Here is a 110751-nt window from a genome sequence, read left to right on the forward strand (position 1 = left end):
TGCCACATAACGAGGTATTTATAACACTTATAAATTAAATATAACGCTTAATAAATAATGCATGCATAAATATAACTCTTATATTATATGATGCATGAGCATGCACTTACGTAATTTAAATCATGCTTCTCTAAATCATACCACTTATAATAAAGAGAAGATGTATGACCAATGCATAACCTAAGGTGGGATTTTCTATATGTACATACCATAGGACATAAAAAACATACATCGCATGTATAAAACCATAGATTAATGGACCAGGATGAACAAACACAAAATCGGAATGAAAATTCTATCTATTACATTATTCCACCAAGCAAATCGGTTCACAAGCGAACCGGGTCTTAAACCGTCGGGCGAAGCTCCATCGTTTAGTAAACGTATCCAGGTAAACGTGTTGGATTTTATGTCTTAAAAACTCGCAATTTGTAAAATAATAAACATTTTCTGTTATCAATATACTTGTTATTGATCTCATAAATTGTATGAAAGTCTAAATCCAATAAACTAATACCCATGACTATTGTATGAGTACTTGAACTTTATATGGAGACATAAGAGTGGATCAAGTTCGAGTAAATAGTCAAAATGATCTATGGTACATGAATGAGGTTGGGTACCTTATTCTGGTAACACCATTGGATACAGCCTACTCTATAGTTGTTACAAAGAGTTGTAAAGTGCTACATACGATGTGATCCTAATTCGTACATGTTATGACATGAGGAGTGAGGGCGTCCTATGCAATGAGTTTGTATAAGATCAGGACCAAGAAATAAGTCACTCTTATTTTATAACATTGTTTACTGTTTAAGACTAACTATTTCACCTAGATGACTTAGGTAACTCAATCTTAATCCTGAGCTAACTATGAACTCTTGTTTATTTGGGATTGCCCTTAGATTTGCATAGTTGAGGGTTGGCTCCACAGCGCTGGCTCATTAGGACTCTCATTTCAGGGGTAAGACCGAATAAATAGCTAAGGACATAGGGTGCAAGACGGAGTTCACGCCTACCCAATTTGGGGATAGGAGAAAGGTTGTTCTCTCAAGTACAGAATCCAGGTCTTGAACAAGGGGCCCCACCCTCTTACTGGGCTGAGAGAGTTTGGTTTAGTGATTGGATCACAAACTAGTTGTTCATTAGAGGATCAGTAGGGACTTGAGGGACGTAATCTTGAGGGTAAAACAGATATTTGACCCAATCGTTATTACGAACAACCTGTGAAGGGTCGATTTGTTGATTATGGTTAAATCATGTGGACATAATATATCTACAGTGAGGAGAGTGCAACTATGGGCTTTAGTGGAGTGACCCAATAGTTAGCGAATGGAGATTAATCTGGTCTAATGAGTTTAGCCAATTAATCTCGGATGGTTGGAGCCCATGATCTATAAGTCCGCGAGGTCCCTCTACTAGCTCGTAACGGACTAGCTCTAGAATAGCATGATAAGTTAATTTAAAATGTTCAAATTAGAATTAAGGAAATTAGTGATTATATGAGATATAATTACATGTTTAATTTGAGAATTAAATGGAATAGGAGAATTTATATATTTAAATATGATTTAAATATATAAAGATGAATATGTGTTAAAATTAATTTAATATTTGATATTAAATTAATTAAGTTTTATTTAATAATTAATTTATGAAATTAATTAAATTTTTCATTTTTTAAAATCAAATAAATTTTATAAAATCAAATTTTGATTTTATGATAAAATTGGAAAATGGAAAAACATAAAATGGAAAAAGAAGTTTTTCCATTATCCATCACCTAAATAATTCACTCAAATGGCATTATCTCTGTCTTGTCTTCTCCAAGCATGAGCTGCAACTCATGCAAGTCTCTCCTTTGCATATTGATTTGCAATATAATGAAGAGATTGGAGTGAAAATCGTGCATGCAATCTATAAAGAATTTCAGAGAAAATTCGGGTTGAAGAAAGAGTTCTTCAACAAGATTACTGCAGTAAGCATTTCTCCTTCATCCCTTGATTCAAGCTTGTTTTGAGTCTCACAACTCAATCTAGAGCACCAAGAGAATAGTAGGGAAGATCTTGAGGTGGTCTACAATAAGATTTGGAGAAGATAGCAGCTGGAGAAGGAGTTTTGAAGAAGTTCTACAAGAGATATGTCTTGAAACTCACTTGTTTTTTCTGCAAGAGCATGCTTAATATTTTGTCAAAATTAGTGAATTTGAATGCTTAGATGATCCTTGTGCTTTCGCTGTTGCTGATACAATCCTACAATTGATATTAGAGCATCAAATAAGCATTCAATTCGGTTTAATTTTGGTATGGTGGGTGTTTTATATGAGAAATATGAAACTGGTGCACTGATATGGTTTTCTGTGTTTTGGCTGTCTAATTCTCTTTATTTTCTCATTTAAATTTGTAATTGGCTCTTGTTTGATGAGCTTTTATGTGTTCCCAAGAGTCTGTAATTTATTTGGAGTCATTAAAGTTGAAATTAAGATGTAAATCAAAGAAACAAACGAAGAGGCCGAGTTTCAGTTCCAGAAAATCAGCCTCTGTTCTTATCATCGTTGAGCTTCAGTAGCTAAACGATTGTTTAGCTTTATGCGTTAGATGATGTGAAGAAAAGCTAAGTGATCGTGTAGCTTTGGGCGTTGATCGTTGAGGTATTGTGTGCTAGATGATCGCCTACCTACTGGAGCTAAGCAATGCGTTATATTGCTATGCGATGGCACTACACAATCGTGTAGCTTCGGGTGGGAAATAAGCGATGCGATGAGGAGTTATACGATAGCCCTGAGCGATCGCTTACCACGATCATTTACCTTTGATCGGGAGCTAAACATTGCGTTGAGTTGCTAAGCGATAGCACTATGCGATCGTTTACCTCTATGCAGTAGCTAAACGATGCGTCGAGTTGCTAAGCAATAGCACTAAGTGATCGCTTACCTTTGTGCGATAGTTGGGTGATGCGTTGAATGCTATAGGATGGCATTAAGCGATCGTTTAACTTTTTAGGTGCTTCGTCTTTCTTTATATACTCCTCAAGTTCATCATCTAGTACGAGCATAGCTCAATTTCTGGCACGTGTTATTGAACTTTAAAAAAAAAAAAAAAAAAAACAATTTAACACACACGTGTGACCTCAAAAGAATCTTGCCAAAGTTTTTCTCACATCTCAACCATAATAAATTCACCGCCTTAATGACCGAAATAAAGATGTCCACGAATTCTTCTTCCCAATTAGCCACAAATTCTTCCTCTCTAAAATATCTTCATATTATTTAAGTTGATGTTGACCCAATACTTTAAAGTCACTGTTCCCCCACCTAAAAAAATAATGTTGTAGCTCAATTAGCCATAATATTTTTAAAATAATGCTGATCCAATATTTCATAAATTTACCAACAAAAACATAATTCAACTGACATAATATTCATATTATCAACCTCGTGATTTGATGTTCGATTCTCTTACCCCACACTTTAATCACAATACCTCCAAAATTTATAGAGTAATCATTTTATTGTTAATATTAACCTTTTCTTTTCTTTTGACAATGTTAATATTACTGTTATTATTGAAAAAGAAACACAAACATGTTTAATGATTTTATTTTGTTCTTCTTATCTCAAAATTTAAATGAAATTGTTAAGAAATTATAGGTAAATTAGCCTTTAATATTAAATATCCAATTTGGTTGTGATGAATTTATTTTTAGATATTTATTGTAAATCTTATAAGTCAATAATGTTCAAAATAATGTTTTTATTTATTTTATTTTTAAAAAACAAAAATCTTGATTTTTTTTTTTAATTTCCAAAATTTATACCTACTTTAAGAAACATGGATGAGAAATGAAAAATTAGAAAGAAGAAAAAAAGTTATGAAACACATTTCTTTCTCAAGACTAGAAAAATTAATTTGGAAACAAAATAAGGATACGGTTGCCGAAACAGTTCCTTGATTAGAATATTTTCTTTCGGTATGAAAAACACCTTCTTAGAAATAATAATAATAAGAAAATGACTACAATATCATCCACATGGTTCGTTTTGTTTTTTAAAGGTTAAAATACCACTTTAGTTCATATATATTAAATTTTGTTATGTTTTGGTTCATTTTTAATCTATATATTTTTAATAAATCTTAAAATTTGTAATTTCAGTTAGTTTATTGTTTATTTTTATTATAAAAAATAATCTTGATTAGTATTCTCTTCTATAAATTGTGAAAATATATCAATACAGTGTCTTTTCTCCATTTAAAATGAAATTCAATAAAAAAAAATCTTTGAAGAGCTAAATTTGAGGTTTATTGAAAGTATGATAACTAAATTTGATGTTTATGAAGAGTATGTTGACTAAAATTGGACAAAAAAATTATAATGACTAAAATGAAACGAAACTTAAATATATTGACTAAAATGATATTTAAATATTTATGTTTATCCTAATCTTTTAAGACATTATCCATCTATGAAGAAGATGATTGTTCCAGAAATATAATTAATATTTTAATAAACTAAACTATGTTTAAATAGTTGAGAGGATGTAATTTGAGCATAATTTAACAAATGAAAATATTAAGTGATTAATTTGATTATCAAATATTAAACTTCTTACCAAATTTAAGAAAAAATTCGACTGAGACTGAAGTAACATCACAAAATCGACAAATGTCTTAATTTGGTATTTTTAATCTAATTATAATAATTTTTCCCAAATATAAATTTAGTTTTTAATGATGGGTAGTTTAAACATTTACCGAATTTCTCATGAATATGTTAGTAAGTAAGAGGTTTTTGGTTTGAAAATTATTAAAAAGAATTATCTTAATATTTGTAATGATTTATTATTTCTTGAAAAGGATTTTAAAAAATACAACTTTAGAATCTAGAAGTCTTGAAATGGAAAGTATAAAATAGACCTTTTTTAATTTGAATCTATATTTAAAAGTTAGTTTGATTTTAGTTTATTATTTTCTAATATATAGTTTTATTCAATAAATCTTAGAAATATGTCAATATGTTATCGAGAATTTATTGAAAGTAGAAATCAAACAAATTTTAAAATATTGGAATAAAATAGTACTTTAACCAAACAAAATAATAAAATGAAGGAAAATAAATCCAATTGAAGATGGAGATGAAGATGGAGATTTAGATAAGTCATTTAAATAAGCTTAGCTGAGTCAGAGTTTCCAAGAATAATGGATAAAATCAATTTAACGAACTTTCCCAAAAAAAAGTAAAACCAATAAAAAAATATTTGAAAAATAAATAGAAAATAAGGAAAAATGCCAAGAAAAATGATGATGGGAAGTGTCAACAATGACAATGTCCTCTTCTTCTACGACACGGAAATTATACTGTTTCTGCTACGACGAAGATCCAGAACCAGAAAAATATCCCACCGCCGGAGATGGAAATTTCTGGGTTTATGCCCAACAAATGGATTGCAACCGCCCTTGGAATTTGGATTCAATGCATCTGCGGTGCTTCCTACACCTTCAGCATCTATTCTCCCGCTCTCAAGTCCACGCAGGCCTATGATCAATCCACTCTCGACACCGTTTCCGTTTTCAAAGACATCGGCGCTAACGCCGGCATCATTTCTGGCTTTCTTTACTCCGCCGTCACTACCCCCGCCCCCCGGCCCTTTGCCGGACCATGGGTGGTGCACGCCGCGGGAGCGATTCAGTGGTTCCTTGGTTATATTTTCATCTGGGCCGCTGTCTCTGGAGTTATCGATCGACCGCCGGTGCCGGCGATGTGCTTCTTCATGTTTTTGGCTGCACATGCGCAAACATTTTTCAATACGGCGAATGTTGTAACTGGCGTGCACAATTTTGAGCACTATAGTGGGACGGTTGTGGGAATCATGAAGGTACCCACGAAAACCCTTGGTTATCTTCATTGTTATTATGCAGATTGTTAGGGCTTTGGATTTTACCTTTGATTTCTCCCCTTTTCTGATCCCCTATTGTATTTTTCTCTGTGGGAGGTTTGGTTATGGTGAGTACTATTGTAAAGAATTCATGCACGTTAAAATTAAATCTATGTCCTTCAGTGTAAAGTGATGGAGATGAATTCTGTTTAGCTGGCTTCATTCTTTGCAAGAGATTTTATCACGAAGTATAGAAATGGAAGAAGACGGTGGAGCCAACAAACCAATTTGTCCTTCCTTCTTGCTCTGTTCTTCTCTGCCAGAATCTATTTTTGATCAAGAAGTGGCCAGATCAAAACCCCAAGTTGTTGTCTCACGGCGGTCCTGGAAATAAGAGATTAAATGTGTCACAGTCGGTTAACTTGAGCTTAATGTCCCTGTTTCATTACTATTTGGTTTTTGAAAATTAAGCTTATAAACCTGATGGTTAAAAACCAAATGATTATCAATCGGGTCTAATTCATCGGGAAGTCTTGCGTTTAAGCTTAGTGTTGTTTACTCTTCAGTTAATGTTGATGATTACTTGTAAGTATTAGTTTTGTTTTTGTACTAATTTCTATACTCAAAATGGTAGGGTTAAAACTATATAGAAGAAGATTAAATATGTGTTGAACTATTAACTTAATAGGAGTTCAACAGTAATTTTTAGTGACTACAGCTGATTCTATTTTATTCTGTGGAAAAGTGGGGATCACTATCTGAATGGATTCTAGGTTCTTATTTGACAAAGTGGGGATCACTACTGCTTTTCTTTGGTACAAAACGAATCACTCTTTTTTCTCACTTCTTATTTATTCTCCAATTGGAGGCATTTCTTGTAATCGCTTTCTGGTATTGGGGTCATCCCATTATTTCATTCATAAATCTATTACAGAGAAAAAAAAAAAAAAAAAAAAAAAAGGTTTTTATTTGACAAAGTTGTAGTTGCCTTGTTGAATCTGAGAGCAGATTCCAAGGATTATCCCCAGATTTTGTCTTGAATGTGCTATTTGTGAGTTCATAGCTTTTGTCTTCTTTTTGTTGGACAGGGATATCTTGGTCTCAGTGGAGCACTGATAATCCAAGTTTATACGACTTGTAATGGAGATCCAAGCAATTTTCTCCTTATGCTGGCGGTTTTGCCCACACTTCTTTCCATCATGTTCATGTGGTTTGTTAGAATTGACAAAACAGAGTCTAGTAATGAGATGAAGCATTTGAACTCATTGTCTGCACTTGCTGTGATAGTTGCTTTTTACCTAATGGTTGTCATCATCTTGAACAACACTTTCTCCCTTTCAGCATGGACTCGTTTCTTTACGTTCTCCATACTCTTGATTCTCCTTGCTGCTCCTCTTGGAATTGCCATTAATGCTCAAAAGGAGGATTTTAGAGAGCCATCTCCATCATTCATCTCTGAAAAAAGTCAGGTTAACAAATCCGAGTCGATGGATGCAGAGGATTCTGTGGAATATCATGAGCTGCCCAGGGAAGAGAACCAGATCATGGCTGTTGCAAACTCTAGAACCCCTCAACCCCTGAATGTCTTGGAAGCTATACGCACTATAAACTTCTGGCTGTTGTTTCTTGCCATGGTGTGTGGAATGGGATCTGGATTGGCCACAATAAACAACATGAGCCAAATTGGTCAGTCTCTTGGTTACACAGCAACAGAGACAAAGACATTTGTTTCCTTATGGAGTATATGGAATTTTCTTGGACGTTTTGGAGCTGGTTACACCTCTGATTTTCTTCTCCACTCATACGGCTGGGCAAGACCATTGTTAATGGCAATTACTCTACTGGGAATGAGTGGCGGCCACATCATGATTGCTTCCGGTTTCTCTGGAAATCTGTATGTGGGTTCAATTCTTGTTGGCATATGCTACGGCTCACAATGGTCATTGATGCCTACAATCACTTCAGAGATATTTGGTTTAGAACATATGGGTACTATTTTCAACACCATAGCCATAGCCAGCCCTTTGGGGTCTTACATTTTTTCTGTTAGAGTTATCGGTTACATTTACGACAGAGAAGCGACTGAAGAACATGGTTCTTGCAATGGCACACACTGTTTTGTGGTATCTTTTCTTGTCATGGCCGTCGTAGCTTTCTTCGGATCTCTTGTTGCTGCTGCACTCTTCTTTCGAACCAGGAGATTTTACCGACTGGCTTTGCAAAGAAGAGTTGAATGTCTTAGTTAAAGGAGCAAGGAGAATTATAGGATGAGTAAGATGATTGCTTGTAGATTTTATACTGAGTGTAAAGAAATTTGTTTGTCTTGCTTCATTGAAGTTTTATACTTTTAAACAGCATATCAGAGTGAGATGGAGTTATGTTTTTGAACGTTGTACTGTATCATAGGTTGATCAATGTGTTAATATAAATTATGTCGGTTGCCTTTTTTTTTTCCCTCCTTTTAAGATTCGATATAATGGAAAATAAAATTTAACTTCTATCCTCTTGGTCAGGTACTATAACTTTTTGTCCGTATACTTGTTCAATTTTAACTTTTATATTTTCAAAATTTTAGCTTGATTTCTATACTTTTAATAAATCTTTAAATATAATTTAATGAAGTTAATTTTTCTTGAAAGTGTCTTATTTGAAATGGGGCAGCGCCTCCTCTCTCTTTCGGCGTCATTTAGGGGCGTTTGTGGGTGGGTTGGATTGGATTGAAGGACTTTTTAGATTCAACTACATTTGTTCAACTCAAATAAACTTCATTAAAAAATGAATCTAACCAAACCATGAAACATTTGGGTTAGGTTGGTTCAGGTTACTCGGGCCATTTATTTAATTTTTTTTATAAAAGGAAATAAAATGTTAATATGGAAAATTTTGATTTAACTATTTTCATATATGAATTAAGATTAACAACTCAATTTCAATTTTTATAATGTATAATCTTTTTTCAAAGTACAAAAAAAACTATTTTTCAGAGTTGTTGAATAATAAATTATCTAAAAAACTTATAAAATTAAAGAAAACTAAAATAAATATAGTATATATAATTGTACATAAGCAAAAAAAAAAAAAGTTAATAATAAGTTCGAGTTGGTTTGGTTGGTTTGAGTTATTTTAGGTGATCCATAAACCAACCAAACCCATAAAATTTTATTTTTTTGGGTCACGAGGTTTTTTTAACACCCCTGACGTCATAAAAAATAAGTTTTTATTGATATCGGTTTAATAATAATAATTTTTATGGAAGAAAATATATTTCTAAACTATGTAGTAAATATACTAACAAACCATAAAAGGTTGGGAAAATATCATTGTATACCCTAGAATTTGAAGATTGCATCAATTTTTGTGAGATTTATAATTTTATCATTCATATTTTTTATCAACTAAATTCCTTAACAATAAAAAAACAAATCTAGTTTTCTTTGAAAACCATCGATACATTAACTTTAATGGTTGATTTTGTTAAATCTGACTTTTAAAGAAGGCTACATCTGTGCCATAACTAATGCATGGATGATTTCCATGGATAATCTTAATAATTTGTCCAAATAGATTCACTTATAAAATTTTAGAAGTTTCATTATAAATTATAAATATCATGCAATATTAAACAAAATATAAAAGAAAGTATACATTATCCAAAAAAAATTTTTGATACACTTACAAAAGTTTGCAATTTAAATTGATACAATTACAAATTTAGAGTTTAAATATAAATTAGGAATAAATGTAAGACATATTAAAAGTACAAACTTTTGAAAGTCGCTAAAATCAAACAGTTAAAATGATATTTTCTTAATAATAAATAAGGTTATTTTCAAATATAGGAAAAATAGTTAACTTAATTACAAATATTACAAAATATTATTATCAATAATCATTGATAGATAGTGATGTTTTGATTGACATCTATCAATATCAAATGATAGACAGTGATAGTTTGATATCAATGTTTATTATTAAGGACATTTTGTAAATAAATAAAATAATTGTAAATTTTGTTATTTGGTTGTAACAGAGTTGTTGCAATTAGTTATGATTTTGGTCATTTAGGGTCTCTTTGATAAACTTCTCGTTTCCTGTTTCCCGTTGTTCGTTCCCTACTCCTTACTCCCTGTTCTCTGTTTTTTTTTTTTTTAGAACAAGAAACAGGAATATGTTTGATAACTATTCCTATTTCATGTTTCTTAAAAAAAACAAAAACAAAAATTTGTTTGATAATTATTATTTTTTAAATAAATATAAAATAAAATAAAATAAAAATGCCCATTTTAGAATTTAAACACACAGTTTAGAGGTGGAAGAAAATTGTGGACATGCAAAACTACCAATAGGCCAAAGATGCATTTTATAAAATAAATGGAATAGTTTAATACACGACAGAAACTAAACAGGGATAAACTACTTTTTGTAATTTCTCAAAGCTTGCCCATTTTTTAGGAACGTTCCTCAAATTTTAGAAACAAGAAACGGAAACAGTTATCAAACAAGTCTGTTTCTTAAAAAATGAGAAGTAGAAACAGGAAACAAGAAACAAGAACGTTATCAAACGGACTCTTAATTTTCATTGTAATAGAGTTGTTGCAATTAGTTTCATATTGATTACTTTTCAGTCCCTATATATAAAAGGGTTATGTGCACTATATTTAGTATGGAAGAGTTATAAATCAATGAAATAGAACTTTCAACCCTTATTATGGTATCAGAGCAATTTTCGCAATTGTGCTCATTTGTTTAGCGTCTTCTTTATTGGTGCGTTCTTCGTTCTTTCTCTTGGATTTTTCAATCTAAATCGTCTTCAATTCTTGTTGATTTTCATCATGACTAATCTAGAGAACACAGTGATTTCTACAGCTTCAGTTCCTGCATCTACAGACCTTGAAGCTCAGTTGAATCCTTATGTGTTGCACCACTCGATCATTCTGACTACCAATTTGGTTACACAATCTCTTGTTTGATCGAGCAATTACTCCTCATGGAGTAAGGTGATGCGTCTTGCGCTTTCTGGCAAGAAAAAACTAGGGTTTATCACCGGAACTATCAAGAAGCCTACAATGGAATGAAATCTCCTTTCAACTTGGTAGTGCAACAATGGCGTGATTACTTCTTGGACAATTAATTCAATTTCGAAAGAGATTACTAAAAATTTGGTGTATACCAAAAATGTCAAAGAACTTTGGAAAGAAATAAAGGAATGATATCGACAATCTAATCGCCCACATGTTTATCAGTTGAGAAAGGATCTTGTTACTAAAGAAAATGAAACGAGGATTTCTATGAGCAGCGGAATGATCGTTCCAAATTCTTCGAAATTGAACATAAACAATTACAGCCAATAAATGGAAACTAACTGCTCATGCAACAACTAGAAATTACAACATGCTTTAAGATAATCAAGGGATAGAGTATCATACCTTTGAAGCCTCATTCTTCAAACTCCCTTAATCGAACTCTAAACGTCTAAGACAGTAATGCATGAATGCTTGAACACAATGACCGCTACATGATCAACAATGAACACGAACCCAACGAACGACCTCAAGAACCTCGATATCAATCGAGTTGAATGAGGACACCACAACAATGGTTATCTTGGTATTCTTGGTGTGAGAATCCAGAAGTTGTAGGCTCTGTATGGACTTGGTTATAAGAAGAGAGTGGAAGAACAACAATCGTGTAAACGATTGAGCAAGTGGGACATGACACAGTCTATCATATAGACGATGTGCTCAATCATGTAGAAGATGGCAGCCTATCGTATAGACAATGCCCTGCGATCGTTTAGCTATGACTAACTGAGTGAACTATCATATAGTGACACTCCATGATCGTTTATCTCTCTACTAGCTATCGCTTAGTGAAACACTTTCACTTGATAGCCTTGCTGTAAGTTTCTTTCCAAAATTAGCAACACTCTTAAATTTAGGAAAACCTTTTTCCTTTTATCTCACGATTACCATAAAACCACCAATAACCTCCCACTCAATTGGTTATTAGAGAAAAAGAGATAATTATCAAATAATTAATATTATTATAAATAAATATGATAACCAACTTACCATATTATATTTATAACTTATAGTTTTAATATTTCATCTCATGAAACATACAAACCATAGTTCTTTTTCTATTTTATGGTATTTAATGTAAATCATATTTACATTAATCCTCCACTTAATGTATGATACATCACACCGATTATATCATATATAGTCGAATTTCCTCTTGTCAATTTGAACATTTCAAATTAACCCCAAGAACTGATTCTCAACTTGAATCCATTGAGCTACCAAGGGGACCTTATGGATCTGTAGCTTGAAGCTCCAACAGTACGTGAATAATTTACTAAACTCTTTAGTCACAGGATCCACCATCTGTTAACTGTCGGACACTCCACTAAAGATTGAACCCTCCTCACTACAGATATATTTTGTATCCATATCAACCAATCAATAGTGCGATAACCCTTTACAGATCACTCGTAAGTACAATTGGGTCGATTTACCGTTATGCCCCTATAGTTACATCTAACTCCTTAAGTACCATTGACCCCTCTAATGAACATAAGTCATAGTCCTACTAGAGTTCTTTCTTCCAAAGAGAAGTTGTGGCCACTATGTTCAAGACTCGAAATCAGCCCTTAAGAGAGTAATCTTTTTACTTACCCCTGCTTCGGGGAATGGGTGAATTACATCTTGTGTAACTGAGTTTCCAGCTCCCAAATTAGACAAATCCCCAAAAAGGTAGGCTTGTTAAGTTAGCAATCTGGTCACTCTCACCCATACTAATCAAAGGACCACTCTCAAAGGCAGGAGTTCTCAAAACACTCAGGATTAAGGTCATATCACTTATGGTCGTTTAGGTGAGATGTAAGTCTCAAGTATCAACGGCGTTATGTAAAGAAACGAATCATCCCGTGGTCTGGTCTCACCTATACAAAAAGATATCACCTATACAAAGAGTTTGTATAGGACAACCCCGCTCACATGTCTCCACATGAATGGTCAGAATCAACAATCTGTAGTAGTTCACAACACTTGTAAACCTCTACAAAGAGGGTCGTATCCGTAGTGTCATCAAGATCAGGTATCCCTCCTTAATCCTTATACTACATACCTTTTTAGGTTATCACTTAGGGCATGATTCACTTGTATATCTCATATACATGCTTGGATTTACATACAATAACCATGGAGCTTTGTTTATTGGATATGAGTAAATGCAAAATAAAATAACTCTTATTTTATTCATAACAATATGTATAGTTTACAAACTACGAGACTCTGGGAGAATTAGGACACCAATCCCAACAGTTACAACTTCATAAGGTAACCTTTCTATTGAAGTTTATTATGCAAAAATCACTACGATTTGGCAAGAACTTCTTGAATATCTTCCTCTTGATGACTGTACTTGTGGAGGAATGAAGAAAATGCTTAAGTTTCTCAACACCAAGTTCGTCATGACCTTCCTTATGGGGCTAAATGAGTCATTTACTTAGATCCGTGCTCAAATACTTCTAATTGATCTATAAACAAGGTATTCTCTATCATAATTCAAGAAGAAAGACAACTATCCATTGGTAACAATTTTTCAATCGAAGCAGTTACCATAATGACTAATTCTAACAACGAACGTCCTAATATTGATCGATCAAAGAAGAAAGATGCACAACGTTTGATTTGCTCCAATTGTGGCATTGAAGGTCATGTAATTGGCAAATGTTACAAACTACATGGTTATCCATCAGGCCACAAGTTTGTAACCAATAACTCCTCTATTCATCAGAAGTCTACCAATTATGTTCATTCCTCGCAGGCTGTTGTTGAAAAGGGAATGGATACTTCTAAGTTAAATCAGTCAACCTTTTTTGCTTGTCTCAGTGATGACCAATATTCACATTTGATGCAAATACTGCAAACTCAACTTTCATCTTCTCAAATTAATGGCAATGCTAAAACTGGAATGACATATGTAGCAAGTACTTGTTCCTCTACTCTATTATCCACACATCAACTTCATTTAGTTTGGGTTTTGGATTCTGGTGCATCAACCATATCAGCTATAATCGTTCACTGTTTAAGAATCTTTGACCTGCTTAAAATGTATATGTTGTTTTGCCGACTAAAACTCGATTATCAGTTAAGTTGATGGGAGATATTCAATTGACAAAGGACTTTTTATTACGTCTACTTTTGGCTCCAAAATTTGAATATAACTTGTTATCGATCAGTGCAATTATTAAGAATTCAAGATATTCTATTATGTTTTCTGATGAACATTGCATTATCCAAGACAAGTTAAATTTGAGAACATTGAGAAGGCTGATATTGTTGAAGGGCTTTATTTATTTCACATACATCCTGAGAAGCCTGAGTATTCTTCTGTTAAGCACTCTGCCATAGATTGTAAAACTTCAGCTGTGGCATCTGTTGGGTTTTATGTCCTAAAACTCGTGTCATGTAAACAATGGAACTTATTCTGAAAATTCCATAAAGGTGTTATTGAATAAATCTATTGCTTGAAAGAAATCCAATAAACCTGAAAGTCCCTTGACTATTGGATGAGTATTTGAAGTTTATGTGGAGACATAAAGGTGGATCTGGTTCGAGTAAATAGTCAAAATGATATATAGTATATGAATAAGGTTGGGTACCTTATTCTGGCAACACTATTGGATGCGGCCCACTTTGTAGTTGTTACAAGGAGTTGTAAAGTACTACAAACGAAGTGATCCTAATTCGTTCATGTTAGACATGAGGAGTGGGGGTGTCCTTGTGCAAAAAGGTTTGTACAAGATCGGACACGAAATGAGTCACTCTTACTTTATAACGCTATTTACTGTTTAAGATTGACTATTTTAAAGTGATGACCTAGGTAACTTGACCTTAATCCTGAGCTAACTATGAACTCCTGTTATTCGGGATTACCCTTAGATTTGCATAGGTGAGAGTTGGCTCAACAGCGCCGACTCAATAAAACTCCAGTTTCAGGGGTAAGACTGGATAGATAGTTGGGGACATAGGGTGCAAGAAGGAATTCACTTCTACCTGCTTTAGGATAGTAGAAAGGTTATTCCCTTACGTGTTGATTCTGAGTCTTGAACAAGAGGCTCCGCCCTCTGATTGGCCCGAGAGGGACTCGATTTTGTGAATTGAATCACAAAACAATTGTTCGTTAGGGGATCAGTGGGGACTTAAAGAACTAGAGGTAATTTCGGGGGTAAAACAAAGATTTGACCTAACCATTATTACGAACAACTTGTGAAGGGTTGACTTACTAATCATGGTTATATTGAGTGGACATAATATATCTACAATGAGGGAAGTTAAAGTATGGACTTTAGTGAGTGACCCATTAGTTAACGAATGAGAGTTAGATCGATCTAATGAGTTTAGCCGATTAATCTCGAATCGTTGGAGCTTATAATCTGTAGGTCCATGAGGTCCCTCTACTAGCTCGAAAATGGATTAGCTCTAGAATAGCGTGATAAGTTATTTGAAACGTTCAAATTAGAATCAAACGGAATTGGAGAATATATATATTTAAATATGATTTAAAATATATGAAAATGAATTAATGTAAAAATTAATTTAATATTGGATATTAAATTAATTATAATTAATTTAAATTGTTTAAATAATTATTTATTAATTTTATTAGAAAATTAATTTTTGAAATTAATTTGCAAAATTAATAAATTTTGATTTTAGAAATAAAATATGATTTTAAAATCAATTTTAGATTTTGGAAATAGAAAATTACACACACAAAAAAAAGGAAAAATTTGTTTTTTCAGGTTCATCTTCAAAAGTAGCTTACAATGAAACCCATCTCTTCCTTCATTTACTCCAAGCATGAGTTGCATCCCATGCAGCAAATCTCTTTGCATGATAGTCTACAATATATTGAAGAGATTGGAGTGAAGTGAAGGTGATACAACCGAATGAATTTTTCTGAAAAATTCGAATGAAGAAGATGTTCTTCATTTTGGGTTGTTGTAGTGAGCTTTCTCCAAATTCTCTTTGATTTCAGCTTATTTGAGTCCTACAACTCAATCTAGAGCACCAAGAGAATAGTAGGGAAGATCTTGTGGTGGTTTGCACAAAGATTTGGAGGATTTAGTAGCTAGAAATCAAGATTTCAATGGTTCTTCAAACGTATGTTCTTGAAACCCATTAAACCCTGTTTAAGCATATTTCTTTTGAGCCAAAATTAATGAATTAGAGTGCTTATGGATCCTGATGTCTTCCGCTACATGCTGGTACCTCTCCAACAACATCAGCATTCGAGACATCCTTCAATTTCTAAATTGAAGATTTATCGAAAGTATTAGCATTTTTAGATTCTAATCATTGCAAAGATATTTGTCGTGTTTATCCTTTAGCTAAGAAACGTCGTCTTAGTTTTTCTACTTTGAATAATTTCGCTAATGTTGTATTTGATTTGATGCATTATGATATTTGAGATCCATTTAAATCTCCTATTCATGCTGGTCATTCATATTTTGTTATTTTAGTTGATGATAAGTCGAGATATACATGGGTTTATCTTTTCCTCTGTCATTCTTAGACGATCATCGCGGAAGTCTTGTCCTCCTTCATACCTCAAACTTTCATTGTAACCTTATTACCAAACAACCTATCGTCTGTACAACACCTTACTTCTTTGGCAATTACATTTCCTATGGTACATATCCATCATCTTATAAACATTATTTGCTCAATGTTGCTTCGGTGTATAAGCCAACCTTTTATCATCAAGCTATTAAATCCCCAAGTTGGAGGGATGCAATGTCTAAGGAAATTGATGCTATGGAAAGGAATAAGACATGGACAGTGGTGTCATTGCCAAAACTCATCACATTGTTGGTAGCAAATGGGTTTATAAAGTCAAATATCACCTTGATGGAACAGTTGATAGATACAAGACACGCCTTATTGCAAAAAGATATAGTCAGCAAGAGAGCATAGATTTCTTTGATACTTTTTCCCGATTGCTAAGATTGTCACTGTCAAGGTAATTCTCACCCTAAACAGTGGTTTGTTAAGTTTTCTTTTGCTTTGTTTACACATGGATTTGTACAATCCAAGTTTGATTATTCACTTTTTACTTGTGGCAGAGGTGCAAACTTTATTGCATTATTTATAAACCCCGTACTCCATTTTTCTTTATATAAATGAGTAATAGGCATGTTAAGAAAAGACTAAAGATATGTTAAAGTAAAGTTGTAAAAGGAAGTAAAGAAAGTAGGAAGATGGAGGAAGAAAATTCTAAGTGATGGAAAAACCTAGTCTCGGGTGAGTTTTAGATAGCTTAGCAAGAGGAAAATTTGGCTAAGTATTGCCATGGGCGTTGGCCTTATGTTAAGCATTGAGATAAGAACTATAGGTGTTGGTTTTACCTTAGAGGTTAGGCAAGCCATAAAATGGCTAAGTGTTGGTAGGGTATAGCCTATGCGTTTGCCTTGTGTTGGGCGTTGGAGATAAGCTCTTATGTGCTAGTTTTGCTTTTAGAGGTTAGACAAGCTCTTTGGAGGCCAAGTGTGGCCAAGTGTGGGGAAGTTATGCGTTGAGGTTATGCACGCCAAGGTGGTCTTGTTGAGAACTTGCAACCCTATATGTTAATAAGGCATGCGACAGCCATAAGAGGCTTGTATGATCACACAGCGAGGAAGGGCCATCGTGCAGTGAGTATAGGCTAAGTGCTGAGCCTAGCACACGTGTGCAAGGGATGCGCTTAGCGCAAGGTTGGGCGCAAATCGATGAACGCAAGACGATAAGGTATACGATGTTCATTAGGGTGCACGATGAACGTAGGGCTGAGCGTTGAGGCTAGACGTGCATGTTGACCAGTGTGCGGCAATGAGCGCAAGGCGCTGGGTACTCACTAGAGCTATGCAATGACGCTAGGAAGTATGCGATGAGGTATGCGATGTGTGCTGGAAGACTGTGCGACTGCTTGGGAAGCATTGGCAGTCTTCGCGCAAGGTACATGAGGCATGCGATGCTCGGTGGTTGTGCGTTGATGAGGGCTTAACGCTTGGTTGGTGTTATGTTAAGACTAAGCTCTATGTGGGCTAGGACATGTGTTGGTCTAAGAGCATGCGACCATAGGAGGGATGCCATAGCCTCAAGGTGAGCTATGCATTTTCCAAGGTTGGGCGATGTATTGTTTGAAGTAGGCATGCGACCAAGTAATTACAAGCATTGGCTTGGGAGTTGAGTCTTGTGTTGATGATAAGAGGAAAGGATCTGCTTAATGACTGATTAGCTAAGCCGGTTGTCGTGCTTAGGTTTGTTGTTATCACTTAAATGATGAGGTAGGAGCTTAAGGTTTAAGATAAGCATGCAGCTGGTAGTATAAAAAGGAGAAGCTTGGTTTCAAATAAAGGATTTGAGCAATTCACTCGTGCAAATGGAGTGTTTTCAGAGCCATTCAAACTCTGGTTGTGTATAATTGTTGAGGTTGGGTTATTGGAAGGAAATTCTAGAGGAATCGGGCTAAAGATTGAAGAATCCAACTGAAGGTCGAGCTCTCGGGTAAGCTTAGGCCAGCCTTGATGACTTGAAGATTCCGGCCAAACCACGGGAAGTTCTAAGCTGATATTTTACGGTAAGCTTGTTAAGACATTTAAGAGCAAGTTTATAGAAGAAAATTTCTTAAGAAAAGGCCTGAAGAATTAGTTATTCAAATTGTAATTTGAATCTAGAAACTTTTGAGCAAGCAGGCAGTTGTTTGAGTTGAACAAGCAAGCAGCTTCAAGGGCTAGATGGTGATTCTGGCGAATGCATGTGTGAGGGTTGAGTTGCGTGCAAGGGATGAGTTGGCGTAAGGACGCGTTAAGATGCGTTGGACCATGCAACGCATGCTGAAGTCGTAGGTGCAAGAAAGTGTTGTGTGGGCGTTGAACTACGCGACAGAGTGAGTAGGGCTGTGTAGCTAGGCGTGCAAGGTGTAAGGCACAACGTTGCACTAGAGCGTGTTAGTGCGTGGCTGGACGAATGCATTAGGCATACTTTGATGTGCCATAAGTTGGGCGCATAGGCTGAACGGTTGGCACAAAGGCTAGTTATGCGTTGGGCCATGTGATGGCCTGTATGAGCGTGAGCTAGAAGATTGGATGCACTTGGATGCATATGAGGCTTGAACGCATAAGGCATACGATAGACACATGGTATAGGCGATGGTGAAGTTGTTGCTGTCTAGTCAAGTTAAAGCTTATGAATTTGGCCAAGTACTCAACGCCTATTGGTGCTAGGCATTGGAGGGTTGACATCAAAGACAATGAGTGACTTTAAATGCTTTAAATGATTTGCAAACGCTTTATGAATGATTTAGCAATTCATGTTTACTGAAAGCTATTTATGACAACTATTTTCAAATAGTTTCCAAAGTAACACATCTCTCTTTAATGTATGTTTATGCATTGACTTCATGATTATGTTATGCCCTTCAATGATCATGAGTATGCGTTAGTGTTGAATGCCTTAGGGAAACTAAGATTTAGTAGAGATGAGAATGTGTCTTAGAATGTATGAATAGCTCAATACTGAAGGACTAAATGTGAAGGTATTGGAGCTCAATCCAAGTTATAAATAGCTCAGTACTGAAGGACTAGATGTAAAGGTACTGAAGCTCAATCCAAGTTATCAATAGCTTAGTATTGAAGGACTAGATGTGAAGGTATTGGAGCTCAATCCAAGTTATGAATAGCTCAGTATTGAAGGACTAAATATGAAGGTACTGGAGCTCAATCCAAATTATGAATAGCTCAGTACTGAAGGACTAGATGTAAAGGTACTGAAGCTCAGTCCTAGATATGAATCACATAGTACTGAAGGACAAGACCTGGTAAGTCGGTTCCACCTCAAGAGTTGAGGGAACCTCGACGTAGTGGGAGGGTTATGAACTTGCCTAATCGCTATTTGGGTTTTACGGAAATCCTAGCTATGGTGACAGATGGTGACGTTGAGGATCCATTGCCCTATAAAAAGGCAATAGAAGATGTTGACCGGGATGAATGGGTCAAAGGCATGAATCTCGAGATGGAGTCAATGTACTTCAACTCGATATGGGATCTTGTAGATCAGCCTGATGGAGTAAGACCTATAGTTTGTAAATGGATTTACAAATGCAAACGGGGTGCTGATGGGAAGGTGCAAACCTTCAAGGCTCGACTTGTAGCAAAGGGTCATACCCAGGTGGAGGAAGTCAACTATGAGGAGACTTTCTCACCTGTTGCCATGTTAAAGTCGATCCGCATGATAGTGCATCGAGGTAACGTGATCTTCATGAAGATCGCCTCAGAGAAAAAGGTTGCTGATTCGTTTACGAAGGCTCTCACAGCTACAGTGTTTGAGAATCACCATCAGAGCATGGGTCTACAGGACGGCCCGCGGCTGGACTAGGGCAAGTGGGAGATTTTGTTGTACTGAGTTTTTATGCTCTAGTTTATTGTTTTGGCCTGTTTACTTGTACTCCTCACTTTGCTTTAGGACAAGTGGGAGATTGTTGGAGTTTGTGACCTAAAGTCTTGTGTCCAGTAGTTTGTAAACAACTTTGTACGAACACTTATGATGTATAATATAAATGATATTTACTTCACTACTTGACTTTGCACATTTAGATTTTACCACAAACCAATAAACATAAAATTTCTGGTTATTTGTATGTGACTCAAGCATATATGTGGTGACATACAAGTGGATCATGTCTTGAGTGATAACCAAAATGGTCTATAGTATATGAATATAGGAAGGAAACCTTATCCTGGTAATGCTACGAATGCGGCCCGCTTTGTGGAATGGTCACACGTGTTGTGACTTGTCACAGATGGTCTGATCCTGATCATTCGTGTAGGGGACATGCGAGTGGGGACGTCCTATACAAAGAGTTTGTATAAGACCTGACCACGAAGTGTTAACGTCTCGTTATATAACACCATTCATAACTGAGACTTCACTTCACTAGGATGACCATAGGTAACATGACCTCAATCCTGAGTGAGTTAGGAACTTCTGTCCTTGAGGGCGGTCCTTTGATTTGCATGGGTGCGAGTGGCCAGAACGCCAACTCAAACCTACCATTTTGGGGATTTGTCTGATTTGGGAGCTGGGAACTCAGCTACACAAGATGGAATTCACTCCTTCCCTGAGGTAGGGCAAGTAGATAAATAACTCTCTTAAAGGCTAATTCCAGGGCTTGAACGATGTGGCGCCACACACCTTCCTATGGCCCCAGAGGTGTTCACACATAGTAGGACTATGTTGTATTGTTCATTAGAGAGATCAGTGGTACTTAATGAGGAAGATGTAATTACAGGGGTAAAACGGTAAATTGGCCTACTGTAGTTACAAGCATTTGTGAAGGGTCATCGTACTGATGATTGGTTATATCCAATGGACATAGAAATATATCTATGGCAAGAAGAGTTCAACTGTCGGTCTTTAGTGGAACGTCTGACAGTTAACGGATGATGGATATCGTGACTAAAGAGTTTAGTCAGCTATTCACGTACCGTTGGAGCTACGAGCCATAAGTCCATAAGGTCCCCTTGGTAGCTTGGATACAAGTTGACAGTCAGTTTTTGGGTCAATTTGAAATGTTCAAATTGATAAGAGGGAGTTCGATTATATATGATATAATTGAATGAGTTAATTAAATATGATATAATTAACTTTATGTATGAGATACATTAATTTGGAGGAAATTGGATATAAATATGGTTTATATCTAGTAGAGGAAAAAAATATTATAATTAATATTTGATATTTATAAGTTATGAATGTGATAAGATCACATTCATTGGACGGTTATAAAGGAAATGGGAAGGCGCCTCTTTGTTTAAAATAACGAATGAGTGCATTTTAAATAACAGGCGGTGTGTTGATCTCGGTGTGCGCAGGTATTGTGAAAAAGATAGTGTCATCGTTTAGAAAATCAGTGCCTATACGATAAGGACTTACACGATCGCTTACATATATAATATTGTTAAGCCATCGCATACCGATTATACCGTTGCACGCTATTAACCTAAACGATCGTTTACCTTTTTCCTAAATGATTGTTTAGCTCCCAGTATTTACTAAATGATCGTATAGACGATCGCTTAGTTTTTCCTATGCAATCATTTTTTTACGATCGCTCACCCTTTTCCTACACAATCGTTTACCTTTTCCTACACGATCGTACAGACGATCTTACTTTTGCTACATGATCGTATACTTTACCTAAACGATCAAGCATATTGTCTATGCGATAGAGACCGCATCTCCCACTTGCTTGATCGTTGTGTATGGTCGTTCTTCTTCCTTTTCTCTGCCAAATCCCAAACAAAGCCCACACTTTGGATTCTCACTCCAAGAATACTGAGGGCTCTGAGTGGTATTGTCTTCTTCGTTTCCTTCTGTTTCGAGTGGTGATTGTTCTGAGATAGACGGTTGGGCTTCAGACTCGAGAAATCTTCATCTAGTATGATTTCTTGATCCCTTTAGCATTATGAAAGTATGTTTGAATGTATATGCGGTAATTCTATCACAATGAATTGGAAAGACCCGCTTCCGCTCGTAGGTACTCTTTAATAAGAGTTCCTTCATTAGCAGTATTCACTATATATCACTTGTGATTAGTTATTACCCGTTGAACCTGTTTCTTGGGATTTCCAGTCTACAGATTGGGTTTTCCTCACTGTTATTCATTTTTCGATAGGCATGACTCCCATCCTTTCTGAGGTTCTGAAAACCTTTTCTCTGGCCAATCCTTTCGTCAAAGGATCTGCCAAATTGTCATCAGTCTTGTGATCCATTCTAACTGCACCAGTAGTAAGAAACTCTCTAATGATACTGTGCTTACGACGTATTTGACGTCTCTTTCCGTTGTAGTAATGGTTCTGAACTTTTGCGATTGCTGTAGTACTATCATAATGGATTAATATGGCTGGTAACGGCTTTTACCATAAGGGAATCTCTGATAGCAGACTTCTAAGCCAGCCTGCTTCTTCACTAGCTATCGCTAATGCTATCATTTTTGACTCCGTCGTAGATTGGGCTAAAATAGTCTGTTTCTTGGACTTCCAAGCGACAGCTCCGCCAGTTATATTAAAGATATAATCACTTGTAGCCTTTGAATCATCCGAAAGAGAGTTCCAATCAGCATCGCTGAACCCTTCTAGAACAACGGGAAACTTTTGATAATGTAATCCTATGTTTTGGGTTTTCTTTAAGTATCTCATGTCCTTTTCTATAGCATTCCAATGCTCTTTACTAGGTCTGCTTGTAAACCTGCAAAGTAGTCCTACAACATAAGCTATGTCAGGCCTACTGCAGTCGGCAACATATCTAAGACTGCCTATGATGCTTGCATACTCAGTTTGATTAACACTGTCACCAGTGTTCTTGAACAACTTGACACTAGGGTCATAAGGAGTACAGACTGGTTTACACTCAAAGTAATTATATTTCTTTAGAATCTTTTCTATATAGTAACATTGATCTAAAGAAATTCCCTTTTCAGACCTATTTACTTTTATGTCTAAGATTACACTAGCTTCTCCTAAGTTTCTCATGTCGAAGTTTACACCCAATATTGATTTTACATCATTTATGACGTGCAAGTTCGACCCAAAGATCAATAAATCATCTACATATAGACACAAGATAGTGTAGAGGTTATTATCAAACTTATGGTAGATGCATTTGTCACTTTCATTGACCAAACCTTTAGATAGGATAAAGTTGTCAAATTTTTCATGCCATTGCTTAGGAGCTTGTTTTAGTCCATAAAGAGATTTGTCTAATTTACACACCTTATTTTCTTGACCATGGACAACAAAACCCTCAGGTTGTTCCATGTAAATCTCTTCTTCAAGTTCACCGTTTAGGAAAATGGTTTTTACATCCATCTGATGTATTATGAGGTTATAAAGGGCAACGAGAGAGAACAAGACACGGATAAAGGTAATTCTAGTGACAGGAGAAGGTGTCAAAGAAATCTACGTTTTCTCTATGTCTAAAGCCCTTCGCTACTAACCTGGCTTTTTTATTCTTTTATTGTGTATAAAATTTATGGTTTCTATTGGTGCAAATCCAATCATCTCAATTTTCAATTTTAGATGAGAAAGAATTCTCCGTCCCTCTGTTAGAGGTGTTTCAGAAATGTCTGCGATCGAGTAAATAGCTCGACGAACGAATGGATCGGATAGTAATCCTTTTTAGAAATCGAATGAATTCGGTCTTATACATATGCGGGGAAGGTAATAAAAAAAGGCCTTCCGAATGGGATAAGATAATTCGTACTTTGTCGATAGTCCCATCAGGTCTAAGTTTCCTTCTTAAGATCTATTTGCACCTTATTTCCTTACATCCTAGGGGTAGATCTACTAAGTGCCAAGTTCTATTTGACTCAAGTGAGTCCATCTCATCATTTATGGCTTCTTTCCATAGGTTGGCTTCCACTGAGGACAGAGCAACTCTTAGATCTTTAGGGTCTTCTTCTACATTATAGGTCAGGAAGTCATTTTTGAAATCTTTGGCGGTTCTAGCTCTTTTGCTTCTTCTAGGTTATGGGTCAGTTTCCTCTCTAGGATTAGGATTTCTAACTAGGGTTATACCACTTGAACCAGAGCCCCCAGTATTCCTTGATTTAGAAGGAAACCTATCTTCAAAGAAGTTGGTATCATTTGACTCAATGATCACTTGGTTCACTAGATCATAGAACCTGTAAGCTTTACTATTTAAGGCATAACCTATAAAGACACATTTGTAAGCTCTGCTAGCCAACTTTCTCCTTTTTGGGGTTAGGAATCCTTACAAAGGCTAGACAACCCCATGTTCTAAAGTAAGACAAGTTTGGTTTCTTATTCTTGAGAATTTCGTAAGGTGAAGTTTTATTTTTAGATTTCGGGATTCTATTTAGGACATAATACACGGTAAGGATGATTTCACCCCACCAATAAGACGGGGCTTCTGAACTAAGTAAAATAGCAACTACTAGCTCAGCTAAAGTTCTATTTTTTCTTTCGGTTTTTCCATTCATTTCAAGAGAATAAGATGCGGTCTTTTCGTGTATTATTCCACGTGAGTTAAAGAATTCATTAAAACTGTCCGAGTCATACTCGGTTCCCCTATCACTACGAAGTCTCTTAACTTTTCTATTAAACTGATTCTCTATTTCAGAAACAAAAAGTTTGAAGGCATCAAAAGCATCACTTTTATTTTTCAGCAGGTATACAAAAGTAAAATCAGAGCATCCGTCAATAAAAGTAATGAAATATCTTTTACTGTTCCTAGTCAATATGCCATTAAATTCACAGGCATTAGAATGAATCAAATCTAGAGGCTCAAAATTCCTAAGTACAGATTTATGCGGAGTTTTAGTAATTTTAGCCTAACTACAATACTCGCATTTATCAAAATCATTTCTGGATAACTCAGGTATCATTTCCAGCCTAATCATGTAACTAATTAAATTCTTATTCACATGATAGAGTCTAGTATACAAATATTCATAGAACACAAAATATACACAAAAGATTTCATTTTATTAAGGTCTAGATTTAATTTGAACATTCCCTCAGTTGTATACCCTTTCCCTACAAAGACATTATTTTTGGTAAGGGTATTTAGGTATGCCCCTAAAGTTTAAGTAAACCCGGCTTTGTTGAGGAGATAGCCCGAAACCAAATTCTTTCGTATCTCCGGAGTGTGCAGAACGTCCTTCAGCGTGAGGGTCTTCCCAGAGGTAAACTTTAGTTCCACCTCGCCGGTTCCAGTAACTTTCGTGGAGTGGTAATCTCCCAACAGAATATTCTTATCCTTAGTTTCAGTATAAGTTTTAAATAGACTAAGGTCGTAACAGACATGGCGCGTCACACAGTGTCTATCCACCACCCTTCACAGCCACCGATTACATTTATTTATGTGATCATGGCGACTAACGGTTCTTCTGTCAGGTTTGCCTGACCAGTAGAACAACGCCTGTTCCTACAGTTCCTAGCCATGTGCCCAGGTTTATTACAAATAAAGTAGAGGAACTGTACCGTTTCTCCTGAAGGGGGCTTCTGTTTTTTCTGTTGGTTCTGGTCAGGTTTGCCTGACCAGCAGGACGACGCCTGTTCCTACAGTTCCTAGCCATGTGCCCAGGTTTATTACAAATAAAGTAGAGGAACTGTACCGTTTCTTCTGAAGAGGGCTTCTGTTTTTTTTGTTGGTTCTGTTGCTGGAGCCACAGTTCTGACTTTTCCTCTTTGTCCCCTTAGGTTTTTGGTCAGGTTTTGCCACGGAAGAAGCGGGTTTCCTAGGTACTGCGTTCACCTCCTCTCTCTGGTCCTTCTTTCAAGCTTCTTCCTCGATCCTTAGCCGGGTTATAAGACTCTCCAAGGAGAACTCCTTGGTCTTATGCCTCAAAGTGTTCTTAAAGTCCTTCCACAAGGGGGGCAGATTATCAATAATAACAGTAACTTGGAATTGTTTGTCTAGAGACATACCTTCAGTAATTATCTCGTGGGCTATCTTCTGGAGTTCATGAGATTGGGCCTCCACAGATTTTTCATCCGTCATCTGGAACTTGAGATAACGGCTAACTGCATATTTCTTCGACCTGGCCTCCTTGGTGTCATACTTCTTTTGCAGGGCATCCCAGACTACCTTCGCTGTCTTCATTGTACTGTAGTCGTCATACAGATCATCAGTTAAACCATTTAAAATGAAATTCTTACATAGAAAGTCTTTCTCCTCCCAGTTAGCAACTTCTTTTACTTGTTGTTCAGTTGGTTATTCTAAAGGGACGATCGGCTTAGCGCTGGTACAAGCTTCAGCAACTTTCTTGATGGTGAGGAAGAACAACATCTTTTGCTTCCACCGCTTGAAGTTCACTCCTTCGAATTGGAATGGACGGTTGAGGTCAGATATCTCATTGTTGCTACTGAAGGCCATTGATGATGTCGAAATGTCTTAAAATTGTTGGAAATGGCAGGACTCTCAGAACGATGAACTGTAAACCGTCAAGGCACGACGGTCAAGCAAAGAGCAAAACTTGCAAAACAGAAACTCGTTATAGGCTGAGTCGCGGAGCTCGCTCTCTTTAAGACGTTTCGCGGCTTTGCCCAAGTATACAAACAGGACTGAAAATTGCCACGTCATCCCCAAGATAAAACAACCAAATGAAAACCGATCTGAAAGGCACCGTTACCGATCGGAACGTACACCCTTTTCTAAACTCACTGCTCGAAAAGCTAAGATGAAGGAGGAGAGAAAAATGAAGAGGGAATTTAGAAAATGAATTCTGTGTCATACGAACCGCTGAAGGCCTCGCCTTTTATAGGCCTTCAGCATCGAAACAGACCGTTTTAAAATAATCAATGGACTGTTTTAAATATAATGAATGGACCGTTTTAAATATAAATTTGCATCTAACATGAATACATCTGTTCAACAAACACATCTATTTCTAATCAATCAAAATATTGTTAAAAATTTGTAGAATGTATTTGTTGAGTAGACGTATTCTGATATGAATAAAATTTTACTCCTAAATAGTTTGAAAACCACCGGTCTTTTCCAATTACCTTCTAAAAGCCACCTTGTTTCTCCGATTAACCCAAAATTTGGGTAAACATTGTTTTCCTGTGAAACGGTCAGAAGGATAATACAGAAATCGGAACAGACAAAAAAAAAAAAAAAAAACAATATGTTTTAACACTTTGATTCCACCAGCGCTTGAAATGACGATTCTCTGTCTCGTTTGGCAAACCCCGCACTGGATCGAATCAGAAAATCCCCAATCGATTGGGACGATGCCTCACCGGAAAGTTTACCATTAGTAAATATACTAGAGACAAGTGCCGAAAAGTGCCGACAAGTGCCAGCAAGTGGGAACATGATCCAGGCAGAATTTGTGAGATTGATAAGCCTCACGCAACGAACAGAGAGCGGGAAGAGGAAGAGGAAGAGGAGGAGGAAGAGGAAGAGGGCAAAGCAAGTTCAATTCAATGGAATTGGAATCAGAAACTTCCAGATTAAACAACAAATGGGTTTCAACAGTTGCTAGCGTATGGATTCAATGCACCAGCGGATCTCTTTACACTTTCTCCATCTACTCTCAAATCCTCAAGTCAACTCAGGAATACGATCAATCCACTTTGGATATTGTTTCTGTTTTCAAAGACATCGGTGTCAATTGTGGCGTCCTTGCGGGCTTTCTCTACTACTATGCCACCGCTGACGGTAATCGTTGTGGGCCGTGGATTGTTCACTTGGCCGGTGCAATTCAGTGCTTCTTGGGGTACTTCTTTATCTGGGCGGCCGTTTCTGGGGTCTTTCCTCGGCCGTCGGTTCCCGCTATGTGCCTTTTCATGTTGGTGGCTGCTCATGCTCAGAGCTTCTTCAACACTGCTAACGTTGTCACTGGCGTTCGGAATTTCCCCAGTTATAGTGGGACGATTGTTGGAATCATGAAGGTAAATCTTCCCGAGTTTGAAATTCAATTAACATGATTACGGGTTGTAGACCTGATTTAATTTATATATCTTGAATATGTAATGAGGGCGTTCAGCCCTGATTTATTGAGTTCATTTTGTCTACGGATCATTTTGAAGAAGTTCAATTGTATCCGGAATAGCAATGGGTATGGACATTTAGAACCATGTTTGCTGAAGAAAAATATTATGGGTTGTGACCAAATCACAGCTTCCCTTTTATATCCTTGACTTGTATTCCTTTCCTGAGGTCGGAGGTTCAATACTAAAAAGATTTAGCACTGTTATTTTGAGCACGTGTAGTTGGTCGCTAGTTTGTTGACCTTCAAATCTTTTATTAAACCTTCCATGAAGAAGAGGTGTACGTGATGATGTTCACAATATTTTCTAGCGAATGTTTTCTTATTCTTTTGAATTATTGGATTTGAAGTCAAACTCACATTTGAGAGAGTTCTTATCTGATATGGTATTTGATTATTGGGGATCTCACTTGATAATAGTTTGGATTTTATGTTGAACACTCAATATTGTTAGTTTTGACGCCAGGGGTTTCTTGGTTTGAGTGGAGCAATATTGATTCAAGTATACGAGACAATATTTAATGGACAACCAACTTCCTTTCTTTTGATGCTGGCGCTGCTACCAACTTTTAATTCCTTATTGTGTATGTCGTTCGTGAGAATCCACCATGCAGATGATGGGATTGAAAAAGAGCATCTGAATACCCTATCCATAATTACTCTGCTCGTTGCTACTTACCTTATGATCAAGATAGTTCTAGAGCATATTTTCACCTTCCAATTCTCTCTACATGTTGCTACATTTGTTCTACTTTTGATGTTGCTTGCATCTCCTCTATATATTGCAATTAGAGCCCAACAGAGAGAGTCCAAAAGGATTTTGCACCCTTGTTTCACTGAGAGCGACCAGCTGATTGGTTGCTCCAATCAAGAGACTTTGGATTTTGACCATGAACAGAGAAGGGAATCTGAAGAAAGCCTGAACCTCGTTCAAGCTTTATACACAATAGACTTCTGGATATTGTTTTTTGCGACTGCTTGTGGCATGGGAACAGGATTAGCTACAGTGAATAATATCAGCCAAATAGGGTTATCTCTTGGTTACACAAACTTGGAGATAAATACTTTGGTTTCCTTGTGGAGCATTTGGAATTTTTTTGGTCGTTTTGGAGCTGGGTATGTGTCGGATTATTTTCTGCATTCCTACGGATGGGCTAGGCCATTGTTCATGTTCATCACTCTGACAACCATGAGCATTGGACATGTAGTGATTGCCTCTGGCCTGCCTGGTGCTCTTTTTGCTGGTTCGGTAGTAGTGGGTGTTTGTTACGGGTCTCAGTGGTCACTAATGCCAACAATTACTTCTGAAATATTTGGTGTTGTACACATGGGTACTATATTCAATGCCATAACAGTAGCAAGCCCTGTTGGATCTTATTTATTTTCCGTAAGAGTTGTTGGGTATATATATGACAAGGAAGCATCAGGTGAAGGAGATACTTGTACTGGAACTTACTGCTTCATGTTATCATTTTTTATTATGGCTTCTGCCACTCTCCTGGGCTCTTTAGCAGCCCTTGGCTTATTTTTCTGGAGAAGAAGTTTTTACGATCAAGTTGTTATCAGAAGGCTGCAACACCCATCAAATGGATAAAAGAATAAATACTACATGGTATATACAAAGGGAGATGTGGTGGTTTTTCCTGGTTGCTGCTAACAAGGTAATTGCTGATATGACGTTATTCTTTCTTTCTTAGATTGTTGTAGGTTGATTTATTACATTTGGACTTTGGAGGAAAAACAATATCATGTGTTAGCATGCCTGCAGAGGTAGGCATATGTGTACAAGCATCTATATTTAAGTGTTTAGTACAAGTAAGAAAAAAAAAAATTATATTTAACATTCGTAAGGAGGAAATGATTGAAGTAAAGTTCCTTTTGTGGTGTGATTCGTTTGGCTTAGAGATGAAAGCGTTATTACATTAGATCTCATCGATAGTAGAAAATAAGAATAATAGGAATGCGCACACACACATGTCCGAGTGACATCTTGAAAGAGAATAAGGTTCAAGTAATGAGCAAGTAATTTTACCTTGGAATTTGTTGTGAATTTTATCTTCCATTAATGGACATGTTAATTTTTTTTTTTTCTGGGGAAAAAGGATGTAGGTGGTAAACTATGCTGGCAAGCAATGGGGTTTATTTATTTATTTATTTTTTGAAACGAAAACAAACTTTTCATTGATATAATGAAAAGAGACTAATCCTCAAAGTATAAAGCTCAAAATACAACAAAACTATAATCTGGAGCTCTATGGATCAGTAGGTGCACCAGGACATCTCAACTAGGTTGACACCCTCATAGCACCCTCATCATATCCATTTATAAGATGAAATTATCAAACAAAATCAAAGACTACTAATAGTTACAAAGAAGGTATAAAAGTATTCTAGTTGAGGCAAATGTCCTGGATAGAATAATAGTAAGAAAACCTTGACTGAGAGCACCAAGAGGAAGCTAATGGGCGGGCTGATCATCTGTCTAACCATTCGGTAGTGATAACTTATAGAAATACAAGTTATTGTAGTCGTTTACTTAGAATAATGAAGGTAAAAAAACAGAATACCGTTAATTTTACCATAAATTCTGCTTAAAATGATACTTGTGTTAAATACATTCGAAATCCTTGCTGACCAGTTATCATGAGTTAACATGCACCGAAGTCTATATTTTGAAGTTATCGTAGGAGTTGATCGCATGCGCTAATCCCAATGAAGAAAAGTGATCGCATGCCTTGGGATCTCTGACACTGACCTAGTGGATATTCTGCCTTAGCTTCAGAAGGTTGACCATGATGGCAACACTGACATTCTCACCTACATTATCAGTGATGGTGACAATCCAAGAGCGATATTACCAAAGCAATCAGCGGATGACTAAATATAGAGCCTGGATGCATGAGACGAAAAATCCGAAATTTGCCTGAGTTCTCCACTTAAGACAAACTTCTGTGATCATAAAGGAAGAACAAAGAGAGATTATTTTATGAGAATCCTTCATCTCCACCATTCCCTCCGATTGACGAGTGGAATCTTGTCGGAGTAGAGCTTGAGAGAGCCTCTCCACTTCATCCTGCCATCAAACACTAGTAGCCTTGACAATCACCTGTTTGAAGCAAGAGCTTGCTGAAAACAACTTTCCATTAATTTTTTTCTCATCTTTATCAGTTGTATTACATTTCGAACTAAGAAATTATTTCATTTGTTATCAAGATTTATAGCTCTATATATATATTTCTACGCATCATGACTACATCCATTGTCTTCTTTTTTTAAAACCATCTTTTCCTTTATTGCCACGAGTAACTAATTCTCTACGAGGTAAAGGGGAAGTTTGATATCATGAGCTAAGTTGAGAGTTCAAAGAGTTAATCTTGTTTGCTTAGTGTGAGACTATGAAAATGCTTACCTATGATCACTCATTGAGTCAAGTAGCTATAACCAACTGCCCGAGAGGGGAAGTAGTTGTGGAACTTACTAAGCAAAGTAAGAAGTGGTTCTAGAGATATAAATAATCTTATGACTAACGCAACATCATTCATGTGTCATAGAGATATGACAAATGTGGCTGGCCACCTAGAGGTGTGCAATGAACGGATGATGCGATCCTAGATTACTCTTGATGTCAACTTAGGGACTTGATATTGGCTTCCCCCAAATCCCGTCTTCTCCATTCATTTTCACACACATCAAAAGTTACTGTTTATCGCAACATCTCAGATCTAGTTTCTATCTACTCTTAGTTTGCTTAGATAGCCATAATGTAGTCTTTATCGCATGATTTCTCCCTTTATCGTACATTGTTAGTTTCCGCTGCAGAACATATTATCGTGCAAATTTTTCAGTTACAAATTTCCCGTGTTCAACCTTGGATCATTTTGAAAACTTGTGACCTTGTTATACTTGGCATCACAAGAAAACTTGTGATAGGAGCGCATACTTGCATACGTTAGCACATATTTAGTTTAGTGCATTGTCCATTGAGCTTAAGTGTACGCCAGATCACATAATCACAACAAGTTCAGCGCAGCAAGATCTTTAAACCAACAGGTAGCCTTGTTGTGGGATATTCTTTGGTTTCGTTCAAACCATAATTCTGAAATTAAAATTTTAACTGTATTTGACCAAAGAGTTTGTGTCTTAGAAGACAAGATCGGTCCAGTCAAAATATGGGAAACATTACCGTGAATGTTCTGTCCAAAGACCCAATGTAGATTGAAATATGAAAAGAGATTCCTCCAGCATTTTCTTAAATAAGGACCATCAAAGAACACATGTTGTAACTCTTCACTACTTGCTAGGCATAAATGGCAGATAGTGGGTGAAAGATAATGAGATTGAAGTTTGTGTTGCAACACTTCAGAGCAATTAAGAGATCCAAAAATTAAAGCCCAAATCAGAATGTTGATTTCTCTCGGGCTTTTGGACTTCCAGAGGGCCTGAAAAAGCTCTTTTTTCAAAGGGGAAGATGAGTTCAAGTGCTTTGACAAGGACTTTACTGAAAATCCTAGATGAATTCAATAACCACACCCTTGCATCAGCCCTTTGGGTTGGTTTTTTGCCTTCCAGAAAGTCCATTAATTGCTGGAATTCTGAGAATTCCTCATCCTTTAGAGGCCTTCAAAATAACAGATTCCAAGAACAAATTTTTGGGTCCCAATATGTTACCTTTAGGCATTGTAGCAACACGGTAGCAGCGATGAGGGAAACTTTCTTTGAAAGCAATGTTGGAGCACCACGGGTCAAGCGAAAAAATAAATGTAGGTTCCATTTCCCAGTTTGAAAGTTGCAGGCGATTCAAACTTGATCCATACCTTGGATATGGTAATCCAAGGGCTCCTTAGACTCGAGCCATGTTTCCTCGAGGTATGCCAAAAATGAGGGTCCACTCCATGAATGCTCTTTACAACTTTGCACCATAATGAGTCGTGTTCTTTTAGAAAGTGCCAATTCCTTTTGAATAATAATGCTAAGTTCCTGTTCTGCAGGTTACCAATTCCGAGGCCACCATCATGCAAGACTTTAGAGACTTTCTCCCATTTAACCAAATGATTTATTTTGCTACCCTTCTGACCTTCCCAGAAAAAATTGTTCATTATCCTCTCAATTTCAGAAATTATGTTTCGGATATCCACCATGGGGTAATCCTAAGTAAGTAAAAGGATAGAATTTGGCTTGTGAGGGCTGCTTTGTTTAATTTAGGTGGTCGATTTCATCTTTCCACCTTACCTCAGTATAAATATGTGACAGAAAATTTATGCAAAATTTAAAACTTTTGTAGGTTGTGCAATGAACATGACCAAAATCTAACTCAATCTCAATGCTCTAAGTGCGAAAATTTCAGTCTCATTCCCTTCTTTCCAAGTCAGAATCAGCATCACTAGTGCCTCGTGTTCTTTCAACCTGCAAGCTTATTATGCCTATCATACTCATATGTAAACTCATCAGCCAATTATTTTGGGAACTGAAATTTGCTTCTAGAGTATCATGTTTGTAGAATTTTTGTTGTTACGTATACATGGTTGTAGTACGAGAAGACTACAGATTTTTTGTGTCTGAGCCAATATATTTGTAAGTCAGTTCTCTTTAACATAATAGTTCTTAAAGTGAGAGGATTTGATTTAAAATATTACCTTTATGATTATAATGTATTAATGTCTTTCTTCCGTATTTCTAAGTTTCTTTACTCATGTTAACCTTTGAGTTGCAATAAAGAGGTTAACCTTGAGTTCCTTTGAATTCTAGTGTTGCTTAGTAACTTTTGGATCACAAAAAGGGTATTTGGATTTGAATGAAATGGGAGTTTGACCTCGATACAAAATATCCTAGTTTGAATCAATGGATGTGTCTGATTATTCATGTGAAAATGTTTCTCCTTTCTTGTTTTTTGTTTGTTTTTTTTTAAATTTATTTTATTTTCACTTTTCCTCTTTTGGTTTTTGGAAAAGTTTGTTACCGTCACTCGGTATATGCTAATTCTTTCCTATGTCATTTTGGAAAAATGAGAATTGGAACTGAGAAATCTAATTTTAATCAAATAATGGTTTATAAGCTCAATTTTTATCCAATTTTCAACCAGCTAAAGCTATCCTAAACTCATAACAAAATGGATTTTGAGGAATATCTCGGAGGTTGAAAATTTTCTTCAGTTTCTCTTCTCAAGGAAATAACTGAATACGAATGAGAGAGTGCAATCAAAATACTAAAGTGTATCATTTTCTCTTAATTGGTACACTGTTCGAAAAGACCATGAGGAAGAAACTGATCATCTCCTCCTTCCACGCAAATCCTCTAACTCTCTAGGGGACGACATCCTTAACAAATTTAGCATCACCTAGAGCACCCCATTCTTGGTAAGAGATTTTATGGACAAAGCTTGTTAGGTCACTACCTCAAAAGCAGAGCAAGAATTCTTTGGAACTGGGAAGAATTCCATCATATTGGACCTTTGAAATTTCTTGAAAGAATAATGTTTTAAAGGGCTAAAGGCGGCCTTGAGACTTTTCCTCCTAAAGAATTGAGGCATAAGCTTGAAGGTGGTATGGTACATAAGCCTTACATAGTGAATTAAAAACGTCTTACAAATCCTAAATGGGTATTGACCAAGTATGGCTCAACATGATAGTCATAGACTCATATAAATGCGTGAAAAAAATCCCACCCCACAATTTTCACTTAATAAAAAAAAAAAATTCTTAAGAGGATATCTTTATCATCACTACCACTACTATTATCATTAAAAGGATTGATTTATGTTATAAAATTTTGCCTTGAATGTTCTAAATGTCACAGTGTTAAAAGTAGTCTTAGTTCAAATGGAGTATTTTTGAAGAATTTGGAAAATCTGCATTATTCTTCTAATCAGTAGACAGTGCGTAGAGATTTTAAGCCTCAGTGCGTTTTCACAAAGACGTAAGGCTCTTATAGTTCAATGAAAACGTAAGTCTAGAGATTAAAGCCTAAAACTTAGAGCCTTGCCTCGAGCAAGCCTCAAGGAGTAAGCCTCAATAGCTTTTTAATACATTGGGAAACAACGAGTTTTCAAATATGTCTACAAGGGGGATACTCAAGATTTTGAGATGGTTGTTTCTAATAACAGTTCCAATTGGAGTGCTGACGTAAAGCTTTTGTAACTACACTGCACCCTTGTATAATTTGGAGTTCTTTTTGTAATCACCAGTCCCTCAAGTAGCTACCCATTGTCTGGATTTTGGGGACACTTCTTTTCATTGTACTTAATGAAAAAATCTTTTTATTATTCCAGAAAAGGTCAAGATTCCGCTTCTAGTTTTAAAACTGAACACATCTCAAAACTTTGCCTTTATTGGCTTTCAGGAAATGGAGTCACTGTTCCTCTCATGCCGGCATGTGGGTCATAATTGAATTTAAGATTAAATATGGTTATACAGGGTTTCTATAAGAATTGCAAACAATGGAAAGTTTTGCTAGTATTCCTAATTTTCATATGCATGCCGTGGAGCAATGAGTTTACTTAAACACCAATTGTGAGTATTATTGGTTCATATATATATGCATGCATGTATGTATGTATATGGTATTATTGGTTCTTTTTTTTTTTCTTAAAGAAAAATATTGGTTTAGCTACTCTAAGCATATATATGTTGCCTCTTGCCTTCCTGCATCAGAATCCCTCTCTGAAGTTTGATTTTCACGTTACTTCTCTCCTTGTCAGGGGCATAATGAATTTTTTTCTTTGTTTTATGTAGTTTATTTTTTATTCGTCAAAATCGCCTAGATCACCTTTAGGGGTTTATTTCATGTTAGATGATCACATGTCTCTCTCTTCCCTTCCCTTCTCCCCGAAGAAACAGAAAATTATCCTGTGTTAAAGTAAATTAGGGTTTTATTCCTAATTAGTATTTTCCTTTATAGTTTTTCCGTTCTTGGTTTCTTTCCTTTGTTGGGTTTGTTGGTGTCTATTTATTCGCCTTTGTGCTGTATTCTGATTAAGTTGATTATTCAATAATATATACAAAAATAACATGGTATTAGAGCTTTAAGTCCTAGGGTTTATATTTTCAGCCTCTAGTTCTGTCCAATCTCTACCTCCATTGATCCCCCCTCGACAGAGGTAGATCTAGATTTGGTTCACCTGCTTGGTTGATTCTACGTTCTTGTTTTTCAGTTCTAACCTCTGTTATGTTTTTTGATCTTCCTAGGTCTCTGTTCCGTTTTCAAATCGGTTGTTCGTGGGTTCTATTTTCATATCTTTATGTAGATCTCTGTTTTTAGATAAGAAGTTTGTGGGTTCTGTTTTTAGATCTTTATGTAGGCATCTGTTTCCAACCTAGAAGTTCGTGAGTCTCTGTTTCCAGTCCAGAAGTTCTCCGTGTTTTAGTTCTTTGTGGCTTATGTTTTCAGCCTAGAAGTTCTCTGTGTTTTAATTTTTCGTGGGTTCTATCTCCGGCCCATATCTGCCATGATTTGATTCAGGAGTTTTCTTCAGTTTTCATCATCTGCTTTAGTCGACCGCCTCACAAACTCTTGTTGGTTGTTACTCTACTACCTTGAGTTTGAGTGAGGGTGTTAAAGTAAATTAGAGGTTTATTCCTAATTAAGTTGATTATTTAATAATATATACAAAATTAACACCCTGCACAGATTAACACTGGACTGGTTTATCTAGTATAACCAATTCTTTGGTTTTGACGGACCTCTACGTGCTTTGAAATTGAATTAAACCTCAATATGTATCATTTGTGCTGGTCTAAATAAAAATAAAAGGAAAAAGGTGAGGGATGGGGATTCTGAAGAAGGATCCAGTAATTGGAAATGTTGAGCAATTCATGATTGTGTTTGATTCTAGGGAGATTCCCAATTCCAAAATGATTAGTGGTCCGTTTCTGGAAGCTGGATAGAGTTCAGGTGTGTATATTCTTGGTATACTTCAAGGTATCTTTGTTTATCTTTGAGATTTCCAAGAATTTCAATTTGCTTCCACCTGTTTGGCTCCCTTGTATAGTTTGCCATTTCTGACTGAGAAGAGGTGGTTGACTATTGTTCATTTGTTCTGTTGGTAAACTTATGGAATAATGCGTTAGATTCTATGGATTTTTGTTTTGGTATTCTGAAATGTCAATTACTTTAGTGCAGGATAACGTTGTCCTTGACTCTTCTTCAGATATAACTATAGCTCATAAGAACATAGCTTTTAAGAAGTTTGAGAATATTCTAAATTTATAGAAGCAATCAAGGACATGAAGGTTTGATTATATATCCTTCTTAGGCATCTCGGTCTTGTTCTTGAGGTTTGCTAAAGTTGCATTTTTACGCTAATCTGGTTGCCTCCTGAAACTCTATATTTTAGTTTGTCATTTCTTGAGAAAGATGTGGTTAAGCTGTTGATCCTCTGGTAAACTTATGGAATGATTTTTTTCTATGGATTTCTGTTTTGAGATTCTTGCAGGATGATTTATTGTATATTTTCTCGTCATTCTATCTTTCTGTTCCCAAGTCTTGTACCCAATTTATAAGTTTAAAAGAATAGGAAAGAAGTTGTCTGTGTCTAATAGATGCTATCTTATGTCAAATTTTCACATCTACCGTTCTTTTATTTATTTGTGGCAGTGTAGCTGTGAACATTAATACCTGTGCAAAATTCATAATGAATTTATATTCAAGTTTTTTCCTACATATCACAAATTCGTAATGAATTTATATTCAATTGCCTTGCTACCTATCACGGTGGCTAGGCATGCATAATTATGCTTTAGGCCTATCATTCTTACTCGACTTTCTAAATCAAGCAGGTAGTTCAATTCTTTTGTGAAAGCTTTCGCTGTTGGGACTCACATTTGAGCACATCTTTGACACTTTGATCAGTCCCATGTAAGGCAGCTTCATTCAGGAATGTGCCTAGTTGTACAAATACCACGTGATCTTTTTCCATCTAGTTTTTATACATGAACTCCCTCATTAGTTCTCCAAAGACCTGGCGAGCTTTTTCTATCTATTTTTTTCCATTAGTTTCTTCTCCCTCTTGTAAGTTTCTTTTCCCCATTTGTTTTGTCAGCGAGTGTCGTTCTTTGTTCTTTGTTCTTCATTAGGTTTGTTTATTTAGCAACTTTATATATAAGAAAGTTTATAGCCGGTATTGTTTATATGCTTAAAAGCTACTTTGTACCGAATACTACTTGACATTTTGTAATATATATTGCATTTCAAATCTCACATGAGCATAGCCTAGCTGCCTGTGTGCTTTGCACCTTAAAACACGACGTATAGAATATTTTCTTGAATGAAATTCTTTTAACACTACCGAACCATTTAACCAATTATGTTCCCACCTTTTGGATGAAGTCATTGTAGTTGAATCTCCAGTTCCACGTTCCAGCTCTGATTTTTTAGGTCCCGGCATCCAACCAAGCTAGAGGACTCCTATTTTGAGAGCAAAATCATAATTCTATGCCAATATCTGCAGAACCTGTTGTGTCCGTCCTACAACAGATGCTGTTGTGAAGCAAGAATCAGCCAGAATGGATGACTCTAACCTGGCTTTGTGGAGGACATGAAAGCCCCTAGTTCACTTGATAGAGAACAGAGTTCAGGGTTGGCCAAGTGCAAGAGAAAGGAGGTTCATACTTTCAACGCACAAACTGAAATGTATACGGGGATATTCTTCTGGGATTCTAGCCAAAATCTCACATCATCCAGGTTGTTCATGTCACTTTGCTTTTGTAGTTGGAAGCCCTTTACCTTTACCATTTATTCGTTGAATTGAAAAGAAGAAAAGAAGCTGCTAAGCTATAGCTGTAGTAATCTGAGGGGAAGGAATGGATCTCTGCAGATCTTGTTCGTTACTCGGTTGCCGCTTCCTCCCTTCTCCCTCAATCTGATTTACTGTCCAGTGTAAACTGTTGGCTATTGTATTGCCTGATGGTGTGAAGAATCTGACATACATAATTTGGCATCAGAAAGTATGTTTATAATGCATAGGAATCTGAATTCTGCACCAGGTAATGGGTAAAGAAAGTAACAATTTACAAAAGTTGCATAATTAAATTCCATTTGTTTTCCACGGCGATTTACATTCAGGTCATACATTATCCACAAACAGACAAATGAAAAGAGTGAATGATTGACTGCCAAAATAACTCTGAGCCACAAAAAATAATGGAAAAGAGAGAATAATAAAAGAGTTTCTATCAACAAATGCAAAAATGTTAAAGTAAGAAACTTTGATTGCAGACTCAATTGTTCAAACCAAATTTCATAGGCATTGATTGATTGAATTGAAGCCAACAGCTCGTTCATGAAAGTAAAAATAATTTAGTTATGTGAATAAATTGCAAAAAAACACTTCTAAAGTATAGTGATTGTTGTAATTACACTTTTGAAGTTTTTATTGTAAAAATTAAGTTCTTAAATTTTTGTAACAATAGATATGAAATTAAATCTTCAAATTTATGAAACTGTTACAACTTTTACCATTATGGATGTTTGAGGGTCTAACTTTTTGTGGTATGAATTTGAGGGTTCAATTTTTACAATTGAAAATTTGATAGTGTAATCATAATTACTACTATACTTTAAAAGTAGTTTTTACAACTTATTATAATTATTTTGGAATAAAGTAGAGGATAATCGTATGTAAAACGCTTGATCTAAATTCATAATTAAGATTGGTTTTGAAAGCTGATTTTCAAGTCGTGGGTATTGGGCTTTCATTGCTCTTCCATGACGAAATTCCAATGAAAGATTTAAAATTGTTTAGTGACATACCAAAATGATTGCAAATTTAGAAACAGCAAAAATCTGACTGCTAGAGGGAACTTCCTATATTCAAGCAAATATAATTCCAACATAAATGCAAGATTCTTCAAAGCAGAAATACATTAAATTGATCTTTACTTGAGCAAATCCAGATCCCATTTGATTTAATAAACTAGAGCCAGAATTTAGCAGAAAGTTGTCTCATATAGATCAGCTGGCTCTTTGCATAGAAGGGTTTATTAAGCATCTAAACTCCTTAATTACCAGTGTTAAGTTAACTTAATACTTCAAAAAAAAAAAAAAAAACCCACAAAAAGTAGAAGGTAAATATAGGAAAAACCAATGCTATATTGACCATTGAAATTGCAAATGATTTACAGTGATCTCTGAGAGAAAAATAAAAAGGGTTTCTATTCTAAAAGAAAAAAGAAAAGCAAAGGCAAAGTCTTTAACTTTGTTGGATTAACAAGTTTCATGGGGTGAAGAAAGGACATTCAAACAGTAACCCACTAATGGAATCATAAGACAGAAGGGTGGGGGTGGGGGGGGGAGAGAAAAACCCTAAAATTATCTTATTTTCCTTTTGTTTTACAACAAACACAAATTGTTGGGTGAACATAAAAATTCGATCTTTATGATATATTTTATGAAAGGGGGGGGTTGTTTGAAACATTGATTAAGGCAAAAGGAAGAGAAATTTACTGAAAGGGTTAAGAAAGGAATGAATTCAAAGGCTCTCAATCCAATTTCCAGGTAGTGTGTCCTTTGGCTTTGGCCCTTCCATTTTTCTTCTCTTCCCATCTTCCTCCATTTTTCTGTTTCCTCTTCTTTCTACTTCCTGTTTCTTCTTGTTTAAAAATTCCCCCAATTTGTAGCTTAGTATAAAGTGGGGGAAAGGGAAAGGAAGAAGAAAATAAATACGTTTAGCATAGAAATACAAAAACCTAAAAACTCTTTTCTTTTTTGTTTCTTGAATGATGGTTTGGACCTTTGGTCCTCCATCTTCTTCTTCTTCTTCGTATTTGCTTCCTTGGGTTCTTAGTTAACAAATAAAACTAACCCTTTTTGTTGTTACTAATTCATTCCTCTTTCAAATGCAAATATACCCAACTGGGGATCTTTTACATGTAATCTTTTTGCTTTAACTTGCTTTGTTGTTCGTGATCTCGCCGACTATGTCGCAAGATTCTTCTTCTTCTTCTCCTCCTCCGATCCCCTGTGACCGATCCTCCCCTGAGCCGCTTTCCCACATCGAAAACCCCAACCCCAATACGGCTAACGACGACCTTATTGCTGAGAACGAACCCACGACCACAACGACTAACAGTGAACAGCCAACCACCAGAAGGAACCGACCCTCTCGGGCTTGTACTATTCGTGCTGCCGAGCGGCTCTTGGCGGCTCAGTCAGTGGTCGAACGCAAGCCCAAGCCTAAAAAGGAGCAGCCAGAGGAGGAGTCGCCACAGCAGCAGCAATGCAGCAAGATCGTGACCCCGCTGGTTGAGGAGCCTTCGCCCTCACAGTTGCCGCGGTGGAGTCTCCGGTCCAAGTGGGAACTGGCGTCTGTACTTAATTTCTTGCATGTAAGCTTTGGTGGGGTTGTGGCTTCCCGACCAAAATTTGCGTTTTGCTGTGTTTGAGACTTGAATTTTTTGTTTTGCGAGCTGCAGGTCTTTAGGCCACTATTGAATATTCATAATGAATTCACAGTGGAGGAGTTTGAGACGGCCTTGATTACACCCAACGATACTTTGAGTGACATACACATTCCATTACTAAAGGTTGGAACTTGAATTTAAACTGCAAAGTTTGTGTTGAATTTGTGGTTCTGTGTTACTTCTTTGATTGAGAAAAGCAATGGGTTTGTAAATAATGTGGTTCCATATCCACGTTTTATTAGTCGTTTTTTGCTTTGGGTCCTCATCATTGTAGCTTAACTTACTTTTCAGTTGCTCCGCTCATCGTTATTTGAATGCTCTCTTTTAATCTGACCATATCATCTTAAAGTTCTGATAGACCATCGAAAAAAAATCAAAAGTTCTGATAAAGTTGAGATTTGGTGTGAGTTAAGTGTTTGTTTTTCAAGTTATTTATTCTAGCTGAACACTACCATTTCAATTATATTTAAAAGAAGTTAACTGAATTTAGAAGTTTCTCATCTAAGAGTTGTATCGAGTTTAGATTTGAAGAAGAAGTTGCATGGTTCTATCATTGATAGTTAGTTATTCAATGGCAAGTTTCCTTTCCTACTTAGAGTTGCTCTAATAGGCTCTCCTCTTTAATTGGCCTCTGTGTGAATTTAAGTTTTCTAAGCATTACAAAAAAGTGTACATGTGTTAGTTGATTTATCATTGAAGTATTCATGATGAAAGTTAGTCTTTTGCAAATGTAATTGTTTTTAGATTGTTGGATTTTCTTATTAAGATTTTTGCATTTTTCTTTTGGATGATCCATGTTTTGTCTGATTAAAAACAACTTCTAACTGTTATACTGTTGTTTGCTTTTATGTTAATGAATAGGCTTGTTTCTTAAAATGTTCTCATGTGCAAGCTAAATCTTTTAAACTTTCAAATTGTTGGATCGATATGTATTGTAGATGACCAGCCATCCTATTTTTTGTTGCTGGCCTTCTGATGTTTTGGAGAATTAGAGCTTCTCCAAGTTTTTGGAGATTGAAAATTGGAGCTTCAGATGGAACTATGCACCTTTTATTTGTATGTGTTTTTTGTCTGATTGTTTAATGATTATCTTCCATGAGTGGATAGTGTGGTTTTTCCCTCCTTAGAATAAATAAAGAAAGGAAGTCCCCTGGGTGGTAAACAATGTCAATTAATAACTTGCTCACGGCGGTTTTAATTTGAGAGATGAATTAAACTTCTTCCCTTCTTGTTGGCTGCCATATGATATTATAATTTTTAGCTTCGGTTCTTACAAATTATAGTAAGCTTGAGTCCCTTGTTCTATTTCTAGGTTTTAGAAATGGACTATAGTCGTTGAAGTAGAGTAGGGTTCATGGCTTATTAACATGCATGCTTAAAAATGTTCTCTCAGCTCATATGTTCAAGTCCCCCATCATCAAAAGGAATAAACTATACTTGTCTTAACTTCTATTATATAGTGGAAGTTGCTCTATAATTCATTCTGATCTAGTTTCTTAGATCGATTAAATCAGTTAATCTATGGAAGTTATGACCTCCTTGAGTGCTAGATATTTTCTTCACTAAGCATCACATTACTTCCATCTGAAAATTTTACCTGATCTATTTTTGCAATTTGTTTTCTATGGAAATCAATGAAATATTTTATCCTTAGACCAAGTTACCTCTCTGTTAACCTTGCTATGAAAAATTCTAATGCAGACTTAAATATGTTGCTAGTTCATTTGTATGCCCTTATATTTCTTCTTCTTCTTCTTCTTCTTCTTCTTCTTCTTTTTACCCCTCAGTGAAAGTATGACTATTCTTTTGATGTTATACTATAATAAGCTCCCTATAACTTTTGGTTTATGTGTTTTTCAGGCAATTCCTCCTATTACAAGAATGGCCCTTACTCGGGGTACATGGGTGACTGTATTGTGCAGAAAATTGCGAGATTGGTGGCACTGGGTATCTACCCTATTTTTCATATCTATCCCTATATTTCTGTGTCGTGGGTGTGGTAGAATCCTATATTTCCAGCTTCCAATCTAAAGCACAGTCCTTGGTCTTTTATGCAGGTTGCTGAAGGGGATCTGCCTATTGTTGCTTCACACGGGTGAGTACCTACAGATTTCCTGTCCCATATTAAAAAATGTTCTTCATTCTCATTTATCTAATTATTCTGAATTTTCAGAGTCGAAATTGAAGTTTATAAAACTCTTGATCCTGGGATGCGTGTGGTCATCTTGAAAGCACTATGTGACATCCGAGTTGAGGTGCTGTCTTCTTAATAAAAACCATACGTCCTTGAACTGAACAGCATTTTTTTTATTGGTTTATAAGTGTTGGTTTAGAGTTATTTTATGTTTGTTGCACTGCCAGAAGGTAACATCCTACTGTAAACATGTTTGTTCCAGAGTGTGAGCTCTCTTGAAAGCCATGTCAATTTTCTTTCCAATCCTTTCAGTAATGTAAATTTTAGTAATGTAGCAGGGTTCTTCGACTATTCTAATAAATCAGGGCAGAAAATAACATCAAGTTTGAATGCACTTCTTTGCCCTTTTCTCTGAGCCTTCAAGTGATCAGGGTTTAAAGCATTGTTATTCATTTTTTGCTCTTTTTGATTATTTATCACATAGTATTTGCTGATCCTACATCTCCTTTCCTGCATCATAGCTTTGTACGCCATGTTGATTTCATATGTATTTCATGTCTTTATCCTGTAGCCAGTTATATGTTTATATTTTAGTGCCATTGAAGTTCGACGATCAGCAAGCTCCTCAAACATCCACCCTTTCGTGAGAAGGGTTGTTTTCTTCAGTTTGCGGGGCTGTGTGCAATTATGTCGGATCTTTGGGGTGAGTGGAATAATCGAGTGTTTAGAGGGTTGGAAAGGGATCCTAGTGATGTTTGGTCCCCCGTTAGATTTCATGTTTCCCTCCATGCTCCGATTTTGAAGATTTTTGTAATTACTCTATAGGTTCTATTTTGTATAGTATAGATGGAGACCCTTCTTTTGTATGGGCTCCGCTTTTGTTTTGTGGACTTGGATTTTTGTATACCTCTATTATGTTTCATTTTTACTCAGTGGAAGCTGCTGTTTCAATAAAAATAAAAAATTATTTGTTGCAGCAAGAAGATGTCCGGAGCTACATTGAAAATTCACTAAAACATGGAGTTCAACTTTCAGCATTTCGCAAAGAACGAATTGGTGGAGACTCTCATGGAACTTATTTCTGGTAATGTAGTTTTCTTTTAACCACTTCATGTTCTGGCATTTTTGTCAATGTTTTAACAGATACAGATCCTGACTTTTTAAATGCATTTATTTTTGTGTGCTGGCCATGTGGGCAATTGTCATTGCAGGTATGAGGACGATCCAATAATTGGTCATCGTTTGTACCGTGAGATTAGGAAAGTTGAGTTGAAAAAAGCCAAGTCCAAAGGTTCACAGGTCCTTCCTTGTACAACATATCAGTGGGAAACAGTTGCAACCAATTTTGATGAATTTCAAGATGTATCAGTGAGTCGCTAAACTTTCATCCTAGCACATGCATTCCATGAATAACATTTCAACCCCCTCCCTTCTTCCCCCCAAGGAAAAAAATCTATTAGTCTGTGGTTTCTGTATTTTAACTGACTATTCAAAATTGAGACAAAGTAGAATTTCTTGGATGTAAGGAGTTATATGACAAGAATTTATTTATAGAAGATTCTCCCAAATTTAATCCAATTAGTTAAATATACCTATATATTGATCAAGATCATATTTCTGAATGTTAATGTTGTGCTGATAATGTGGGGAAACATTAGGTGGGCATTAACCAACGAAAGTGGGCAAGGATTTATTTGTCCTCTTTGGTGGGATTTTTTTCTTTAAAAGTTAAGGTGTTCTTTTAATGTATAGGTTATTTTTTTTTTTGAATTATTTATATGTTTATTTAAATGTATCCTTGCCATCTGGTTTACTTGCTTGAATGATTTGGTATGGGATGTTATCAAGAGTGAGACTTTATCACTTTATGCTAATATGTTTTCTTTTTTGCTCTTATTTAAAGCAACTAAGATTATAACTTTATGTTCAAGAATCTGTTTTAATGCTTTAGCTCTAGCTGAAAGAAAACTCTAGTTCACAGGTTGGTTTTGTTATTGTTCTATCCTCGTACAATATGTTTTTGGACTGTGCCCCCTGTGGGCAATGGATCACTGACAAAGGGGACATTTAGGATCTTTTTGGCAATGGTCACTTTTGTTTCCTTTTAAAAAAAATGTGTTTTTAAAGAATGGAATTTAAGACTTAGAAATTCTCTAGCAATTTCCTATTTCCTTTGGTTACGTTTAAGCTGTATGTTTGAATATATTTCATATACTGAGTTTGTGGATAATAGTTAGAACAAGGTCAAATTGGTGATTAGTAGTCTCTGAAGAAAAATAAGCTTGGAATAATGTAATGACAAAAGGAGAGGGTAGAAAATTGTAAAACTATTGCAGAATATGCTTTTTAACCTTTTTTTTTTTTTTTTTTTTTTTGAATTGAAAATCTCCAAGTTGGTGGTGTGATTATATCCATTACTAACTTCTTGTTCTTTTTCCCTTTTCTATCGGAAAAGATTTGTTCCTTGCCTTTTTTGTTCTTGTTAATACCATTTAATGGTTGTTTTTGTGTAGTAAACAATGTGAAAGTCTTTAATATGGGTGACTTTAGCAGCAGAAGTGAGCTGCTTTCTTCATTACAATTTAAATTTTTAGGTAACTTGTATAAATGGGTGAGATGTGTATGAAAATTTTCTGCCACCTTCGTTTTATTTTTACAAAAAAAGATTGTGTGCATGACTTTCCATTTTCTTTTCTCTCTCTCTCTCTCTCTTTATATGGCCCGGTAATTTTGCAATTTTCTGGCCACTGCTTCATAATGGATCTTTGAACTCTGTGATCCAATCCCTTGTTAGAATTTCTTTCAATGATGCTGCAGGAAAAGCTTTTTACAAGTAAAAATCGATCAGAGGCTTCCCTTGGAAAAAAGTTGAAGATGGACATGCTTCCCGAGATCGAGAAGGTTCACAAGGTACGCAATTTGTCTGTGACTTATGAGGATTTCTGATCTTGTAAAAGGGGGAGGATAAATTGAAAAGTACAGAATAAGAGTCTGGCTTGTGCTGTGCTGCCCTTTAGCCCATTATTGCACATAATGAACATCCTTGCTTAAGTGCTGCATTAACTTCTTTTAACAGAGAAAAGAAAGGTTGCTGAAAAAACAGCATAGGCAAGCTCTTCTTTTGGATAATTTTGCACTTGTAGATGGGCTTGGTCCAGGACGCTCACTTCGCGACAGAAAGCCTGTCACTTATACTTTTGGTATGTAGATTTCAGTTTGGTCTTGTTCTTTTGTTTTCTTGAAGCTAAGTGAAGTTTTAACAATTTTATTGCGCTTTTCTATTTTCAACTAAAAAACAAACTTGATTGGTGCGGCAGAATTCAGTTTCAAAGAACTGAAGAAGCAATATCCAGTTTGATAACAGCTTTCCTACATTTGCTTTTCATTTCTATTTTATTTTATTCTACTTTTATTTTATTGAGGAAGAATGTGCAGCGGTTGTGTTATTGTCTGTCGAAAGAATGGTGAGGTGAAGTGTCCGCTGAGAGAAGTGCACAATAAGAGACCTTTTTTTTTAAAAAAGAAAATTTGAATGAGAAATGCATCGATAAATGAAATGGACTAAAAACCCAACCACCTAAAGGATAATTACAATAGACTCCCTATTGGAGACTAAATGAGAAAAGCTGTAATAATAAATAAAGGATATGCTTATTCTTGCACCAAAAAAAACACTGTAGAAAGTACATTTCTATAAAACGATCAGGATCAAAATTGTAGGAGACCTCTTTGAAGAGACGACCGTTTCTAGCACTCCAAAGAGTTAAAAAAAAAAAAAAGAAGAAAAAACACGACTGAGGGCAAGCCAAATAAGCTTCTTATTACCATGGGAAGGATGACCCACCAAGATAGAAGCAAGGAGCTGCAGGGTGCTGTTTGGGAAGGTGAAAGACCAACCAAAAGCCTCTAAAATAATGGCCCAAGATCGATAAGAAAACAAACAATTCATAAAAAGATGATCCACCACGGGAGTTAAATGATATAAGGCATTCTTTGTTGAAGTCACGATAAGATACTTTATAGAGATATTCATGATATTAGAATATGGTTATGATCTTAAATATGTTTTCTAAAAACAAAAATGAAAAATAGGAACTGATGTATATAAGAATTCCCACACCGTGGGTTATTAGAAGGTAATTTTGGATGGACAAACAAGCATTTTTGTCTTCTTGATGGAGCCTTTTTAAATATTGGGTTTATATTTCCTCTATTTTTAACATACGCAACAAAACATCTTGTAGCTGCTATCTACAGAAGTTTGTTATAAATGACTTTCTTTGACATATGATTCTGAAGCTAAATAAACCATTTTCTTTTACTAATGACTTGTCATTTGAATGCATGAGATTACTTAATATCTCTGTAAACTTCTACCATGAGTTCTTTATTGACTGTTAGTTCTTAAAAGTTTACTATATATTATTTTGTAACTATTGTCAACATTAGCATATATCAGCGGTGAAAGGTATATTTACGTCTTCTAAGAAGTCGTAAGTTTGAAACGGCCCACCTCATTTGATGTAATATCCTCATTATTCTGTGACCATTTTTCTGAAGAATATATAATTTCTGCAATCTCTCCTTGTGGGAAATGATCAACATTGCTGATATTAGTATCCCAGTATTATTTTGAATTGTAATTGAATGTTGAAATCATTTTGCAGATGATTATGACCGATCGATCAATGAGGCTATCAAAACAACCAAGTATGGATTTAGTATCTAGATTTTTCTCTCCTTTATTATGAGAGCACCATCCCTTTAGGCCATATAGTATCGTTATCTTGCATTACATTTCACCTACTCTTATGTCAGGCGTAAGCCTCCATCTCCAGAACCTAATCATAGAAGAGAAGCTGCTGTAAAGCTTGAACCTTCTGCGAATGGAAAATGGAGTGGTCCATCATATCCATCTCAAAACGCCAATTTCAGTGCACTATCTCCCAAATCACCTGATTATGATGATGCCGATGAAGACGACCAACTGTCCGAACAGTTGGATCGCAGGTATAGAAAATGGGAACTATGTGTTTCTATTACCTTAAAGTATTACCAGATTCTTATTTGTTGATTTAACATTTAGCAATAGACGAAGGCAAAGGCCACAACGGTATTCAGAAAGAGATTATGTGGAGGCATTATCAGATAATGATGCAGATTTTGACAGTGACGATGACATAGTTGGTGAAGCTGTATATGACGAGGAGTATCTACGAAAACGGAAGCAGAGGAGGAAAACATCCAGCAGTTCTGAAGGAGATGAGGAGTATCACTATGAAGAAGAAAATGAGGAAGAGGAGGAAGAAGAAGAAGAATCCTTGAGCATTAGTGAAGATAGTGACCAGCCACGAAAAGTAAAAAAATTGCCAGGACGTACACGGAGGGAAACGAAGTTAAGGTCTGTTGGTGAGATTCAGTCGGGTCTCAGACGTAGTAAAAGGGCTACTCGGAGCAGAATAAATTATGGACAGTATGATCTATCAGAATCTGAACCAGAGAATAACAAAGTTAAAAAGACCAATGCTGCATCTGATGAGCACACAGATGCCAGTGAGAACGGGGATTATTCTGTTGAAAGTCAAGGGTCTGATAATGAGAATGACGAAGAAGATGAGGACCAAGAAATGAAAGTTGATCGACCTGATGAAATTTATGCAGAGAACGTAGAGGAGCAAAATCCTCCTGAAAAATCGAATAGCCCAGATCAAGATGAAACTGACGGTGCAAGAAAAACACGGTTTCTTGATCTAAATGAGCTTGCTCCCGGCTCTGGTTTTGATGATGCCCCAACTTCAGAAATGAAAGATGATACAGATGATTTCTAGTATCATTTGTTTTGCTTGCTTAATAGCAATCGCTATAATTCTCTCTCGTCAAATCGGGGTGTACGATAGTAAACTATAAATTTTGTGGTAAGCCTGCAGAAGATATTAGTGTCGGAGTTCTTCCCCAGGCTAATTCGATCGAGCTGTGTCTTGGTGCGCAGCAAGGAGCAAAAGGATGATGATGAGTTGATAGATTAGGGAGTCCATTTTTTTTAGTAATGTCCACATTCAATGAAAACCCAACAATAGATGGAAGGGGAATTTGTTTGGTGTTTCTATAGTTTTACTCATCAGTGTACAATAACCTTTTGACTAATATTGTAACCGAAAGAGTTGGCTTTTAGATGTATAAGCTCTATCTATTATGATACTGACTTTAAATTTCCCCTCTAGATATATTGGGTTGGATGGGTCTGTTTTAATTACTTGCAGCTATTGTTCTCTTTTGTAATGCAACCATCCTCCCTCAAATGATTAGCTCACTTTGATCACTTACTGCATTTGTCTTTCTAATGTTTCCTAAGATGCAATGCTTTTATATTGTTCTAAACTTACCTATATGGTTATTCTATTCAAACGACTTGCCGATTACCGACATAGGCTCATTGGTCGAAAAGGAAGGGAAGGAAAGAAAATATTTGAACTGGACATCTGAACATATGATCAATAGTCGTTAATGTAACCTGTTCAAATAATATAAGGACTGATAATCCAAAATTCAAAAAAGAAGAATTGAAAAATGACAGAGTTGCCAAGTAAAGTTGAGACAAAGGAAAGACGAACCCATCAGCCTTGGTTGGTTCAATCTTCTTCTACTCATAAACTACTATTTGTTCAGATATTTCCTGCATTTCCCCCATACCATTACAGAAAGTGGATGCAAGTTTGAGCAGTAGCTTTAGTAGATCCAACTTTTAGCAGTAGGCATTAAGAGTGTGATGAAGATGAAGGGGCTCTTAAGAAAATTCTTCTATCAAACCTGGTTATGGACAAACTATACATTAAAGAATCAGTATATTAGCCTGCAGTTTCACATTTGAATTTAATTCTACTATTCTTGCAACTGCATGCTTCTGTGGTTGTTATCCTGAATGGTTCTCAGTTTTAAACCACAACAAATATAAATTTTTTGGCTTAAAATAATCACCTTTGAAACTTGTGATCACAAAAAAAGAATCAAAGAGAAGTTCATTTCCTTTGACATGACTGACTATTAAATATGGGCAATTAAAAGAATGCTTAACCAAATAGCTCACCGAATTCGAACCTGACCGAAATGTTCTTGAAGGCAAGCATGTCAATATGGTTGGGAGAGCCAGAAAGACAGGTCATTATTTCTAATTTCTTCTTAAGACTGTTGTTGATGCAGATGATGTCACTTATCATGCTAATATAGTTTAATGTGAGAAGCACAATGCTTTTCTTGCTTCCACACTTATCATACCTCCTAAACAATATAATTTCCTCCTCCCATTCCCTTTAAGGACCATTTTCAAAGAAGGTTTTCAAGTAAAAAAGACTCATTTCCTCAATCCAAAGTTCACCCCTTGATCTCAACTTCTCATTAGTGTTCTTGTCGTTTACATTTCTCGACGTATTTCGAAAAGAAACGGATAAAATATGGTCAGAATTCCTTCTCGTGATAAGTTAAACCTCAAAAGGGGTCTCTGGACTGCAGAGGAAGATGCAAAAGTACTTGCATATGTATCAAAGCATGGGACGAGTAACCGGACCTCTGCTCCAAAAAAAGCAGGTTAAAACTTAAACTTCTGACGATTCTAATGATTTTGGTTGATTTTTATACATAGAGCTATTTGGAGTTTGCAAGACTCTCCTTTGAACTTGAATGTTGTGTTTGAGACGTTTCACAGGATTAAGGAGATGTGGGAAGAGCTGTAGACTTAGATGGACAAATTACCTGAGACCTGATCTTAAGCATCACAACTTCACTCCTCAAGAGGAGGAATTGATTATCAGGCTTCATGCAGCAATTGGTAGCAGGTACAATATATGCAACTTCCCCATGCTTTTCAACATATCAACAAGAAGTTGTGTCCTAGTTTTGTTTTAAGTTCATGGAACGTTTCCGATCGTCTCGGTCTTTGGTCTGAGACTAATGACTGTTCTCACTGTTTTCTGTTATTCTTGTGAATGTAGATGGGCTATAATAGCTCAGCAACTTCCTGGAAGAACAGATAATGACGTGAAGAATTATTGGAACACGAAACTGCGAAAAAAGCTCTCCGAAATGGGGATTGATCCGGTTACTCATAAACCATTCTCCCAAATCTTAGCTGATTATGGAAATATTGGTGGCCTCCCAAGATCCACCAAGAGAATTGGATCTCTCAGTAGAGATCTGAAAACTTCAACTTATATGAAACCAGAACATTACTCAAACTCAGCCCAAGGACTCTTCAAAGGCATCGATGTAGATTTGTCGACACCGTCGATGCTGTTGCCAGAAACTGAGCCTGTCATGGACAAGGTCACGAATGGCAATGTCCACCAATTAAACAATAACCATTCTCTGAATCTTTTGGCTCAGCTGCAAGCAATGCAGCTGGTGACAGAAGCCTCACATCGCACTTTCAATGAACAAATTCAACCTCATTTCTATTCTCAAGGCTATTTACCATCTTCATCATCATCTTCTTCTTCCTCTACTACTACTGGTACTTGTAGAAATTCTTCCTCAGCTTTTAGCTGGTGGGATTTTCTTCTTGAAGACGCGTTTTTACCTTCCGAGCTGCCTCAAGAACACGAAAATGTAGTTGAGTTTCCAGTAAATCAAAATGCTTGCCAAACAGAAAATGGGATATCAAAAGAAGAGATGAACAAAGAGATATCTGACTACCAATACAACAGATTTGAAGCAATGCATCGCTTGGCTGAAAACAATGACAATGATATTGAAGCTTCATCATCTGCTGAAAACACATTCATAGAAACTTTGTTGCATCAGGAGGACAAAATTTTATTTGACTTCCTCAATCTTTTAGAGGAACCAATTTACTACTAGTTGTCAATTTTTAGTTTCTGTTTTTCCCTTGATCTCTATGATGATGTTGGTAATAACCATGTTCCAATCAGAAATTAAAAAAAAAAAAAAATGGAGTTGCTACCATTTTTTTGACTTCTTCTTCTTACTATTCTTCTTACTACTACTACTACTTCTACAGATATAGAAAAGTGAAAAATAGGTTGGGTAGTTTTGTGAGTGAAGGGTTCAATATGAAAGAATCTTCTAAGTTCTAACAACTTCTAGGTGATTATTTCAACATTTTCTAAAATGAACATTTACTTTAGTTTTTAAAGATAAATATAATATATTGATTGAACTCTCAAGGAGAGATCAAATTTTTTTGAAGAAGAGGTTTTAAGAATAGATGAAAATTCAAACTGAAAGTATATAAGACATCTAATATTTTGTACAAACAAGGTAATGGGCCATTTTTGCAAAGAAATGTGAACCCAATAAATGAATATTATGTCTCAATATATATTTATATTTTTGCGAAAAGAAAAGCTCGACAAAAAAAATGTCACTTTTTTTTAAGTACAATAACTACGGAGTGGGGGATTGAACATTCGGTCTCTAAGAACGGAATATATATCAAACTCACTTTTGTAATAAAATGTCACATTTAGATGACAAGAAAATAAATTTAATATGATACGCTAAATATTTAACGATTAATGTTAAACCTATAATCAATCTAATGCATACAAAACATTTCTTAAAATGTGTACCATTTATCTTTTTCCTTCTGTGCTCTTGATAAAGAAGACTTGATTATAAAACATATAGCAAATTTAGTTAAATTATAAGTGACTCCAAGTATTTAAATGTGTCCAAAATAAATAAAGTATTTTAAACTTTCAAATATGTATCTAACAAATTCTAACTATTTTTGAAAGTGATGTACCACTTCTTTTGAGATTGAATGTTCCCTTTGTTTATTATATTAAAGATAAATTAATTAATTAATTAAACTTTCAATTTATGTAAAACTCAATTTTTACGCTCTCACATCAATTTTTTTTTTTTTTTTACTAAATGAACCCTACAATAGTATTTTTGGAAATAAATTTCAAAATTCTAAATAGAAAGGAAATATTTTAAAATTTAGGAATATATTCCAATTCTCTAACTTGAAAAGTATTATAAATTTTTTAGGATAAAATTTCAATTTATACCTAATTTTAGTAGTTATATCAATTTAAACTCCAACCTAATAATTATATTAATATAAATCATGAACTTTTGGATTGTATCAATTTAAACCTTGAATTTTTACATGTATATCAATTTAAACCCTAAACTTTCATAAATGTATCAATTTACACATTTTTTCTTAATTTGAAAAATATCAAACAAAACATTTTTTTTTTCAATCAAACTTATGTAAGTTTAAAAGTCTAATTGATAAAATTAAAAGTCTTACACTATGTTCATTCATATGAAACATAACAAAGGGTCTAAATTCATAGATTTATGAAAGTTCAGGATTTAAAATAACAACTCTTAAAGTTCAGAGTTTAAATTGATACAACCCACAAAGTTCATAGTTTAAATTGATACAATTATTAATTTAGGATTTAAATAGATACAATATTTAAAATTTAGAGGTAAAAATTGATATTTGTCTAATTTTTTTTAAAAAAAAATTTACAAAAAGTAAAATAAAAACCCAAACAATAATAACGGATCCTAAAAATTCAAAGAAATTTGTGGGTCGCTGCCATAGGAATTCTTTTTTTCTTCTTTTTCATTTTTCTATTTTGGATAAAAGGGTTTCACTTATTTATGTATTTTGTTTAATGAAAAATTGCAAATTTATGAAATCGGAGGGAGGTCGTAAACGGGATCCGACATCGAGCAACAGAGCTCGAGAAGAATCCATGGTGGCCATTTCCCTTTACAGAGGAAACCTTCACAGGGTCCCCGATGTTCCTCGTCGATGGCTTATGCCCACCCACAACATCTCCATTAAAGACTTCAAATCCCTTCTCCAACGTCGTTCAAAAGCCCTCTCTCGCCTCCGCGCCACCACCTCTTCTTCTCCGGCTAAACTTTCTACTTCCCCTAACCCGAACCCTAATTTGAATTCTTCAATTAAACCAGATGCTGATGGACCTGGAAATAATGGGTCTGCGCCCGAGGTTCCATTCGAAACTCAAAGAGTTAGTGTTGGTGGTGAAAGACCTTCTGCGTTTGTCAAGGAGAGGAAGAAGTCGGACATTGGTGATAATTGTATGGGAAAATCGGCTGATGGGTTTGATTCTTTGAATGCCCCGAGACCTTGTTTTGTCGAGCAGGGTTCTAATCCAGTGGAAAATGGTGGCGCGCATGTAAAAGATGAAAATCTTGCTGTATTTGAAAACCCTAGCAAAGAGGTTTGGGCTCTGACCAGCTCTATTAATTTTCAATTTTTGTATTTCGTTCTATTTTGTATATGCTTGAAGTTCTATTGATCTTGCCTGAATTCCAAATTGTTTATTTGGCGCGTCCTGGATTTGGCACGGTTGTGATGAAGTTTTCTTTTACTTGAAGAGTTAGTTTTGTTACATCTACAACTATCAACTTTTTAAAGAATTGTACAAGAATGGAAAATAGAATGATTGCTATTTCACGAGGCTTTTAGACATTTTGGAATATCTTGTTGAGCCTTCTTGTTGGTAGAAGAAAGATAAGATAATGGAAATGAAATAAAGAATGTGGCATGCTGAAAAGGGGTTCTTGTTTTCTTTATTGTGGCATTGAAGGAAGAGCTTCCGAGCTTATTGTTAATCTAGATCTCATGTCTCAACACCGGCCTCAAACTTGTTTCCTTTTAGTTTATTTCTCTTCATTTCTTGCTTTTTACCTTCTTCATTAATATGTGTACTTTTCTAGGTAATCAAGGAGGAGGATTTGTTAGATGACAAGGAGAATAGGAAAAGGGAAGTTGAAGAGAAGTTAAAAGTTTTGAATGAAAAAAAACATAATCTTGTGCAAGTGTTAAAACAGGTATGTTCGTGATCCTTGCACCTTACCCCTGCCCTTCCGCACTAAAATTCCCATAACTACCTATGGGATTGATAAGTGCACTAGGTCATTTTCTTGGTGTGCTTGACAGATCTTACATGTGGAAGAGGAATTAAAAAGGCGTAGTAGTGTGCAAGGGATGGCAATTCGCCCTTCTGCTCCTCTTCAGGTGGATGCCTCAGCCGATACAGGTTCAATGACCAAACTGCTTGCTTCTAGGGTAGGTTCAGAAGTGAATGCTAGTGGAGATGCTGAAGGTGGAGAAGCTGATGATCTTTTGAACCAAAATGTTCTTGCTCGTCAAATGCTTCGGAATAGCAGTATGTCACCTTCTTCAGAGTCCCCTCTTAGAAGGCCTGCCCATATTCAACCCAATATGGTAATTCATGTCGCTATGACTTATTTGGATTTTATTATAGGTTTATATGAGTTCATGATCAATGCCCTTGTTATGTTGACTTTATGCGGGTGATTTCGTGTCTGGAGCATAGGGATGATTTCGATGGATATTATACTCTTTTGAATCACGGAACTTGCTTCCTCATACAATACAATCTTTTTTTTCTTTCTTTCTTCGCGTGTGTGTGTGAGAGAGAGAGAGAGAGAACCCCTCGATGGAAGGGAAGAATGAGGCAATCAAGAAAGTCCTCCCCTAAACAGGATAAAATGCCCGAAGACCTTTTCATTACAAACAAAGTGAAGGTGCTACTTAGCCCTATAAAAAATTCAGGCTGGGNAGGGAGGGACTTTTACAAACAAAGCGAAGGTGGATATAAGCCCAACATGGCAGCTCGACAGGCTAACTTCTGTGCAGTTTTGTTGGGCATTTGGATGGAGAGAATAATAGAATTTTAGAGATGTCAGGTGAGGGAGTTTGATGTCAATCACTGAGCTTTTTAAATTATAAACTTGGTTTTGTTCTTTTAGATTAGATTCATTTTTTGTAGTTAGTGTTTTTCTTTTTATTGGAGCTTTTTTTTATGCCATGTCTATTCTTTCATTTCTCTTGTTCAAAGTGTGGTTCCTTACCCAAGAAAATAATTATAAAAAAAAATCCAACATTTTCACTACTTTATTAGTGATGTGATGAGTGAGACATCAATAACATTTTAAAGTGCCTCTTTCATTTTTTCTCAATGAAAGTTGTTGATTCTACCAAAAAAAAAAAAAAAAAGAAAAAATATTTTAAAGTGCTTTTAGAATTCATTGTGAAAACTTGTCTATGAAACTTCCTTTTCACATTCCTATCAAAATTACAAGTTCTTTACATTAAACTATCAGTTTTCAGAGTTCCTGGTAATTCTTTGGGTTGCGTATGGAGTCAGTTTGGATGTCTGCTGAGAAAATGTGTCACTCGAGTTTAAATTGTACCATCTCTTCTCGTTTATGCTCAATGTGAAAATCGAGCATACATTCATCTGTTTTTATCATTTTTTTCTAGTGAAGTGAGTGAGGCGAACAAAATAACATTATATGTGCAGGGCTCACATCCATCCCGAGCAAATTTTAGTGTTACTGGGAGCCCATCGTGCCTCCCGCCAGCTGGGCAATCAGGGATTCCACCTAACCTGCCCACTGTATCTGTATCTGGAACCAACTACATTGCATCCTCACCTTCTCCTGCAGCATCTGGGGGCACTTCAGTTCTCAGAGATGCTCGGCAGCCCAGCCCATGGAATTAGAGGTCGTCTCTGTAATTTGCATTGATGAGTTCGTTTTGATTCTCAAATTCCTGGTTCAGCAGAGCAAAGTGAGTTCTAGGACTAGCTTCATGATGTATAGTTATAGTCTTGTGAAAATTAGGTTTGATGATCTACCCAGCTGTAAGTTGGTGTGGGGTAACTCGTAACATCGCCGGCCGATGTTTTTGTATTTTTGTTCAGTATATCACTTGTGCAAAATTGGGGAAAAAAAACTGATTAAAGAGTTGACATTGTATACATGAGGAATTTCAATGGGACTGGATGATCTTAGTCCGAAACACACTTGTTCATCTTCAGTTTAGATTGAAGCTTTAGCCATGTCTTGAACATGCTTCGTACACACCTTTTCACATGCATTTTTGTTTCTTGGTATGTATTACAGGGTAAGTTCGGTTTAGAAAATGTTTAACCAAGCTAGAAATTAGTAAATATTGTGGATAACTTTAGACATTGTAAGGACAATTTTATTGATGGGTATTTCGTACCTTTTTTAAAATCAATTTAATGTATGGTTCATATTGTTTTTCTTTCGCGGAATTCTACTAACGTGAAGTATTAAGATTAAGATATTCTTATTGTCATCTCTATGGTCGCAAAATGTTAATTTGTAATCTTATTGTCATCTCAACCTGTATTTTGTCATCATTATTCTATCTTTTGTTATTTCCGTGTTGTATTTAAGAGATGATTTCTCTTCTATAGAAGATGAATTTTCATTTTCCTCTAAATCAGAGCGATTATTTTTTCTTCCATCATTCCCACGTTTTTCATCCTTGTCTCTCTCTTCGTTCATCATGACCATGGTTCGTGTACACTAGCAATCCTAGCAATGATTCTTCATCAACCGGAAGTTCATTCTAATCCTTTTCATCTTCACCAATCCTATGGACTTACTAAGGTTTGACAAGAATCAAAAAGGATTTACTTGGGTTTTGATGGGTATGATTGAAATTAAAATATCTTCAAATGTGAAAAACTAAAATAAAAGCCATTTAAACTAAGAATGAAAAAGGGAAAACCAAAGCAACAATAAATTCAGTGGTCAATTCAATAAAGGCCCGTGTCTGCAGAAGGAGATTTGAGTTGAGATTAGATTGACCATCAACAGTTCCATATCTCACGCACTCGACTTATCCACCCACCACCTTCATCGCTCCCATAGCTCTCACTCTCACGAATCCATGGCTTCTCATAATACAAGTTCCTCATCCAAATCCATGGACCCCCACCGTAGAAACCAACCCCCCGCCGCCGCCGCCGTCGTCACTCCCGCCGTTGTCTCTCCCCACCCAACATCACCAAAACTAGATCCCACAACCCCTTTGTCCGACTCAGACAACTTGTCAAAATCAAACCCACCTTCTCCAAAAGTCGATTCTATTTCTCTTCACTCACACCCCAAAATGGTTGGCCCCATAACAGTGCAAAAGGTAGCCAAAAAACCCAACGAAACCCCTCAAGAACACTCCACTACGGAGAAATTCAATGATTCTGAAGAGAGATACGAACGCATGATCAACTGTATCACCGCCAAAGAAAGGGAAATGAAACAACTCCTAAAGGAACACGAACATCTCACTCGCAGACTCTCTGTTTCTCTTTCTTCATCACGTAGTGGAAGAAGAAAATCAATCTGTGTCTCACAGATTCAGTTAGCAGACGTGTTTGCTAACAATGGAGTCAAAGTGGTTTCGGCCGATATGCCACCGTTTATGCAGATCCACGCCGTCGATTGCGCTAGAAAAACCCACGATAGTATGGAAAAGTTTACTTCCAAATCCCTTGCCCTGACTCTCAAGAAGGTACATACAAATCAATTAGTTCTTATTTTGGTTTTCTTGTTCAGAATGGTGAATTGGGTTGACTGACTTTGACAGGAATTCGACGGGGTTTACGGGCCGGCATGGCATTGTATTGTAGGGAAGAGTTTTGGGTCATTTGTGACACATTCAGTGGGTGGATTTCTGTATTTTTCCATGGCTCAGAAGCTTTACATTCTGCTCTTCAAAACCACTGTACAAAGAGCCAATTAGAAATAATACTGAATAATTACTCTGTTTTTTGTTCAAACAAAACAGAGCTCTCTCTAATCTCCATCTTCTTTTCTTCTGTTTAGTTATAAATTCTCCATTGATATTCATAATTGACTTACTTGGTCTAAAACTGAAGATCATGGCTATGGTGAGCTACAGTAGATTGAGAACTGGAGGATGATCATGATGATGATAACTACTCTGCTTTTAATTCAAACAGAACAGATCACTCTAATCTTCATTTATTTTCTTTTGTTTAGTTGTAATTTCGCCATTGATGTTCATAATTGAGCTTACTTGGTATAGAACCGAAGGTGATGGGTATGGTGGCTGCAGTAAATGCCGATTGAGAATGGGAGATTCATTTTAGAGATGATGATAATGATTGCAGAGGCAGAGGCCCACATCATTAATTTTGGGGTTTGGATTTATATTCTCTTCTTCAACATTCGGACACAAGGATGTGCAGATGATAATTTTTTTTTCCTTTTGTTTCTTTTTTTGGGTGAAATTGTTCGTTTATATCTTTATCTTCTTCAAAAACGTGCTTGGAATTAAATTTGGGTGGTTTTTAAAGAAGATAAAGCAATAACTTTTTATGTTTGAAAAAATAAAATAAAATAATAGGAAGTTATCTTTTTTAAATATGTTAAAATAGTGTGTTGGTCAAAGTACTTTGACTTTTAGTATTTTTAGTACAATAATTTTAGTATTTTTATTCTCAATAAATTTTTAAATAGTTAGTTTATTGTTGATTAAAAAAGAAATCTAGTATCTTATTGGAAGTGTAGGAATTAAATTTAAGATTCATAATTGGAAATGCATAAACTAAAATGGAATAGAAATCAAAGAATATAGATCAAGATAACCTTTTTACAATATTTACAAATATTGTTCCCTTATAAAAGGAATTGGAAAGTGCAAACATAACATATTTATTAAAAAAAAAAAAAAAAACAAAACTATGGTAAAGAATATTCTTTTGTTGTTTTTTCAACGATTACAATAGTAGACATCGAAACAACGAATTTTGGGATTGTACCATATATTAATCAATAATTTTCTTACATGTTAATGAATTCGTATAACTTCACATATGTGAAATATAATGATAGGCTATAAATGATTGTATTATGTTTGTAATAGTTGTAAATATTTGAATTATACATATAGATGTCAATACATTATATATTTCTAAATATATTTTTCATAATCTCCTTTGAGTATACAATTGAATACATAATACATAATCAATAATGTTACTGTTTAATTGACATGTAAATTTTCTTTTATTTGAATGTTGGATCTTTTCTAGTTGACTTCGGTTTGAACTGTTTTGGAATGTTCTGTCTACTTACCTTTTTGGTATTGATGTTGGTCACCTTGTCCATCTTTGTTATAAAAGGAAGTAAAAAAATAGATTGAAGGTAGGTTTTTGGATACAGACGTTCTTCTTCTGTGGCCATTACAGAAAAAATAAGAAAGAAATACTGCTGAATTTACAGAGAGGCATGTGATTCTTGAAAAGAAGCATTAAGTTTAGGGGGAGACTAAACGTGCAAGATTAAACAAGCTGAAAGCTTCTGACTTGAGGGGAGCCACAGTTGTGAAAAGATCTTGATATAGGTGACATCAAGTTTAGGGGGAGTCTAAACAAAATACCTATCTATGATTTACTATATTACATGGTAGTAGTTCTATCAGATAAGTGATCTTCCTTGTAAATTTTTTGATATTATTATCTTCTTTTCAATTGGGTCCTGAGCCCCCTAGATGTAGGTAAAGTTATATCGAACTGGGTTAACATATTGTGTGTTATTTCACTCTCTATTTATCTCTGTGTTGGTCAACTTGTTAGCATTATTATGTTCATCAACACTCTTTTTATTCTGACTACATGTACACTTTGTTTTTCAATTAGTATCAGAGCGGGTTTCGTCATTATACTATCGTTGTTTGTTTGCAAGTGAACCAATCAGAGAAAATAGATCCATTACCAGACCTCTAGTACTTGATGGGACTAATTACTCATACTGAAAAGCCATAATGACCGCGTTTCTAAATCAATTGATAGTAAAACTTGGAAAGTTGTTGTGAATGAATGGACTCATCCTCAAATCGCTGATGAGGATGACAAGGTCTCTTATAAACCAAAGAATGATTGGATTGAAGCAGAAGATGAGGCTTCCCTAGAAAATTCTCACGCACTAAATGCAGTTTTCAACGGGGTTGATAAGAATATTTTTCGTCTTATTAATACATGCATTTCAGCCAAAGAATCTTGGGAGATTTTGGAAGTTACGCATGAAGGTACATCCAAAGTGAAAATGTCTCAGCTGCAGATTCTCACTTCAAAGTTTGAATCTCTAAAAATGATGGAGGATGAAACAATAGTTGACTTAAATATATGTATTTTGGACATTGCTAACAAATCTTTTGCCCTTAGTGAGAAAATGTCAGAAGAAAAATTGGTTCGAAAGATCCTTCACTCTCTACCAAAACGGTTTGACATGAAAGTGACTGCCATTGAAGAAGCAAATGATATAGCCACTATGAAAGTAGATGAACTATTTGGGTCTCTATGTACCTTAGAGTTGACATTTGATGAAAGAACAGACAAGAAAGGTAAAGGGCTAGTCTTGCAATCATTTACAAATAAGGATCGGGCCCTAAACAAAGGAAAAGATGGTGAAGAAAATATTGCTGACACACTTTCTCTGTTAACAAAATAATTTAGCAAAGTTTTAAGGTGTTTGAACAAGCATCCTAGACAACACAACCCTCCCTATGTCAGAGACAATGGTAGTAACATCAATCATAATATGCATAAGAATGCTAAACCTTTTGGTGGTAAAAAAAAAATAGTGAACGAGGATTAAATAGTAATCAAAGTGGTAGGGAACGAAATTTCGAATGCAAAGAATGTGAAGGATTTGGCCACTTCCAAGTTGAATTTCCAAAATATTTAAGAAGAAAGAATAAAAGACACTCAACAACATTGTCAAATGATGAATCAAACATAAGTAATGAGTCAGAAGATGAGACTCATTCTTTCATTGGTTGTACAACTGTGATGAATCTACGGTAGTCAATAGTGAAAATGTGGAAGTAAATGAAACGTGTTGTGGATTGAGTCAGACCGTTCTCTAACTTAGAAATCTAACAAATGAAGAAGTTTATGAAAGATAAGAAAAAGATTTACTTGCATTGGAACAATAAAAAGATCGTATTCAAAAGCTAATTGAAGACAATCATCGGCTCTTGAGCAACGTATCTGAATTAAATGAGTTGAAGTCATCTCAGAAACAACTGAATTCAATGTCTAAGTTTGTTTTCATGTTAAATTCTGGTACAGATGATCTAAACAAGATTCTCACCCCAGGGAAGCAAGCTGCTGATAGAAAGGGGGTTGGTTTTAGTAGTCGTGGGAAGTCTGTTTGTAAAATAGCATCCTCTTCTAAAATCTTTTTTGTTCCTAGTCAAAATCCTCACATGTCTGAATTGAAATTGGATGACACTAGTTTCACACCCCTTCCTAGATTACACTCTTAATCTAGAAAAGAATGTGACGGCAGTAGTTACCAACTCTTTTATGACACTTACTGCCTAACTCATCTGCTTAACCTGATTAGAAAACCTTAGATAACTTAATTAACATTCAAGAGCTAGCGGAACTTAAAACATTTATAATAAACATAGGGCTCCATACATAATGAACTTATAACATATATACAGAAACAGGGTTTAGTGGGTCCTTTACTCAAAACTAGTCCCTAAATATGAAAACACATGTGTACATATATTTATAGGGTAGACACCTAATCTTTCTCTTCAACTAAGTCTTTAAGTGGCAGAGCATTAGTGTAGTTATCCTCTGGGGAGATAATCACTACTTGAGAGAAGGAATACATTTAAACGGGTGAGCTACTAGCCTAGTGAATGATTCATCATAAACATCATGCTTTAAAACTAAAATTGCAAAGCAAACTCATATTTAAAAACTTTCAAACATAAAATAGGTTAAAACTTAGCTTAACATAGTCCTTAGTCAAGAAAGAACTCTTTTGCCCAATCCCTCAACGTTAAACCTTAGTTGGTGTGGAGTATTCTCAACACAACTAACGTCGATTCTACCTACGTGCACGTGGTTATCATTAAGTACTGTCATACCTTAGGTATTAATACCCAGATACCTTTTCATTGTCCTTAAGTATTGAGTTCTAATAATCATCATTAAAGTCATACTTTGAAGTAAATCATACTTTGAAAGCATAACATCATAAATCATATGCTTAAACATTCTTGCTATAAAGCATCAACTTCCAACACATGCTTCTTGTAAAATAAGTATAGAAATACTTAAGTCATGCTTATAAACTTCTTTGAACTAGCATGGTTTAATGGTTTCATGAAACATAGTTTGCTTGGAAATCATTTTAAACATTCTTTTAACATAAGCAAGCATGAGTCTAAACATTTAAGTAAAGCATGTGTTACTAAAACCTTTGAAAAACATCAACTAGTGCCTTTAATCAGTTTCCATGAGGAAGTGAATAACATGTTTAGCTAGTGCCTTTAATCTTTTTGTTAGACTAACTCACCTAAATGAACTTAACATTCAGCTTTAAACATCAATTTCCTTCTCAGCGCATACCTTCTTATGCATCAAACACTTAGGAAAATTTGAGTAACTAAGCCTTAGTCATGCGGCCAACATATCATCTTATGCGCCCATCGCATGTCCTATGCACTCGTCCAACACGAAAACGCATAGCCAGCACCACCCTGCGCCCAGCGCTTTGCATGTCTGCCCGCATAGCCCAGCACTTTGCATGTCTGCCCGCATAGCCCAACACTTTGCATGTCTGCCCGCATAGCCCAACACCCAACTCAGCGCCTCCTTGCGCTCACGCTTCTGCACACGCTCGTACAACACAATGCATCCCTCGCGCACAGCTTAGTGCATGCCTTGCACCCAATCAACTCCTCATGCGTGCCTACAGCCTACCTGGTTGAGTAGCCTGCTTGCTCAACGGTTGCAGCTACCTGATTTTTTTAACCAAAATCTAGTTTCAACTTTGAGCTCAAATAAATTATTTTCTAGAATTTATCTTAGAAATTTTTCTTCTATGAACTTGTTTTAAAATATCTTAGCTTGCGTACCTTAAAATTTGAGCTCTTAACTCTTCATGTTTTGTTCAAAAACCTCAAATCTCATCACTGGCCCATATTCATTCGAAGAGCTTGACCTTCTTACAAATATCTTCAGATTTCAACCTATATCCTTAGGAATTCTCTTCTGTTAGCCCTGAAGCTTCAACTATACTCATCAAGCTTTCAAATGCTCTAAAATCCCCTCATTAGCACGAGTAAAAAGCTTAAACTAAGCCATTGAACTGGAGCTTCTCTTTTATACTAAACACTGCATGTCCTCAATGCACTCTTAAGCTACCAACTCACCCATTAAGTGGAATTAATTCCTTTAATTTCGATAGTTGGTCCACCATAATGGGTGACTAAGCTGTTAATCACCATTTGATCAACACAAGGTTTCACCATCAACCCATCACTGCTTGGCACAATCAACCCATAACCTTTGGCTCACAATAGCCTCAACGCATCTAGCTACGGTTAGTCTAGTGCCAACACCTGACTTCCCTTGTCATGGCGCTTTGCTTTGAACATCGCATAAACTCAACCAACGTATGACTCAACTTCATCGCATAGCTCACCAGCCAGTGCCATCGCAAAGCCACCAGCCAACGCCCATCACTTCAACTAAATGTCATCGCATGGATTCACTTGCCCACGCCACGCCTCTAGCCATCACACGTACGCCCAACCTTGGCGCATACCTCCTCTAGGCAGTGCTTTTCTTTGTGCATCCTGCACATATGCTCATCAACGCACGTGCATCCTTGCCCATCTAACCTCTAATAGGCTTGCATGCCCTTGCTCAACAAACATATTAATAACTTATTCTTAATCTTAATTAACATACTAATTATCATACTTAAGTAGGAAAAATAGAGTTCAGGGTTTACAACTAGGCTCATGCCTTACATTAAAATCAGTAGGCCTAGGAAGAAATAGGTATGTCATTACTGTGAGAAGGCAGATCACATTCGTTCATTTTGTTTTTACTTTCTTGGCAAAAAGGAGTATAAAACATCAAGAAATTTCTTCTGAAGATTAGGAACTATAAGTCATGAAATAGAAGAGTCTTTTTAAGAAGACTTGAATGGCGTATCAAAGGAGCAAAATCTTAAGAGAGTACGTCTTGCAATGTGGCCCTTACCTCTCTAAATAAGTTAACCAAAGAAGATCGACACTTGGACAATGGATGTCTAGGCACATGACAGGAGAAAAATCTTTCTTATTTGATTTAAAGATATGTGGTTCCGGGCATGTAAACTTTGGTGATGGAGCTAAAGGAAAGGTATTGGGTAAAGGAGACTTGTTAAGATCTGGACTTCCTACCCTTCGTGATGTCATGCTTGTTGAAGGCTTAACTGCTAATTTAATTAGTATCAGTCAACTATGTGACCAGGGATATCAGATGAGTTTCTCTAAAGACAGGTATTCAGTAAAAGATGATAAAAACATGTTAGTTATGACGGGTTCTCATTCAATGGACGATTGCTATCATTGGACTCCTGATGTCTCCATTGATGTTTGTCACTCTTCCAAAATAAGTGAGGTTGAAGTGTGGCACAAGCGGCTTGGTCACATAAGTCTATGATCACTAAGAAAAGCCATTAATGTAGAAGCCATTCTTGGGATACCCTCTTTGCACCCAGAAGCTGATTCATTCTACAGAGAATGTCAAACTAGTAAACAAGTCAAAGCCTCTCACAAGAAAGTGACAATGCAGAACTAGAAGAGTTCTGGAGTTACTACATATGAACTTGGTAGGTCCCATGTAAGTTGAAAGTTTGGGAGGAAAGCAATATGTTTTCATTTATATGGATGATTTTCTTACTTCACATGAGTGAGATTTATCAGAGAAAAATCTGACACCTTCAAGATATTTCAGACATTGTGTCTTCAACTTCAACGCATATAAGAGAAAAACATCATTTGTATTAAAAGTGATCACGAGAAGGAATTTAAAACTTCCTAATTTGCTAATTTTTGTGCTTTTGAAAGGATTTCACATGAGTTCTCTGCTCCTATAACTCCTCAGTAGAATGGAGTTGTTAAAAGGAAAAATTGCACACTTCAAGAAATTATCCATGGCATGCTTTATGCTAAAAGGATGCCTCTCCACTTCTGGGAAGAAGCCTTGAATACAACCCATTATATTCACAATCGAGTTTCACTTTGTCCATGTACTGTCAGCACAAACTATGAACTTTGGAAAGGAAGAAAATCCAATGTGAGGTATTTCCATGTTATTGGTAGTACATGCTATATCCTAGCTAATCGTGAAAATAGAAGGAAGTGGGACTCTAAGTCAGACGAGGGGATCTTCCTTGAGTACTCATCGAGCAACAGATCCTACAGGGTTTTCAATAGGCAAACAAAAACCGTGATGGAATCAATAAACATTGTGGTAAAATACTTAACACCAAATTTAGAAAGTTGTGATGATGAAGAAGGCCAAACATTTTCAGATATTGAAAAAATTGTTAAAGTGAAAACTCATAATCATCTGGTCATGATGACTCTGCTGATGCGACTGAGATTGTTAGTGACATTCAGACACCTGTAACTACAGAGGTTGACGAGTCTGACAATAGTGATAAACTTACTCCTTCAATTAGAATACAGAAGGCTCATCCTTCTAGTAGCATAATTGGGAACCTAAACTCAAGGATTACTACTCGAAAGAAGGATAGAGTTGACTACTTGAAAATGGTTGGAAATGTGGAACCCAAGAACATGAATGAAACTTCGAAAGATAGTTTTGGATCAGTGCCATGTAGGAAGAACTGGAACAGTTTGCTAGAAACCAAGTATGGAATCTTATTCCTCGCTTAGAGAATATAAATGTAATTGAAACAAAGTGGGTATTCAAAAATAAATATGATAAAAATGGAGTAGTGAATAGAAATAAAGCCCGGCTAGTTGCACAAGGCTATACTTAAATCGAAGGAGTTTATTTCGATGAGCCCTTTGCTTCAGTTGTATGGTTGGAAGCTATTCGTTTCCTTCTGAGAATCTCATGTTTTCCCAAGTTCAAATTGTTCCAAATGGATGTCAAGAGTGTGTTCTTGAATGGGTATTAAGCGAAGAAGTATTTGTTGAACAACCCAAAGGATTTGTTGATCCAACATATCCTCGACATGTGTAAAGACTTCAGAAAGCACTCTATGGTCTAAAGCAAGCACCACGAGCCTGGTATGATAAATTGGCAGTCTTCTTAACTGAGAATGGGTATCTCATGGAGGAACAGACAATACCTTATTTAAGAAAACGGTCGCTCAAAATTTCATTATTGCTCAAATCTATGTGGATGACATCAATTTTTGGGGGATGCCTTTAAGTATGGTAGATACCTTTGTTGATCAAATGAAAGGTAAGTTCGAAATGAGTATGGTGGGAGCGTTGACATACTTCTTTGGTTTATAGATTAAGCAAATAGAAGAGGGGATTTTCCTATCTCAGAAGAAGTATGCTAGAAATATGGTGAGAAAAATTGGCTTGATAAGGCTCAACCCAAACGTACTCCAGCTGCCACTCATGCCAAAGCCACTCAAGACTCTGAAGCTGAATGTGTTGATGAGAGCCTTTATAGTAGTATGATAGGGAGCTTGCTATATCCAATCATTAATTGTCCGACCATTGCTTTTGTTATGGGTGTTTGTGCTCGGTATCAATCTATCCTAAGAACTAGTCATATGACCAGAATAAAGAGAATCCTAAAATATGTGCATGGTATGATTAACTATGCTATTTTGTACACTTTTGATACAAATCCTATTCTAGTGGGGTATTGCGATGTTGATTGGGCAGGGTATACTGAAGGTAGAAAAAGCACATCATGTGGATATTTCTTCTTGGGGAATAATCTTATCTCATGGTTCAGTAAGAAGTAGAATTGTGTTTCCTTATCTACTACCGAAGTAGAATATGTTGCAGCGAGTAGTGGCTGTGCTCAATTACCCTGGATGAAACAAATGCTAGCTGAGTATAATATGTTCCAAGATGTTATGACATTATATTGCGATAACATGTGCGCTATAAACATTTCAAAGAATTTGCTGCAACATAGTTGAACAAAGCACATCGACATTAAACATCATTTTATCCGAGAACTGGTTGAAAACAAAATCATCTCTCTTGAACATATCAGAACAAATAAGCGGATTGCAGACATTTTCACCAAACCCTTGGATACCATTACATTTGAATCATTGAGGGCAGCTCTTGGGTTGTGTAAGCTGCCATTATAGCCATTAATGGCAATTATGATGTATTGGGAGATGTAGGCTAACGGTTGAATTTCATACCCTTTGATTGATTTCCCATTTATTACGGGTATTAAAACGTCCGCGTGTCTCTATTTAAACCGTGTAGAGGCTTCACGGGGTTTCTAAATGAACCATTGAGGGTCCTTGAGCAGAAATGGGATCGGACCGAAAAACCCAAATTTACAGAACATTTAATTTTACAGAGAAAAATATAGAAATGTTGTACAATTAATATAAAATATACAACATGCTCAATAATTAAGAAGAGAATATGGAAGAGGACTTACTCTTGAAGAACGTTTTCTTCACGTATCCTCTTCTATGTAAAAACATGAACTTAGAAACCTTAGTTTTTAAATGGCCATCACAAAAATGGTTTCCCCTGTATTCTCTGGGATGAGAATTCAGGAGTATGTGGGCTCTAGCTATTTGGTAAGGGAAAAAATTAATTGAGAGAGGAAGAAGATGAGTGATAGAGAGCTTTGAAAAATTACTGAACTGTTATGTAACTAACCCTAGGATGAAGAAGATGTAGAACTGAACCACCCACTTCTCTGGCTTCCACTAACGTAGTAAAGAGAAAAAGAGGAGTCCCTCCCTCCTTAAAATTATTTTATCATATAATATATATTAAACTATATGTATTATTAAATATAACATATAATCTATACTTTAATATTGTATCCAATATAATATAACCTATAGTTTAATTCTCTCAGCAACGATATTTAATATGAATCTCATTTACATTAAATGTAGTTATATGAATCCAATTCACATAATTAATATTTGAGTCATATTCAAATATTTAATTTCTCTCAAATAAATTTACATTATAATGTATCAAATACATTATAGCAATTATATCATATATAATAAAATTAAAATAATTATATCACATGTAATTAATTCCCTCAATTAATTAGAACAATTCAAATTAATCCAAAATTGATTCTCATTAAATCCCGTTGACCTAAAAAGAGAACCTCTTGGACCTATAGCTTGAAGTTTCAATGATACGTAAATAATTAATTAAACTCTTTAATTAAATTATTCACCATCCGTTAACTATTGGAAACTCTAAAGATCGACAACTACACTCTTTGCACTACAAATATATTTCGGTGTCCATTGGATATAACCAGTCAATAGTACGATGACCTTTCACAAATTGCTCGTAAATACAGCTAGGAAAAAGTTACCGTTTTGCCCCTCCAGTTACATCTAACTTTTTAAGTACCACTGGTCCCTCTAATGAACAATAAATCATAGTCCAACTATGTGTTGGGGTTGATGCCCTAAATCTCGTAGGGTCCAGTAGTTTGTAAACACCTGTATGAACAAACATTTGTGATGTAATAGTATGAGATATTTTCTTCAATATTATCTATGAAATATGAGATATTTTAGTTGCATTAATCATAAATCAATAAACTAAGATCCCTGGTTATCATTATAACTTAAGCATGTATGTGATGACATACAAGTGGATCGTGCTTTAAGTGATAACCTAAATGGTCTGTAGTATATGGATTAAAGCGGGAAATCTTATCCTGTTGACATTACGAGTGTGGCCCGCTTTGTAGATGCTACAAATGTTGTAAAGTGCTACAAATGGTCTAATCCTGACCATTCATGTATTAGATATGCGAGCAGGGATGCTTTATACAAAAGAGTTTGTATAAGACCGGACCACGAAATGTTTAGTCTCGTTATATAACAACGTTCATAACTAAGACTTTCATTTCACTAGGATGACTATAGGTAACATGACCTTAATCCTGAGTGAGTTGGGAACACCTGCCTATGAGGACAGTCCTTTAATTTGTATGGGTGTGAGTGGCTAGATTGCCGACTCAAATCTACCACTTTGACGATTTGTCTGATTGGGGAGCTGGGAACTCAACTACACAAGACGGAATTCAATCCTTCCTTGATTTGGGGGTAAGTAGATAAATTGCTCCCTTAAGGGCTAATTCCAGGACTTGAACAATGTGGCACCACACCTTCTCTTAGCCCAAGAAGGATTTATTCATAGTAGGATTATGATGTATTGTTCATTAGAGGAATTATTGGTACTTAAGAAGTTAGATGTAATTACAGAGACAAAACGGTAAATTGGCCCGACTGTACTTACGAGCGATTTGTGAAGGGTCATCGTACTGTTGATTGATTATATGCAATGGACACAGAAATATATCTGAAGCGCGAAGAGTGCAGCCGTCGGTCTTTAGTGGAATGCCCGGCAGCTAATAGATGGTGGATATTGTGGTTAAAGAGTTTAGTCAGTTATTCACGTACCATTGGAGCTTCAAGCTACTGATCCATAAGGTCCCCTTGGTAGCTAAATGGATTCATGTTAAGAATTAGTTTTTAGGTTAATTTGTAATGTTCAAATTAAGAAATATGGTCTATATATTGCATGAGATGAGATATAATTGACTTAATGTATAAAGCATCCCTGCTCGCATATCTAAGAAATTAAGAAATTAGTTTTTAGGTTATATGATATAATTAAATTGTATCAATTATATGAGATAAATTGACTTAATGTATTAGATACATTGTTTGGAGGAATTATTATTAAATGCTATAAGGGAGTAAAAGAACTATGGTCTATATATTGCATGAGATGTGATATTAAAATTATAAGTTATGAATATATTTTATATTTGTAATTAAATCAATTATGGGATAATTGGTTACAAATTTTTCTCCCAAGAACCAACTTGGTGGGAAGTTGTGATCAGTTATAGTAACTGATGGATAAAAGGAAAATCATTTTCATTTTTTCATATGGTGATCATTAATCGATTTTGAATCGTACGATCAAAAGAATTAGCTATACATAGCTTGAGAGCATAAATGTTCATATAACGAGTTTTCTATACGATAGTCACTTGTTTTCTAAACAATCGAGTACTTAGTCTATACGATAAACTATAGTCATCTACCACTTACTCGATCGTCTATACGATTTTTCTAATTCCTCCTACCCTCTACCAAATCCTACAGAGCCCACAACTCTTGGATTCTCACACCGAGAATACCAGGGTAGCCTTCTGGTGGTATCTACTTCCTGTTTGAGGGTCGAATGTAGATTTGTTCTTGTTCGAGGAGATTGTTGAGGCATGATGTTCGTGTTGGTGAACCATCATGCAGTAAGATCGAGGGCATGAGAAGAATAGTTCTTCAAGGGTAAGTTCTCTTGATCCTTAGTTTTTTCCTTTTGAAGCATACTGTAATTTAGAGTTTTTCCATAACTATTACTGTTTGATTGTAAGTGTGTATGTTCTGTCATAATGGGATTTAAAATGATCTCGCTTCCCTCACGGGTCTCTTTGTTAAGAGTTCCTACAATTTGTATCAGAGCTAGGTTGTTCTGATAGTCCAAATTCCATTAATGCATCAAATTACATTTATGGTCATGGTGGGTTTTATGTAGTCTACAATGTGTTTAAACGTTAGATGTAGTTGTGGATTTGAATCGATGGATGTTTCGGGATGGTTGCCTCTGTTTGTTGAAGCTTTCTTTACATTTTAAGTTCATTTGTAAGGGACCCTGTGTTTTTGGGCATAACGATAATGCTATCGAGTTTGTATTCAAAGTGTTTGAGTCTGTAAGAGTCGTTCGTGAAGAAGCTTCAGCGCATGAAGATGTCGTTCTCATCGTGGAAGAAGACTAAGAGTTGGTCGCGTTGTGTAGCCCAGGCTAAACGATTGTTTAGATTTGGCTACACAATCGTGTAGAAAAGTTCTACCTGATAGTGAGTATTTGTTAAACGATCACATGGCTGATGCTAAACAATCGGGTAAAGTGTTTACTCGTTCATATTGCATTGGCTACTCGATCGTGTAGTCGTTAAGGTAAACGATCGTTGAGGTTTTAATTCTCGTCGCATGGTAGGCGCACATACTAAACGATTGAGTCAGTCATCATGCTTCATTGCATAGTCCTTGGCTACTTGATCACTTGGTATACGATACTTGATGAATGCTCCGTGATCGTTTAGAAAATCATACTTCACTGCATAGTTGTTGTCGACTCGATCGTTTAGGCATGTGTTACACGATGTGCGCTACACGATCGCGTGGCCTTCATGCTTCATCGCTTAGTCATAGACACCCGATCCATACTAAACGATCATTTATTCTCGTTCAGCGTCACTAGACGATCACAAAGAGCTGCTAATCAAAGAAACATTGCTTCACCTGGGCGGTTTAAGACCTGGTTCGCCTGTTTGAACCGGTTGGCTCGTCGGTTTTGTAATAGATAGCTTTATTTTTTTTTTCGATTTTTTAGGTTAATCATCCCGGTCCATTGATTCTTGATGAATTTACATGTGATGTATGTTTATTTTTATATGTCATAAAGTATGCCATATAGCTTTAAAACCCACTATTGGTTATGCATTTTTCATGCATCATCTCTATATTGTAAGAGTTATGATATAGTAGCCTGCATGACTAAATTACTTTAAAGCATGCTCATGTATCATATAAATAAGAGTTATAATATATGCATGCATTAAGCATATCTATGCATCATCGTTATATTATAAGTGTTATAGTATAAAGGTGTATGAAAGCATGTATGCTTCGTTCATTACAAGATTATATAAGAGTTATATATAGTAATGAATGAACATTGCATGAGGTATGACACATAGGCTAATTTTAAAAAGTTATAAATACCTAGTCTAGCTTAGCAATGTGAATGATTTTAGTTGTTTCTATTTATAAGAGTTATAATAGAAATTAGAACTAAAATCAATAAGAAAGACATGCATGCAAACTTAGGTCTAATCAGGTTTTAAAAGAGTTATAAAATTTGATTGAGATAGACCTAAGATCACGATTCTAATGAGATTAGAAACGTAAGTTTAATCTTTTAATTAGTTTAATAAGATTAAATTGACTAAGAGATTAAATATATACCAAATATCTATAAGGGACCTTTTGTCTAAGGTGAGTTCTGTCTAGGCTAGAGTATTTAAGGTAACGAAAACGGAACACCCCTACCTGAGAACCTACCTTGAAAGGTGAATTAGATAGATTTGATGCATGCATGCAAATTCGATGGTAGTTTGTTAAAGTGTTTAATAGGACTTGATTCGATCTTGTTTAATTATCAAAAGCAAAAGTTGTTTTTTAGAAAATTAAACTCACACTTAGATAAAATCAGTAGCCAGATTGTCTAAGTTAATGAATCCCTAGGTAGAACATTCAGTGGGAGGTACTTGGGGTATATGATACTTCACTTAAACCTCTACACATTTATGCCTAATATTCATACTATGAGATCTATCCTCGGCCTCGTGGCACCCTAGGGGTGTCCCTCTAAAGGATGGTGTTTGTGTAGGTTAATACGAAGGTGAACAAAGAGAACGTTCATAGTAAGTAGAAGCGGGACGTATGAAAACATATTCTACGGTCTCTTTCATTAGGTTGGATAACATTTTGTGCATCGCCTTGAGGCACCATGGGAGTGTCCCTCTAAAGCATGGCAGTTTTGCACGACTCTTTATCTGATCTCCTGTAAAGGATAAGGTCGCTTTAGTCTCTTTTCCTAATATACTTTTTCCCTATGGTGACCGCTTTAAGGCTGGAATCTATGGCCTAAAATGAGGGGTTATACTTACGGAATTGTTAAAGGTTAACATGTTCTGGACCGAAAAATAGTGACTGTTATAATCAGTTACAAGAGTTGTTTCTGTCTAATGGTTGAGAATTTCTCATCTCAGTGAAAGGACACTTGATCACCCCACCAATGACTTTTGTTCAACCTCGCTGGGGCATCATTTCAAAATAGATGTCTTTCACTTAGGGCACAATAAAATTATTTTGCTAAAACCTAAAATTGGTGTTAAAAGTGGTAGGTGCGAATAGACTTATTAAGTTTGTTCATGTGTTTTCAGCAACTTTAAATTATGGCAACTGTGACATTAGCTTTATTAGTCGCCGACAAACTAATTGGCGACAATTACGCTAGATGGAAAAACTCAATACTTACGATATTAATCATTGATGATCTTCGGTTTGTCCTTACGAAGGAGTGTCCTCCTATTCTAGCTCCTACCGCTGCTCGAAATGTTCGAGATGCATATGAGCGATGGACACGGGCGAACGAGAAGGCCTGAGCGTACATCTTGGCCAACATGAACGATGTCTTGGCCAAGAAGCATGAACCCATGGTCACTGAACATGAGATCATGAAGTCCTTGAAAGGAATGTTCGGACAACCATCTGGGTAGCTCAAGCATGACACTCTCAAAAGCATCTTCAACTCCAAAATTAAGGAGGGTACATTTGTTCGAGAACATGTTTTGAACATGATAGTCCACTTTAATGTGGTGGAGATGAATGGGGCCCGCATCGATGAGGGTAGCTAGGTTAGCATTATTCTACAAACGTTGCCAAAAAGCTTCCTGCACTTTGTAAGCAATTCTGTTCTGAACAGGGTTGATTACACCCTTACAACTCTCCTTAACGAGTTGCAGATGTTCCAATCTTTGCTTCAGTAAGGAGAAGACAGTTCATGAGAAAATGTTGCTTCATCATCTAAAAAGTTCCATAAAAGTTCAGTCTCAGGAACTAAGTCTGCACCTTCTTCTTCCAACACTAACAAGTGGAAGAAGAAGAAGGGTAGTAAGGGGAAGGGGAAGACACTGACTAACCCACAACCTGTCACACAACAAGGTAGGCAACCAACACCGATTGAAAAAGAAAAATGTTTCCATTGTAACCAAGACGGATACTGGAAGCGGAACTGCCCACGTTGGCTAAAGGAGAGGAAGAAGGCTAAGCCAAGGGTAGATAAGATAAATGTGATTTACTAGTTCTGAAAACTTGTTTAGTGGAGAATGATCATTCTGCCTAGATTATAGACTTTGGGGCTACTAATCATGTTTGTTCTTCTTTTCAGGGGATTAGATCCTAGTGGCAACTTGAGGCTGGTGAGATGACGATGCGAGTAGGCACCGGGTATGTCGTCTCAGGTATGGCAGTGGAAGGCCTCCAGTTCACTTTACATAATAGATTTATCATTTTACATGATGATATGTTGTTCCTGAGTTAAAAAGGAACTTAATTTTTGTAAAATATTTGCTTGAATGTAAATATACCCTCAACTTTCCTATGAATAAAGTATTGATTCTAAAAGATGGTGTTGAGATTTGTTTAGCATTACTGGAAAATAATTTGTATGTGTTAAGACCATTAGCAACAAATTCCCTCCATAACATAGAGATGTTTAAATTTGTCGTAACTCAAAATAAACGACTTAAACTTTCTCCGAAGGAAAATGCCCAACGTTAGCACCTTCGATTAGGGCACATTAATCTCAATAGGATTGAAAGATTGGTAAAGAATAGAATTCTAAACGAGCTAGAGGAAAATTCTTTACCCGTGTGCAAGTCATGCCTTGAAGGCAAGATGACTAAAAGATCTTTTACTGGAAAAGGTTATCGAGCCAAAGTGCCTCTAGAGTTAGTACATTCAGACCTTTGTGGTCTGATGAATGTGCGGCCCATGGGAGACTACAAGTATTTCATCACTTTTACTGATGATTACTCTGGGTATGGGTATGTTTATTTCATGCAACATAAGTCAGAATCCTTTGAAAAGTTCAAAGAGTTTAAGGCTGAGGTTGAAAATGCATTAGATAAATGGATTAAGACACTTTGATCTGATTGGGGTGGAGAGTTTTTGGATTCTGAGTTCCAAAACTATTTGATAAAACATGGAATCGTTTCCCAACTCTCAGCACCTGGTACACTTCAGCAGAATGGTGTATTGGAGAGGAAAAATAGAACCCTGTTGGACATGGTTCGGTCGATGATGAGTTATGCTTCCTTACCGGACTTGTTTTGAGGTTTTGCAATAGAGATTGTAGCCTATATCCTCAACTGTGTTCCTTCCAAGAGTGTTGCCACAACACCTTTGGAGTTATGGAACGGGTGTAAAGCTAGTTTGTATCACTTCCACATTTAGGGTTGCCCAACACATGTGTTTGAGGCTAATCCTAAGAAATTGGAACCACGTTCGAGGCTGTGCCTATTTATAGGCTACCTCAAAGGGACACGAGGGGGTTACTTTTATGATTCTAAGGAAAATAAGGTGTTTGTGTCGAAAAACACTACCTTCCTTGAGGAGAATCATATAAGGGAGCATGGTCCGAAAAGTAAAATAATATTGAGTGAACTTTCCAAAGATACTACTGAAACTTCAACAAGAGTTGTTGAAGAGTCTACTACATCAATAAGAGTTGTTGATGGAAGTTCATTTAGTAGGCCAAATCCACCTCAAGAGTTTACAGAACCTAGACGTAGTGGGAGGGTTATGAACCCATCTGTTCGTTATATGGGTTTAACTGAAATCCTGGCTATGGTAGCCGATGGCGAGGTTGAGGATCCGTTGTCTCATAAGAAGGAAATGGATGATGTTGACAAAGATGAATGGGGTCAAATCCATGAATCTCAAGATGGAGTCTATGTACTTCAACTCAGTATGGAATCTTGTGGATCAATCTGATAGGGTTAAACATATAGGTTGCAAATGGATCTACAAGAGGAAACAAGGTGCTGATGGAAAGGTGCAAACCTTCAAGGCCAGACTTGTGGTAAAGGGTTATACCCAGGTGGAAGGAGTTGACTACGAGGAGANAGGTGCAAACCTTCAAGGCCAGACTTGTGGTAAAGGGTTATACCCAGGTGGAAGGAGTTGACTACGAGGAGACTTTCTCACCTATTGCCATGCTTAAGTCTATCTGCATCCTTCTGTCCATTGCCTCATATTATGACTATGCGATATGGGAAATGGATGTCAAGACTGCCTTTCAGAATGATAATATTGAGGAGACCATTTATATGGTACAACCCGAGGAATTCATAGCCCAAGTTCAGGAGCAAAAATTTGCAAACTGACTCAGTTCATTTATGGACTGAAACAGACGTCTCAATCTTGGAACATAAGCTTTGATACTGCGATCCAATCTTATGGCCTGAACCAAAACATTGATGAGCCTTGTGTTTGCAAGAAATCATCAACAATTCAGTAGTTTTCTTAGTGTTATATATAGACGATGTCCTACTCATTGGGAATGATGTAGGTTTACTGGCTATAGTTAAGAATTGACTAGCGACCCAATTCAAAATGAAAGATTTGGGAGAGGCTCAGTTTGTTCTTGGGATTCAGATCTTTTGGGATCGAAATAACAAAGTGCTAGCGCTGTCTCAGGCATTATATATTGACAAGATGTTGATCAAGTACTTGATGCAGAACTCCAAGAGGGACCTTTTACCTTCATCATGGAGTTACATTGTCTAAGGAGCATAGTCCTAAGACACTTCAAGAGGTTGAGAAAATGAGACGAGCCCTCTATGCATATGTCGTTGGCAGTTTGATGTATGCAATGTTATGTACTAGACCTGACATCTGCTACACTGTAGGGATAGTCAGTAGATATCAATCTAATCCAGGACAGGGTCACTGAACTGCTATCAAGAACATCCTCAAGTATCTTCGAAGAACGAGGGACTACATGCTTGTGTATGGATCTAAGAATTTAATCCTTACTGGATACACGAACTCTGATTTTTAGACTGATAAGGATTCTTAGAAATCCACTTCAGGATCAATATTCACTCTTAACAGAGGAGCTGTAGTGTGGTAAAGCACTAAGTGGGGGTGCATTGCGGACTCCACTATAGGCGCCGAATATGTAGCGGCTTGTGAAGTTTCTAAGGAGGCCGTTTGGCTTCAGAAGTTCCTGACTGATCTGAAAGTTATTTCAGACATGTCTAGGCCCATCACCTTTTATTGTGATAATAGTGGTGATATGGTGAATTCCAGAGAACCTGGGAGCCACAAGCGCGAAAAACATATTGAGTAGAAATACCATCTCATCAGAGAGATTGTGCATCAAAGGGACGTGATTGTCACGATGATAGCTTTGGAGCACAATATTGCTGATCCATTTACAAAGGCTCTCACGGCTACAATGTTTGACGGTCACCTTCAGAGCATGGGTCTATGGGACTGTCCGCGGCTGGACTAGGGCAAGTGGGAGTATTGTTGTACTGGTCCTTTGTGCCCTGGTTTATTGATTTGTACTTGTATTTTTCTTGTACACCCCACTAGCTTTAGGACAAGTGAGAGATTGTTGGGATTGATGCCCTAAATCTCGTCGGGTCCAATAGTTTGTAAACACCTGTATGAACAAACATTTTTTATGTAACAATATGAGATATTTTCTTCACTATTTTCTATGAAATATGAGATATTTTAGTTGCATTAACCTTAAACTAATAAACTAAGATCCCTGGTTATCGTTGTAACTTAAGCATGTATGTGATGACATACAAGTGGATCATGCTTTAAGTGATAACCTAAATGGTCTGTAGTATATGGATTAAGGAGGAAATCCTTATCCTGTTGATGCTACGAGTATGACCAGCTTTGTAGATGTTTCAAGTGTTGTAAAGTGCTATAAATGATGTGATCCTGACCATTCATGTATTGAACATGTGAGTGGGGATGCTCTATACAAAAGACTTTGTATAAGACCGAACCACGAAATGTTTAGTCTCGTTATATAACGTCGTTCATATAGAGAATTTCATTTCACTAAGATGACAATAGATAACATGACCTTAATCCTGAGTGAGTTGGAAACTCCTGCCTATGAATGTGGTCCTTTGATTTGTATGAGTGCGAGTGGCTAAATCGCCGACTAAAACCTACTACTTTGGGGATTCATCTGATTGGGGAGCTGGGAACTCAACTACACAAGAGAAATTCAATCCTTCCCCGATTTGGGGGTAAGTAGATAAATTGCTCCCTTAAGGGCTGATTCCGGGACTTGAACAATGTGACGCCACACCTTTTCTTAGCTTGAGAAGGATTTATTCATAGTAGGACTATGATGTATTGTTCATTAGAGGAATCAGTGGTACTTGAGAAGTTAGATGAATTACAGGGGCAAAATGGTAAATTGGCCCGACTGTACTTACCTTAGTCGTGAAGGCCTCTATAGGTGACCCTCAAACATCTTAGTCGTGAGGGCCTTTGTAAACAAATAAAAAATGTTGTGCTCTGAAGCTATCTGCGTGATGATCACATTCCCACGATGCATAATTTTTTGGATGAGATGATACTTCCGCTCTATGTGCTTCCCGTGCTTGTGACTCCTAGGCTCTCGAGAATTAGCCACAACATCACAATTGTCACAATAAAGTGTGATGGGCTTTGACATGTCTGGAATGACGTCTAGATCTATCAAGAATATCCTGAGCCAAACAACTTCCTTAGCAACTTCATAAGCTGCTATGTACTCAGCCTCCATGGTGGAGTCAACAATGCACCCCTGCTTGGTGCTCCTTCAGACTACTGCCTCTTCGTTAAAAGTGAACACTGATCCTGAAGTGGATTTCCTAAAATCCTTATCAGTTTGAAAATCAGAGTTTGTGTATCTTGTAAGGATCAAATCCTTAAAACCACATACGAGCATGTAGTCCCTCATTCTCTATAGATACTTGAGGATATTCTTAACGGCGGTCCAGTGATCATATCCTGGATTAGACTCTACTGACTATCCCTACTGCATAGTAAATGTAAGGTCTAGTACATAACATTGCATACATTAGGTTGCCAATAGTGATTCATAGGGGATCCGTCTCATTTCCCCAACCTCTTGAGGTATCTTAGGACAATGTTTTTTAGACAATATAACTCCATGCATGAAAGATAGTAAACCCTTCTTGGAGTTCTGCATCTAATACTTGACAAGTATTTGTCAATGTACAATGCTTAAGACAGAGCTAGCGTTGTGTTCGTTCGATCTCTAAGATCTGAATTTTCAGAACAAACTGAATCTCTCCCAAATCTTTCATTTGGAATTGGGTCACTTGTCAGTTCTTAACTTCAGTCAGTAGACCTATATCATTCATAATGAGTAGGATATCGTCTACATACAATACTAACAAAGCTACTGAACTGTTGATGATACTTTTGAAGGAACTCAATGAGGAGAGAGCTTTGAACAGAAGCAAGATCGTCCCAAATCTATTTTTCATTAAGTGTAAGTGTTACAGTAAATCAAGAACAAGAGATGCATTTACATAAATTATAGCATGCAATAATAAAGGAAAACTTAGGGTTTCAGAAACCCTTACCTTTGAAGACTATTCTTCAAGAATCCCTCGAACAAGTCACAAACGGATCTCCTTCTCCAAACGAGACACCACCAAACAGAGCCTCCCATATTCTCCTTAGGGATCGAGAATAGCAGGAGGTGTGGGCTCTACCTTAAGGTTTTGAAAGAGGGAAGGAGAAGGAGAGGAGGAGAGGAAGGAGAAGAACTTTTCTTCTCTTTTTGTTTTTTTTTAGAGAGAACTATTCTCTTAGTATTTCATTGAGGAAGATGAATTAGGAAGACTATGCCTCTCTCTCACCCCTCTCATCACGTATTTGGCTGAGAGAAATTAAGGGGAGTGAGTTGTAACCCCCTCCCTTTAATTAATTAATATGAATTTAATAAAATTAAAATAATAATAATTATGCATAAAATAAAAACCTTATTCTATATATATAAACTATATGTTATATCCCATATAACACAAAATCTATAGTTACATATTTTATCAAATACAATATAACCTATAAATGTATTTTCTCTTAACCATACATGACATTTAATATAAATCATATTTATAGTAAACTCACTATATGAATCTCATTCATATAATTGATATTTGGATCATATCTAAATATTTAATTCCTCTCAACTTATTTATGGTATTTAATATAAATTATATTTATATTAAATTTAATTACATGAATCTCATTCATATAGCTAGTATTTGAATCATATTCAAATTTCTCTTATATTACCTTATATTGTAATGTATCAAATACATTATATTAATTCCCTCAATTAATTTGAACACTTTAAATTAATCCAAAAATAATTATCAACTAAATCCCTATTGAGCTATAGAGGGGACCTTATGGACCAGTCGATTGAAGCTTCAACGGTACTTGGATAATTAATTAAACTCTTTAATTAAATTACCCAACATTCGTTAACTGCCAGTCATTCCACTAAGGACCAACAACTGCACTCTTCGCACTATAGATAAATATTTGTGTCCATTGGATATAACAAATAAATAGTACGATGACCCTTCACAAACTGCTCATAAATATAGCTGCCAAAATTGCCATTTTTCCCATGTAGTTAAATCTAACTCCTTAAGTACCACTGATTCCTCTAATGAACAATAAGTCATAGTCCAACTATGACCAAGTCCCTCTTGGGCTAGGAGAGGGTGTGGCCACTATGTTCAAGCCTCGAAATCAGCCCTTAAGGGAGCAATTTATCTACTTGCCCTTGCATCAAGGAATGAGTGAATTTTGTCTCATGTAGCTGAAGGAATTCAGACATGAGAATTTCCATGAGCAGCGGAATGATCGTTCTAAATTTCATTCGTATTTGAACATACACAATGACAATCAACAAACGAAAACTGACTGGTCATGCACAATATGAAATTACAGGATACTTTTTAATACGATCAAGGGAAAGAATAAACATACCTTTGAAGACTCATCTTCAAACACCCTCAATCACAAACACTCGTTCAATCTCTAAAACAGCAATACATGAGCACTCGAACATAGCGACTACAACACAGCATGATCAATCAACAACCTCCACACAAACATCGCGAACTCAACGAACGACCTCCAAAAACCTCGAACTATGTCAAGTTGAGTACGACACAACCATAATGGCTTCCTTGGTATTTTCGGTGTAAGAATCCAGAAGTCTGGGCTCTGTGTGGACTTGGTTAGAGGATAAGACCAGAGAAAGAATACTCATGTAAACGATTGAGCAAGTGAGAGATGACAAAGGTCAATCTTATAGACAATGCCCAATCGTTTAACAAATGGTATGCAATCGTTTAGCAAAAGCTCCGCGATCATTTAGCTAATGGTCAGCTGAGTGAACTATCATGTAGTGTCACACCACGATCGTTCAGTCTCTCTTCAACTATCGTTTTATGAATCTAATCCATTTGACAGCCAACCGTGAGTAATTCCGAGAATAGAAACTCTCACAATAACTACTAAATTTCGGAAAACATTTTTTCTTTTATCTCACAGTTACCATGAAACCATCAATAACCTCCCATTCAATTGGTTTTTAGAGAAAAAGATATAATTATCTAATAATTAATACTATTATAAATATATATGATAACCAACTTACCATATTATATTCATAACCTATAGTTTTAATATTTCATCTCATGAAACATATAAACTATAGTTTTTTTTTCTCTATTTTATGGTACTTAATGTAAATCTCATTTATATTAATCCTCCACTTGATGTATCTCATACATCATACCGATCATATCATATATAATTGAATTTCCTCTTGTCAATTTGAACATTTCAAATCAACACCAAGAACTGATTCTCAACTTGAATCCATTGAGCTACCAAGGGGACCTTATGAACCTGTAGCTCGAAGCTCCAACTGTATGTGAATAACTGACTAAACTTTTTAGTCACGAGATCCACCATCCATTAACTTCCAGGCACTCCACTAAACCGACAACTGAACTTTCCTTACTGCATATATATTATATGTCCATATCACCAATCAATAGTGCGATAACCCTTCACAGATTGCTCGTAAGTACAACTGGGCTAATAACCGTTATGCCCTGTAGTTATCATCTGACCCTTTAAGTACCACTGATCCCTCTAATGAACATAAGTCATAGTCCTACTATGTTCCAAAGAGAAGTTTGTGCCACTATGTTCAAGACTCGGAATCAGCCCTTAGGGAGCAATTTATCTGCTTACCCCTGCTTCGGGGAAGGAGTGAATTCCATCTTGTGTAACTGAGTTCCCAGTTCCCAATCAGACAAATCCAAAAAGGTAGGCATGTTGAGTTGGCAATTTGGCCACTTTCACCCATACTAATCAAAGGACCGCCCAAAGGCAAGAGTTCCCAAACACTCAAGATTGAGGTCATGTCACCTATAGTCGTTTAGGTGAGATGTAAGTTTTAAGTATCAACAACGTTATATACAGAGACTATCATCTCGTGATCCAGTCTTATACAAACTCTTTGTATGGACACCCCGCTTGCATGTCTCAATATGAATGGTCAGGATCTACCATCTGTAGTAGTTCACAACACTTCAACCTCTAAAGCAGGGTCGTATCCGTAGTGTTACCAGGGTCAGGTATCCCTCCTTAATCCTTATACTATAGACCTATTTAGGTTATCACTTAAGGCATGATCCACTTGTATATCTTATATACATGCTTAAGTTCATATACAATAACCATGGAGCTTTAATCATTGGATATGAGTAAATGCCAAATAAAATAACTCTTATTTTATTCACAACAATGTGTATAGATTATAAACTACGAGACTCCGGTAGAATTAGGACACCAATCCCAATAGTAGCTGTGTTTTTAGCTCCCTAGTCAGATGAATCCCCAAAATGGTAGGCGTATTGAGTTGGCAATCTGGTCACTCTCACCCATACAAATCAAATGACCACCTTCATGAGCAGGAGTTCACAACTCACTTGGGATTCACGTCATGTCACCTTTGGTCATCCTAATGAAATGTAAGTCTCTATTATTAATGACGTTATATAAAGAGACTAATCATTTCGTGGTCTGGTCTTTGTAACACCTGTAATACCTACAAAGCGGGCCATATCCGTAGTGTCACCAAGATAAGGTGCCCAACCTTATCCATCTACTATAGAGTGTTTAGGTTATTATTTAAACAAGATACACTTGTATGTCTCTACATACTTGTTTAAATTACATAAAATAACCTAGGATCTTAGTTTATTGGATTGAGTATATGCTTATAGAACAACACTTATTTTATTAACAACAATATGTTTATACAAAGTTTACATACTACGAGATTACAAGGAGATTTAGGACACCAATCCCAACACCTTTTGTATACACAAGGCTCATCAACATTCTAATCAAAGTCATAAGGTTTGACCACAAAATCAAATCTTATATTCCAAGATTGAGAAGCTTGCATCAATCCATAGATGGACCGATTAAGGCTGCAAATATTTTGCTCTTGACCTTGGGTTATGAATTCCTCAGAATGCTACATATAAATGGTCTCCCCAAGATTGTCATTCAGAAAAGCAGTCTCGACGTCCATTTTCCAAATTTTATAGTCATAATATGAAGCAACGAACAGGAGAACTCGGATAGACTTTAGCATAGCAACAAGTGATAAAGTCTCCTCATAGTCGACTCTCTCAACTTGGGTATAACCCTTTTCCATCAGTCTAGCCTTGAAGGTTTGCACCTTCCCATCAGCACCTCATTTTCTCTTGTAGATCCATTTGCAACCTATAAGTTTTACCCCATCAGGTTGATCTACAAGATCCCAAACTAAATTGAAGTACATAGACTTCATTTCGAGATCCATAACTTTGACCTACTCACCTTTGTCCACATCCCTCATTTCCTTCTTGTAAAAAAATGGATCCTCAACATCTCCGTCAGCTACCATAGCTAGGATTTCTGTTAAACCCATGTTACAAACAGGTGGGTTCGTAACCCTCTCACTACGTCGAAGCTCCCTCAACACTTGAGGTGGATTTGACCTACTAGATGATACAACTTCAACAACTCTTTGAGATGTTGGGTTTTTCAACAACTTTTGTTTAAGGTTCAGTAGTTTTCTGGAAAGTTCATTCAACACTATTTTACAGCGAGGCTTGTGCTCCCTTATATGGTCTTTTTCTAGAAAAGTAGCGTTTGTCGACACAAACACTCCATTTTCCTTAGGGTTGAAGAAGTAACAACCTCTCATTCCTTTGGGATAGCCTACAAATAGGCACAATTTTGAACGAGGTTCCACTTTTTTAGCTTTACAGCCATTCCATAACTCTAAATATGTTCTCGTAACACTCTTAGATGGAACACAATTTAAAATGTACGTTGTAGTCTGTACTAAAAAGCCTCAAAACGAATCAGGTAAGAAATCGTAACTCAACAGAGTTCGATTTCTCCTTTCTGATACACCATTCTACTGAGATGTACCAAGTGCTGAGACTTAGAATAATATTCCATGCTCCATCAAATAGTTCAGGAATGTAAGTTCCATAAATTCTCCATCTCGATCAGATCGAAATGTCTTAATTTTTTTATTCAATGCATTTTCAACTTCGGCCTTAAAATCTTTGAACTTTTCAAAGGATTCAGACTTATGTTGTATTAAATAAATATACCCATACCTTAAATAATAATCAGTAAAGGTGATAAACTTTTCAACGGACCATAAAGGTCTGAATGTACTAGCTCTAAGGGTTCTTTAACCCTGTGACCTTTTCCTGTAAAAGATCTTTTAGTCATTTTTCCTTCTAGGCATGACTCACACATAGGTAAAGAATTTTCTTCTAACTCGCTTAGAAGTCCATTCTTTACCAATCTCTCAATCCTATTGAGATAGATTTATCCTAATCTCAGGTGCCATAGTTGGACATTTTCTTTAGGAGAAATTCTAAGTCTTTTATTTTGAGTTACCACAGTTTTAAACATTTTAGTGTTAAGGATGGATTTAGTTGCTAACAGTTTTAGCACATAAATATTATTTTCGAGATTTGCATAACAAATATATACACCATTTTTGTAAATAAACACTTTATTTACATTAAAAAGGATAGAATAATTTTGTTCTAACAGACATTTTATAGAAATAAGGTTCCTTTTCAAACTTGGAACCAAAAATACATTATCTAGTATAATATAAGATTTTTATAAACAAAGTCGAAGTCCTCCCACTACTATAGTTGAGACGTGCCAAGTTCCTACCTGCATCGTCATCTCCCCAGCTTCTAGTTTCCACTAGGAACTAATTCCCTGAAATGAAGAATAAACATGGTTAGTGGCATCCGAATCAATTATCCAAGCCGAACCATCATTCTTCACTAAACAGGTTTCCAAAACAAGCAAATCATATTTACCTTGCTTGGTTTTCTTCTTTTTTTTTTTTTTTTTGCCAAGTATTTAGGATAGTTCCTCTTTCAATGTCCCTTCTTTCCCTTTTGGGCAACAATTGGTGGGTTAGCTTTCTCCTTTCCATCTTTCTTCTTCTTCCACTTTTTGGTGCCAAAAGAAGAAGGCATAGACTTCGTCCTAGAGGTCGATCCTCTTAAGAACTTCTTAGAAAATGAAGCAAAATTTGCCTCACCCTTTTGTTCCTTGGTTTTCATCAAAGATTGAAATGTCTATAGCTCTGAGCAAGGGGGTCAGGTAATAGTCAATCCTGTTCATAACAGCATTCCTATGGAACAGTAGGAAACTTGTAGGAAAAGTTTCTAGGATGAAACTAACGTGATTGACTTCATTGATGACAAACCCATTCATCTCCGCCACGTTTAATTGAAGACGTATTTGAGAGCGTCGTGCCTGAGCTATGTGGATGGTTATCCAAACATTCCCCCCAAGGACTCCAAGGTCTCACGGGTCATGAGTATGGGCTCTTGCTTCTTGGCCAAGACTTCATAAAGGCTTTCCAAGATGTACATACGGGCCTTCTCGTTTGGCCATGTCCATCACTTATATGCTTCTCAAATATTTCGAGAAGCATTTAGAGCTGAAACGAGAAGACAGTTCTCCATTAGGACAAACCGAGGTCATCGATGATCAAAATAGTGTTGATTGTGTTTTTTCGAGTCATGTAAATATCACCTGTTAGTTTGTCAGCGGCGAGTAAATTAAGAGTCGTGGAAGTCATAATGGATAAATTTGCTAAAACTATACGAATTATTTATATTAGTCTATTTGCATTAAACCACTTAGAAAATAAAAACCAATTAATTTTAGCAAAATAGTCAAATATACTCTAAGTGATATATATTTTACAATAATGCCTCAGTGAGACAGGACAAAAGCCACCATAGGGTGATAAGGTGCCCCTTCATTAAAATGAGACTATCTCAACCAATAGACAGAACAACTCCTTGTTACTGTAACTATCAGTCACCATTGTTCAGTCTAGAAATAGTTAAACTCGCTTAACATTTCTTGTGAGTGTAACTCCTAATTAAGTGTAACCCCAATGATCCAACCATAGGGAAAAACCGATATGGGCAGAAACTAAAGTAACTCTTATCCATTTCTGGAGTTTGAATAAAGTGTCATGCAAAAATTCCATTTGTAGGGGGACACTCAAGGTGCCATGAGGCCGTGCATGAGACTTTAGTTCAAACTAATGAGAGAGACCGAGGGATATGTTATCATACGTCCCGCTCCGACTTACTATAAACAATCTCTCCATTCACCTCGACAATAATATAAAGAAACACCATCCGTAAAGGGACACTCAACGTGCCTCGAGCCCGAGTGTAGATCTCACAGTGTGAATTGTTTGGATTCGTGTCCTAATTCAACCGATGTCTTGTAGTTTGTAAACTTTGTACACATTGTTATTAATAAAATAAGATTTATTTTATTTGCATTTACTCATCAATAAACGAAGATCTGTGGTTATTGTATGTAAACTTAAACATGTATATGAGATATACAAGTGGATCATGCCTTAAGTGATAACCTAAAAGGTCTGTAGTATAAGGATATAGGAGGGATACCTTATCCTGGTGACACTATGGATACGGCTCGCTTTGTAGAGTTTTACAAGTGTGTGAACTACTACAGATAGTCTGATCTTGACCATTCATGTGGAGACATGCGAGCAGAGGTGTCCTATACAAAGAGTTTGTATAAGACCAGACCATGAGATGATTAGTCTCTTTATATAACGGCGTTGATAATTTAGACGTACATCTCACTATAATGACCATAGGTGACATGACCTTAATCCTGAGTATTTTAGAAATTCTTACCTATAAGGGTGGTCTTTGATTAGTATGGGTGAGAGTGACTAGATTGCCAACTCAACAAGCCTACCTTTTTGGGGATTTTTCTGATTGGGGAGCTGGGAACTCAGTTACACAAAACGAAATTCACTCCTTCCGCGAAGTAGGGGCAAGTAGATAGATTGATCCCTTAAGGGCTGATTTTGGGTCTTGAACATAGTGGCCACATCCTCTCTTTGGAAGAGAGGACCCAATCGTAGTAGGACTATGACTTATTGTTCATTAGAGGAATCAGTGGTACTTAAGAAGTTAGATGTAACTATAGGTGCAAAATGGTAAATTGGCCCAATTATACTTATGAGCGATTTGTAAAGGGTTATCGCACTGTTGATTGGTTGATATGGACACAAAAATATATTTGCAATAAGAAAAGTGCAGTTGTCAGTCTTTAGTGGAGTGTCTAGCAGTGAACGAATGGTAGATCTCATGACTAAAGAGTTTAGTCAATTATTCACATACCGTTGGAGCTTTAAGCTACAGGTCAAAAGGTCCCTTTGGTAGCTCAATGGATTCAAGTTAAGAATCAGTTCTTGAAGTTAGTTTGAAGTGAAGAGAAAATTCAATTATATATGATATAATTAGTGTGATGTATGAGATACATCAAGTGGAGGATTAATGTAAATATGATTTACATTAAGTACCATAAAGTAGAAAAAGAACTATGGTTTATATGTTTCATGAGATGAAATATTAAAACTATAGGTTATAAATATAATATGGTAAGTTGGTTATCATATTTATTTATTATATATTAATTATATGATAACTAATTTCTTTTTCTCTAATAATCGATTGAGTGGGAGGTTATTGGTGGTTTTATCGTAACCGTGAGATAAAAAAAATGGTTTTCCTAAAATTAGGGGTTACCTCATTTGGAAAGAACTCACGGATAAGCTATCAAGTGAAAGTGTTTCACTAAGCGATAGCTATGTAGAGACTAAATGATCGTGGAGCTTTGACTATACGATATTGACTATACGATAATCATTCAGCTGATCGTAGCTATACCATCGTGTGGCTAACTCTATACGATAGGCTGTCATTGACTAAACGATCGAGCACTTCATCTATACGATAGACAACATCCTATCTCCCACTTGCTCGATCGTTTACACGATTGTTGTTTTCCAGTCTCTTCCTCAAGTCAAGATCATACAGAGCCCACAACTCCTGGATTCTCATACCGAGAATACCAAGATAACCAATGTGGTGGTGTTCTCATTCAGTTCGTGTTTGTTGTTCGTGTTATTAGCCATTCTTTGGGTTCATGTTCGTTGGCTGTACCGGTAGTTGCGTTTGAGTGCTGTTCTTGGACGTGTGGAGACTGATCAAGGGATTCTTGAAGAATGTTTCTTCAAAGGTATGCATACTCTATCCCTTGATATTCTTGTTAGCATGTTGTAATTTCTATTGTGCATGACCTGTTAGTTTCCGTTTTAAGACTATAATTGTTAGTGTTCAATTTGAATGGAATTTGGAACGATCCCTTCCGCTGCTCATGGAAATCCTCATGCTTGATTTCTTTCAATTGGTATCAGAGCCAGGTTATTCTAATATTTCAAATACCATTTTTGTTTTGAACTTCGTTTACAGTCGTGGTGGGTTTTCTGCATTGCTTTTAAAGCTTAAGTGCATTTATGGATGTGTTGATGAATGTTTACGGGTTAATTGGGTCTGTTTAAAGCTTTCTTTACGATTACAAAGTGTTAATTTGTAAAGGCCCCCTATGTTTTTTTGGCATAATTAACAAGCAATCAAGTCTGTAATTCAAAGTGTTTGAGTTTGTTGAGTCGTTCATGATGAAGTTTCGAAGCATGAAGATGCGATACTCTATCCCTTGATATTCTTGTTAGCATGTTGTAATTTCGTGTTGTGTATGACCTGTTAGTTTCCGTATGACCTGTTAGTTTCCATTTTGAGACTATAATTGTTAGTGTTCAATCCGAATGGAATTTGGAACGATCCCTTCCATTGCTCATGGAAGTCCTCATGCTTGATTTCCTTCATGAACATGAAGAGGATGAAAATTAAATGTCATATACCCCATTACCCTATTTTTCTCCCACTGAGCATTTAGCTAGGATTAATTAACTTAGGAAAATTCTACTACTAATTTTAACTGAGTGATTGTTTAATTTGCCCAAAAGCAACATTTTCTTTAGATAGTTAAACAATTTTGATTAAGGTTTACTAAATACTTTAACAAATGTTAAACAATAATTGCATACTTGTAACAAATATATCTAATTCACCTTTCCAGACTACTTCCCAAGTAGGGGTGTTATGTTTCCATCAACTTAAATACCCTAGTCTAGACAGAACTAGTCTTAGACAAAAGGTCCTTATAGATACATTTGTTACAATGTTAATATTTTTAGTGAAAAAAATTTAATCTTATTAAATCGATCAAAATATTAAACTAAATTTCTAATCTAATTAGAAATGTGAACTTAGGTCTATATGATTCAAATTTTAAAACTATTTTTAAAAATGAATTTAACCTAAGGTTTGCATGCAATTCTAAATTAACAATTTTAATATCTAATTTCATTTTGTTATAACAATAATAAGCAAATGAAATAAATTAAAATCATACAATGCATCCACTGACATACTTAGTAAATTATAAAAATTATAAATTACCTAAGGTAATGCCATGCATCATGTACTTTCATTTCGTTACTAACATACATGACACTTATATACTAACGTAATGAAACAATTAATAATATACTTCAAACATACATTCATACTATATATTATAACTCTTAGAATATAAATGATGCATGTATATGTTACTAATGCATGCATACATACATTACAACATTTATACTATATGATGCATGAGCATGCTATAAAATTCAATCATGCAACTATATATTATAACTTTCATAATATAACTGAATGAACTCTTTTTACGGAGAACCTATGAGCAGAAATGGGTCATCCAAATCCCATTTCGATTGAAAACAAATGTTTACAGTAAACATTACAGGTTATGCATCATAACATAAATTACAACATACTTTTGAACAAGAAAAAGGGTTTAGAGATTATATCGTGAAAGAACTCTTCTTAACGTAAATCCCTTGAACAGTCACAAACTCTCCAAACAGCAACAGAATTCGAACCAAAAGTGATGAAGACACTACCACTTGGTTTCCTTAGTATTCTCAGGGTGAGAACCCAGGAGTGGTAGACTCTGGCTATTTTGATTAGGAGGGAGTTTATGAGATTGGAGGAGGAAGATGATTGAAGAAGAAGATTAGCGTATAGAGAAGTTCTTCAATCGTGTATCTAAAGAGTCTATCGTATAGTCTCTCAATTTATTGTATAGATTTTGTAGCAAATCGTGTACCTTAGATGTGGAATAATAAAATCATATTTTATTTATTTCATTTTTCATTAAAAAAAAAAAAAAAAACCCTACTTAACCACCCACTAAGGTGGTTAGAGAGAAAAAAAGGTTTATTATTCAAAATAAGAAATAAAATAAATAAATATGATAACCAACTTATCATATTATATTTATAACCTATAATTTTAATATTACATCATATACAATATAAATTATAGTTCTTTTTCTCTATTTCATGACATTTAATATAAATCACATTTATATTAAATTTAACAACTATGAATCTCATTAATAGAAAATATATTTGAACCATATTCAAATATTTATTTCCTCCAAATAATCTATAATGTATCAAATACATTATATCAATTATATCTATATAATTAAATCAATTTAATTATATCATATATAATTAAATTCCCTCTTATTAATTTGAACAATTCAAATTAACCCGAAAACTGATTCTCCACTAAATCCTTTTGAGCTACTAAAGGGACCTTATGGACCTATAGCTTGAAGCTCCAATGGTATGTGAATAATTAATTAAATTCTTTAATTACATTATCCACTATCCGTTAACTGTCGGGTACTCCATTAAAGATAGACAGTTGCACTCTTCACACTACAGATATATTTTTATGTCTATTGGATATAACCATTAACAGTACGATGACCCTTCATAAATTGCTCGTAAGTACAGTTGGGCCAGATTACCGTTTTTCCCCTGTAGTTATATCTAACTCCTTAAGTATCACCGATCCCTCTAATGAACAATAAATCATAGTCTCACTATGACTAAACCCCTCTCGGGCCAAAAGAGAGTGTGGCACCACATTATTCAAGACCCGAAATCAGCCCTTAAGAGATCAATTTATCTACTTACCCCTGCTTCGGGGAAGGAGTGAATTCCATCTTGTGTAGTTGAGTTCCTAGCTCCCCAATCAGACGAATCCCCAAAATGGTAGGCTTGTTGAGTCACCAATCTTGCCACTCTCACCCATACAAATCAAAGAACTGTCCTCATAGACAATTAAGGACATCTAAATCGAGATCTCTATGAGCGGAAGCAAGATCTTTCCAAGCCATTGTGCAAGAATAAATGTATTCACAAACATACAAGAATAGTTATGCATTATAAAGAACATTACAACATGCTTTCTTAACTGAATACAACAGGAATTGAGAGACACATCTTTGAAGAACTCTTCTTCTGGAAATCTCTCGCTCTCATGAGCAATCACACAACAATATCTCTCTCTCATGAGCAACGTCTAGCAACCTCTCACTGTCGTCACAGTCACGAACAGTCTAATCCTCGAACAGCAACCATTCAGCACTACCACTCGACAACCTTGGTATTCTCGGAGTGAGAATCCAAGAGGTGTGGTCTCTGTGTGAATTTGGTAGAGGGAAGAAGGAAGAAAACAATCGAACTACACGATCAAGTAAGTAGGAGAAAGGTTTTGTCTATCGTAGAGACCGAAAGTACTTGATCATTTAGTAAATCTCGCTCTCGTGAGAATAGTCTAGTCAATTGTCTAGCAAATCTCGTTTGATTGTTTAGTCTCTCGCTCAATCGTTTACACGATCGTCTTGCAAACCTCGCTCAATCGTTTACACGATCATGTAGTCTCTCGCTAGATCATTTAAACGACGATCGTGTAAACGATCGTTTAGTCCCTCGCTAGATCGTTTACACGATCGGTTAGAAAATCTCGCTCAATCGCTTAGTCTCTCGTGAGGGCTATCGTATAGTCTCTCATGAGTAAACGATTAACAAGTAATTAATCAAACTATTGTCTATAAAAATGAAAAATCTTTTCATTTTATCCTTCAGTTATTCAAAACTAAAATTCACCTCCCACTTGCACGGTTAATGGAGAAAATAATTAACTAAACAATTATCTCATAATTGTTTTTATTAAATAAATATAATAACTAACTTTTCATATTACGTTTATAATCTATAGTTTTAATATCACCTTATATGTAATATTTAAACCATAGTTTTTTTCTCCATTATTTAATATAAATCATATTTATATCAAATCCTCCAATCAATGTATTTAATACATCAAATCAGTTTTATCACATATAATTGAACCAATTTTATTATATCATATATAATTAAATTCCCTCTTGTTAATTTGAACACTTCAAACTAACCCAAAAACTGATTCTCAACTTGAATCCATTGAGCTGCCAAGTGGACCTTAGGGACCTGTAGCTTGAAGCTCCAACAGTACATGAATAACTGACTAAACTCTTTAGTCACGAGATCCACCATCCGTTAACTATTGCTCACTCCACTAAAGATCGACAACTGCACTCTTCGCACTACAGATATATTTTTGTGTCCATATAATCAATCAATCGTGCGATGACCCTTCAAAAATCACTCGTAAGTACAGCTGGGCCAATTCACCATTTTGCCCCTATAGTTACATCTAACTTCTTAAGTACCACTGATTCCTTTAATGAATAATAAGTCATAGACCTACTATGACTGAGTCCTCTATTCCAAAGATAAGGTGTGGCCATTATGTTCAAAACCCGGAATCAGCCCTTAAGGGAGCAATTTATCTACTTACCCCTACTTCGGGGAAAAAGTGAATTCCGTCTTGTATAGCTGAGTTTCCAGCTCCCCAATCAGATGAATCCTCAAAAAGGTAAGCTTGTTGAGTTGACAATTTGGTCACTCTCACCCATACTAATCAAAGGACAACCCTCAAAGGCAGGAGTTCCCAACTCAATCAAGATTAAGGTAATGTCACCTATGGTCATTTTAGTGAATTGTAAGTCTCAATTATCAACGACGTTATATAAAGAGACTAATCATCTCGTAGTCTGGTCTTATACAAACTCTTTGTAAATGACACCCGCGTTCGCATATCTTCATATGAATGGTCAGGATCAGACCATTTGTAGCACTTTACAACACTTGTAACATCTACAAAGCGGGCCTTATCCGTAGTGTCATCAGGATAAGGTATCTTTCTTTTATCCTTATACTACAGACCATTTAGGTTATTATTTAAGGCATGATCCACTTGTATGTCTCACATACATGCTTAAGTTTCATGAAATAACCACGGATCTTAGTTTATTGGATTTGAGTAAATGTATATAAAATAAATTTTATTTTATTAATAACTATGTGTGTACAAAATGTTTACAAACTACAAGACCACCGAGAGAATTTGGACACCAATCCCAACAGGCAAGAGTTCACAACTTACTCAGGATTAAGGTCATGTTACCTATGGTCATCCTAGTGAAATGAAAGTCTCTCTTATGAACGGCGTTATATAATGAGACTAAATATTTCGTGGTCCGGTCTTATACAAACTCCTTTGTGTAGAATATCCCCGCTCGCATGTCTAATGATGAATGATTAGAATTAGATCATTTGCAGCACTTTACAACATTTGTAACACCTACAAAGCGGGCCATACTCGTAGTGTCACCAAGATAAGGTACCCAGCCTTATCCATATACTACAGACCATTTAGGTTATTACATAAACCTGAACCACCTATATGTCTCCAAATACATGTTTAAATTACAACGATAACCTTGGATTTTAGTTTATTGGTTTGTGGTTAATGCAACTAAAATATCACATATTTTATAGACGGCGTGAATAAAATATCAAATATTATTAACCACAAATATGTTTATTCATACAAGGTTTACAAACTATAAAACCATATGAGATTTAGGACATCAACCCATAACATGATGTATGAATAAAATGCATAACCTATGGTGGGATTTTACACTATATGGCATATATTATGGCATATAATAATAAAATTTAAATCATACATCACATGCATAATTTAAAGGCAATTAGTGGATCGGGATTGGACAACTAAAACAAAATAAATCTAACCATTACAAATTTATAGTTATCCAATTTAAAACAGGTGAACCGAGCCTTGAATCGCCCGAACCAAACTGCGAACTGCTCAAACCAACCATGAACCAGTCCAAAAGAACCCAACCAACCTGAACCAGAGAACCCACGAACCAAACCAGACTAGAAAACTAAAAATGGCACACGAACCAAAGTTGGACCACGCATCTTCTCTGTCTTGAAGCATCGCGACGCTACAGATAAGAATTTCGTCCACCACATCATAGCATCGTGATGCTACTGTACAATCGCCCACTATACAATTTCGAACTCCTTCAAAATGCCTACGATTTTTGCACCGTTTTCTCAAGAAATTGACCAGTAACAACATGAGTGACTCAAGAATAGTAAATACATACTCGATAGCAATTTTATGCCCCAAAACATGAGCCCTTATAAAACAATGTTGTAAATTGAAAACTCTTAAATCTAAAAGTCAATCCCGAAAACATCCATAATCGTAAACCATACATCCCACTGAACATTCACCACATGAATACAGAATGTAAACACCCACCAATACTGTAAAAAAGAATCTGGAAAAAGATAAAAGAAATTGGGATCAAAACCAAGGCTCTGATACCAATTGTAAGAACCTGTCCCAATTTCAATTTTTCATATAATACAATTTTACATAATAGTACATGCATTTAAAATTAAAGTTACAGTATGCTTGAAAGAAAACATAAACAGAAATATGGGTTTAGAAACCCTTACCTCTGGAGACCAATCTTCAAGAAAAATCCTATTTCAAATAGACACCACCACGGAAGAAACCTCTGTATTCTCTGGATGAGAATCCATGAGTGTATGGGCTCTAACTATTTTGGAAGAGGGAGTTTGAGGGATAAGAGAGGAGATAATGGGATTCAGATTTTCTCAAAATGTTTTTTTTTTTTTTTTTTGTGAATCTGTGTATTGGGATTTTGTGAAAGCCAGAGGGAGAAGATGAAAACAACCATTTCCCCACTATTACGATTAAGAGAGAAAAAGGGAGAGGGAGTTACAACTCCCTCCCAAAAAATGATTTTCAAAAAATAAATTAAATAAAATTAATTTATTTTTAATAAATCAATTAATATATATTTATATGATAACTACCTCATATAATATATATTAAACTATATGTTATATCAAATACAATATAACCTATAGTTTAAATTCTCTCTCACCAATAACTTTTAATATAAATCAAATTTATATTAAAGTTAATTATATGAATCAAATTCAGATAACTAATATTTGAATCATATTCAAATATTTATTTCCTCTAAAAAACGTTATATTAATGTATCAAATATATTATAGTAATTATAACATATATAATTAGATTAAATTAATTATATCACATATAATTAATTTCCCCAATTAATTGAAATTCAAATTAATCCAAAAATTGATTCTTATTAATTCCCGTTGAGCTACAAAGGGGATCTCATGGACCTGTAGCTTGAAGCTCTAATGGTATGTGAATAATTAATTAAACTCTTTTAATTAAATTATTCACCATCTGTTGATTTTCGATCATTCCACTGAAGACCGATAGCTGCACTCTTTGCACTACAAATATATTTCTATGTCCATTGGATATAACCAGTCAACAATACGATGATCCTTCACAAGTTGCTCGTAAATACAGCTAGGCCAAAATTACCGTTTTGCCCTTGTAGTTACATCTAACTCCTTAAGTATCATTAATCCCTCTAATGAACAATGAATAATAGTCCAACTATGACCAAACTCCTCTTGGCCTAGGAGAGGGTGTGGCGCCACATTGTCCAAGCCCAGGAATCAGTCTTTAAGGGAGCAATTTAACTACTTACCCCGACGTTGGGGAAGAAGTGAATTCCTTCTTATGTAACTGTGTTCCCAGCTCCCCAATCAGACAAATCCTCAAAATGGTAGGCTTATTGAATAAGTGATCTGGCTACTCTCACCCATACAAATTAAAGAACCGTCTTTATAGGCAGGAGTTCACAACTCACTCAGGATTCAAGTCATGTTATCTATGGTCATCATGGTAAAATGTAAATCTCTATTATGAATGGCGTTATAATGAAACTAGTCATTTTGTGATCCGGTCTTATAAAAACTCCTTTGTATATAATACCCCCGCTTATATGTCTCTACATGAATGATCATGATCAGATCACTTGGTAGCACTTTACAACAATTCTAACATATACAAAGCCAACTATACTCGTAGTGTCACCAGGATAAGGTATCCGACATTATCCATCTACTACAAACCATTTAGGTTATAGCTTAAACATGATCCACCCTTATGTCTCTGATGCGTGGTTTTATTAAGTGTGGAATATGAATGATATGTGTTGATGGATAGCGTTCTGCACTCAAGTTTCCCCAGCGGAATCCAAGTGTAAATTTCTCTGAGTTTCCTGGTAAGCCATGGTCGATCACAAGAACTTGTGAAAATAGTTTGCGTTGATAATTTTCTTATGAAAACTTTGCGGTAACCGGTAAAATGAATAAGGTGGTTGGTTTGTTGTTATGTTGATAAAAATAATAATAAATACAGCAGAGTTCGAAAAGAGTTGGCAACGGGGAAATACGATGAATATGCGATGAACGGGTTGAGAAGGGTTTCGGCTAACACTCCCTAGGTTGCGTTCATGCCTTGCGATCATGCAACATGCATACAATAGTAAACCACCTCTCGGCGTGAATGCCATGACTTCTAAGGTTAGAACGCATGCGACTAATATACGATAAGTCTACAGGGTTTACACATAAACCTCTATTTCTATTTATCTGATGACAACATGACATTCACACAAATATACGACCGCATAATATCATTCCTATTCCTAGGATGCATGCGATGTAAGTTGACGAACAAAGCTTATCTCTAAGTCCCTATCTCTTGTTTATGTAGTTCTAATCTTGCTCTTCCAAGTTAGATTCTAACCTAGCTCTCTTAAGACATTAGGTTCTTTCTTTAGATTCTCTCTCGAGCAACTCTAAAGGGATGTTTCGCATAGCATAAAACAAGACAATCACAAGCAATGAACTTCCTAGATCATGTTAGCTTAGTTCCTCTCAACCCATTCAACTAGTTTAGCTACTCATGCATATTAAGAGAGTGAGCAGATGTAGAAATATAACTTCCATTGAATATAGATAAAAGATGAAGTACAAAATAACAATGCAAGTATAATAAAGAGCCTGGAGCAATTTTTTGCCACCAGGTGTTACAATGTTCTACTCGTGCTCTAAAGATATTCTCCCTTTCGCGAGAGTCAACCCGTTCTCTGCTCTTACGTCCCAAGGTCCTCTCTCAAGCTGCCTTGGATGATCTCCGGCGTCACCACTCTTCTCTAGCTCCACCGTGAAAATGAAATGGAAAAGAAAACTATGAACAAAAGTGTGAACTTGTAAAGTGATGAAGTAATTGACTGCTTAACCCCTTCTCTGAAGAATGCACTTAGTATTTATAGGGCATCAAAGGTGAAAGGCGGCTTCGCTCTCCTGTTTGTACAGATGGAACAACTTTAATTCCTGACTGATGCGCCGATAGTTATCACTGATAAAGTTAGAGGTACTTTGTGACCGTTATCGGCTGTCAACTTAATTTGGATCCGACTGCTGTTAGCTTTCTGTCCCATCGATCTTAATTGTCCTTTCATCCAGATGCGCCTACCATGTTGCGGTGATTCTTCTTGGGTTGGAATATTTGTGAGCACGATCATCGCAAAGTCTTGCGGTGAAGTTGCGCTCGATCGATGTATTCCTATGATCACATTCTTTGCATTGCGTTAACGCATTATTCTGCACCAAAATATAGAGATCAACTGCCCTAATGCGTTAGATGCATGCGACCGCAATATTATAGAATTTATGCTTAATGGACGCAATTTAACATATTCTATCAACGCAATCCAATATTGTTTAAGAACTTAGCACTACGATAACGTGCATTTCTGCCCGTTATCAGTCTCTACATACATGTTTAAGCTACAAGATAACCTTGGATATTAGTTTATTGGTTTGTGGATTAATGCAACTAAATGTCAAATAAAACATCACATATTTTATTAGATAAATAAAATACTTGTACAATATAATTATAAACTATAGGACCCTAGAGATTTAGGGCATTAACCCCAACAACATTGTCATAGAATTCTGGTCCTTCATCTAGAAATCGCTTGAGACTTCCTTTTTCCTAAAAAAAAACCTTCTAATTATGTGCTCACTCACACACATCTTTTGATGCAGTACATGTTACTATGACACCTAAAATAGTGACTACCAGAACCGGTCAAAGAAAGACTCCTTCTAATGCCCCTTCGGTTCCCATTGGGAGTTTCTTTCCATCATGAAAAAAATGTTAAGAAATGGAAGTATGTTGTTCGAAGAAGAATTGCTAATGAATAGACTGTCTCTGACAAGACTCAGTCCTGTTTGGACATCATGGAACTTATTAATCAAGTCGGATTACTAAAGACGGTTACTCAACTTGGGCCATTTTATCTTCAGTGTATTGATGAATTCTTCATTAATCTTCCAAATTTGTTTGATGATCTGAGTAGTATTGAATATAGAAACGTGCATGTTAGAGGTGTCTGCTTCACTATATCTTCTGAAGTTATTAATGAATTTCTTGATCGTGATGATAGTTCTACTCTTGATGCTCCACACCCTTTGACTGTAACCTTAATGTCTGAGTTAACTGGAGGAACCGACACTTGTTGGCCTTCATCTGGTCAACTGGCCGCTGCTGCATTAAGTGTTAAATATGTTATTCTCCATAAAATCGATATAGCAAATTGGTGTCCCTCCATACATGGTTCTGGGTTGTCTCCATCTTTTGCTAGTCTGCTTTATCAAATTGAAACTAGTTCGCTATCAAGTGTTGTGATATGTTGAATCCTTCGCTATCAAACTACCTATTGGCTTCCCACATCTTTTGTATGGTATTATGCTTACTCAGTCCCCCACCATTCTTACTTCATTCGATGCTCTTGGTCCTGCTGTCAAATGTATCAACTTAAGCTACAAACTCTTTCAAGGCTCCCATGTATCTGACATTATGCATAACATTCGTCCACCCAAGGCTAATGAAATACCTGTGCCTGATAACCTTCTCACTCCTGAAGGTGGTATCTTGATTCCCACTAATCTTGGAACTCACATTTTATAAGTGTGACCTCTGAATCACAAAACTTGAGTGGTATAAGTCGATCGCTTACTAAACTTCAGGCGACTATGGATACTCTAGTTCAATTGTGGAGTTTTTCTTTGCCTCCGGATGAAGCTCCTTCTACTTCGCGTTATCCTTCATCCCCACCTATTTAATTTTCTTCTTATGGCAATCAAGGGGGAGTGATATTGCACTGGGGTTGGTTTGTGTGCCGATGTCCTGTTTTGTATGGTTGGTGTTGTTGGTTGGTCTACAAATTTTTGTTTGGATTCTAGCTCCTCTTGTCATCACATGATTGCCAATAAAAGAAAATGTTTCTTCCAAAGGGATAGTTTGTTATTGTTTAATTGGCATGTAAATTTTCTTTTATTTGAATGTTTGATCTTTTCCGGTTGACATCGGTTTAGACTAGTTGGTTTTTTTTTTTTTTTTTGGAATGTTCTGTCTATTTACATTTTTGGTATTGATGTTGGTTACCTTGTCTATTCTTTCCTTTTAGAACTTGTTACAAAGTAAGTATTAAAAAAAATTGAAGGTAGGTTTTTGGATACAAATGTTGTTCTTCTCATGTGGCCATTGCAGTAAGAGTAAGCAAAAAACACTGCTAAATTTATAGAGAGGGCATGTGATTCTTGAAAAGAAGCATTGAGTTTAGGAGGAGTCTAAATGTACAAGATCAAACAAGCTGAAAGCTTTTGACTCAAGGAGAGCCTGTGTTGTGAGAAGATCTTGAAATAGGTGACATCAAGTTTAGGGGGAGTCTAAACAAAATACCTATCTAAGGTTTACTGTATAATACTGTATAACATGATAATAGTTCTATCAGATAAGTGATCTTCCTTGTAAGCCTCTTGAATATTATTATCTTCTTTTCGATTAGGTCCTGAGCCCTCCAGATGTAGGTAAAATTATACCGAAATGGGTTAACATATTATGTGTTATTTCTCTCTCTCTCTCTCTCTTTTTTTTTTTTTTTTTTGCTTATCTCTGTGTTAGTATACTTGTTAGCATCATTAGGTTCACCAATATTTTGACTGCTTGTACACTTTGTTTTTTCAAATAATATACTACTAATTTAATCTTTAAACCAAAGGGTTCATACCTTAATTGGTTTTCAGATGTATTAATGACTAAGAGGTTTGTGGTTTGAATTCTCCATTTCCTATTATACTAAAAAAATCTAACTTTTAAAAATCAAAATGAATTTAGTTTAGAGGTAACAGGTCAAAGTGAACTTAGTTTAATAATAATCAGTATTTAATCTTTGCTTTGAAGTTGGAGGGTTTATTTTTTTCAAGATAGATGAAGCTCTTACTTTACTATGAATTTGAGAAGGCCAAACACAAATCTTGAGCAAAAAAATCTAAGTAAAAAATCACTTTTGGTTTATAAAATTTCATTCAAATAACAATTTTGTTCCTAAACTTAAGTTTGGAACGATTTAGTCTTTATACTTCCAAATGTGTGACAATTTGTTCCCAAACTTGAATAAGTACAATGTAGTTATTGTAATTTACAATTAATAACAAGTTAGTTTCTATCATGAAAAATATTGTTAAGAGCTAACAAAAATTCTTACACATGTAGATTCATAAACTAATTAAGGGTTAAATTTATTTATGAATTATAAAACCTAAGTTGCTACTGTTGGGTTGATGCCCTAAATCTCGTAGGGTCTTATAGTTTTAATTATATTGTACAAACATTTTATTTATATAATAAAATATGTGATGTTTTATTTTAAAATTAGTTGCATTAACCACAAACCACTAAACTAACATCCAAGGTTATCTTGTAGCTTAAACATGTATGTAGAGATATACAAGTGGATCATATTTAACTGATAACCTAAATAGTCTGTAGTAGATGGATAAGGCTAGATTACCTTATCCTGGTGACACTACAAGTATGGCCCATTTAGTAGATATTACAATTATTGTAAAGTACGACAAATGATTGGATCCTGATCATTCATGTGGAGCATGTGAGTGGGGATATTCTATACAAAGGAGTTTGTATAAGACCGGACCACAAAATATTTAGTCTCGTTATATAATGTCGTTCATAATAGAGACTTACATTTCACCAGGATGACCATAGATAACATGGCCTGAATCTTGAGTGAGTTTGAACTCTTGCCTATGAAGGCGGTCCTTTGATTTGTATGGATGAGAGTGGCCAGATTGCCGACTATACAAGCCTACCATTTTGGGGATTCGTTTGATTGGGGAGCTGGGAACATGGCTACACAAGAAGAAATTCACTCCTTCCCCAACATCGAGGTAAGTAGATAAAATGTTCCCTTAAGGGCTGGTTCTGGGGCTTAAACAATGTGGTGTTACACCCTCTCCTGGCCCGAGAGGGGTTTGGTCATAGTTGGACTATGATTTATTGTTCATTAGAGGGATCAGTAGTACTTAAGGAGTTAAATGTAACTATAGGGGAAAAACAATAATTTTGACTCAACTATACTTACGAGAAATTTGTGAAGGGTCATTATACTGTTGATTGGTTTTATTCAATGGACACAGAAATATATCTGTAGTGCTAAGAGTGCAGTTGTCGGTTTTTAATGGAGTGCCCGACATTTAACGGATGGTAAATAATTTAATTAAAGGAGTTTGATTAATTATTCATGTACCGTTGGAGCTTCAAGCTACATGTCCATGAGGTTCCCTCTGTAGCTCAATGGGAATTAATGAGAATCAACTTTTCTGGATTAATTTAAATTATTCAAATTAATTAAGGGAATTGATTATATGTGATACAATTAATTTAATTTAATTATATATAATGTAATTACTATAATGTATTTGATACATTATAATATAAAGTTTATTTAAGAGGAAATAAATATTTGAATATAATTCAAAAATTAATTATATGAATTTGGTTCATATAATTAAATTTAATATAAATTGAATTTATATTAAATGCCATTGATGAGATGATAGAAACTATAGGTCATGTGTTATATTTGATATAACATATAGTTTAATATATATTATACGATAAGGTAGTTATTATATAAATAATATTAAATTGATTTATGAAAATAAATTATTTTATTTTATTTTATTTTAAAAATCATTTCAACTCACTCCCCCTCTTTTCTCTCTAATACGTGATAGTGGAGTAGGATTAGGAGAGAGTTGTTGTTCTTCTTCTTGGTGTGGTTTGTCACACCTCCTCCCTAGCCTTAGCCCTAAGACCTGGAAGGGAGTGTGAGGGTACACCAGTAGTATTCTAAGACAATATTTAAATTTAACATTTCCCCCCTTATATATTAAAGACTTCAACATGTTTACAACACTCTATCTAACTTTCATACATATAGTTCATTTTCCTATATTCTTTATTACATGATCCGAGCCGTGCCCTGAGAATTTACCAAGTCCTCTCCTTTCTGAACGCTCCGGTTTGCTACCTGGGGAGGGGGGGGGGATATAAGAAAAGATTTGGAAGAGTGTGAGCTACTAAGCCTAGTGAGTGGTTCTTTTAGAATAATAATCACTTTGCAAAACATATTTTTAGGAAAGCAATCACATAATCACAATTCCAGTATAATCTATGCATGATCATATGTACATTCATTCAATTATCATCCTCCAGTTCCATGTTATACGTGGCATGCTCATATCATGGACACATTATCAATCACATACAACTTTTTATGGAAACTTTCCTATAACCCACTTCTCCCGCCAATGTGCACATCGACAATTCTTTTCCCACTAGTCATGCTTAGGTACTTGACTATATTTCCCACCGGTCGTCACCGATTATTATTTCCCCCCGACCGAAGCCGACTATATTTTCCCGCCAAGCACGTTTTATTAAGCATGCTAACTTATGTAATCTGGGTATAATCTCAGTTTCCATAGAAATTTCACAAATAATATCATGGCAACAACATAATCATCATAGGCATGCATTTGGCACTTACATATGCATTTATCCATATATTAACGCATAAAACTAAGTAAACACTCGTCGTACGCAAGTTTTTCCACTAAAAATCACCTTGAGAATACCTCCCTAAGAATTCCTCCATATCAATGGAAATTCCTCAATTAATATTTTTTATATCAATAAATAATATCAAACTAGCCAAAATACTATTATATAATGAAAATACCAGCTTACCCTACTCAATTTTAGCCAAAATCCCAAAATTATCCTCTTTAGAGGTTATTTGGACTGTGGTAGGCAGCTGAGCGTTGGGCATTGCGCATTGCGCTGGGTGTGATGTGTTGTATGGGGGAGGCAGCTGCACTAGGTTGGCGCGCGGGATGCATCGAGCGAGGCACGTGCGGACGGACGAATGCAGTACTGCGTGCGCGCAGAGTGTGGGCTGACTGTACGTCTGGCTAACTTAATGCTTCACCAACGCAACCTTTGTTTCTTTTGATCTCTGATCAACTTGGCAGCCTAATAACTCAAACGTAACTCTTTAAATATGCTCTCAACATACGATTTAAGTGATGGTATGAATGAATTCCCCTTGCCCAAGCCCTCTATTTATAGCCATTTCAAACTCACTCCATGTTGACAACAAAACTCCCATTTGTCTCACTTTGGAGCTGCCAACACTTAGTCTACCCAGTCTAGCCTTATCCTAGCCTTGAGTTGTTCTCATTTCAGCTTGCCAGCCAAAATCTCCTTTTTTGCATGAAATCTCCTTCACCCACCTTCTGCTTGGGGTGATAAAGCTTCAATTGCATGAAATCTCCTGCTTAGTCTATCTCCTTTAGTCACCTCCTACTAGAATTTTATGTGATCCTCCTTTTGCCACCTAAATTACTTAAATACTTCACATATTTCTCTACTTAAATTGTTTAAGACTTATACTCGTATACTCTTGGCATTCTCCCTTGAATTTTTCCATCAATTAGCCTTACCTTTTATCCTTAACGCATGGCAATTCACCCTTCCTTCATCAAAGTCCCACTTAGCCAACGCATGAGTTGACCATCACCAATGCATAGGGTGGCTACTCACCCTCGATGCATGGCTTGCTAGGTGGTGCTTGCTCAGCCTACTAAGCATGGACGCATGGTGCTGATCATCGATGCATGGTATGCTACCTAGGTGTTTGCGCACTTGGCCGCATAGGCATTCTCGGCCGCATGGGCATGCGCTTGGCATAGTGCATCGACGCATGGCTGCTCGGTAGACTCGACAATGCTTCAACGCATAAGATGGCTTGCCCGCTTGCCCATTCGACGCATAGGCAGGGCGCTCGGCATACACCATCGACGCATGGGTTGCGCGTTTAACGCACGTCCTGTGCGCTTGTCCTCGACGCATGGGCTGCGCGCTTGGCTTCAATGCATGGCCTGCGCGCCTAGCATGCTCACTCGATGCATGCTTCCTTATACACATCTAGATGTGTATAAGAGACAGACGCACGGCCTGTGTGCTTGTCCTCGATGCATGGCTGTGCGCTTGGCTTCAATGCATGGCCTGCGCGCCTAGCATGCTCACTCGATGCATGCTTCCTGCCCGTGTCTGCATGGCTCATGTATGCCTTTGCGTTGGTTGTATGCAACCCTTAGCTATTTTTCAAGTTTTCTTGCTTCCATCCTCCATGCTATCTTGCATCCAACATGTTTTAAGCCCTGCATAGGCGTTTAGATTTTTAGTCACCTTTTTGGATAATTTTTTATGTTTTTCCCCCTTTGCCCCACTATCCTTACTTGGGATTTTTCTATTTAATCTCCCACTTTAGATTTAGTATTAGGGTCTTACATTTACCACCCCCTTAAAATAATTTCGTCCTCGAAATTAAACGAAACTTAGTTTACAACAGAACTTTTATTTAATAATTTTTCTCATACAGTTTTATTACACCACAACTTTCTATTCAAGTCTTCTAAAACTTTTTCTTTCCCTTTTCCCACGACCGACATATTGTCTCCTTTATCTTGAGTTAGTTCATATAGTTTCACACCGAGTAAGGTTTGGTATCTTATTCTGGTAACACTATTGGAAGCGATTCACTCTGTAATTGTTACAATTTGTTGTAAGATGCTACAAATGAAGTGATCCTAATTCGTTTATGTATTGACATGAGAAGTGGGGTCGTCCTATGTAATGAGTTTGCGTAAGATCGAACCAAGAAATAAGTCACTCTTACTTTATAATGTTGTTTACTGTTTAAGACTGACTATTTCACTTAGATGACCTAAGTAACTCGATCTTAATCCTGGCTAACTATAAACTCTTATTTATTCGGGATTATCCTTTGATCTGCATAGGTGAGAGTAGTCCAATATCACTGCTCAATAAGCCTCCCATTTTGGAGATAAGATCAAATAAATCGTTGGGGACATAGTTCTACAAGATGGAATTCACGCCTACCCGATTTAAGGGATAGGAGGAAGATTGTTCTCTTAAGGTCTCACCCTTTCATTGGCCTGATAAGGATCTGGTTTAGTGATTGGTCACAAACCAATTGTTCATTAGAGGATCAATGGAACTGAAGAAGGAAGACTTAATTTTGAGGGTAAAACAGCATTCGACCCAGTCGTTATTACGAATAACCTGTGAATGGTCGACTTACTGATTATCGTTAAATCAAGTGGACACAAATATATTTACAGTGTGGAGAGTGCAACTATTGAGTTATAGTAGTATGACTCGGTAGTTAATGAATATTGATTAATTCGGTCTAAAGAGTTTTAGCCAATTAATCTCAAATTGTTAGAGCTCATGATCTGTAGGTCCATAAAGTCCCTCTAGTAGCTCATAAAACATGAACACCTTGAATTAGTAAATTGAATGAATTTGGAATGATATCAATTTGAAGTGTTCAAATTGAACTTCAATTTGAAATATTCAAATTGAATTTAGGGTTTGAATCTGAATAGTTCAAATTTAAATTAGGGTTTGTATAATTATATTCAATATAATTAATTAATGCTTAATTTATCGATGTTAAATGAAATTGGAGAGTTTATATTATTTAAATATTGATTTAAATATTAATTACATGAATAGGATTCATGTTTAAATATTAGGTGTATGATTAATTTAATATTTGATATCAAATTATTATTCAATTAATTAAATATGTTTAATTAATTAAAATCAAATCAATTTTACTTTGATTCAATTTGAGAAATTGAAATTTTGAAAATTTGAATTTAATTAATTTTGAATTAATTAAATAAGTTGTAGTTAATTTGGAATTAATTAAAATAAGAAGTTAAAATGAAAATTATATTGTTAGTGGAAACATCCAAAATTCATCAAAAGGGGAGTGTTTTTTCACTTTTAAACCACCTATCCCACTTCATGTTGTCCAATTGAAGTGGCATTGCAAGTGCTTGCATGAAGATGATACATAAAACTCTCAAATTTTGCTGATAAAAAGAGAGAGTAAAGTGGAAAAAAGTTTTTGTTGAAGTTCTTCTCCTTTACCTGAAAAATCATCTCTTTCCCTTCACAAATTCAGCTCAATTGTGAGTTCCACCACTCAAATTCAAGGCTGAGAATAGTAGAGAAGATCTCTCGGTGGTTCACAAAAGATTTGAAGCTGAGAATACGTGAGGAGCAGCAGAGATCAAAGAGGAATTCTTCTAAGGTATGTGTTTCTTGAAACCAGAGAGGAATTCTTCTAAGGTATGTATTTCTTGAAACCATCTTATTACCCTATGAACATGCTTATTTTAATGTCAAAATTAAGGAATTAGAATGCTTAATGATTATGTTTTCTTCCACTGCTTGTTTCTGTATTCCAACACCTCTCATCACTCTCAAAATCTCCTTCTTCCAAAATAGCCAGAGCCTACAAAACTCCTAGATTCTCACCCAGAGAATACTGAGGCAATCAAGTGGCGGTGCCCATTGTGGGGTTCAAGTTCGTGATTTTTGAAGAAGATGATACACGAAGAAGGTCGTTCTTCAAGGGTTAGTTCTCTCACCTTAATTCTCTCATTACCTTTTGTTTGCATGCTATAAATTTATGATTATGCATAAAATTTGTACTCTGTAATTTTGATTATGTGAAAATAAATTTTGAATCGATCTCCACGCTTCCGTTCAAGGACCTTCAATGGTTCCTTCAATTACATTAACCAAAATCGACATTTAAATCTCATGACATTTTTCATGATATGAACTAAACTATAACAAATTTGAAAGTATAAAGACTAACTTCTTACTAGCTAAAGATTAACGACTGAGACCCTGTTTATTAATTATTTCGTTTTTCATTTTTGGTTTTTGAAAATTAATTCTATTTCCTCTTCATTTCTTACAATGATTTACATCTTTCTTAATTACAATGGTAGAATTCTTAGCCAAGTTCCAAAAACAAAAGCAATTTTAAGAGTTACTGTTTGTAGTTTTCAAATTTTGGCTTTTTTTTTTAAACCATTAGTAGAAAGTAGATAACAAGATGATGACCAAACAATGGGAGTCATTGGAAACTTCAACGATGAACTTCCTCCAAGTTGAAAAAGAGCAAAGTTGATTGTACTAGTGAAGTTGTTATTGGCAATTGAGTATTTGAAGGAAATGCAACTTCAGGACGATGTGACTATTGGAAATATGATTGTATTTGGCACCAAACCAGTTGTTGAAAGTTTCATCATCTTTATTCCATGTGACCATTTTGCTCATAGAATCTTGAAGCCAACTTTAAAACACTATCAACCCTAGAACGTCATTGTTGAAAACGATGTTCAAAGTAGAAACAAAAGCAGGAAACGTGTGTGCGAGCGAAAAAGGTCGGCGACCTGACGAGGGTGGTCGTCAAAAGCTAACCAAGACGATGGAATGCAAGAAAAGGTTATTGAATTAACGATCGAAGACATGAGATTGTGAAGGAGAAAAAGAGATTTTGTGGGCGACTAAGTGAATAAGATGAAGAAGATGAGATTTGAGGGTTTTTTTGTTATCTTATTTTAATAATAATGATAATGATAAATAATAATAATTAATATTAATATTAATGTTAAACTGAACACTTATATATATATATATATATATACGTACATGTTTCAAACATTTAAAGTTTAACTCCTATTTTTATGTGTTTCCATATGAAAAATTGAAAACATCGAAAATATGAAGAAAAAATCAAATTAATTTGATAACAGTATGTATAAAATAATGAAAAAAATATTTAGATACAATTGAATTTATAACAAATATTTAAACAAGTCGAAAGTTAGTTAGGTAAAATCAAATTTGAAAATAAAAGATGAATTCAAATATAAATTCAAGAGAAAAATCAGGAAGTTTTTGTTTATAAGGATTAATTTGATAAGTAGTTAGATAAAATCTAATTTAATAATAAAATACAAATTCAAATATAATCTGGGAGAAAAATCAAGAAAGGAGCTCGTTTATTTACAATTTCTTTGTATTCAT

The 110751-nt window shown here is 35.8% G+C and overlaps 6 protein-coding genes across 18 annotated transcripts; all 6 read left to right on the forward strand.

Annotated features, from left to right (window-relative positions):
• The first annotated feature begins 5272 nt into the window (after positions 1–5272).
• On the forward strand, positions 5273–8330 carry LOC120071425 (protein NUCLEAR FUSION DEFECTIVE 4-like). The gene is made up of 2 exons (XM_039023703.1): positions 5273–5872; positions 6961–8330. Exons 1-2 carry the CDS (start codon positions 5408–5410, stop codon positions 8116–8118), a joined length of 1623 nt encoding a protein of 540 aa, XP_038879631.1. The 5' UTR covers positions 5273–5407; the 3' UTR covers positions 8119–8330.
• Positions 8331–27541: 19211 nt separating this feature from the next.
• On the forward strand, positions 27542–39446 carry LOC120071516 (protein NUCLEAR FUSION DEFECTIVE 4-like). 9 transcript variants are annotated; one of them, XR_005480279.1, is made up of 5 exons: positions 27542–28340; positions 28905–30099; positions 33427–33589; positions 33720–38287; positions 38759–39446. XR_005480279.1 is itself a non-coding variant. In XM_039023839.1 (2 exons), the coding sequence occupies exons 1-2, from the start codon at positions 27873–27875 to the stop codon at positions 30030–30032; spliced, it is 1596 nt and encodes a 531-aa protein (XP_038879767.1). In that variant the 5' UTR covers positions 27542–27872; the 3' UTR covers positions 30033–30488. The 9 variants fall into 9 exon arrangements, 1 of the variants encoding a protein (XP_038879767.1); XR_005480275.1 differs by having other exon boundaries at positions 33720–39446; XR_005480277.1 differs by lacking the exon at positions 33427–33589 and having other exon boundaries at positions 38209–38287.
• A 1284-nt stretch (positions 39447–40730) lies between these two features.
• Positions 40731–50282, forward strand: LOC120070962 (DDT domain-containing protein DDR4). 5 transcript variants are annotated; one of them, XM_039022915.1, is made up of 13 exons: positions 40731–41754; positions 41842–41952; positions 43690–43776; positions 43887–43924; positions 44003–44084; positions 44535–44666; positions 44941–45047; positions 45175–45331; positions 46781–46873; positions 47040–47163; positions 48631–48673; positions 48782–48973; positions 49056–50282. In XM_039022915.1, the coding sequence occupies exons 1-13, from the start codon at positions 41347–41349 to the stop codon at positions 49789–49791; spliced, it is 2310 nt and encodes a 769-aa protein (XP_038878843.1). In that variant the 5' UTR covers positions 40731–41346; the 3' UTR covers positions 49792–50282. The 5 variants fall into 5 exon arrangements, with proteins under 5 accessions (XP_038878843.1, XP_038878842.1, XP_038878845.1 ...); XM_039022914.1 differs by having other exon boundaries at positions 40732–41754; positions 49050–50282; XM_039022918.1 differs by lacking the exon at positions 40731–41754 and adding an exon at positions 42768–42885 and having other exon boundaries at positions 49050–50282.
• A 1129-nt stretch (positions 50283–51411) lies between these two features.
• Positions 51412–52813, forward strand: LOC120071950 (transcription factor MYB35-like). The gene is made up of 3 exons (XM_039024384.1): positions 51412–51544; positions 51663–51792; positions 51949–52813. Exons 1-3 carry the CDS (start codon positions 51412–51414, stop codon positions 52811–52813), a joined length of 1128 nt encoding a protein of 375 aa, XP_038880312.1.
• Positions 52814–54611: 1798 nt separating this feature from the next.
• On the forward strand, positions 54612–57865 carry LOC120071656 (stress response protein NST1). Its single transcript, XM_039024025.1, has 4 exons — positions 54612–55191; positions 55691–55804; positions 55914–56201; positions 57304–57865. Exons 1-4 carry the CDS (start codon positions 54616–54618, stop codon positions 57502–57504), a joined length of 1179 nt encoding a protein of 392 aa, XP_038879953.1. The 5' UTR covers positions 54612–54615; the 3' UTR covers positions 57505–57865.
• Positions 57866–58521: 656 nt separating this feature from the next.
• Positions 58522–59615, forward strand: LOC120071657. Its single transcript, XM_039024026.1, has 2 exons — positions 58522–59327; positions 59403–59615. Exons 1-2 carry the CDS (start codon positions 58707–58709, stop codon positions 59556–59558), a joined length of 777 nt encoding a protein of 258 aa, XP_038879954.1. The 5' UTR covers positions 58522–58706; the 3' UTR covers positions 59559–59615.
• Positions 59616–110751: the final 51136 nt, after the last annotated feature.

The sequence above is a fragment of the Benincasa hispida genome, chromosome 2 (assembly GCF_009727055.1).
Source record: "Benincasa hispida cultivar B227 chromosome 2, ASM972705v1, whole genome shotgun sequence".
Classification (NCBI taxonomy): domain Eukaryota; kingdom Viridiplantae; phylum Streptophyta; class Magnoliopsida; order Cucurbitales; family Cucurbitaceae; genus Benincasa; species Benincasa hispida.

Bases quoted from the DNA above. Each gene is read 5' to 3' on its own strand.
- LOC120071425 (XM_039023703.1), top strand. From the start codon at position 5,408: ATGGAAATTTCTGGGTTTATGCCCAACAAATGGATTGCAACCGCCCTT. The intron at 5,873-6,960 runs GTACCCACGAAA...TTTGTTGGACAG, and splicing joins CGGTTGTGGGAATCATGAAG to GGATATCTTGGTCTCAGTGG.
- LOC120071516 (XM_039023839.1), top strand. From the start codon at position 27,873: ATGGAATTGGAATCAGAAACTTCCAGATTAAACAACAAATGGGTTTCA. The intron at 28,341-28,904 runs GTAAATCTTCCC...TTTTGACGCCAG, and splicing joins CGATTGTTGGAATCATGAAG to GGGTTTCTTGGTTTGAGTGG.
- LOC120070962 (XM_039022914.1), top strand. From the start codon at position 41,347: ATGTCGCAAGATTCTTCTTCTTCTTCTCCTCCTCCGATCCCCTGTGAC. The intron at 44,667-44,940 runs GTGAGTGGAATA...TATTTGTTGCAG, and splicing joins AATTATGTCGGATCTTTGGG to CAAGAAGATGTCCGGAGCTA. The intron at 48,974-49,049 runs GTATAGAAAATG...TTTAACATTTAG, and splicing joins TCCGAACAGTTGGATCGCAG to CAATAGACGAAGGCAAAGGC.
- LOC120071950 (XM_039024384.1), top strand. From the start codon at position 51,412: ATGGTCAGAATTCCTTCTCGTGATAAGTTAAACCTCAAAAGGGGTCTC. The intron at 51,545-51,662 runs GTTAAAACTTAA...GACGTTTCACAG, and splicing joins CTCTGCTCCAAAAAAAGCAG to GATTAAGGAGATGTGGGAAG. The intron at 51,793-51,948 runs GTACAATATATG...TTGTGAATGTAG, and splicing joins CATGCAGCAATTGGTAGCAG to ATGGGCTATAATAGCTCAGC.
- LOC120071656 (XM_039024025.1), top strand. From the start codon at position 54,616: ATGAAAAATTGCAAATTTATGAAATCGGAGGGAGGTCGTAAACGGGAT. The intron at 55,805-55,913 runs GTATGTTCGTGA...TGTGCTTGACAG, and splicing joins TTGTGCAAGTGTTAAAACAG to ATCTTACATGTGGAAGAGGA. The intron at 56,202-57,303 runs GTAATTCATGTC...TTATATGTGCAG, and splicing joins CCCATATTCAACCCAATATG to GGCTCACATCCATCCCGAGC.
- LOC120071657 (XM_039024026.1), top strand. From the start codon at position 58,707: ATGGCTTCTCATAATACAAGTTCCTCATCCAAATCCATGGACCCCCAC. The intron at 59,328-59,402 runs GTACATACAAAT...TGACTTTGACAG, and splicing joins TTGCCCTGACTCTCAAGAAG to GAATTCGACGGGGTTTACGG.